This window comes from Ranitomeya variabilis, chromosome 6 (assembly GCF_051348905.1).
Source record: "Ranitomeya variabilis isolate aRanVar5 chromosome 6, aRanVar5.hap1, whole genome shotgun sequence".
In the NCBI taxonomy this organism is placed as follows: domain Eukaryota; kingdom Metazoa; phylum Chordata; class Amphibia; order Anura; family Dendrobatidae; genus Ranitomeya; species Ranitomeya variabilis.
Window position 1 is genome coordinate 131560936 of NC_135237.1, and position 144179 is coordinate 131705114.

Consider the following 144179-nt stretch of genomic DNA (forward strand, 5'->3'; position numbering starts at 1 on the left):
TTTCTCCATAGACTTTCATTAGCGACGCATTGCCACACGTCGCATCCGTCATGCGACGGATGCGTCGTGTTTTGGCGCACCGTCGGCACAAAAAAAGTTACATGTAACGTTTTTTGTGCGTCGTGTCCGCCACTTCCGACCGCGCATGCGCGGCCGGAACTCCGCCCCCTCCTCACCGGACATTGCAATGGGGCAGCAGATGCGTTGAAAAACTGCATCTGCTGCCCCCGTTGTGCTTTTTTTTCACAGCATGCGTCGTGCGTAATACGACTGTAAGGCCACGTTCACACTTTGCGGCCTGCTCTGCGGGTTAATCCCGCAGCGGAATTGATAAATCTGCAGGGCAAAACCGCTGTGGTTATCCCTGCAGATTTATCGCGGTTTGTTCCGCGGTTTCCGCTGCGGGTTTCCGCCTATACTATTGATGCTGCATATGCAGCAATATGCAGCATCAATAGTAATGATAAAAATAATAAAAATTGGTTATACTCACCCTCCGATGTCCGGATCTCCTCGGTGCTGCAGGCGGCTGTGCCGACAAGGACCTTCGTGACGTCACGGTCATGTGACCGCGGCGTCATCACGGTCATGTGACCGCGACGTCACCACAGGTCCTGCTAGCACAGCAACTGAGACCGGACGCCGCGGGCAGCGCTGAGAGGTGAGTATAGCATTATTTTTTATTTTAATTCTTTTTTTTACACCAAAATATGGTTCCCAGGGCCTGGAGGAGAGTCTCCTCTCCTCCACCCCGGGTACCACCCGCACATTATCCGCTTAACTTCCCGCAACGTGGGCACAGCCCCATGCGGAAAGTGAGTGGATCAATGCATTTCTATGGGTGCAGAATCGCTGCGATTCTGCACCAAGAAGTGACATGCTCCTTCTTTTTTTCCGCAGAAAAGCCGTGTGGCTTTTTCCGCGGAAATCCGCAGCGTGGGCACAGCGGGTTTTGTTTTCCATAGGGTAACATTGTACTGTACCCTGCATGGAAAACTGCTGCGGATCTGCAGTGTCAAATCCGCTGCGGATTCGCGGCAAAACCCGCAAAGTGTGAACGTAGCCTAATGAAGCTGTAGTAAAAAAAAAAAAAATTTTCTTTGTGCATTTATGCTGCGGTTTTGGCATGCTGGATTGCCACTTGTGCATGCTGATAAAGTTTAGTGTTGGGAAGAAAAAAGTCCTGTAGAATCAGGTTTTGGCACAAAAAACAGTAAAACCATTTCAATGGGTGAAAAACACTGGCAGAAGTGACATGCTCTATTGTGCAAAAAGCCATACAAAGCACAACATCCTGATAGCAAAAAACAAGGTGTGTGCATGAGATTTCTGAATTCTCAGAGACTTTGCGGGTGCTGTAAACAAGGTCACCAACAGGGCATTACTGGCTTATGGGACCGATGAGCAGAAGGGGCCCACATCGGACCCCCTCTCCTCCGCTCAGCGGGCGCCACTGGCTCAGTAACTGCCCGGCCGTCCTCAGACACACAAGCAGTTAAAATTTGTTGTCAAGCGGGAGAATCTTCCTGCATGGCAACAGTTAAAGGGAACCTGTCACCCCCAAAATCGATGGTGAGGTAAGCTCCCCGTCATCAGGGGCTTATCTACAGCATTCTGTAATGCTGTAGATAAGCCGCCAATGTTACCTGAAAGAGGAGAAAAAGAGGTTAGATTATACTCACCCAGGGGCGGTCCCGCTCCGATGGGCGTCTCAGGTCCGCTCCCGCGCCTCCCATCTTCTTACGATGACGTCCTCTTCTGGTCTTCACGCCGCGGCTCTGGCACAGGCGTACTTTGTCTGCCCTTTTGAGGGCAGAGCAAAGTACTGCACTTCGCAGGCTGTGGGAAAGGTCAGAGAGGCCCGGCGCCTGCGCACTGCAGTACTTTGCTCTGCCCTCAACAGGGCAGACAAAGTACGCCTGCGCCGGAGCCGCGGCGTGAAGACCAGAAGAGGACGTCGTGGAATGAAGATAGGAGGCCCCGGACCGCGACACCCATCGGACCAGACCGCAGCGGAACCGCCCCTGGGTGAGTATAATCTAACCTCTTTTTCTCCTCTTTCAGGTAACATCGGGGGCTTATCTACAGCATTACAGAATGCTGTAGATAAACCCCTGATGACAGTGAGCTTACCTCACCATCGATTTTGGGGGTGACAGGTTCCCTTTAACAGCCGCCAGCCAATCACAGGCCGGCAGCTGATGTCACTGTCATATGCTGGAACAACTCAGATGTATCTAGCCGAGGACATCGCTGGGCCAGGTAAGGAGAACCTTTTTTTTATTTTATTGTAAAGCTGCGGTAAGGGGATGCATTATACCCCTATAGGGGTTCGGTATACTATAGGGGAGCATTATACCCCTATGGGGCTGCATTATGCCCCTATGGGGGAGCATTATACCCATATGGGTGTTCATTATGCTATGGGGATGCATTATACCCCTCTGAGGGAGCATTATACCACTTGGGTGAGCATTATATTATGGGGGTGCATTATACCCCTATGGGGGAGCATTATATTATGGGGAAGCATTATACCCCTATGGGGGAGCATTATACCCCTATGGGGGTTCATTATGCGATGAGGGAGCATTATACCTCTATGGGGGAGCATTATATTATGGGGGTGCATTATACTGCTATATATGACTATGGGATGCATTATACTACTATGGCCGGGATCACACTTGTGAGAAACTTGCACAAGTCTTGCATCTCAATATGCGGCACTGCTGCCCGGTGCGTGCGGCTCCATGTATTTCTATGTAGCTGAGTCCTCTGGTCCCGAGTGCCGGCAGCAGTGTCGGGTATTGAGTTGCGAGACTTGTGTGAGTTTCTCACAAGTGTGATCCTGGCCTATATATGACTATGAGATGCATGATCCTATTATGGATGACTATGGGGGCAATATTGAGAGACATGAGGCAGACTGGGAGGACACATGGGGTCCAGAATGGGAGGACATGTGGGGTCCAGAATGTGGGATTTTATTACTGTATGGGCTAATTAAAGGATATTACTGTTTTCAGTGTGGGAGAGGAGAGGTCCTGTTACTGTGCAGGGCGACAGGGTTGCTTTTTTTTTTCATCTGGTGTAGTATAGAGGTTGGCTAATGTGCTCTAGATAACGGTGTTATTTTCTGCAGAGACTAGTCCTGGCTGGAAGAAGTGATGGTCTGAACTGGATGAAGAAGAAAAGCGAAGATGAAGGTTTCAACTAGAGATGTCATCGGTGAGTCAGTGTGTTACCTGTACACTTACACTATATACTGCACAGTGTATACAGAGCTCCTGTGTATAATGTCACTGGTGATCACTGTATTACCTGTACACTGACACTATATACAGAGCTCCTGTGTATAATGTCACCGGTGATCCCTGTATTAACCGTACCCTGACACTGTATACAGAGCTCCTGTGTATAATGTCACTGGTGATCATTGTATTACACGGACACTGTATACCAAGTACAAATCTCCTGTATATAATGGCATTAGTATTGTGTTTTTTATTAATCAAAGTCCTTTTTATGTCACTTCTCCAATGTCCAGCGCCGTTCTGCTCCTCTTCTCAGTGACGTCATGACTCTTCAGACTCTCTGGCTCACTTTATGCTTTATGTGACGTGGAAGTCTCTTTTACAGTGTAAGCCTACAATGCGACCCTTGTTCTGAGCCTCGTTCTTACACTCCATAGACTTATATTGTAAAAGACACTTCCAGGTCACGCAAAGCGCAGAGTGACCCGGAGAGTTTGCAGAGCGGTGATGTCACCGAGAAGAGGAGCAAAACGGCGCTGGATTCGGACAAGGCGGCAGTAGTTCAGCATATTAATTCAATGACATACACTACACTAACCTTTACTTAGGTTTAAAGAGAAAAAAGTTAATGTGACTCTCGTTAGGTGGACTGTTTTGTCTATTTTACAATAGTGGCGGGTATATATTAACCCCTCTCTGACCTTAGACGTACTATCCCGGTGAGGTGAGCTGGGCCTATCTGACCCTCGACGGTATAGTACGTCATATGGGATCAGCTGCGCTCACGAGGGAAGCGCGGCCAATCACGGGCGGGTGTCAGCTGATTATCACAGCTGACATCCAGCACTTTGTGCCAGGAGAGGTCCCGGACCGCTCCCGGCACATTAACCCCCGAAACACTGCGATCAAAAATGATCACAGCGTTCCGGGGGCATAGGGAAGCATCGCGCAGGGAGGGGGCTCCCTGCGTGCTTCCCTGAGACCCTCGTAACAACGCGATGTGATTGCGTTGTTCAGAGGGTTTCCTACGTCCTCCTCCCTGCAGGTCCCGGATCCAAAATGGCTGCGGGGTTCCTTCTGGGTCCTGCAGGGAGGTGGCTTGCAAGCGCCTGCCCAGAGCAGGCGCCAGCAAGCCTGGAGCACTGCCTGTCAGATCGCTGATCTGACAGTGCTTTGCAAAGTGTCAGATCAGCGATCTGACAATATATAGTGATGTCCCCCCCCCCCCAGGGACAAAGTAAAAAAGTAAACAAAAGTAAATTTACAAGTGTAAAAAAAAATAAATAAATATATATATATATATTTATAGTTCCAATAAATACATTTCTTTATCTAAATTTAAAAAATAAAAATAAAAGTACACATATTTAGTATCGCCATGTCCGTAACAACCCGACCTATAAAACTGTCCCACTAGTTAACCCATTTAGTGAACACGGTAAGAAAAAAAAAAGAGGCAAAAAATAACGCTTTACTATCATACCGCCGAACAAAAAGTGGAATAACACGCAATCAAAAAGACGGATATAAATAACCATGGTACCGCTGAAAACGTCATCTTGTCCCGCAAAAAGAGCCGCCATACAGCATCATCAGAGAAAAAATAAAAAGTTATAGTCCTCAGAATAAAGCTATGCAAAAATTATTTTTTATATAAAATAGTTTTTATCGCATAAAAGCGCCAAAACGTAAAAAAAATATAAATGAGGTATCGCTGTAATCGTTGTAATCGTACTGACCCGAAGAATAAAACTGCTTTATCAATTTTATCAAACATGGAACGGTATAAATGCCCCGCCCCCAAAAGAAATTCAAGATTAGCTGGTTTTTGGTCATTCTGCCTCACAAAAATCAGAATAGAAAGTGATCAAAAAAATGTCACGTGTCCGAAAATGTTATCAATAAAAACGTCAACTCGTCACACAAAAAACAAGACCTCACATGACTCTGTGGACCAAAATATGGAAAAATTATAGCTCTCAAAATGTGGAGACGCAAAAACTATTTTTTGCAATAAAAAGTGTCTTTTAGTGTGTGACAGCTGCCAATCATAAAAATGCGCTAAAAAACCCGCTATAAAAGTAAATCAAACCCCCCTTCATCACCCCCTTAGGCCAGGTTCACATTACGTTTTTGGCGTCAGTTAGACGGACTACGTTATAACGCGGTGTAACGTAGTCCGTTAACGTCGCCATTTAGTTCAATGTCGGACGCATCACTAGCGCATGCCCATTGTGGGCATGCGCTAGTGATGTGCCGTCATTGAATGACGGACCCTGGGACGTGGGCTGCAGCGTTTCCGGGTCCATCACTGCTAGCGCAGATAGAGCATCTGTTAGCTCTATCTGCGCTAGCGCGACGACATATCGTGCACTTGCGTTAACAGCAGCCCGTTAACGCATGTGTTGAACGGGCTGCTGTTAACGCAATGTGAACCTGGCCTTAATAAAATTAAAAAAATGTATTTATTTCCATTTTCCCATTAGGGTTAGGGTTGGGGCTACAGTTAGCGTTAGGGTTGGGGCTACAGTTAGGGATGGGCTACAGTTAGGGATGGGGTTGGGGATAAAGTTAGGGTTGGGGCTAAAGTTAGGGTTAGGGTTTGGATTACATTTACGGTTGAGATTAGGATTGTGTCAGGGTTAGGGGTGTGCTGAAGTTTGGGGTGTGGTTAGGGTTGGGATTAGGGTTAGGGGTGTGTTGGGGTTAGGGGTGTGGTTGGGATTAGGGTTAGGGGCATGTTTGGGTTAGGGGTGTGGTTAGGGTTGGGGTTAGGGATTAGGGTTTCCACTGTTTAGGCACATCAGGGGCTCTCCAAACGCGACATGGCGTCCAATCTCAATTCCAGTCAATTCTGCTTTGAAAAAGTAAAACAGTGCTCCTTCCCTTCCGAGCCCTCCCGTGCTCCAAAACAGGGGTTTACCCCAACATATAGGGTATCCTCGTACTCTGGACAAATTGGACAACAACTTTTGGGGTCCAATTTCTCTGGTTACCCTTGGGAAAATAAAAATTTGGGGGGCTAAATATTTTTTTATTTTCAAGGCTTTGTATTATAAACTGTAGTGAAACACTTGAGGGTTCAAAGTTCTCGCAACACATCTAGATAAGTTCCTTGGGGGGTCTAGTTTCCAATATGGGGTCACTTTTGGGGGGTTTCTACTGTTTAGGTACATCAGGGGCTCTGCAAATGCAACATGACGCCTGCAGACCAATCCATCTAAGTCTGCATTCCAAACGGCGTTCCTTCCCTTCCGAGCTCTGCCATGCGCCCAAATGGTGGTCCCCCCACATATGGGGTATCAACGTACTCAGGACCAATTGGACAACAATTGGGGTCCAATTTCTCCTGTTACCCTTGGGAAAATACAAAACTGGGGGCTAAAAAATTTTTTTTGTGGAAAAAAAAAAAGAATTTTTATTTTCACAGCTCTGCATTATAAACTGTAGTGAAACACTTGGGGGTTAAAAGTTCTCACAACACATCTAGATACGTTCCTTAGGGGGTCTACTTTCCTAAATGGTGTCACTTGGGGGGGGGTTTCAATGTTTAGGCACATCAGGAGCTCTCCAAACGCGACATGGTGTCCTATCTCAATTCCAGTCAATTTTGCATTGAAAAGTCAAACGGCGCTCCTTCCCTTCCGAGCTCTGCCATGCACCCAAACAGTGGTTTACCCCCACATATGGGGTATCAGCGTACTCAGGACAAATTGCATAACAACTTTTCAGGTCCAATTTCTTCTGTTACCCTTGGGAAAATAAAAAATTAGGGGGAAAAGATCATTTTTGTGAAAAAATGATTTTTTATTTTTACGACTCTACATTATAAACTTCTGTGCATACTCAGAACAAATTATACAACAACTTTTGGTGTCCAATTTCTCCTGTTACCCTTCATAAAATAAAACAAATTGGAGCTGAAGTAAATTTTTTGTGAAAAGAAGTTAAATGTTCATTTATTTATTTATTTTTTTAAACATTCCAAAAATTCCTGTGAAATACCTGAAGGGTTAATAAACTTCTTGAATGTGGTTTTGAGCACCTTGCGGGGTGCAGTTTTTAGAATGGTGTCACACTTGGTTATTTTCTATCATATAGACCCCTCAAAGGGACCTCAAATGTGATGTGGTCCCTAAAAAAAAATGGTGTTGGAAAAAAGAGAAATTGCTGGTCAAATTTTAACCCTTATAACTCCCTAACAAAAAAAAATTTGGGTTCCAAAATTGTGCTGATGTAAAGTAGACATTTTGGAAATGTTACTTATTAAGTATTTTGTGTGACATATCTCTCTGATTTAAGGGCATAAAAATTCAAAGTTGGAAAATTGCGAAATTTTCACCAAATTTCCGTTTTTTTCACAAATAAACGCAGGTAATATGAAAGAAATTTTACCACTATCATCAAGTACAATATGTCAAGAGAAAACAAAGTCAGAATCACTGGGATCCGTTGAAGCGTTCCAGAGTTATAACCTCATAAAGGGACAGTGGTCAGAATTGTAAAAATTGGCCCGGTCATTAACGTGCAAACCACCCTTGGGGGTAAAGGGGTTAGAGGGGATCCGGTCACCAGTTTCAACTAAACTATCATCTAAAACTATCACCTTATTCAGCGCCTGTGCTACATTCCATAACTCGTTATAAAGCCCCCTGATCCCCTGTATACCCCTCAAAAACCTTTTTAAGTTCTCCTGCACTGTATGGTAATCGGGTCGGGAAGGTCCGATGGACGTGGTTTTGGGCCTCTTCATCCCTCCCCCAGTTGCTGCTCGCTGTCCTGCTTTAATTGACATATATGATGCTTCTTTTCATCCACATTGCTGGGCAAAATCAAGTTGCGTGCCAACTAGAGTACCAGACACCTCTCTCAGTGGCACACCGATAGAAGTGAATGCACATCTAGTCAGCCTTCGACCACAACTACCCCATCATTAGGGTATGTTTCCACGGTCAGGAAACGCTGCTTGTTTGACGCTGCGCAGAGCTGCAGCGTCAAACAAGCAGCGTCCAGATGTTCCAGCATAGTGGAGGGGATTTTATGAAATCCCGTCTCCACTATGCGTGGAAACCCGCACGCGGCGGCCCTGCGACTCCGGACATGCTGCGCATCTTTTCAGATCGCAGCATGTCCGTACACCTTGCGGGGACGCAGCGTCCCCGCAAGGCATATCACAGGGCCCTATGGGACAGAGCGATCATCCCGGATGTGAAGAGTTAACACATCCGGCATGATCGCGTCCCAGAAAGGGGGCGGGGCTTAGCGCCGAGCGGCTTCGCCGCTGTGGCGATACCGCCGGACATCCTGAACGTGGAGACATAGCCTTACTCTGGCTTTATCTTTTTAAATTCTTGTAACCTATACTCCGTTTATGAAGCAGCCATAGGTAAATACAATAAAGATGGGCCGCTGCTCATGGGCCTCTGCTGTGTACTTGCAGCCTAGGCCAAAATTTGCCAGCCCCTGGTTATAGGGGTTGTCTGGGACTCACATTTTTATTTTTATACTATTCACATGTCAGACCAAATAAACTGTTGAATTAAAGGGAATTAGTCACCTGATTCATGTTGCTCAAACCATATTTTTTCTGAAATGGGAGAGAGTTTCAGAGAAAAACATACCTGACTATAAGAATTAATATAATGCTTTTAACCTAGCTCCATCCATTCTTATGTAAGGGGTGGCAGAAACTGGTATATGTCCCCACCCCTTTAAACATGTCCGGTTAACTGTATATTGTTGTGTTGACTATACCATTGCAAGTGCTGCTGTGTATATATATTACCTTCATGTATATGATGTTCTAGGAAAAGTGCAGTACTGAAGTTTTCCCACTAGATGGAGTACCTTTAGATTAGTGTACATAGTAGGAGTTCCACATAGTTAGGAACTAGTTAATGTAGGAGGGGTCTGCTGTGTGGTAAGCTAGGAGCATTTCTTGAATCTAGTCAGTTGAGCCAGGGTGCCCAAACCGCCTGTATGGGCTAAAGTGCCCGGGACTATAGCAGTGACCACGCAACGTTAATTAAGGGAGAAGCCCAGCCATCCGTAGCACCAGGCCTGTGCAGCAGTAGGCCAGAACAGCAGCAGGGAAGGAAGCTTAAGACAGAAGCAGTGACAGAACAGGGACTCAGGTGGCTCCATAATGTGGCAACTTATCGCATGGGCTGATGCCATCAGATCCAGGGCGAAATGGCTGAGGGAAATCTCAGATGCAGTGAGTTTGGACCAGGAGGATGCTGTGTCACCACAAGAGGCAGTACAGATGGGCAAGTTGCCTTCCATGTGGCAACTGATTTCAGACACTGATACTCTCATGTCCAATGCGAAACAGACTAGGAAAAGTCTAACCATAGCAGAGCTAAACAGGAAGGTCGCTGAGGAACCATGTGAGATGGTCCGACCCGGGTACGTGCTGTGTAAGGCTTCTTTCACACTTCCATCGGTATGGGGCCGTCACAAAGCGTTGGCACAATGTACCGACAGACAGTGGTGATTTTTTTCACAACGTGGGCAGCGGACGCAGTGTTTCAACGCGTCCGCTGCCCATTGTGAAGTCCCAGGGAGGACGGGGTGGAGTTATGGCAGAGCATGCGCAGTTTGAAAATGCAGGACCCGATGTACGAAAAAACGTTCCCTTGAATGTTTTTTCGCTACGATGGTCCGCCAAATACCAACGCATCCAGTGCACGACGTATGGAACGTGTGTCCATACGTCGCGATGCGTCGGTAATACAAGTGCAGCGACCCAGAGTCCTGGTCGTTGCAGTAATGTCATTCTTCCACCAGGGGGAGTGATATTACGTCTGATGGCAATAAAGGAGATCTCCTGTTCAGGCATCACAAACACACCACACACTTCACACTCCAGCCACCAGGGGGAGCAAAGGTTCTATCAGGCCACTCCACACTATTAGGTAAAACTGGTAGTTGGAGGGAAAGTTAGAGAGTTCCTGGCTGGAGACTGAGAGAGAAAGGTCTCCAGACCGAGCTGGCTGGAGCGAGGTCCAGTCAGATCCAGACTACGGTCTGAGGAGGACGAGGGTCCACAGAGCTGCGCCTGCCCCACGTGCGGCAGCATCCAAAGAAAGAGACATTGAAAGGAAGCGTGTTGTAATGAGTGAGAAACGAAGGCATAGCAACAAGTGGATGCCAGAGAGGATAGTAGACGAGAGGAGCTGCATCCTTCTGGTGTGAGTTCCGGTAGCAAGAATACCAAGGGAGTAAAGTGCTCTACGCCATTGCTTCAGAGACTGGCAGGACAGTCAATTCCAAGTTGGCTGCCCGACCTAAATACCTAAGAAAACATGGTGGCAACTTCTGGGGGTCAGGGCATCTCTAGGGTCCCTATAAACAAGCCTCAGGCCATCAGTCATATGGGTTTTGTTCTATCCGACCACGGGGAACAGTGAGAAGAGTAACAGCAGTGAGGACCTTATTAGAGCTTAAGCAAGTGAGGACCTACTGTGTTACTGTGTGCATAGGAAGGCTACTGCATTCCATCTGAATAAGGAGACTCTAGATTTGCCTTCAGACGGGCCGGACTCTACCTACTCTGTGATCCGGTGCCCTGGACTGTGGACACTGAAGCCTTCAGTAAAAGGTAAAGAGACTGCAACCTTGTGTCCTCGTTATTTCCTGCGCCTTACAGCTTCCACCATCACCATCTACACTTCTGGGAAGCCCTGGGGATACACTTCACCTGTGGGAAGGTATACCATCTTCCTGCCATAACATCACCCCAGCGGACCCCTAAGCAGCGTCGGTCACCCTGACCGGATACCACAGGTGGCGTCACAAACTTCCCCTTTAAAGACCTTTCCCAAAACCATAAAAACTCTTCTCTTTATTGGACTTCTTCTCGAAGGGCCACGGACTGGGTCGGGCCACCGTGACAACCCCCGAACCGAAGGACCCGGTGCCGAGTACCCAATTACCCTACACGTGGGGGCGTTCCATCTTTTGGCGTCACGAACAGGATCTACTTAAGCCTGAAAAATCGGGTCATGTGCGCCTAAGAACTGTGCCAGAACTGTGTTTGACCTGTGATTTGCTTAAAGACTGTGTATTGCCAATTCCCGCCAAAATTCCCGCCAAAGACGCTGCCATTATTGTTGTGAATTCCATTCTGGAGCTCCCTCCGTGGTTGCTAATGGTATTTTTGTGAGTTCTGCCCTTGGGCTCCCTCTGGTGGTTTCGAGTGGAACTGCTGCTCCGTTAGGTAGCTGTAGCAGCTGCCATCTCTGATCGCCTTGCCTGGGTGTGTTATTTAAACCTGCTCTGGGCTTTAGTTCATGCCAGCTGTCAATGTCTTAGGTTGGATTTGGTTCTCTCCTTGCATTTCTCATATGGCCTGTCCTTGTCAGCAAAAGATAAGTTCTGCTAGTTCTTGTTCGTCCATTTGCTTTGGATATTATTGCTTTGCAAATATGTCTCTTTTTGTCCAGCTTGTCACTATGTCATATTCAGGCTAGCTGGAAGCTCTGGGAAGCAGATTTGCCCCTCCACACCGTGAGTCGGTGTGGAGTTCATTTTTTGTAAACTCTGCGTGGATTTTTGTAGTTTTTAATACTGACCACACAGTATCCTTTTCTCTCTGTCTATCAAGTTTAGTATTGGCCTCCTTTGCTGAAAACTGATTTCATTTCTGTGTATGTCATTTCCCTCTCCACTCACAGCCAATATTTGTGGGGGGCTATCTTTCCTTTTGGGGTTTTCTCTGAGGCAAGATAGCTTTCTATTTCCTTCTTTAGGGGTAGTTAATTCTTAGGCTGTGAAGAGGTGTCTAGGGAGAGTCAGGAACATCCCACGGCTATTACTAGTGTTGTTGTTAGGATTAGGGATTGCAGTCAGTAGAGATACCACCTCCTCAGAGCTCGTCCCATGTTGCGTTTTAGCCACCAGGTCATATCGGTGTGGCCTCTTAACCACCAGGTCATAACAGTACAGCTGGCCCACAATGTGTTAAATGCAACTCAAAAGAGGGAAAAGAAAGTTCTGAGTCATTTTTTTTTCCTTTGTAGCTTGTTTTGTCTTTTTTTTCCCCTTAATCTCTGGGTGGTTCAGGATTTTGGTGCTGATATGGAGGTTCAGGGTCTGTCCTTGCGCGTGGATCAACTCGCTGCAAGGGTACAGAGTATCCAAGATTATGTTGTCCAGACTCCGGTATTAGAGCCTAGAATTCCTATTCCTGATTTATTTTCTGGGGATAGATCTAAATTTTTGAATTTTTAAAATAATTGCAGATTGTTTTTTGCTCTGAGACCCCGTTCCTCTGGTGACCCCATTCAGCAGGTGAAGATTGTTATTTCTTTGCTGCGTGGCGACCCGCAGGACTGGGCATTCTCCCTTGAGCCAGGAAATCCTGCATTGCTCAATATTGACGCATTTTTTCAAGCGCTCGGATTGCTGTATGACGAGCCTAATTCTGTGGATCAGGCAGAAAAAACTTTGCTGGCTCTGTGTCAGGGTCAGGAAGCAGCAGAAGTATACTGCCAGAAATTTAGAAAGTGGTCTGTGCTCACAAAATGGAATGAGTATGCCCTGGCAGCGATTTTCAGAAAGGGTCTTTCTGAAGCCCTTAAAGATGTTATGGTGGGGTTTCCCACGCCTGCTGGTCTGAATGAGTCAATGTCTTTGGCCATTCAGATTGATCGGCGCCTGCGCGAGCGCAAGGTTGTGCACCATATGGCAGTGTCCTCTGAGCAGAGTCCTGAGCCTATGCAATGTGATAGGATTTTGACTAGAGCAGAAAGGCAGAAATTCAGACGTCAGAATGGCCTGTGTTTTTACTGTGGTGATTCTGCTCATGCTATTTCTGATTGCCCTAAGCGTACTAGGAGGGTCCCTAGGTCTGTTACCATTAGTACTGTACAGCCTAAATTTCTTTTGTCTGTTACCCTGATTTGCTCATTGTCGTCCTTTTCTGTTATGGCATTTGTGGATTCTGGCGCTGCCCTGAACTTAATGGACTTAGAATTTGCCAAGCGCTGTGGTTTTTCCTTGGAGCCTTTGCAGAGCCCTATTCCCTTAAGGGGGATTGATGCTACACCCTTGGCCAAGAATAAACCCCAGTACTGGACACAGTTGACCATGTACATGGCTCCAGCACATCAGGAAAATATTCGCTTTTTGGTGTTGCATAATTTGCATGATGTTGTTGTGCTGGGTTTTCCATGGTTACAGGTACATAATCCAGTGCTGGATTGGAGATCTATGTCTGTAACTGGTTGGGGTTGTCAGGGGATACATAGTGATATTCCTTTGATGTCCATTTCCTCGTCCCCTTCTTCTGATGTTCCTGAGTTTTTGTCGGATTTCCAGGATATATTTGATGAGCCCAAGTCCAGTTCCCTGCCTCCTCATAGGGACTGCGATTGTGCCATTAATTTGATTCCTGGCTGTAAGTTCCTTAAGGGCCAACTTTTCAATCTGTCTGTGCCAGAGCATGCCGCTATGCGGAGTTATGTAAAGGAGTCCTTGGAGAAGGGGCATATTCGCCCGTCTTCGTCACCATTGGGAGCGGGATTTTTTTTTGTTGCCAAGAAGGATGGTTCCTTGAGACCCTGTATAGATTATCGCCTTCTCAATAAGATCACGGTCAAATTCCAGTACCCTTTACCTTTGCTTTCTGATTTGTTTGCTCGGATTAAGGGTGCCAGTTGGTTTACTAAAATCGACCTTCGAGGGGCGTATAATCTCGTGCGTATTAAACAAGGTGATGAATGGAAAACAGCATTTAATATGCCCGAAGGCCATTTTGAATATCTTGTGATGCCATTTGGGCTCTCTAATGCTCCATCGGTATTTCAGTCCTTTATGCATGATATCTTCCTGGAATTATGTGGATAAATTCATGATTGTGTATTTGGATGATATTTTGTTTTTTTCCGATGATTGGGAGTCTCATGTGAAGCAGGTTAGGATGGTATTTCAGGTCCTTCGTGCTAATGCGTTGTTTGTGAAAGGGTCTAAGTGCCTCTTTGGAGTTCAGAAAGTTTCTTTTTTGGGTTTCATTTTTTCTCCCTCGGCTATTGAAATGGACCCTGTTAAAGTCCAAGCCATTCATGATTGGACTCAACCCACATCTGTAAAGAGCCTTCAAAAATTTTTGGGCTTTGCTAATTTTTATCGCCGCTTTATTGCTAATTTTTCTAGTGTGGTGAAGCCTCTGACCGATTTGACGAAGAAAGGCGCTGATGTGATGAATTGGTCCTCTGCGGCTGTTGAGGCATTTCAGGAGCTTAAACGCCGTTTTACTTCTGCCCCTGTGTTGCGTCAGCCAGATGTTTCTCTCCCTTTTCAGGTTGAGGTTGATGCTTCTGAGATTGGGGCAGGGGCCGTTTTTTCTCAGAGAAATTCTGATGGCTCTTTGATGAAACCATGTGCTTTCTTCTCCAGAAAGTTTTCGCCTGCTGAGCGTCATTATGATGTCGGCAATCGGGAGTTGTTGGCTATGAAGTGGGCATTTGAGGAGTGGCGACATTGGCTTGAGGGAGACAAGCATCGCGTGGTGGTCTTGACTGATCATAAAAATTTGATTTACCTCGAGTCTGCTAAGCGGTTGAATCCTAGACAAGCTCGGTGGTCTCTGTTTTTCTCCCGTTTTGATTTTGTGGTCTCGTATATTCCGGGATCTAAGAATGTGAAGGCTGATGCCCTTTCTAGGAGTTTTTTGCCTGATTCTCCAGGAGTTCTTGTGCCGGCTGGGATTCTCAAGGAGGGGGTGATTCTTTCTGCCATCTCCCCTGATTTGCGGCGGGTACTTCAGGAGTTTCAGGCTGATAAACCTGACCGCTGTCCAGTGGGGAAACTGTTTGTTCCTGATAGATGGACTAGCAGGGTAATTTCTGAGGTTCATTGTTCGGTGTTGGCTGGTTACCCTGGAATTTTCGGTACCAGAGATTTGGTGGCTAGGTCCTTTTGGTGGCCTTCCTTGTCGCGGGATGTGCGTTCGTTTGTGCAGTCCTGTGGGACCTGTGCTCGGGCTAAGCCTTGCTGTTCCCGTGCCAGTGGGTTGCTTTTACCTTTGCCTATTCCTGAGAGGCCCTGGACGCATATTTCCATGGATTTTATTTCTGATCTTCCTGTTTCTCAGAAGATGTCTGTCATCTGGGTGGTTTGTGACCGGTTTTCTAAGATGGTCCATTTGGTACCGTTGCCTAAGTTGCCTTCCTCCTCTGATTTGGTTCCATTATTTTTTCAGCATGTGGTCCGTTTCCATGGTATTCCGGAGAATATTGTGTCTGACAGAGGTTCCCAGTTCGTTTCTAGGTTTTGGCGGTCCTTTTGTGCTAGAATGGGCATTGATTTGTCTTTTTCTTCAGCATTCCATCCTCAGACAAATGGCCAAACGGAGCGAACCAATCAGACCTTGGAAACCTATTTGAGATGCTTTGTGTCTGCTGATCAGGATGATTGGGTGACCTTTTTGCTGTTGGCCGAGTTTGCCCTTAATAATCGGGCTAGTTCTGCTACCTTGGTTTCGCCTTTTTTTTGTAACTTTGGTTTTCATCCTCGTTTTTCTTCAGGGCAGCTTGAGCCTTCTGACTGTCCTGGTGTGGATTCTTTGGTGGACAGGTTGCAGCAAATTTGGACTCATGTGGTGTACAATTTGATGTTGTCTCAGGAAAAGGCTCAATGTTTTGCTAACCGTCGTCGGTGTGTTGGTCCCCGGCTTCGTGTGGGGGATTTGGTCTGGTTGTCTTCTCGTCATGTTCCTATGAAGGTTTCTTCCCCTAAGTTCAAGCCTCGCTTTATTGGGCCTTATAAGATTTCTGAAATTATCAATCCGGTGTCTTTTCGTTTGGCCCTTCCAGCTTCTTTTTCCATTCATAATGTGTTCCATAGATCCTTGTTGCGGAGATATATGGTACCTATGGTTCCCTCCTTTGATCCTCCTGCTCCGGTGTTGGTTGAGGGGGAATTGGAATATGTGGTGGAGAAGATTTTGGATTCTCGTTTTTCGAGACGGAAGCTTCAGTATCTGGTCAAGTGGAAGGGTTATGGCCAGGAGGATAATTCTTGGGTTGTTGCCTCCGATGTTCATGCTGCCGATTTGGTTCGTGCTTTATATTTGGCTCGTCCTGATCGGCCTGGGAGCTCTGGTGAGGGTTCGGTGACCCCTCCTCAAGGGGGGGGTACTGTTGTGAATTCCGTTCTGGAGCTCCCTCCGTGGTTGCTAATGGTATTTTTGTGAGTTCTGCCCTTGGGCTCCCTCTGGTGGTTTCGAGTGGAACTGCTGCTCCGTTAGGTAGCTATAGCAGCTGCCATCACTGATCGCCTTGCCTGGGTTTGTTATTTAAACCTGCTCTGGGCTTTAGTTCATGCCAGCTGTCAATGTCTTAGGTTGGATTTGGTTCTCTCCTTGTATTTCTCATATGGCCTGTCCTTGTCAGCAAAAGATAAGTTCTGCTAGTTCTTGTTCGTCCATTTGCTTTGGATATTATTGCTTTGCAAATATGTCTCTTTTTGTCCAGCTTGTCACTATGTCATATTCAGGCTGGCTGGAAGCTCTGGGAAGCAGATTTGCCCCTCCACACCGTGAGTCGGTGTGGAGTTCATTTTTTGTAAACTCTGCGTGGATTTTTGTAGTTTTTAATACTGACCGCACAGTATCCTTTTCTCTCTGTCTATCAAGTTTAGTATTGGCCTCCTTTGCTGAAAACTGATTTCATTTCTGTGTATGTCATTTCCCTCTCCACTCACAGCCAATATTTGTGGGGGGCTATCTTTCCTTTTGGGGTTTTCTCTGAGGCAAGATGGCTTTCTATTTCCTTCTTTAGGGGTAGTTAATTCTTAGGCTGTGAAGAGGTGTCTAGGGAGAGTCAGGAACATCCCACGGCTATTACTAGTGTTGTTGTTAGGATTAGGGATTGCGGTCAGTAGAGATACCACCTCCTCAGAGCTCGTCCCATGTTGCGTTTTAGCCACCAGGTCATATCGGTGTGGCCTCTTAACCACCAGGTCATAACACATTATAGCGCCACGAGCGCAGGAGAAGAAGGGCATGCCAATATGGGAGGAGACTACCAAAGCGGCGCCAAGAGTGATGACCGCCCTCTCCGACTACTGCTACGAGATGACGACGTGCCCAGCAGTCAGGGAGGTCCGCCCCCTCATTTGCAACGGCAGGAACCAGGGCAAGAAGGAGCTCCACCCCCAGAAAATGGAGGAGCAGCGTGCGCGTGTGGCCACAGAGAACCGGTAGTCAAGATGGCAAAGGGAGGTGAGCAGACCCCGGAGCACAGGATGGAGCATGAGGACTCTCCCGACCAGGGCCTGCAAGAACTGCACCCTTCACCGACGATGAATCCGGACCTCCTGCGGAAAGAAGTGGGAGAATGCACCTGTCAGCTCGTGCGCCCGGAGCTGGAAGCTGTGGCCGGGTGGAAGAAGACCTTCATTGGGAGCCCCACCAGACGTCCGTCGGCAGCCTCGTCTGGTCCGGAGCAAGAGAGAAGTTGCAGTGCTCTGAAGCCAGAAAGCAAGGCCCTGCCGGAAAGTGAGATGCTGAAAACAGAGATGACAACGCCGCAGCACAAGGCCCTGCAACCAGCATTCCAGACCTCAGCGGAGATGGAGCAGGCTGGCACCGGAGGGACCGCATCTGAAGCAGGTATGAGGAACAACCCTGCCCCGGTGACCGACCCCATTCCCGCAACTGCTCCTGCCACAGATGCTGACTCTGTTCCAGTGACTGATCTTGCAGCAGCCGCTACCTCTGCTGCAGTAAATGCCCATAACCAAGCCACGCAGACCTCCATTGCTGCACATGACATGACGATCCACGAAAGACAGACCAACAGGGTCTATCTGGCACCGGGTATAACCCTGGATTCCACCCTTCCCAGGCCAAGAAGGGTTATGTGCCAGGTAAAGCCCTGGAAGCCATCCAAATAAGCCTCGAAACACTGAAAAGATTGTAAATAGTTAACAGTTTCTTTGCTACTTAAAAACCCGTCCTGGGTTATTTTCTTAAAGGGATCCCCTGTTTAAAGGGATCCTAAGTTTTTGCACAAGTTTTCAACTTTTTCAAAAGAACATTTGAATCATGGACCGTGAATGGTTCACAAACTGTTCCTGTATATAGTTTGCACCTTTTTAAAGGTGCTCTCTACTGGTTTTACAAGAAAGAGCTTTGCGAAGAGACTGTTCCTGACGACAGCGTGAAAGTTCTTGCTGCTTCACCGTTGATAATTGACTTGCATTGTGATTGTTTGCACTACCTCAGAAAAGACGGGAGATTTCCTCTTAAAGAGAATGTTAGTTGTTGCACTTTGCTAAAGAGTGATAATGTTGAGAATGAAATGTTAGATGATGTTCTTTAAATAAAATTGAAGTTAAAGTAATTGCTAGGTTTTATAGGAGTAAGCTGAAGAAAAATCCAGTGAGCCTGTGAGGGGTAGACAGATAGTCCTGCATATGTAGAAGAAGTGAGAATGAGGAAAATGTTAATTTGCACTTTGAAGTTTTATAGTATACCCTTAGAGGGTACTCGCACTTAAAAAGGAAAATACTGTTTTGTACTTGTACTTAGTAGATAGTATACCTGTACGGGTAATTATAGTTCATAGTTAGTTAGTTAATAATTGTTATTTACTTAAAGGGAACCTGTCACCTGAATTTGGCGGGACCAGTTTTGGGTCTTATGGGCGGGGTTTTTGGGTGTTTGATTCACCCTTTCCTTACCCGCTGGCTGCATGCTGGCCGCAATATTTGATTGAAGTTCATTCTCTGTCCTCCGGAGTACACGCCTGCGCAAGGCAATATTGCCTTGCGCTGGCGTGTACTCCGGAGGACAGAGAATGAACTTCAATCCAATATTGTGGCCAGTATGCAGCCAGCGGGTAAGGAAAGGGTGAATCAAACACCCGAAAACCCCGCCCATATGACCCAAAACTGGTCCCGCCAAATTCAGGTGACAGGTTCCCTTTAATTTAAAGTCGTACGCACAATGTAAATATGTTATTGTTTGTAACGTTCAAGTGTCCTTACCTCCCATAAAGGGAAGCACTGTTAAATTAATTTGTTTTTAACAGGGGGTTGGAGTGCAGCGCCCCAGACTCTTGGTCATTGCAGTAATGTAATTCTTCCACCAGGGGGAGTGATATTACGTCTGATGGCAATAAAGGAGATCTCCTGTTCAGGTATCACAAACACACCACACACTTAACACACTTCACACTCTAGCCACCAGGGGGAGCAGAGGTTCTATTAGGCCACTCCACACTGTTAGGTAAAACTGGTAGTTGGAGAAAGTTAGAGAGATCCTGGCTGGAGACTGAGAGAGAAAGGTCTCCAGACCGAGCTGGCTGGAGCGAGGTCCAGTCAGATCCAGACTACGGTCTGAGGAGGACGAGGGTCCACAGAGCTGCGGCTGCCCCACGTGCGGCAGCATCCAAAGAAAGAGACATTGAAAGGAAGCGTGTTGTAGTGAGTGAGAAACAAAGGCATAGCAACAAGTGGATACCAGAGAGGATAGTAGACGAGAGGAGCTGCATCCTTCTGGTGCGTGTTCCAGTAGCCAGAATACCGAGGGAGTAAAGTGCTCTACGCCATTGCTTCAGAGACTGGCAGGACAGTCAATTCCAAGTTGGCTGCCCGACCTAAATACCTAAGAAAACACGGTGGCAACTTGTGGGGGTCGGGGCGTCTCTAGGCTCCCTATAAACAAGCCTCAGGCCATCAGTCATACGGGTTTTGTTCTATCCGACCATGGGGAACAGTGAGAAGAGTAACAGCAGTGAGGACCTTATTAGAGCTTAAGCAAGTGAGGACCTACTGTGTTACTGTGCGCATAGGAAGGCTACTGCATTCCATCTGAATAAGGAGACTCTAGATTTGCCTTCAGACCGGCCGGACTCTGCCTACCCTGTGATCCGGTGCCCTGGACTGTGGACACTGAAGTCTTCAGTAAAAGGTAAAGAGACTGCAACCTTGTGTCCTCGTTATTTCCTGCGCCTTACAACTTCCACCATCACCATCTACACTTCTGGGAAGCCCTGGGGATACACTTCACCTGTGGGAAGGTATACCATCTTGCTGCCATAACATCACCCCAGCGAACCCCTAAGCAGCGTCGGTCACCCTGACCGAATACCACAGGTGATGTCACGAACTTCCCCTTTAAAGACCTTTCCCAAAACCATAAAAACTCTTCTCTTTATTGGACGTCTCCTCGAAGGGCCACGGACCGGGTCGGGCCACCGTGACATCCCCCGGACCGAAGGACCCGGTGCCGAGTACCCCATTACCCTACACGTGGGGGCATTTCACAAGTCTATGGAGAAAAAACGCATCCTGCGGGCAACTTAGCAGGATGAGTTTTTTCTCCATAACGAGGAATTGCGACGGAGGCCAAACGACGCAAGTGTGAAAGTAGCCTTACAGAGAAGTGCAGGAAAAGAGGAAGAAATGTGTAATGTGAAACCTGTTGAAAATGCTATGAAGAATATGGATGTGCTGTGTAAAGAATACAGTAAAGTTGTTTAATTGAGAGTTGAAATGGACTGTGTCTCTATTTGTACGGAGCCATCTCTAGAGAGCCTACAGCAGAGCAGAGAGGGCCCTGATGCGCAGAGAGTGGAGCCACAGGTATGCAGAGTAATGGACACTATTTTCATGTGATGGGAGGCCAGGGCACAGACGCCCCGGTGGCCGCAGCCATGACTATGGCCCTGGCCCTCTCACACTTGGACCTCTCAACTTTCCTGTTTTTCACAGAATTGCCCTGCAAACCTAGTTGCAACATGTTTCATGAGTAGTGTTGAGCATTCCGATACCGCAAGTATCGGGTATCGGAATTCCGATACCGAGATCCGATACTTTTGTGATATCGGGAATCGGTATCGGGATTAATATCAATGTGTAAAATGAAGAATTAAAATAAAAAATATTGCTATACTCACCTCTCCGACGCAGCCTGCACCTTACCAAGGGAACCGGGAGCCTTCTTTGCTTAAAATGCGTGCGTTTACTGCCTTCCGTGACGTCACGGCTTCTGATTGGTCGCGTGCCGCCCATGTGACGGCGACGCGACCAATCACAAGCCGTGACGTAATTTTCAAATCCTGAATGCCTAGAATTAGGCATTCAGGACCTGAAAATTACGTCACGGCTTGTTGTGATTGGTCGCGTCGCGGTCACATGGGCGGCACGCAACCAATCAGAAGCCGTAACGTCACGGAAGGCAGTAAACACGCGCATTTTAAGCAAAGAAGGCTCCCGGTTCCCTCGGTAAGATGCAGGCTGCGTCGGAGAGGTGAGTATAGCAATATTTTTTATTTTAATTCTTTATTTTACACAGTAATATGGATCCCAGGGCCTGAAGGAGAGTTTCCTCTCCTTCAGACCCTGGGAACCATCAGGGATACCGTCCGATACTTGAGTCCCATTGACTTGTATTGGTATCGGGTATCGGTATCGGATTAGATCCGATACTTTGCCGGTATCGGACGATACTTTCCGATACCGATACTTTCAAGTATCGGACGGTATCGCTCAACACTATTCATGAGTCTTATATTAATCTGCATGAAAGTGGGTGTTTTCTAGGTTGCTTTTTAAGCAACGTGGATTGGAGGCCGGGGATTAAGAGTCCCACAAATGTGGCTGTAAATATTGAGAGATGTTATTTTGAACTTTCATTATTGCATGTGTGTTGTATGATCTGTTGTCTAACCACCAGTCTGATATTGCTCAGGAAGTCCGTCTCATTATCTTAAAGAAAGTCAAATAGCTCCTGACAGCTCTAAGGCTGAATTCACACGATGCGGATTTTGTGCGGATCCGCAGCGGATTTTTCCGCACAGAAACGCTGCAGTTCCGCACAGTGATTTACAGTACAATGTAAATCAATAGCAAAAAAAAAGCTGTGCTAATGTTGCGGAAAAATCCGCATAAAAACTGCTGCGGAACAAAAGAAGTAACATGCTACTTCTTTTGTGCGGAACTGCAGCATTTCTGAGCCCTTCCAAGATAGAAATCCGCAGGGGTAAAAACCGCAGAAAATCCACACAAAATCCACGGCAAATCCGCACCTGCGGTTTCTGCCAGGAGATGCGGATTTTGTGCAGAAAATTCTGCACCCCAATCCGCAACGTGTGCACATAGCCTAAGACATCCTCTTCTGCTGAAGAAATAATTTTTGGCTCATCCGAGGTAACAAGCAAGCAGTGATATAGTGGGCACAGAGTGCTAAATCTCCAATGTATTAATATAAGATGCTGCTTCAGCCTGTCTCTCCTGCTTCCTGATGGTAACGGCTGACAGGGTGAAACCTATCACAAGCAGGATAAAGAAAAACAGTGTGCAGCTGCATCATTTAAAACAGCCTTATGGATGAAAGAGCAAACGTGAAAGTAACAAATTTGTAAAATAAAATGTATATGTAAATGAGTCTTCCAATACTAAATTAATTGGGCCCAGGGTGGTTAGAGAACATAGAATTCTACACTTTTTTCCTGTACTGTCACCACTCCTCCAGACCTCATAGTGTGTTCTCCACGTGTCTCCTGACATCAATATCTGGCAAGGGGCATTGACTGCTGCAGCCAAATCGGCAGCTGCCTGCTGATCCCTCTCCAACTATCTGCATGCTATACAGTAAATTGATAGTTGGAAGGAGCTTTTAATAAAAAAGGTTTGCAAATCTTTTATGCATTTCTTTAAACATTTGTAATGCTTATCATATAATAGGAGTGATCAAATTCAATGCAAAATATAGCTATTTTAAACTGAAAAGGGAATATATCAAAAGTATACATAAGCACACTCCAAGGTAAGGTGTACTTTTTATTTGTTAGGTTGCAATTGGCTATCAGCTCGAATGAGACGTTAGGTATCAGTCCCAAATGCAATGTAATGGCAATGAGCAAGTAACCTAATTATGGTGAGATATATTCAGGCAGCTGATTAAGCAAAATGTCTTGAGAGCAGTATGAGTCTCTCAAGTAGCGATGCTTCTTTAACTTAAACCAATGATCGTAAATGTCAGGCTGACATGATTATGCAAAATGCACATCCTTCTTTTTCAACGTGTCTGGCAAAAATCCGTCTGGATGCAGACAGTCCCCAATCAGAGGATGTAAGCAGGTCCAAATGGAAGCCAAACAAAGAAGGGATCAAATACAACCCCAATGAAAACTCCAAGCGTAGTTGACTTGCAGTTATAACTGTGTTTCTGTAGCGCAGTTCCTTTAATCCCTTCACCCTGAAGCCTGTTTTCACCTTCCTGACCAGGCCAATTTTTTCAATTCTGATCAGTGTCAATTTGAGGTGATAACTCTGGAACGCTGTAACGAATCCTACTCATTCTGATGTTTTCTGGTGACATATTGCGAAAAAAATGGAAATTTGGCCAAAAATGTTGCAATTTTCAAACTTTACATTTTTCTGCCCTTAAATCAGAGATATGTCCCACAAAATAGTTAATAAATAACATTTCCCGCATGTCTAATTTACATCAGCACAATTTTGGAAATATATATATACCGTATTTTCCGGCGTATAAGACGACTTTTTAACCCCTCAAAATCTTCTTAGAAGTCGGGGGTCGTCTTATACGCCGGGTACAGATAAAATGTGCTTATGGTGGGTGGGGGGAGAGTGGTCCCGATGACTAAGACAGGGGGCGTCTCACAGTAAAGTGTGAGTGGAGTATATCCCCCTATTACCTCATTGCGGGCTGCGGCAGCGTGGGGGTCCCTGTGCTGGGAGCGGCAGCTCCTCTTCGTGCCGTGGGTGCTCTGTGCTGTGGGGCGGCGGCGCATCTTCGTGCCGTGGGTGCTGTGGGGCGGCGGCGGCGATGCATCTTCTTGCAGCGTCGGGGCTTCTCCGGCATCTCCTCCAGGCCCGGAGGCACCGCCAGCCCCATTGCTTTGATGCGGTGGCCTCCGGGAAAATGGCCGCTGCTCAGATTCAGATCTCGTCTCCCGAGGTCTCGGGAGACGAGATCTGAATCTGAGCAGCGGCCATTTTCCCGGAGGCCACCGCATCACAGCAATGGGGCTGCCGGACTGCCTCCGGGCCTGGAGGAGATGCCGGAGAAGCCCCGACGCTGCAAGAAGATGCGCCGCCACCCCACAGCACCCACGGCACAGAGCACCCACGGCACAGTGCACCCACGGCACGAAGAGGAGCTGCCGCTCCCAGCACAGAGACCCCCACGCTGCCGCATTGAGGTAATAGGGGGATATACTCCACTCACACTTTACTGTGAGACGCCCCCTGTCTTAGTCATCGGGACCACTCCCCACGCCAAAAGGCACATATTCACCGGCCCTATAAGATGACATACGGCGTATAAGAAGACCCCCGACTTTTAAGAAGATTTTATATTTTAACTGGAAAAGTTGGGGGGTCGTCTTATACGCCCAGTCGTCTTATATGCCGGAAAATACGGTATATATATATATTTTAGGAAGTTAGAAGGGTTAAAAGTTTGACCAGGGATTTCTCATTTTTACAACAAAATTAGCAAAATCATTTTTCTTAGGGACCACATCACATTTGAAGTGAGTTTGAGGGGTCTATATGACAGGAAATACCCAAAAGTGACACCATTATAAAACCTGCACCCCTCAAGTGCTCAAAACCACGTTCAAGAAGTTCATTAACTATTCAGGTGCTGAACAGGAAGTGAAGCAATGTGGAAGGAAAAAAATGAACATTTAACTTTTTCTCACAAAAATTTTCCTGGAAAAATGGACCCAAAAATTTGTTGTGCAATTTCTCCTGAGTAAGCCACTAACCCACATATGGTGGAAAACCACTGTTTTGGTGCACGCCAGGGCTCAGAAGGTAAGGAGCACCGTTTGACTTTTTGAACGTGAATTGAGAGTGGACACCGTGTCGCATTTGGAGAGCCCCTGATGTGCTTAATTAGTTTAAACCCCCCCACAAGGTGACCTTATTTTGCAAACTAGACCCCTCAAGGAACTTATATAGATGTGTGGTGAGCACCTTGAACCCCCAGGTGCTTCACAGAAATTAAAATGGACCCTATAATTTGTCGTGCAATTTCTCCTGAGTATGCCGATACCCCATGTGGGGAGAAACTGTTTGGGCGCACGGCAGGTCTCGGAAGGGAAGGAGTGATAATTTGGAACATAGACTTTGATGGAATGGTGTGCAGGCGTCATGTTGTGTTTGGAGAGCCTCTGATGTGCCTAAACAGTGGAAATCCCCCACAAGTGACACCATTTTGGAAACTACACCCCTCAAAGAATTTATCTAGCAGCATAGTTATAGTAATGATAATAACGCTTTTGGTTTTACTGGTGTATGAATTTATAATGTGGTGTTATGATTATGTGTAAGTTGTGCGGAGTACATCAGATTATAAGTGTGTTGTGTCAACAGGGTAAAACAAATTTTATTAATTTGTGGACATGTGGTATTCTTTGAAGCAATCCTTAATGCAAATTCCAGGTTTCTCAGGGCAGGTGTCACAATGGTAAATTATGTATTTTTGGTATTCCCCTCTTGGAGTATACTCTGCACCTTTTTTGTGTTCTTCCCTTGTTCGCCGGTTGGGGAGCCTCTACTGGAAAATGTTGACCTGGGAGAATACGGGCACTATCCGTTTCAGAAGTACTGGGAATGATGGGAGCGATTAAGACACAATTCTGCCTTATTTAATATTTGCAATCTGCGAGGTCGCACATAGTTCAACGGGATTCTCACCCTTTGAGCTATTATACGGCAGGTATCCGAGGTGGCTGCTGGACATAGCCAAAGAGATGTGGGAACAGTAGCCTACTCCCCATAAAAGTGTAATAGAGTGCATGACAAGTATGCAGGACCAGATCGCAGCGGGCATGCCTATAGTGAAAGAAGATCTAGTGGATGCCTAGGGAGCGCAAAACCGAGAATAGAAAGGTCATGGTCAGGTCCTTTTAAACAAGGGGATCAGGTGTTAAGGTACCGTCACACTAAACGATATCGCTAGCGATCCGTGACGTTGCAGCGTCCTCGCTAGCGATATCGTTGAGTTTGACACGCAGCAGCGATCAGGATCCTGCTGTGATATCGCTGGTCGTTGATTAAAGTTCAGAACTTTATTTGGTCGTCAGATCGGCGTGTATCGTTGTGTTTGACAGCAAAAGCAACGATACCAGCGATGTTTTACAATGGTAACCAGGGTAAATATCGGGTTACTAAGCGCAGGGCCGCGCTTAGTAACCCGATGTTTACCCTGGTTACCAGTGTAAAATGTAAAAAAACAAACAGTACATACTCACCTTCTGATGTCTGTCACACGTCCCTCGCTGTCCGCTTCCTACACTGACTGAGCGCTGGCCGTAAGTGAAAGCACAGCACAGCGGTGACGTCACCGCTCTGTTAGGGCCGGCACTCAGTCAGTGCAGGAAGCGGACGCCGGGGGACGCAAAGGTGAGTATGTAGTGTTTGTTATTTTACATTTTACACTGGTAACCAGGGTAAACATCGGGTTACTAAGCGCGGCCCTGCGCTTAGCAACCCGATGTTTACCCTGGTTACCCAGGGACCTCGGCATCGTTGGTCGCTGGAGAGCGGTCTGTGTGACAGCTCTCCAGCGACCAAACAGCGACGCTGCAGCGATCGGGATCGTTGTACGTATCGCTGCAGCGTCGCTTAGTGTGACGGTACCTTAAGTCATAATGCCCACAGAAGAAAGTAAGCTTATGGCCAAGTGGCAAGGACCATATGAAGCCCTGAAAAAGGTTGAGGTGGTGAATTAAAGCATACCAGCGCGGATAGAGAAAACCCGAACAACTGTATCATGTAAATCTGCTAAAAGCATGGAAAAAACAGGAGTGTTTCATTACGGATACGACTCCGGTCATATCGTTTGGGGACCCTCCGTCACTGGGCCAGGAGAGAGGTGAAGATAAGTGAGGCTCTCTCTAAACAGCAAAAATTAGAGATTCGGAAGATGGTGCCACACTATACGGACATGTTCTCAGAACTGCTGAGCCGTACATCTGTAATCCAACATGACATTATAACCGAGCCTCAGGTAAGGGTACGAATGAAACTGTACCATGTGCCAGAGGCAAGCCATCGCAGCTGAGGTGAAACAAATCCTCCAGCTAGGAGTTATTGAAGAGTCCAGGAGTGGGCTAGCCCAATTGTACTGATCTGAAGCCAAACAGATCGCAAACCTCCCGAAAATTGAAAGACGTGTGCAAATTTGACCTTAATTCAATGCCCCAGGTGGATGAGCTGATTGAGAGAATGGGGCAGGCCCAGTACTTTACGGCATTTGATCTGACCAAGGGTTACTGGCAGATGTCTCTGTCAGAGTTGGTGTAAAAAAAAAAAAAGCCTTTATAACGTCAGAGTGTCTTTATCACTATGTTATCTTGCCTTTTGAGCTACGTGATGCACTGGCCACATTTCAGAGACTGGTGGACATAGTGTTAGAGCCCTATCAGAAATATGCGTCCGTGTATTTGGATATTATCATCTTTAGTACCAATTGGTATACCCACATGTCCCAGGTACAAGCGGTCGTGGATACGCTAAGAGCTTCAGGCTTGACAGCGAACCCCCCAAAAAATGCACATTAGGTCTTGAGGAAGCTCAGCATTTACGTGATTGGAAAAGGGGTTATCAAAACTCAAACAAAATTGAGGCCATTCAAAACTGGCCCCAGCCTCTTGCTACAAAACAGGTAAGAGCGGTCCTTGGCATCATTAGGTACTACCTAATTTTGCTGGGAGATCGGCACTCTTGACTGATCTCTGAAAGAGAAGAAAATCAGTCATGGTTCGGTTGGTCCCCAAGCAGAAGAAGCATTTCAATCCACGGAGTTGTCTTTGTTCGTACAGACTGTCTTCACCAGCCCCAACTTCAAGAAAGGCTTTAGCATACAAACGGATGCCTCTGAAGTAGGCCTAGAAGCGGTTCTGTCACAGGAGGTGAACTGAGAAGAACATCTGGTCATCTACATGAGTAGGAAACTTACCCTGGCAGACAAAAAATATAGCGTAGTGGAGGAGTGCTTGGCCTTTAAGTGGGCCTTGGCGTCCCTATGTTATTTGCTCTTCCGACCGTTTCGCTTGGTAATGGACCATTCACCCTGGGTCTGGATGAGAAATGCCAAGGAGAGGATTGTTAGGCTATGTGCACACGTTGCAGATTCGTGTGCGCATTTTTCAGCACCGATTTTGCAAAATCCACAGGTAAAACGCACTGCATTTTACTGCAAATTTCATGCGGATTTTACCTGTGGTTTTACACCTGCGGATTCCTATTGAGGAGCAGGTGTAAACCGCTGCAGAATCTGCACAAAGAATTGACATGCTGCGGAAAATACAGCACAGCGTTTACGCGCGGTATTTTCCACACCATGGGCACTGCGGATTTGGTTTTCCATAGGTTTACATGGTACTGTAAACCGCATGGAAAACAGCTGCAAAATCCAAAAAATTTATGGAATAATTATCCAAAGAATGAGTGACTTTAAGATTAAACGGATTATTGTTCAAATAAAATAAAAAATATGTGATGGATCTTTGATCCCCATTCCAAATTAGTAATAAATCATCGATATACCTATACTATAAGAAAATTAAAAGATAGATTTCGTGAGCATTTAAATGATATAGTGCAACCCACCTTACGTCATACTTCAAATGCATCATATCACTTTATTAATATACATAACAGACAAACTACACATCTAAAAATATATGCAATCGAACAAATTCATAAGGATATACGAGGAGCCGATAAAGAAAAAAAGTTGCTAGACAGAGAAGCTTTCTGGATTTATTTATTAAACACACGCACACCTATGGGTCTAAACCTTAGAAAAGAAATCATGTTGCATTACTGATTATTATTATTATTTTTTGCTCAGGTTATATTTTTAGTTTTTATTTTTGTTATATTTTTTCTGTTTGTTTCATGTAATCACTATTTTTCTATTTCTTGCAATTGTATTGTTATATATATATTTTCTCATTATATATTTTGTAATATATACTTGTATGAATGTTGTTTTTTTTTTTTTTGTGATCTAATTTTTTTGCCTCATAGATTGAAAGGCTCAGCATCATGTGTGGAATATTTCTAATCATGTCACAAGTTTCTTCATCACCTGCTATACTTACTTCACCTGGCAAAGAATGTTCTTATATACGAACTTCTCATTCGGATCACTTGCTGTGGACAAAGAACACCGAGACTGTTCGAAATGCGTTCAGCTATTTCATGGATGTCCCTCTGTAAATATGTTTTTTGCTGATTTTGACATGCAGTGTTTCCATTTTTAATAATTTTTGGAATAAATAATTTTTTATCTTTAAATACTTTCTGAGCTGGATCTTCTCTTCAATTACATTACTTCAGGAGTGCTGGGGCAGCAGCTCTTTCCGTGCTCGGATCTTGAAAGGACTATGAGGAAATGTTTCCTGAAGGGTGAGCTGAAATATTTTTCTGTTGTTTTTTCTTATATTAGGTGAGTATAACTGTCTTTGTTATTTTTGAATAAAAAAAGTAAAAGTTTTTTTTATTTTAAAAACAAGACTTTATTTCGGCTGTTTATTTACAATAAAACTATAGGATTAGCAATGGATAGGTGTCATATAGACGCCTCTCCGTTACTAATCAGTGGGCTTGATGTCACCCGACTATACAAAGCTGACATCAGCCCCACAAATATAAACCCCAGTTGCCCCCGCCACAGGGAAAGTGGGAAGAGCCGGGCAAAGCACCAGCCATACCCGTCCATGCTTCACCAATTTTGGCAGAGCTAGTGGGGACTAGCATGAAAGTCGAGGTTTCACAAAAATTGTGTAACACTTACAAAACAGTGTACAATACAGGTGTATTAAGCCAGACAACTGGTGAAAAACCTTAATAAATTCAGTCCAAAATGTACTGTTTGTGAGGTATCGGGAGATCCAGTAGAGGGCTAAATCTTTGATGCCATGGAATGACGGACATCGGGCAGCACGGTGGCGCAGTGGTTAGCACTGCAGCCTTGCAGCGCTGGAGTCCTGGGTTCAAACCCCACCAAGGACAACATCTGCAAAGAGTTTGTATGTTCTCTCTGTGTTTGCGTGGGTTTCCTCCGGGTACTCCGGTTTCCTCCCACATTCCAAAGACATACTGATAGGGAATTTAGATTGTGAGCCCCAACAGGGACAGCAACGATAATGTGTGTAAAGCGCTGCGGAATATGTTAGCGCTATATAAAAATAAAGATTATTATTATTAATTATTAATGACAAAGTTTGTGATCAACTGAAGAGGAAGAGTTTAGACAACGGAGAATAGAGACCTGTTGTACGGCTTTGTTAGATTATTAGTGCCCTTGAATAAGGTGGATTCATAGAGTGGTGGCGCTGGATACCAGATTGAAGCCAGTTAAACAGAAAGTTGGATTGGAACTGTAAGACAGTTCCAAGTGTACATGCATTTCAAGGGGTTTAGAAGCAAATGAGAGTATTAAGGTGGAATGATAGCTGGACAAGGACTAAGAGTGGAGAATGGCTTCTTAATGCCGTCCTGACATAGGACCTCCCATGTCAGGCCCATATGTATAAAGAAGTCCCAGTAAACAAGCTATGTTACACAACCATCAACTGCCTGCAAACAGCAACAGCGGTAACTCAGAATCCCACTGTTATGCTATTTGTCAATGGTTCACAGCGGCATTTAAATGGACTGAATGCTCGCGGCACATAGGCACCTGCTATAGTTGAACCCTGACACACAATGAGATTGCAGGTTATCATGCCAGGCAAAAGCCTACTGAAGGCCACCATGGCTGACATCTTGGTCCTCATGTGAAGCCCAGCCTGTAGCTGAACTTCATAGGCGACTGCAATCTTCCTTATATACTACAGTAGTGTAGTATACAAAACAAGTAAATGGTCACAGGTTCAAGTTCTCTATGTGTTTGGCCAACTTCTGATAGGTTATAGGAGGGAGATATGATAATTGAAGAAAGCTAAGGGGAGCAGTGGGGGATGGGGGGAATTTGGAGATTTTATCATAATTGAAAAAGGAATGCATTTCATCTACTTTTTGGATTAATATATATATATATATATATATATATATATACACACATATATATATATATATATATATATATATATATATATATATAAATATATAAATATCTCATCATGCTGGACTAATTACGTTGCATTATGCAGGATCTGACACATTGCATTAAGAGTCCATTGATTTTAATGGGAATTGTGTAATGCTTATTTGCTCTAAAAGGGTATGTGCACACGTTGCGGATTTCATTACGGATTTTTCAGCGCGGATTTTACCTGCGTTTTTTCACCTGCGGATTCCAATTATGGAACAGGTGTAAAACGCTGCGGAATCCACACAAAGAACTGACATTCTGTGGAAAATAAACTGCAGCGTTTCAGCGCGGAATTTTCTGCAGCATGTGTACTGCGGATTTGGTTTTCCATAGGTTTACATGGTACTGTACAACGCATGGAAAACTGCTGTGGACTGCCACAGCGTCAAATCCGCAACGTGTGCACATAGCCTCATGGTCCCGCTTGGGATCTGAACAGTTGCTGCTGAATCCTCGGACACTCTTCATCTAACCAACATCTTGTGATCAACAAGGGTTTTCAAAAGCAGATCACCCCTTTAAGTTTTCACCAGGTTATAAAGTTTTACACATAAAACCAGACCCGGCACAGCATTGGACATTGAACACGGAGATTCATCCATATCATAAAGTCTATAAAATAAAGTAGAATAATCCAATTGAATAAGGTACATCTCCTTTATCAAGCATATAAATGCACTTTAATTGTGATATCACACACCTGTATATGAGCAATCCAGTAACATTAAAAATAAATAACAAAATGTTATGCATACAGATAAAATAAGAGTTATAGGGAATCTGTCACTAGATTTTTGCTACCCGATATAAGAGCAGCATGATGTGGGGGCAGAGACCTTGATTCCAGTGATATATCGCTTTATGGGCGGCTTGCTGTAGTTTTGATAAAATAATTGTATTATTTGCTGCAACCTGTTCTCTGAATGCTGAGCTCTGTATAACCCCACCCACACCACTGAGTGGCAGCTTTCAGGGTACACTGTGCATAGGCAGAAAACTGCCAGTCAGTGGGGACAGGGTTATACAGAGCTCAAATACAGAGAAATACATGGCAGCAGGTTTACTAGTCAACTAGTGATAAAATCACTGTTTTATTAGCTGGAGATTATCAAAACTACAGCAAGCAGCCCAGTAAGAAAAAAATCATTGGAATCAGTCTAAACTTGTACATTATGCTGCTCTCAGATTAGGCGGCAAAAATCTGATAACCGATGCCCTTTAAATAATTACGGTACATATTTACTAAAATGATACATTATATAAAATATATCTCCACATTACAAAAAAAGAAAAATACAAAAGGAAACTACACAGATGTTCCCCATTATGGACATAGCAATCAGTGGGGGTTTGAGAGGACGACCAGGCAGCCATTTCTAGCATAAATGTAATCAAAGTTAACTATGAAAACACTTTGGGGTCTGTTCATTATTGGATTTAACCCTTTTTTGCCTTGATTTTTGTGTTTTTTGCCTGTTTTTCATTTGCACCTTATTTTAATTTGAGCTTGCGTTATATTTACCACTGTGGGTGAGGTTTCAGCAATTGCAACTTTGTAAAAAAAAAACAGACATTTTCTCCAGTTTCCCCTCTGGAGGGATTTTATATCAGTCTGAAGTATATGTAAAAAGAGATTAAAGACAAAAAATAACATTTTTGATTTGGCACAAATTCATGAACGTCATATGGTATTTTGAACAATTTAGTGTCAGAAAATGTTAATGAATACGAGACAGAAAATAAAGTAAATAATAAAGTACATTTTCGGATTCTTCCTAAAGACACGTGTAGTTAGGCTCAGAGTGGATCCGGTTTTCTACTGCAATACATTCATGCAGTTATCTCATAAAGTAAAAACAAATGCCTAGAACAGCACATACAGTATTGAAGAACTAATCAACAACCTTAAAAAAATGGAGGAAAAATTTGCATCCTTAAACTTTTTTTTTTCTGAAGCTGGAAGTCTAAAGTTCTTAAATGGGTAAAATTGCTTAGTTCTTATAAAAACAAGCATTTTTGCAATATACTTCTTAAACGGAACCTGTCACCAGGTTTTCCCAATATGTAGTGGGGCTTGCACCTGTAAGCCCACTTTACAGAATTTTAGTATGTCCCCAATTCCCTATGCAAGGCACAAAAGACCTTTTACTGTCCTGTCCTGTCCGATGGGCATCTCTTGTCTTGATCCGGCATCTCCTCTCTCCTTATGATCACCGTCCTCCTTCCCTGCTTCATGTGTATGACGTGTCCTACGTCATCCACACAGTGTCACCCCCCATCGTGCTCCTGCGCACTTCTCTCTGCCCTGCCGAGGGTAGAGCAAAGTACTGTAGTGTGCATGCACCAGGTAAGGCCAAAGAGCACCGATAACCTATCAGCTCCGCTGATGAAAATCTAGCGCATGCGCGCACCGCTCATTCCGGCAGCGTCACTGCGTCTCTGGAGCTAGGTGTACACTTCCTGGCCTCAGCGGGGTGCACACCGCATGTCCGGATGTTTAGAAGATAGCTTCCGGTCATGCACAATGTGCATCTCTGAAGCCGGGAAGTGTACACCTGGCTTCAGAGATGCAGTGACGCTGCTGGAATGAGCGGTGCGCGCATGCGCTCAATTTACATGAGCGGCAATGATGCTGCTTGTGCAAATTAGGTTATTACGACCACAGGGGTGTGATAACATAGAAAGAGGGTTGACTAGTCTGGGGCAACATTAGCATAGGAAATGGGGACATTATAAGCGCTTTTTTATACCTTGTTTTCACTCAAAAACGTTATAAAGGGCCAGTTAGGCAGGGAACATTCTCATACATAGGAGAATGGTGCTAGATGAAGGGCATGGGGGACCTGGCAGGTTCCCTTTAATGGGTTCAGAAATGCTCCAGAAAATCTGCAACATCAAAAGCTCACCAAAAAGCTCAACGTGGGAATGTAGCTTTAAAAGGAGTTAGACCTGTGACAAATGGCATCACAATGCTGTCCTCACTTTTAAAAAGCTATAGAAAGAAAAGAACAGCATTTCATAGGGCAATGTACTTTAGCGTGCCTCTCTTTATCCGTCTGCTTAACTTTAGGCATTGTGCCAAGGCATAAAACCTAGACGCGAATGTAGAATTATTATGCTGCTGCTTCCTGCCTTCTCCAGTTTCAATTCTTCATTCTTATGTATAGTTGGATGGTGGATTATGGAGGAGTTGGAGGCTGTGGAACTGAAGCACTGATGAAAAGGCTCTATTGGTTGCAATTTAGGCTCCATTTACCTGGGCAATAATCTGCTTGGAACTTGCCTAAATCAAAACCATAATACATTAATGGACACTGACAGATATAAATGTATGTACAAATCATCTGACTGTGCAAATTGTATGGGCACGGGGATCCCATAAAAGATAGAAATCGGATGATGATGGCTGATCGCTACCATATGTCCACGGGGCAAAGACTCTGAACGAACGTCACTAAGAACAGACTTTGGGGCAAACACTGGCTGGTGTAGAAGTGGCTTTACGCATCACAAGACCACACCAGTCTCTTTATCAGGATATTCTTGCTAATGAACGAACCACTGTGGACTTATAACATATAGATGTGAAATTGCTCCCAATAAAGCCATTTCATTAATACTCCAGTACTACTGGGGGCACCATATAAGCCAGTAACAGCTGTAATTGTTTTAGTTGTCAAAAAAATACAAATAAAGAGCTTTTCTTGATTTGAGTCAACTCATTTCGAGTTTTATAGTTCCTCAAAGTAAAGCTTTAAGACCAACACGTGTGACCCTTCAACAAACTAATACATAAGTATAATGTAAAAGGATTGAAGACGTAGAATACGAGCCACTGTGGGACTGGGTCATGGGGGCATATATTTGATGAAATCCTGTTCCATCGCCATTAAACTGGAAAGACCAAACCCTTACTGAACGTTGCTGCTCGTTGGACTATTTTGATGGTAAGTTCTGAACTTTAGAGACGCACCACAGAAAGAAAAATCCTACTGTATTTAAAAACGCTTTATACCTTGTCAATACTTATATACATACAAGAAGCTAACACAACGTTAACACACATGAATAATTTTATCATACTACTTTCCCTTATATTTAAGCATACGATGTGTAAGGAGGATTTTACCCATTGTCTAGAGACTACGGTCTCATGACAATCCTGCTGCCACTATATGATTTCCATGTCCATACGTACGCATATGTGTGAGGGCAGAAGTCCGAATAAGACTTTAATCTCCTACTTTCTAATAGAGAACTATTGCCGTATATATTATACTATTGCAGTGCTTGATATTTGGGTGCATCAGTGCTTCTATGTACACAGAGAAATAAGATCTATCCAAGAACATCTCTTCTTAGTCATCGCTGTCGCTTCCAGATTCACTTAGCTGTAAGTCATGTCCTAAAATAAGATAAGAAAAAAAAGGACAAATTATGAGGAAGACACATATTAGCATAGTACACTTTCTCGTTAACAAATACTAAGGGCACAAAACAGGACAAATTCTGACACTTAAACCACTTGGATAGGCTCTAACACTGTACAGTAGGACACACGGAGAGGCTTTACTAAACCCAAGAACGGGACAATTTCCAGCTCGGCCACTCGGAGAGCGCAGATTGTTCATGTGCAGCTGAACTCCATCAAAATGAACGTAAAGGAGCGCTCACATCAACATTTTGTGGGGTAAGCCTGTGAGTACATGCAGTGAATATACCCAGCGATCACTGTCTTCTCCAGGGCTAGGTGCCGCTCTGGTCCCCGTCTGACTGAAGTTCCCACTCTACAGATCACAATGGGGTCTATGTGAGAGTCGGAAGTGGCTTTTACAATGTAAGTCTAGTGCTCATCAGAACAAGGCTCCATAGACTTACACTGTAAGGCCGGCCTCACACTTGGCGTAAGACAATACGCCACGTATTATACGTCCGTACTACGGCCGTAATACGGAGAAATGTTCCCAAAATATTGATCCGTAGTCAGGGTGTGTCAGCGTATTTTGCGCATGGCATCCTCCGTATGTAATCCGTATGGCATCCGTACTGCGAGATTGTCGCGCAGGCTTGCAAAACCGACATCTAATGGATTTATGTGCTCAAATGTTCGGGAAAACATATATACAGTATATATATATATATATATATATCTCATTGAGACACATATGTATATATATTCTGTATTTAGATTTCATTCAGCGCGATATCTGTGAACAGCCGGTAATTCAATTACCGGCTTTTCATTTCTCCTGCACAAACCCGACATGATATGAGACATGGTTTACATACAGTAAACCATCTCATATACCCCTTTTTTTTTGCATATTCCACACTACTAATGTTAGTAGTGTGTATGTGCAAAATTTCAGCGCTGTAGCTGCTAAAATAAAGGGTTAAATGGCGGAAAAAATTGGCGTGGGCTCCCACGCAATTTTCTCCGCCAGAATGGTAAAGCCAGTGACTGAGGGCAGATATTAATAGCCAGGAGAGGGTCCATGTTTATTGGCCCCCCCTGGCTACAAACATCTGCCCCCAGACACCCCAGAAAAGGCACATCTGGAAGATGCGCCTATTCTGGCACTTGGCCACTCTCTTCCCACTCCCTGTAGCGGTGGGATATGGGGTAATGAAGGGTTAATGCCACCTTGCTATTGTAAGGTGACATTAAGCCAGATTAATAATGGAGAGGCGTCAATTATGACACCTATCCATTATTAATCCAATTGTATGAAAGGGTTAAAAAACACACACACACATGATTTAAAAGTATTTTAATGAAATAAACACAGCGGTTGTTGTAATAATTTATTGCTCTCTCAATCCATTTCCAGGCCCTCACTTGGCAAAATAATAAACGCACAAGATACATACCCTCAGCTGAACCATCACGTCCCACGATGTAATCCATCTGAAGGGGTTAAAATAATTTACAAGCAGGAGCCCTGCAAATGCAGCTCTGCTCCGTGCCTGTAATCCCCAGCGAATGAATGAAATGTAGGTCAATGACCTACATTTCCTTCAGTCGCGGTGATGCGCCCCCTGGTGGATGTCCTCATATGACCTGGAGCGTGGGAAAAAGTTCCCAGGCTGCAGTTCATGAGAACATCCAGCAGGGGTGCATCACCGCGACTCAATGTAAGAACAGATCCAGCTTTCCTTTCAGCACCCGGGGATTACAGGCACGAGCGAGTGGTTTATCGCAGCTCGTGCCTGTAATATTAGTTAACCCCTTCAGATGGATTACATCGTGGGACGTGATCGGACATCAGAAGGTATGTATATTGTGCGTTTATTATTTTGCCAAGCGAGGGCCTGCAAATGGATTGAGAGAGCAATAAATTATTAAAACAACCGCTGTGTTTATTTCATTAAAATACTTTTAAATCATGTGTGTGTGTGTTTTTTAACCCTTTCAAACAATTGGATTAATAATGGATAGGTGTCATAATTGACGCCTCTCCATTATTAATCTGGCTTAATGTCACCTTACAATAGCAAGGTGGCATTAACCCTTCATTACCCCATATCCCACCGCTACAGGGAGTGGGAAGAGAGTGGCCAAGTGCCAGAATAGGCGCATCTTCCAGATGTGCCTTTTCTGGGGTGGCTGGGGGCAGATGTTTGTAGCCACGGGGGGGCCAATAACCATGGACCCTCTCCTGGCTATTAATATCTGCCCTCAGTCACTGGCTTTACCACTCTGGCGGAGAAAATTGCGCGGGAGCCCACGCCAATTTTTTCAGCCATTTAACCCTTTATTTTAGCAGCTACAGCGCTGAAATTTTGCACATACACACTACTAACATTAGTAGTGTGGAATATGCAAAAAAAATGGGGATATGAGATGGTTTACTGTATGTAAACCATGTCTCATATCATGTCGGGTTTGGGAAGGAGAAATGAGAAGCCGGCAATTGAATTACCGACTTTTCACTAACACCGCTGCGTATTTCTCGCAAGTCACACTGCTGGTCCGTGTGGAATCCGTATTTTTCTCGCCCCCATAGACTTTCATTGGCAAATTTTTTGCGCAATACGCTGACAAACGCAGCATGCTGGGATTTTGTACGGCCGTAGAAAGCCGTATAATACTGAACCGTAATATACGGCTGATAGGAGCAGCCCCATTGAGAATAATTGTGCCGTTTATTTTGTGAGTTTTACGGACGTAATTTCTGCGCTCTTACGTCCGTAAAACTCGCCAGTGTGACGCCGGCCTAATAGCGACTTCCGGCTCTCACATAAACCCAAGTGTGAGCTGTTAAATCAGAAAAGTCATCTCAGATAAAGATCCCACGAGGAAAGAATATGTAAATAAGCTAAACCTCATACTATGCAGAGAGAAGGCCATTTATCTTAAACGGGGTAAACCGGCAGTGTTTGAGAAAAATTTGGGCAGGATGGTTGAATGTTCCGGGCTTACCGTCTGTAAGTTTATTCTCGTGATACCATGTTTATATCACCCTGAAAGTGATTTAGTTGTACTCCATGACTGGTGCTTTGGGATATGTGCTTTATCTATGTCTGTATTTTTCTTGTGATATATTTTATCATTGGACCAGGGTTGGGTAGGGGGGGAGCGGTTGGGAATGGGGGAAAGATTGTCGGGTAGTTTGGTGAAAATTCTGTTATGTTCTGAAAACTTTAATAAAAAATATCTGGTTAAAAAAAAAAAAATCGGAAAAGTCATCACATGACCCAGAAGACGACAGGAGCAGCGCTGGACACTGGAGAAGATGATGACTGATGAGTATATTAATACAGCTTCACTACAGAACATACATATTTACACAGGTTTAGCCCATCAACATTTTAACGGAATTGTTTCTTTAAAGGGATTGCCCACTACTAGGATAACCCCTTCTTAAACGAAATGTACGGCACCAATAAAATAATAAAGCCTATACTCATCGTTCCAGCAGTGTTGGTACTTGAGGTCTCGGGGCTCTAATGCGCTGTTAGGACACGTGACACCCAAAGCCCAGTCAGCGCTGCCATCACAGTTTCCGCCTTCGGACAAACTGAACATGAAGAGGAAGTCCCGGGATGAGCTGCAGCCATGGCCCATTCCTCTTCATGTTCAGTTTGTATGAAGGCGGAGACAGTGGCGCCAGTGCTGATTGGGCGTTGGGGGTCACGTGTCCTAACACCGCATGAGAGCCTCGAAGAGAGCGAGTGCCAACACTGCGGGAATGGCGCCGCCATGGGAGGTGATTATAGGCTTTAAAATTTTATGGGGGCCGAATATTTAGTTTAAGAACGGGGTTGTCCTAGTAGTGGATAACCATTTTAACTTTAGGTGAGAGCTAGACATTAACACACAGACGTGAGGGCTAGACGTAGATGCCACACAGTTTCATCAAATAGAGCATCTCATGTAAATTGCACTTTTATTTTCTCTTCTGCAAAAATACTATCACATAAGCATGCCTAACATTTGCTGGCAAACAAGTCACTTTCAACTAGTTCAATAGTAGTGTGTTAGACACATAAATCCTTCCTGACGCACAAAGGGTGCATCATAATGTGAACGACGCACTGTAGGAGAAGCGTTGGTTTAGGCTGACACACACAATAAATGTGGCCCAATGCATCGCTGTGGAAGTGTGTGCTAACCTTGTACAGTGACAACTCAGTGCTGTGCCACTTATACACCTCCTATTCATCTCAATGGAGGAAGACCACAGCGAATCCCCACTGGTGTTTTGTGACACGTCCTAATGACATTTCAAAACAAGACTAAATTACCGTATATACTCGAGTATAAGCCGAGAATTTCAACCCATTTTTTTAGGCTGAAATTGCCCCTCTCGGCTTATACTCAAGTCATTCCCAGGGGTCGGCTGGGGAGGAGAAGCATCAGCTGTCTAGTCATACTCACCTGCAAATCCCTGGTTCTCCGGGCGCCGGCAGCTTCTTCCTGTGTTTAGTGGTCCCATGGTAACGCTCATTACAGTAATGAATATGGACCTGACTCCACTCCCATAGGGGTGGAGCCGCATATTCATTACTGTAATGAGCGGTACCATGTGACCGCTCAACACAGGAAGAAGCTGCCAGCGCCCGGAGAACCAGGGACCTGCAGGGATTGCGCCAGGAGCAGGTGAGTATAACGGAGGCACTGCGCGATATTCACCTGTCCACGTTCCACCGCCGGGCTCCGTCTTTCGCGTCCTCTGCAGTGATGCTCAGGTCAGAGGGCGCGATGACGCAATTAGTGTGCGCGCCGGCCCCTGCCTGAACTTCAGTGCAGAGGACGAGGAAGACACAGCAGCGCCCAGCGGTGGAACGGGGAAAGGTGACTATAGAAAGTGCCAGGGGCCTGAGCGACGAGAGGTGAGTGTTTTTTTTTTTACTTAATCACAGCAACAGCATATGGGGCAAATGTCTATGGAGCATCTTATGGGGCCATAATCAGCATTTGTGGAGCATTATACGGGGCACATGTGTCTATGGAGCATCTTATGGGGCCATAATCAGGATTTGTGGAGCATTATATGGGGCAAATGTCTGTATGGAGCATCTTATGGGGCCATAATCAGCATTTGTGGAGCATTATATGGGGCAATTGTCTGTATGGAGCATCTTATGGGGCCATAATCAGCATTTGTGCAGCATTATATGGGGCAAATGTGTCTATGGAGCATCTTATGGGGCCATAATCAGCATTTGTGCAGCATTGTATGGGGAAAATGTCTGTATGGAGCATCTTATGGGGCCATAATCAGCATTTGTGCAGCATTATATGGGGCATATTTTAATACGGAGCATCTTATGGGGCCCATCATGAACTGTATGGAGCATTATATGGGGCTCCTGATTCAATATGGATATTCAAAAACACAACCTACTGATGTCTCAATTAATTTTACTTTTATTAGTATCTATTTTTATTTTTGACATTAACCGGGAGCTGCTGCATTTTCCACCCTAGGCTTATACCCGAGTAATTAAGTTTCCCAGTTTTTTTGTGGCAAAATTAGGGGTCTCGGCTTATACTCGGGTCGGCTTATACTCGAGTATATACGGTACATTATTTGTCTCCATATAATCATGTGAAAAATGTAAGTCGTTAGACTAAGGCTCCACAGGTCACAATTATGCAACAATCAAAACAAGAAATGAGTGATACAGGGGATGCTGGTAATGACTATCCAGAAGATAAAAGATGGAGTTAAAGGGGTATTCTCAAGTTTGTAAGTTATCCACTATCCAGTGGATAAGCGATAACTTCCCGATCACTAGGAGTTCAACCACTGGGACCCCCAGCAATCTCAAGAACCAGGGTTCTGAAAAGACCCACCATGTGAATGGAGCAGTGGTCGATTTGGCGCACTGCGACTCCATTCATTCTTATGAGAACGTCGAAGATAAGACAAACGCTGCATTCGGCAATCTCCGGTGTCCCATTAACAATGAATTTAGTGTAAGTGCGCATGATCAACGAATGATCCATTTACGAGGGGTTTTTCAGAACCTTGGTTGGACCCCCAGCAATCAAGAAGTTACCCCTGTCCTATAGGAAGGGCATAACAGGGCAGTCCCCAATATTGCAGCAGCTGACCAAAGGGGTCAGGGATGTCAGTATGGACTCCGATTGTCAGGCAGGACAGGAACAAGGCCACTGGTGGTACTGATACTGGTGTTGGTCACATGGAACGGGTACGAAATGATGAACACAAAGAGAACGGGTTCAGGTACAGGATTAGGCTCTGGCAGGGCGGATTCAGCATAACAGGACAGATTCTGGTACAGGGTAGCAGATCGGGTTCAGGAGCAGGGACCTGACAACGAATTAGTGGTTACAAGACTAACTAGGTACTAAAGCTTCCCAGGCACCTCCCTACTGGTGAAGGTACCTTAAATACTTAACACCTCCTAGCTATAGGCTGGGGGCATTTCCTTTTAGGAAGCAGGGAGCGCGCGGCCTAAGTGCATTGCTGGGAGACTTGAACGATGTGCGCGTGCCCTGGGACCAGGAAGCTGTGGCAGAGGCTGGAGCAGGACACGCCGCCGAGAGGCTGTGGTAGTGAGTATGTCGGCTGGGAGAGGAACCATGCAGGGACTCTAACATTACAGTAACCAAGAACAATAATGGGTTAATCTATAGTTCATACACACAAGCCACATGCTGGAGCAATACTGAAGCCGGGACTATATCAAATAGAGATGGCCATATGCGCTAATGATAAGTGCTGTTCCTAACTAGCGTTTTTTCTTCTAGTTTTCAAGACATACTTAAAGGCAATGTCACCCCCTGGGACAGTTTTAAGCAATTGATATGGGCATGCAGTTGATAGAATTGTTCAAGTAGTCCTACCTGTATGTTTCGTAGCTGTAGTCTTGTTGTTGAGAAATCATCTATTAATCCTTTATGATAATGAGTTCTTCCAGGCTCTGGGGTGTGCGGTGCCTGGAAGAAAACTCTGCCTCCGGTGTTCATTATCATACCACCCCCCTCCCATTAGTATCACAGTGACCTGTGTCGCGCAGTTGTGGTGCCGGAATAATGCACCTGCGCCCCGCAATAGCGCAATTATACATACCTTTTCCACCCTTCTATGGGCATTGGCTTCACTGCTCTTCTGTGCAGGCGTCGGCGAGTGACTGATGAAGTAGCAGTGACTCACCTGCGCAGAAGAACAACTAAGCCAATGCCCATAGCAGGGGGAAAAAGGTACATATAATTGTGCTATTGCAGGGCACAGGCGTGGGATTCCGGGACCACCAGTACACGTCACAGCACACTGATGGGAGGGGGGTGGTATAATAATGAACATCAGAGGCAGAGTTTTCTTTCAGGCACCACACACCTAGAGCCTGGAAGAACGCATTAACATAAAGGATTAAAAGATGATTTCTCAACAAGACCACAGCTATGAGGCATACAGGTAGGACTATTCGAACAATTCTATCACCTGTATGCCCATATTAATTGCTTAAAAACGTCCCAAGGGGTGACAGATTCCTTTTAACTTTTTCATCTTATTATGACAATACACTAATAATATTTGCTATTAAAACTACCTTTGTTTCTACTTTTCAGGTGCATGATGAATGGAAACACAATGTTCTCTTCATTGATGCACTTAGACACAATTATTTTTTCTGAACACATTTAGGAACTTTCACATGACTGTGATTTGACTGATGGAACAGCAGGGGGCTCTACTTACTAAGAGTGTTCATCAGCTGGGTACTTCCCTGGGGTCTGTTGGTGCCATTGGAGATGGGCGTTCTGTTCGTGTACTGCTGGGAGGGCGACGTGCGTGTGTCATCTTCTCCACCGCTGCTGGAGTCGTCCTCACTCCCCGAGGAGCTTCCGGATTCAGAGGAGCTGCTGCCACTGGTGCTGCTCATCTGCTCAATAATCTCCACCTCTGCCCTCAGCTCTAACATAAAGAGAGAACAGTCAGTACAGCCTGCGAGATAGAGATTCTCATTAATTCTGTGCCTAAAGAAAGCCTGATTTGTCTGGGTGCACTCAGTTACTGAGCCAGCTCCATACCCCTGCACCTGCAGTACGATGTACGTCCTACATCGGAAGGGGATAAAGAATATGCTCACCCTCCCATTGCTATGAATGGTATAAATATAAAAACAAGGGGCAATAAGCTAGCATTATTACTATTTACTCCATAGCTGAATTTATGGGATAGTGTCTGTAGCATTATATATACTGTGCACCGTGTTTTGCATTCATGTGAATACGCTCCAGTGCCGCCAGTCACATGTGTATGCTATATATCCCTCAAGCATTTTTGAGGGTATGGGATTATATACTGACCCCATCGGAGAAACTCTGTAAGGCTGGAGAGATGCTGACTATATTGTGCCTCAATAGGATTGGTGACAATAAGGGAATAGGTCAGCAGGGTTTTGCTATGTAATCTGAGAGCATCATAAGGTAGGAACAGAGACCCTGAATTTAGGGATGTGTCATTTATTGGGCTATGTTTTGCGCTTTCAATGCAGCCTGTGTTTTAACAGCAGGAGATTATTATTATAGGACAACAAGGCATGTGCAGGGTAGTCCAACCCTGCCCCCAGCACTGATTAGCAGCTCTGTCACTATACAATGTACACAGACAGAAAGCCGAGATGTGGGCGGGTTATACACAGCTCAATAACTGGGCTCTGCAGGATCTACATCAGAGAAAACTGACTTTACCAAAACCGTGCACGCTCCAATACTGCCAGCAAAGATGGCTTTGCCTCTGCAGCAGCGGAGGAGAGTATGGGTACTGAAACTGGCAGGATACAGTGATGCAGCCAGCTTCAGGACAGCCCATGCAAGGTGTACACTTAAGAGCTTGCAAGAGCAGCCACCACTGATGAACTGATAACCTTGTCAACAAGCTGTAAACTATAACATTTAAAGTCTCCTCATTCTTGAGAATGGAGATATTTTTTAGAGAGAATCTGTCAGTAGGATCCACCCTCCTAAGCCATCTATATGGACATGCAGCTCATAGAAAGTTGAATAAAATGATACCTTGATATCTGCAATCTGATGTCTTATTCTAGAAAAATCCATGTTTTTCTTACATGTAAATGAGCTGTCGAAGGCATCCGCATCTTGTGCAGGCAGGGGGAGATACCAGTGTGAGATATGGAACTAACACAAGACAGTAGAACTGAACTTTTTTGTCTTCTTACAAATACATTTCTGCAGCTCTTACAGTTCTGCTGTATTGTAACAATATTACAACTGTGTCTGCCTGTGAGATGGAAGCTGAAGCTGAGAGGAACCTGCAGATGTGTCCGGTATAATCACACACAGCTCTGTAGTGAGATCAGGAGAGCAGAGATTACATGTCTCACACTGGTAACTCCCCTTCATGTAGCATAATCTCTTGAGGCAGATCTCCATGCAGATCAGTGTCAGCCCATAGCCCTGAACAGCTCATTTACATATAAGAAAAGCGTGGACATCTCTGGAATAAGACAGCGGATAACAGATATAAAGCTATCATTTTATTGAGCTTCCTATGACCTTCATGCCCATATAGACGCTATAAAAGGGTTGATCCTAGTGACATTATCTCTTTAATAAGAGGTACATTGCATATTTAATTTTAAAAGTTCCTTTTAGACCTTTGGCTGTGCTTTTTATTTTACCGTAGTGCAGGACAGTGAGGAACCTTGACGTGGGTTGCGAGTTTGCGTATTTTGGCCAAAATATTAACCAATACCTTTTAATATTACTATATATATTTTTTGCATTTTTTACAGGGTGTGGCCAGGCCTATCAATGGTGATCTTGTAAATCAGAGGCTTGTACCTCTGTGATGTACTAGTAGAGTGCCTGGAAGCCTGCCTAATCGAATAGTAGGGGCATGTAATAGGCGGTTAGCTGGGCACTGTGCTACACCTGTGTGTGACTTGCGACATATTGCAAGCTTCATCTTTGTGCAACTCTAATACCAGGCAATCACCCCCTCCATAGATTGGTAGGCTGAGCGGGATTGTTTTATCAGCATTTTGCACTTGTGTTACCTCCTTTTAGTAAGGGGGTCTGCTGCATCCTGTTTGTGCATTTTTCTTTGTGACCCTGACTAATAGTGTTATTTAGACTAAAGTACCTTATACTGTATATTATATTTCGTACTAACATTTAGTTTGACGTTTTCGTTACTATAGATCTCCATTATTCTAAATATATCACTTATGCTCGTTATAAAAAAAGTAATGTGTAAATTTGTAAAATAAAAGCCTTTCTAATTACCTGAGAAGAGAGTACAATTGCACTAGTATGCCGCCTTACCCCTTTTGATGTCATCGAGCTGAGGTTCAGGAGAAGGATGATCCTTCAGGGGTGAAGTTTTAGGTCCTGCAGGTTTTGATGGCGTTTTAAACTGTGAGGGTGGCTGTGAGGATCGGGCAGATTGCTGCTCTATCCGGGCTTGAATCTTGCTGCTGCCTTCAGCCCTAAAAAGAAGAAATAAAAATGATATATTTCTATGATTTTATGTTACATCCCTTATATTCCAGCTGGTTCTGTGTAAATTGAATAAAGAGAATAATTTGACTCTTAAACAAGACAAAATAGGCAGTGTCAGACATTTTTCACTTGGGGCAGATACTTCTTCCTCATTCTGACGCTGACCAAACATACACATGCAGCAACACACTGGGAGAGAAGAACAGGAGCCACAATATCGTTGACAAACAGTCTGCTCTCCTCACTGCAGAGTGATGACCAGTGCTGGAGCACAGCAGACCCGAGTGTGATTAACTGTTGAGTCTCATTACAAACACTTCTAGTAGCGCTTCTCTCAAATTGAAATGAGCTCTATCAGCCGAACCCGATTCACATTAGCATTGCCAAAGAAAGTGTAGTGCTGCCAACTCTGCTGTACTGCCCCTCTCCCACACTGACTGCTGGAGATGAAAGCTGAAGCTGTTAATCACACTCAAGTCTGCTGTGCTGCAGCACATATCGTCACTGTGCAGTGAGCAGAATAGACTGTTTGTCCAAGCTATTGTGGGCCAGCGTCTTTCTTTCTCCAGTCTGAGGCTGTACACACTTTTCTTAAATAAAGGGCAGCCCCAGAAGGGTGATAGGTACTTTTCAAGGGTTTGGTACAAGAAAATGTGACTGAAGGTTCCGGTCTGTAATGGCATTGTCCAGGCATACTGACCTGCCCAATCAGACATTGGGTGTAGAGTGACGCAAATGCCTATGGGGGGGGGGGGTAGGTTACTGAATAAACATCTGTCACCCAGAGAGTATAATGCAGAGGTCCTATTTATTATAATAGGTTCCATTGTTGAACGCAAAATTGTCTGGAATCGAGAACGGACGCCATGTCGAATTTGGATAGCTCCTGATGTGCCTAAACCGTTGCAACCCCCCGACAAGTGACCTTATTTTGCAAACTAGACCCCTCAAGGAACTCATTTAGATGTGTGGTGAGTACCTTGAACCCCCAGGTGCTTGACAGAAGTTTATAACTTAGACCCATGAAAAGAAAAAAAACAACATTTTCCCCCCAAAAATTTATTTTCACAAGGGTAACAGGAATGGAACACAAAATTTCTTGTGCAATTTCTCCTGAGTATGCAGAAACCCCAAATATGGGGGAAACTACTTTGATGGAATGGTCTGTGATTGTCATATCGTGTTTAGAGAGCCCCTGATATGCCTAAAAAACCACACAAGTGACACCATTTTGGAAACTAGACTCCTCAAGGAATTTATCTAGATGTGTGGTGAGCACCTTGAACCCACAGGTGCTTCACAGAATTTTACAATGTTGATCTGTGAAAATGAAAAACGGGGATTTTGGTTGCTTACCGTAAAATCTGTTTCTCGGAGCCTCCATTGGGGGACACAGGAACCATGGGTGTATGGTGCTGCTACTAGGAGGCTGACACTATGCACAAAAAAGTTAGCTCCTCCTCTGCAGTGTATACCCCACCGACTGGCATTATACACTTCAGTTAGTGAGAAAGCAGTAGGAGATAAATAACAAGGTTGAAAACCATAACCACAAACATGAGAACTGTAAACGTGAGAACAGTCATAGAGCATAGAACAAGAGAAACTGAATAACATGGGAGGGTGCGGTGTCCCCCAATGGAGGCTCCGAGAAACAGATTTTACGGTAAGCAACCAAAAATCCTGTTTTCTCTATCGCCTCTCATTGGGGGACACAGGAACCATGGGACATCCAAAAGCAGTCCCTGGGGTGGGAAAAACAGACTTCCATCAGGTCAGAGGACTCACCACTGCCGCCTGCAAAATCCTTCTGCCTAGGCTGGCATCCGCCGAAGCGTAGGTATGGACCTTGTAAAATTTGGCGAACGTGTGGATGGAAGACCAGGTTGCCGCTTTGCAAAGCTGTAGGGCGGAAGCCCTGTGGTGTACCGCCCAAGAGGCGCCGACTGCCCGGGTAGAGTGAGCCTTTATCCCAGGAGGGGGCACTCTGTTCTTGACCCGGTAAGCCTCCAAAATTGCCGATCTGATCCAGCGAGCAATAGTCGCCTTGGAAGCCGGCAAGCCTCTGCGCGTGCCATCAGGAATGACGAAAAGAGAATCCGTCTTCCGGAAACCGGACGTTCTATCCAGGTAGATCCTCACTGCCCTGACGAGGTCCAGCTTGTTCAACGATCGCTCCAGAGGATGAGTCGGAGCTGGACAAAAGGAAGGTAGAACAATGTGCTCGTTGAGGTGGAATGTGGAAACCACCTTAGGAAGAAAGGAAGGCGGAGATCTGAGGACCACCTTGTCCTGGTGGATGACCAAGAAAGGAGGTCGGCAAGAGAGCCGCCAACTCGGAAACACGGCGGATAGAAGTGATGGCCACAAGAAAGGCCACCTTCCAAGACAGAACTGATATGGGAACCTCCCTGAGAGGCTCAAAGGGGGAAACCCTCAGAACGTCCAGTACCAGATTTAAATCCCATGAATCCACAGGGGCCCTGTACGGAGGGACAGCATGGGCCACTCCTTGAAGGAAGGTCTTAACCTGTGGCCGAGAAGATAAAGTCTTCTGAAAAAGGATGGAGAGCGCAGAAACCTGGCCCTTCAGGGAACTAAGAGCAAAGCCCGAATCCAATCCTGCCTGAAGGAAGGCCAAAACGGAAGGCAGGGAAAAGGACATAGGTGAAACGCAGTTGGACTCGCACCAACAAAAATAAGCCTTCCACGTACGGTAGTAAATCCTGGAAGACGAAGGCTTTCTAGCCTGGATCATGGTGTGCATCACCCGGTCCGAGAGGCCGGACGCTCTTAGAACTGCGGTTTCAACAGCCACGCCGTTAAACTGAGCAACCGAGAGTTCGGGTGGCAGATCGGACCCTGAAACAGCAGATCAGGCCTGTCTGGAAGGCGCCAGGGGCCGTCCGCGAGAAGATTGACGATCTCCACAAACCAAGCTTTCCTGGGCCAATCCGGGGCGATCACAATGACCGGCACCCCTTCCGCTTTGATCTTTTTCAACAGCTTGGGAAGTAAGGGCAGGGGTGGGAACAGATAGGGCAGCACGAACTGCGACCAAGGAATGGCCAGAGCGTCAACGCCCACCGCGAGGGGGTCGCAAGACCTGGAGACAAACCGAGGAACCTTCCTGTTCATTCGGGACGCCGTGAGGTCCACGTCTGGAGTCCCCCATCGAAGACAAATCTGATGGAAAACCTCCGGATGCAAGGACCATTACCCTGCCGCGAGACCCTCGCGGCTGAGGAAGTCGGCAGCCCAATTGTCCATGCAGGGGATATGCACCGCAGGCTGGCGTCCGTCGTCACCACCTGCCAGTGAACTGGAAGGAAGGACCTGCCCTGGAAGATGAGAGGCGACGTCAGCCACCAGTTGAGAGACCGTTTGACCCGGGGAGAGAGTCGGATCGGACGATCCAGGGAGAAGACAGACCTGTCCCACTGATACAGAATGGCTTGCTCAAGGGGTCGCAAATGAAATTGGGAGAAGGGAATCGCTTCCAATGTTGCCACCATCCTCCCCAGAACCTTCATGACCGATCTGAGGGAGGGAGGGAGGGCGAGGACCCTGAAGCAAGCGTATGTCCCGACAAATGATGGATCTCTTGTCTTCGGGAAGAAAGACTTTGGTCTGACGAGTGTCGCAGAGCATGCCCAGAAAGATGATGCGCTGAGAAGGAATAAGGCAGGACTTCTTCCGGTTGACCAGCCACCCGAAACGGGCTAGGGTGTCGAGAACGATGGACAGGCTTTCGTGAGCCTGAGAAAAGGACGGAGCCTTGATGAGGATGTCATCGAGGTATGGAAACAGAACCAGGCCTCTGACCCTCAAGATGGCCATCAGCGCCGCCATGATCTTCGTGAAAACTCTTGGGGCGGTTGCAAGACCGAACGGTAGGGCGACGAACTGAAAATGTTCCTGGAGCACCGCAAAGCGCAGGAATCGGTGATTTCCCGGGAATATCAGGACATGGAGGTAGGCGTCCTGAATATCTATGTAACACAGAAATTCCTGAGCCTCCATGGAAGCAATTACCGAACGAAGGGATTCCATCCTGAAGTGCTTCAGACAAACTCTCTTGTTCGGTAATTTGAGATCCAGAATGGGACGAACCTTGCCGTCTTTTTTCGGTACCACAAAAAGGTTTGAATTGAAACCTGTGAACCGTTCTTTTTCTGGGACGGGAACGATTACCCCGGCTTTGAGGAGAGAAGCGATGGCTGCAAAGAAACCCAGAACTAGAGCGGGGTCTCTTGGAGGTCGGGATTCGAAGAAACGATCCCGGGGTCGTGAAACAAACTCTATCTTGTATCCCGAGGATACAACTTCCCTGACCCATGCGTCCTCTACTGAGGAGATCCAGACGTCCCTGAAGAAGAGGAGACGGCCGCCCAGCCTGGGAGGTGTGCTGGGGTCTTGCCGAGAGTCATGCCGAGGTGGAGCTTCCAGTCCTGGACCTGGAGGATCTACCCTGGGAGTAGCGAGGACGCCAGGAAGGAGTGGGCCTAAAGGATACTGTCTTCTTCTCCTGACGCGCCTGTGGCCTCTGTTGCTGCTGGGGAAAGGAGTTTGACGCCGCGAAGCGATGAAAAGGCCGAAAAGACCAAAATTGACGTCTAGGAGGAGGACGATGAGGTTTAGCCTGGGGAAGAAGAGAACTTGTGCCCCCGGTGGCATCCTTAATGATTTGGTCCAGCTTAGAACCAAAGAGACGAGACCCCTGAAAAGGCAGGCTGGTAAGGGACTTTTTGGAAGACAAATCCGCCTGCCAGGCCTTAAGCCAAACGGTCCGGTGGATGGCAACCGCGTTGCTGGACGCCTGAGCCGCACAAGACGCGGCATCCAGGGGGGCTGAGACCAGATATTCACCCGCGTGAGAAATCTGGTTGGCAAGTTCCGCCAGCTGTCCGGGCAAAGACTAGCTGAGGCCGCTTCAAAGGCTGATTTCGTGAAAGATTCTATGACCCTATCGTTAGAATCCTTCAGAGATGCTCCGCCGGACAGTGGAAGGACCGTGTTGGTGGACAGTCTGGAAACTTGAGGATCCACCGAAGGAGAAGCAGTCCAATTAGCGGTGAGCTCCGGAGAAAAAGGATATAAAACGCCAAGTCGCTTTCCTCTCTGAAAGCGTCTGGTCGGGTTCTCTTTTTCTCTGGTCATAATCTCCTCGAATTCCGGGTGAGGAGCGAAAAACTTGGAAGGTGGTTTAGCCCGTCTAAACGAAACCGCCTGATCTGCGGGTTCCGTAGAGGACTCCTTGATGCCACAGGTTTGATTTATCGCTCCAATGAGATTCTGAACCATATCCCTCATGGTAGCGATTTGGTTCGAATCCAGCTCTGAAACATCCTCCGAAGGCGCATCTGAGAACGCCTCGCCTGACTCAGGGGAGGAAGACCGGGGGGAAGTCGACCGCAGAGAAGAACCGTGTGGCGAGATGGAGCGAGAAGAGGACTCAGACCGGCGTTCCTGTCTGGACCTTTTGCGGCTTGTAATGGAGGGATCCGACAGAGGTTCCTGCGACCCGCTGGCTACTGCGGGGGTCTGCAGAGGTAATCGATCCAACACGGACACCAGAGTTTGGGACACCTGAGTTAGATCCGCTACCGATTGTGACAGAGAGGAGGCCCAGCTAGGGGTGGGGGTATCACTCTCAAGCGGAACAGCCGGTGGATCCCGGGGGGTGGGAACAATCGGGTTGCTGCAGGTCTGACAGAGTGGGGAGGACTGACCTGAGGGAAGTTTGCAGTTACAGGACGAACATGCAAAGTATTTGACTAAGGCAGAAGAAGCGGAGGAAGAGGTAGGAGGACGAGAGCGGCCTCCCTTAGAGGTAGACATTTTGAAAGGTCCCTGAAGAAAATGCCAGAGGGTTAGGGGACAGGGGGCAGAGGGGAGTGTCAGTCTGCAGTGCAGAGCTACTCACGGCAGACGAAAAAACGGATTCCAGGTGGAGGAAGCTGTCCGGCTTGCGGGTGGACCTCCGGAGAGAAGTTGAGCTCCTGCTGCAATCTGAACCGCAGATGGTGACCGCTGAAAGGGTGCAGGAATGTGTGCTCTGGAAGGGACGGAGCGCGATGTGTGGCGCCAAGCAGCGGCATAGAGGAAGGGGCGGAGACAGCCGTGCGCCCAGGAGCACCAAGATGGCTCCGGTGGGCGGAGAGTGCAGGACAGAGATTGTCGGGCGGGAGAAAGCCCGCCCGATGAAGGCGGAAGTGGGTGGAGCGCGGCACCGGAAGTAGGCCCGGGCAGAAGCCGGGGCCTAAATTAGAGGCCGGTGACCGCCGGAAGAAAGAGCCGCAGCGCCGCAGCAGTGCGCCGCAGTTAGAAAAGCAGCGCGGCAGCCTGCCAAGGCTGTCACGCTGGAGAGGATAGAGCGGCCGCCGTGAAACTCGCGGCGCCGGAGGGAGAAGAGGCGCAGCAGCCTGTCAGGGCTGTCGCGCTGGAGAAGGTAGTGTGGCCCCATTAATACTGCGGCGCTGGAGCAGTGCGCCGCAGGAAGAAGCAGCACGACAGCCTGTCAGGGCTGTCCCACTGGAGAAGGTGGAGCGGCCGCCGTAGGAAGCGGCGTGGCAGCCTGTAAAGGCCCCGCGCTGGAATAGAAGGCAAAGAGGCCGCAGCTGCCGCATGGGAAGGAAGAAACGTGGCTGCCTGCAAAGGCCGCCGCGCAATACAGCAATCCCGGGTCGTGCTGCTGCAATCTGGGTGCAAGCGACGACCAGGTATGCTGGGAGCCCTAGCAAGACCCCCCCCCCTTGAAAGATCTGGGATGGGATGGGGAAATACTCACCTCAAACATCCCATGCCGATACTAACCTGAAGAGGAATGAGACGTCCAGGGAGCTGATGGACGTCCTCGTCTCCGCAACCGACAGGTTCTGGTGGGCGAGTGGGTGGGGGACGGAGGCAGGACCGGACTTCTGAGCACACTTGTGTGGTAGGATCATGGTCCTGCTGAGGGATCTATGAGGATACGGGGTGGAAGCACACGCCATACTCATAGTCCGTATTGTGGGACTACAGATGTGACTGTTCACCCTGTATCCCTCCGGAAAACCTGAAAGAAAACAACGCACATTGAGGTAGATAAGGGTCTAATGAAAGACCCGTGTCCACCTCCTACTGACACTAAGCTAAACTGAAGTATATAATGCCAGTCGGTGGGGTGTACACTGCAGAGGAGGAGCTAACTTTTTTTGTGCATAGTGTCAGCCTCCTAGTGGCAGCAGCATACAGCCATGGTTCCTGTGTCCCCCAATGAGAGGCGATAGAGAAAAATATTTTTCTCACAAAAATATTGTTTTAGCCCCAAATTCTCTCATTTTCACAAGGATAGCAAAAGAAAATGAAAAACACCCCTAAATTTGCTGTGTAATTTTTCCTGAGTACTCCGATACCCCATATGTGGTTGAAAACTACTTATGAGGCACAGTGCAAAGCTCGGAAGGGAAGAAGCGCCATATTAAAGTGCAAATTTTACTGTTATGGTTTGCTGGTGCACCAAGGGCACCACTGGAGAGCAGAGGGGCCCCTCTCTCTCTGCCTGCCTTCTAAATGCTGCGACTGTTATCGATCACAGCATGTATCGGGTTAAACTGGTGAAGCAAAGTGGGCACCGCTCCTCGCAGTGTGTACCTGTGTCAGCTCTTATATCAGCTGAACACCCGGCAGCGATCGCGCGTGCTCAGCTCCTGTGCACGCAAAATCGCCTGGACATATCCATACGTCCAAGTTCAGTCCTGGACGTATGGGTACGTTCAAGGCTGTGAAGGGGTTAAAAATATTTCCTCGCCTTAATGGTGCACTTACTTTGAAAATACAACGCAGGTTGGCCGCATACGGCCAACTCAAGGTTAAAGTTAATTCTTGATTGACAGCTCCTCAGCGTCCCTCCTGCTGCTGAGATCTCACACTGTTCAGAATAAGCTGCAGCTGTCAGTCAGGCTGAGTAGGGAAACGTAATACATTTGGATTCATGATCTCTCTTACTCCAGAGCAGGGCTCCTAAAATGCTCTTTTTAATATCATGATTACACAGGTATTCTGACTTGGACTTTTCAAAGTACATCAGCCTCACCAGGTCTAATGGGTCTAGTTACTAATGTGTACAAGTTGTATTTTATAATCTTGTGACAGATTTGCTTTCGTAAAACCATAAACCAAGATGAATTTCAATACGAAATGAAAATATATTAGAATTTATTTAGCCAGTGACAAAAATAAGCATAAAAATATATAACAAAGAGGTAATTATTGTAATGGCCATTGTTCACTTCATTTAGGGAATACACGATGCCGGGCCCCGGAGAGCAGGACTAATTAGCTGTACCTTGTTTTCTTCACTTGTATACTGCTGCTCAGCTTCTCCAGAACATATTCCCCGGTGTCATGGTTGATGATCAGCACACAGTCCTTCTGGTATGGTCGCTTGTTTCCTTTGAATACAGTCATGGGAGGCGTTGAGCCCTGAAACACAGAACAGGTACCTTGTAGATGCGATAATGCAAAATATGAACCCATGTTCACACATTGTCCGAAAATAGTAATAAAACAGGTTTTCATAAAATACTTCTCATTTAGGAACATACACCAAGGGCCCTGCCATGGGCGTATCTCAGCAGAATGCAGACTACCACTTACAGCATGCCAAGGAAAAGCAGCCAGTGTCTGCTGATGGGATGGAGGATAGCTTTCTATCTTCCTGCAGGTCCCCACGATTATCCGATCACTCCTGATTTCTGGACTGGATATAATTGTTGTTTTTGCCTCTGGAGAGAAGAAGCCGATGTGAACATGTGTGATGAGGGACCCGCTGTCTGCCAGGCTCTGGGCTGATCCACCTTGGATACATGCAGCACTAATGACCTTCTTATATTAGGCATCCAAGAACACAACGCATTGGAGACAAGCCGGGGGCTAGAAACCCGCAGGGAGCATTACTTACTGGGCACAAAAGACGACATGGCACTGGTGCAGAGGAGAAATAGATGCTGGTATCAGAGAGCTTTGCAATGCCGATTTATAGAATTACTCATTCCAGGACAAAGACTTTTTTTTTTTTTAATTAAAGGGACTGTCCTCTTTCCAAAATTTCAGTTGGCAGCTATAATGAAATGAGACTAAGTATTACTTACCCTTCCCAGGTCCAGCACGGAGTCTCCGCCATTGTCCCAGGTTCTTTTGTCTGTCTGCAGCACTGATGTTGCATCGACAGCTCTGCTGCCAATCACTGAGCCCAGCGGCTCATGCTGTCTACATGAACTGGAGTGTGACGTCACAGCTGAAGACAAATGACAGAGACCTTGGCAGTGGCAGAGAATCATAGAATGTCAGAGTTGGCCGGGACCTCCAGAGTCATCGTCTCCAACCCCCTGCTCAATGCAGGGTTCACTAAGCCATCTCAGGCAGATGTCTCAGCCTCTGTTTGAAGACTTCCATTGACGGAGAACTCACCACTTCTCGTGGCAGCCAGCTAGCACTGGACTTGGGAGGCTGAATAATACTCGGTTTGTGTTTTTTATAGCTGCCACAGCCAATGAATGTAGGTTTTCAGGAAGGGAACAACCCCTTTAAGGTTTGGTTGTTAGGCTCTTCATATTATAAGATAATTGCTTGTAAAGCAATACTCTCTTAAAAATATTAACATGAAAACTGCTGCGGAAACTATTGTGAGGACAGAAGTGCAGTCCTGTATGCTGTGATAATATCGGCCACAGAGTCACAACAACCCCCATAATGACTTTCCACAAGTGATTTCACAGCAATGTGGAATAAATCCTATATGTGGAGGTCCCAGTCTACTGGCCAGGACTAGAGAAAGCTTCAATACTGGTGGTGGATCCTTTGCTGGAATGACTGCAACATGATCAACGAGGACATCCCCTTTAAATCAGGGACTGACAGATAGGTCCTTCAGCCCTGAGGAGATAGAAAGGATCTCAAAGCTGTGCACACAATGATTGCAGTTAGGGCACAGCAGCAAGTCAATGTGACAAAGTGTTATACAGAAGCATACCGATACAATATAAGGAGATAATAAAGATGTCCAATAGTAATCCCCTAAGGAGCTTTAGGATCACCAGAAGGATTACACTGCTGGGAAGGCCTGTAAAGAAAACAAGCTCAAATGTACTGTACTGGGTGCAAATGGTGATCCCATCGCTGAGAAAATGAGCAATGAGGGCAGACTGGACCCAGCTAATGCACTAATCCCCTGCAGTACTCCCACTAGGTGCTACTCCAATATGCCTGACGTCCCATGTACAGGAACAGCTGAATGTAAAGGTACCGTCACATTTAGCGACGCTGCAGCGATCTAGACAACGATGCTGATTGCTGCAGCGTCGCTGTGTGGTCGCTGGAGAGCTGTCACACAGACAGCTCTCCAGCAACCAACGATGCCGAAGTCCCTGGGTAACCAGGGTAAACATCGGGTTACTAAGCGCAGGGCCGTGCTTAGTAACCCGATATTTACCCTGGTTACCAGTGTAAATGTAAAAAAAAAAAAAACACTACATACTTACATTCCGGTGTCTGTCAGGTCCCCCGGCGTTCTGCTTCCCTGCACTGTAAGCGCCGGCCTTAAAGCAGAGCGGTGATGTCACCGCTGTGCCCTGCTTTACGGCCAGCCGGCGCTGACACAGTGCAGGGAAGCAGAACGCCGGGGGACGCGACAGACACCGGAATGTAAGTATGTAGTGTTTTGTTTTTTTTTACATTTACACTGGTAACCAGGGTAAATATCGGGTTACTAAGCGCGGCCCTGCGCTTAGTAACCCGATGTTTACCCTGGTTACCAGTGAAGACATCGCTGGATCGGAGTCACACACGCCGACTCAGCGATGTCTGCGGGAGATCCAGCGACGAAATAAGGTGCTGGCCTTCTAGCTCCGACCAACGATGTCACAGCAGGATCCTGATCGCTGCTGCGTGTCAAACACAACGATATCGCTATCCAGGACGCTGCAACGTCACGGATCGCTAGTGATATCGTTGTTAAGTTGTTCAGTGTGAAGGTACCTTAAGGGTATGTGCACACCTTGCAGATTTGTCTGCAGAATGTTCTGCACAGAATCTGCATCTCTTGGCAGAAAACGCAGGTAAAAATCCAAACGTTTTTTATGCGGATTTTCATGCTTTTTTTTAAATGAGGATTTGTATGCGTTTTGTAGGCTACATAAAGATCTATTACACAGGTCTGTGACTAAAAAGCTGTTTGATTATTTTCATCTAATTTCCATGTATTTTGGTGTGAAAACGAAAAAAATATTGAAAAAAATCCTGGACGTGAGGATTTGCCAAAAAATGCAATCTTCAAATTTAGTATATTTTTCTCAATTTTTGTTATTTTTTTTATCTTCGGGTTTTGAAAGTCAAAATTACTATTAATTAATTCACATCAATGCATTGAAGATATACAATGCCAAAAAATATAACTTTCAAAGAAAAGAACTTTCAGAGTGAGCTAATGAAACCAGCATCAACATGTTGCAAGCTGAATGAGCAGGCTCTGACATGCCCGGGCTTGATTCAATTGTTTTATCTTGGTTCTCGCCTGTTCACACTTTTTCATCTCAGTTCGTGTTAGCTCGTCATATTCAACGTCATATTCAAAGTCTTGTGCATGCTGCTTGGGAAACAAGCTGGGTATACCAATACCCTTGTTTTCTGTGTCTATGGGACAGTCGAGACAGACAAAAATCACTGGACCAAGAAGTATTGGCAGCCGAGGGTGCTCACAGTTGGTGAAAAAAATATCCTCCGAGAAACTTTGGTTCCTCCCCATAAAGTTCTTCTACCACCTCTCCACATAAAATTGGGATTGATGAAGCAATTCGTAAAATCACTTCCAAAAGATGGAGAATGCTTCAAATACTTGGTCACCAAGTTTCCAAGCCTCTCGGAGCCAAAATTGAAGGAAGGTGTGTTCGTCGGACCAGACATTAGAAGGCTTATAGCTGATCAAGAGTTTATCAATACCATGACGCATCCTCAAAAAGAAGGGTGGTTTGCATTTAAAGAGGTCGTAGAGAAATTTTTAGGCAATAACAAAGACCCTGACTACAAAAAAAATCGTCGGACAAATGCTGAAAGCATTTCAAGCTTTAGGTTGCCTGATGAGTTTGAAAGTGCATTTCCTCCATTCCCTCCTTGACAACTTTCCTGAAAATTTGGGATCTGTGAGTGAAGAGCAAGGTGAACGATTCCACCAGGACATTAAAGAGATGGAAAGAAGATACCAGGGAAGATGGAGCATTACAATGATGGCAGACTACTGTTGGACGCTTCAGAGAGACATTCCAGATGCTACTCACAAGCGTAAATGTACCAAGAGAAGCCTCACAGAGAAGAAGAATCGATTTTATTGTGTGTTAGTGAGCTCATTGCAGTTAAAAAATGATTTTCATGAAACAATCATAATAAAAAATTAATTTTATGAGTCTATTTTCATTTATTTTGAGGTATTGTCTTATTTAACATACGGTATTTTCTGGTGTATAAGACGACTGGGCGTATAAGACGACCCCCAACTTTTCCATATAAAATATGGAATTTGTGATATACCCGCCGTATAAGACGGGGGTCATCTTATACGCCCAGTCATCTTATACGGCGTGTGGTTTCCAGGGTCTGGAGGAGAGGAGACTCTCCTTCAGGCCCTGGGATCCATATTCATGTAAAAAATAAAGAATAAAAATAAAAAAAAATATGGATATACTCACCCCTCCGACGGACCCTGGCTCTCAGCGGTGCAAGCGTCTGCCTCCAGTCCTAAGAATGCAGTGAGTGAAGGACCTTCGATGACGTCACGGTCACGCGACCGCTCACGTGAGCGCTCATGTGACCGCGACGTCATCGAAGGTCCTTCACTCACTGCATTCTTAGGAACGGAGGCGGACGCTTGCACCGCTGAGAGCCAGGGTCCGTCGGAGGGGTGAGTATATCCATATTTTTTTTTTTTTATTCTTTATTTTTTACATGAATATGGATCCCAGAGCCTGAAGGAGAGTCTCCTCTCCTTCAGACCCTGGGAACCATCCAGGATCGCTCTGTGCACCCGTACCCGGCGTATAAGACGACCCCCGACTTTTGGGACAATTTTTAGGGGTTAAAAAGTCGTCTTATATGCCGGAAAATACGGTAGTTACTTCAATTGTCAGAAAACGTGATGTCCTATGACAAAACTGAGGTAATTTTTGGATTCAGCGCACTTAAAAACATAAAGATTACGTGGAATAACCAAAACAGCTCTTGAAAATTTTTTTTTTGCAGACCTGTGTTATTTAACAAAAAAAAAGAATTGTGATGTCATTTCTTGTCCAACCTCTTCATTTACATACTCCATTGAAGAAAAATGTTTACACACACAGATATAGATAGATAGATAGATAACAGACAGATATATCTATAGATAGATAGATAATTAGCAAGACTCATGTTTAGCAATAAACATAATAAAATGGTACATAAAGAGTTAAATAAAGACACACACACACACAAAATCTGCGTTAGGCAGGGGTCACACTTGCGAGAAACTCGCACGAGTCTCGCACCTCAATACCCGGCACTGCCGCCTGCACTCGGACCGGAGCGTTCAGCTGCATAGAAATACATGCAGCCGTACCCTCCGATCCCAGTGCAGGTGGCATTGCCGGGTATTGAGGTGCGAGACTCGTGGGAGTTTCTCGCAAGTGTGACCCCAGCCTTAAAAGCAATGTTTAATTTAAAAACAAAATTTGAAAAAAAAAAAATGGCGTGGGCTCAATAAGACACCTATCCATTACTAATCCTATAGTAGTGAATGGGTTACATAAAGACACAGTGTCACAGTGTCCTGCATACTATGGTGATGGGCAGCCCGCCTGTTAATACAGGGGCGTCATTAATGGGCTGCATACCAGACATTGTGCATCACACTTACCTGTGTGACTGGCGTCCTATGCGACTTATATCAATGTGCATTTTTTCTACTAGGCAGCCAACCACTGCAATGTCTGGCTGGTGTGGGGGTGGCTGTTTTTATCAAGTAGTTTGCACCAATGCTGCCCCTAGCCTTTATCAGTGGAGGACTGCTGCATCCTGCTAAATGTGCATTTGTCATCAGACAGGGTTTTGGGAAGGCTGTATCTCATGGTATGTATTTTTTCTGAGTTTTTTCTATGTTTACATAAAGACACAGCCAGAAAAAAGTATTTTAATATTCTTAATTTCACCATACTTACAACCACGCCTAATTCCCTGAAGCCATCGATCACCTGCAAAAAAATAAATAAATCAACAGTATACTCCCTGTTGCGACGCAGTCCAATTAATAAGGAGTGTCCCACGACGATCTCCCCTATATCAATAGTGACATCAGGAGATGTGACTGCTCTATAGGCCTCCCATGATGCACTGACAGGAGATAATGGCTCCTGCAGTGCATCGCTTAAGAGGTAACCTGAGTTCAGGATTGCTTTACGGCAATGCTGCGTGGGAATTTTCTCACACAGCGCTGCCGATAAGAATGAACTTAGGTGACCTCTCTCTCGGCAGCAGTGAAGGGATACATCGCGGAGGATTACCTCCGCCTGTCAGTTCATCGCGGAGGCCCTGCAAAGAACTGACATCGCCCGATGTCACTGTTCTACACGGAAGATCGTCGTGGGACACTCATTATTAACTGGACCACGGCGGAAAGGTAAGTATAGGTTGGCTTATTATGTTATTTTTTTTCCAGGTGATCGAGGGCTTCGGGGACTAGGTGACTGGTGACTATGTGCTGTATGTTGTATGTACTGTATGTGTATATGTGTTTTTTTTTTATTTTTTTTTTACACTTGAACACAGTAGCCGGATGATGAGACTATTGCTGTCCCATCATCCGGCTACCTGTCACTGTAGCAGGCATAGCTGGATGAGACGAGTAGTCCCATCGGATGATGCCTGCCTACAAACACACACAGACACACACAGCCCCACACCCACCCACACACAGAAACACACATCTTCTCCACTCAGTCTCCGCCCACACACATACTCTCCACCCACACTCCACCCACATACTCTTCCCCCTCCCGATCTGCTGCATTTCTCACAGGCACATCCGCAGATCACTGCGGTTTTGCTGCGGATTGGCCTGACACAATGGAAGTCAATGGGTGCAGAAACACTGCAGATCCGCAAAAAGAATTGACATGCTGCGGAAAAAAAAAAGCTGCCATTCCGCGCGTTTTTTCCCGCAGCATGTGCACACCAAATGTCAATTTCACATTGACTAACATTGCTTGTACACTACACTGCAGATTTGTTCCGCCCGTCCAAAAACGCTGCGGATCTGCATCAAAATCCCCAACGTGTGCACATAGCCTAAAAGCTCTATTTCATTGGCGGGTGGCTGAATATACATGGGTTACTCTTCCTACACAAGGACCTGGAGAATTCTAATTTTGGAACTGGTAAGGTCCCAGAGATCAGAAGACCACCTATCTTTCATGTACGTATCTGTTTTTTATAGAAGAACTTCTATAACAGCGCTCGTGTTCTTGCTTCATTCACAGAATAACAGTATTTTCGACTTTTCCCTCTTTTACAATAAACGTATTTAGTCTAAGAGTCCTTCTCATGCACCACTGGTGGCTCCGTAACGACTTGCTAAGACCACCTACAAGGTCCAAAGTCATATAAAATCCAAGATTCTTACGCAACAGAGAAAATGGGGATAAAACATAACCTGGAGGGATGGCGCTACACAGGCAAGGACCTTGACACGCGTTTAACAATCGCTTCACCCCCAGGAGTGAAACGCGCTTCAGTGTTCTTGCCTGTGTAGCGCTATCCCTCCAGGTTATGTTTTATCCCCATTTTCTGCGGTGCCTCGGAATCTTGGATTTTCTATTTCAATAAATGTATGCTCATCTGATGGCCAGTACTACAAAGTACTCTCTTTACCACAAGAACTGAACAGCTCCCATTTGCCAAGTGTAAGCCATCATCCGTCTCTAGCAGCAAAGACAACTGGACAGATTACAGGTGCTTTCTGCTCCTCCACTCCCATCTATCACACTCTGTACGGGGTCGTGAGAGTTTATTTCAGGGAAGGCAAGCTATTGGACAATGACATCTGCAATACATGCTGGAAAGTGAGGTTGAAAAGAGTTCCAGCACCTACAGTGCTTAAAAGTAGTGATGAGCGAACATGCTGGGATAAGGTGTTATCAAAGCATGCTCAGATGCTAACCAAGTGACTTTGGTGTGCTCCAAAAATATGTTTGAGTCCTCACGACTGGATGCCTCATGGCTGTTCGACAACTGCAACACATGCAAGGATTGCCTAACACCTTATCGGAGCACGTTCGCTCAGCACTACTTAAAAGTTATTGGACAATGACCTCTGCAATACATACTGTATTTTTCAGACTATAAGACACACTTTTTTCCTCCAAAAATGTAGAGGAAAATGGGGGTGCGTCTCATAGTCCGAATGTACCAGCTCTGGCTGTGGTGGAGAGCGGCATCGGCGGAACAGTGGGTCAGAGACGCAGGAGATGGCTGCTGCGACTAACTCCTGTGCCTGCTGCTAAAGAGAAATTAATATTCACTGCATTCCACGCCCATGGGTGTGGAGGGCAATGAATATTCATTTCTCTTTAGCATCCTGGTATGCTTGGCCCCATCCTTATTCTAGTACTAGCGGAAGAGCCCGGTGTTGCCTGGGCATAGTAACTAACTGTGGTTAGTTATAACAAATTATAATGATTATCCTCCATCCCATAGTCCCATGCCCATATACCCATCATACACATCCTCCATCCCATAGTCCCATGCCCATATACCCATTATGACACCATCTTCGCCATGGCAACCTATTATGACATCATCACCATGGCAACCATTATGAGATCACCGTAACCATTGCAACCTATTATGACATCATTGTCGCCATGGCAACCATTATGACATCATCTTCGCGATGGCAACCTTTATATCATCATTGCCATGGCAACCATTATAAAATCATCATCGATACACAGACATATACACTCGTTTTTATATCTATAGATGATTGGCCCCAACCCCTATCCTGAGAGAGCAGTGAGTATTCATTGCTCTTCAGTAGTGGCCACAGTGTCAGCCGCCGGCTTCTTGCAGCCACCGGCTTCCTGCAGCTGCCGGCAGTCACGTGGGCCGCTACTCAAGAGAAATGAATATTCACCTCTCTCCATGCCCAGAGAGGTGAATATACATTTCTCTTAAGTAGCAGCACACGTGACAGCCTGCCGGTAAAAACGCGAAAAAAACACATGCGGTTTTCTTGCAGAAAATGTCCGGTTTTCTTCAGGAATTTTCTGCAAGAAATTCTTACGTGTGCACATACCCTAATGTTTTTTTTTTAAATCTTTTCTATTGTTGCTATGCATACCAGGATGGGGGTGAGGGCCAATCACACCAGAATAAGGATGGGGCAGTGCTTACCAGGATAGGGATGGGGTCATGCATACTAGGATGACATGGGGACCCTGCATACCAGGATAGGGAGGGGGCCATGTATACTAAGATAGGGATGAGGGCGATCATTCCTGCCAGGACAAGGATGAAGGGGACCATTCCTACCAGAATAGGGATGAGGGGGCCAAGACTACCAGGCTAGAGATAAGGGGGCCATGCATACCAGGCTAGGGATGAAGGAGCCATGCATACCAGAATAGGGATGAGGGGGGCCATGCTTACCAGTGTAGGGATGAGGGAGCCATGTATCCCAGGATAGGGATGAGAGCGATCATTCCTGCCAGGATAAGGATGAAGGGGACCATTCCTACCAGTATAGGGATGAGGAGGGGGCCATGCTTACCAGGGTAGGGATGAGGGGGGCCCCGCATACCAGGATAGGGATGAGGGGGCCATGTGTATCAGGAAGAGGGGGCCATATTTATCAGGATAGGGGATATTAAAGGGACTCTGTCACCTCAGTTTGGCATGATATTAAAATGAATTGTTACCGGTCAGATGGGCGGCGTATCCTCGTAATTTCTCCACCCCGTCCGTCCCTTTTTTCCACAATAGTTTAGTGCATAAGAGTATGCGTGTGCCTTAGTTGGCGCCTGCAGTCTTCGGTGGCGCACGCGCAGTATGCTTTGCCCTACTGCGCGCAAAGCCGAAAACATTACTGAGCATGCACCCGTGTACTATGTCCCGAAACACAGCAAAATACTTCCGGAACATAGTGTGCGGGCGCATGCGCAGTAATGCTTTTCGGCTTTGCCCGCAGTAGGGCAAAGCATACTGCGCGTGCGCCACCGAAGACTGCAGGCGCACACGCCAACTATGGAATAACTCCCTTAGGATTTGAGTAATTACAGTGGGGGGTGTCCTTACATTAGCTGAAATCTGGTCTGACTGCACATATGATACGACATATACCCATGAGCACCGGGCGGCACAAAACAAACGTCCGCACTGAAGCATTTCACTTACTGGGATGTGCGGCAGAGTAATTGTAACTTCATCTTTCTTTCCAACCTGAAGTTCTCCTTCACAAGATGTGTCTATGGACGCTGGCTTAAAATCATCTACAACAAAAAGAAGATTGTTCATGACAGTTGTAATTTCTCCCACAGCGCAGGCCTCATTCACATTATCCTTTCTTCACTTCGTCTTTTATCACAGATAGAACACATACACATTATAGTCTATGGAGCTGATCACATCTCCAAGTTTGTTTGTTTTTTTACAATGCCTACCAAAAGATTCATGCAGACATGTCAGTTTTTGATTCGAGTCACAGATTAAAATCATCCATATAAGTCTATGGGTTGTGAAAATCACGAAGAGAACACAGATGCCATCGCTGTGCAATCTGTGTGCTGTCTGTTTTTAACATTTTAATGGGTAGGAGATGCTTTGCGCAATAGTGTATACTGTACATTATATATACACTGCTCAAAAAAATAAAGGGAACACTAAAATCCCACATCCTAGATATCACTGAATGAAATATTCCAGTTGTAAATCTTTATTCATTACATAGTGGAATGTGTTGAGAACAATAAAACATAAAAATTATCAACATAATTCACAACTAATATCCCACGGAGGTCTGGAGTTGGAATGATGCTCAAAATCAAAGTGGAAAATCGAATTACAGGTTGGTTCAACTTCAGGGGAAATGCCTCAAGACAAGGAAATGATGCTCAGTAGTGTGTGCGGCCTCCACGTGCCTGTATGACCTCCATACAATGCCTGGGCATGCTCCTGATGAGGCGGCGGATGGTCTCCTGAGGGATCTCCTCCCAGACCTGGACTAAAGCATCCGCCGACTCCTGGACAGTCTGTGGTGCAACGTGACATTGGTCGATGGTGCGAGACATGATGTCCCAGATTTGTTCAATCGGATTCATGTCTGGGGAAAAGGCAGGCCAGTCCATAGCTTCAATGCCTTCATCTTGCAGGAACTGCTGACACACTCCAGCCACATGAGGTCTGGCATTGTCCTGCATTAGGAGGAACCCAGGGCCAACCGCACCAGCATATGGTCTCACAAGGGGTCTGAGGATTTCATCTCGGTACCTAATGGCAGTCAGGCTACCTCTGGCGAGCACATGGAGGGCTGTGCGGCCCTACAAAGAAATGTCACCCCACACCATTACTGACCCACTGCCAAACCGGTCATGCTGAAGGATTATTCAGGCAGCAGATCGCTATCCACGGCATCTCCAGACTCTGTCACGTCTGTCACATGTGCTCAGTGTGAACCTGCTTTCAGCTGTGAAGAGCACAGGGTGCCAGTGGTGAATTTGCCAATCCTGGTATTCTATGGCAAATGTCAATCGTCCTGCACGGTGTTGGGCTGTGAGCACAACATCCATCTGTGGACGTTGGACACTCAGACCATCCTCATGGAGTCGGTTTCTAACCGTTTGAGCAGACACATTCACATTTTTGGCCGGCTGGAGGTCATTTTGCAGGGCTCTGGCAGTGCTCCTACTCTTTCTCCTTGCACAAAGTCTGAGGTAGCGATCCTGCTACTGGGTTGTTGCCCTCCTACGGCCCCCTCCACGTCTCCTGGTGTACTGGCCTGTCTCCTGGTAGCGCCTCCAGCCTTTGGACACTACGCTGACAGACACATCAAACCTTCTTGCCACAGCTCGCATTGATGTGCCATCCTGGATGAGCTGCACTACCTGAGCCCCTTGTGTGGATTGTAGAGTCCGTCTCATGCTACCACGAGTGTGAAAGCACAACCAACATTCAAAAGTGACCAAAACATCAGCCAGAAAGCATTGGTACTGAGATGTGGTCTGTGGTCCCCACCCGCAGAACTACTCCTTTATTGAGTGTGTCTTGATAATTGCCATTAATTTCCATCTGCTGTCTATTCTATATGCCCAACAGCATGTGAAATTGATTGTCAAACAGTGTTGCTTCCTAAGTGGACAGATTGATTTCACAGATGTTTGATTTCCTTGGAGTTATATTCTGTTGTTTAAGTGTTCCCTTAAATTTTTTGAGCATTGTGTGTGTGTGTGTGTGTGTGTGTGTGTGTGTGTGTGTGTGTGTGTGTGTGTGTGTGTGTGTGTGTGTGTGTGTGTGTGTGTGTATGTATGTATATGTATATGTATATATATATATATATATATATATATATATATACACACACACACTAGATGGTGGCCCGATTCTGACGCATCGGGTATTCTAGAATATGTATGTATATAGCAGCCACATAGTATATAGCACAGGCCACGTAGTATATAGGAGCCATGTAGTATATAGCAGACAAATAGTACGTGGCCCATGCTATATAGTATGTGGCTGCTATATGCATACATACATATTGTAGAATACCCGATGCGTTAATACAGGCCACGCAATATATAACACAGCCCAAACAGTATATAACACAGCCCACGTACTATATAACACAGCCCACGCAGTATATAGCAGCCATGTAGTATATAACACAGGCCACGCAATATATAGCACAGCCCACGCAGTACAAAACACAGTATGTAACACTGGCCACATAGTATATAGCAGCCATGTAGTATATAGCACTGCCCACGTAGTATATAGCAGCCATGTAGTATATAACGCAACCCACGCAGTATCTACACTGCTCACGTAGTATATAGCAGCCATGTAGTATATAGTACTGCCCGCGTAGTATATATAGCAACCATGTAGTACTGTATATAGTACTGCCCACGTAGTGTATAGCAGCCATGTAGTATATAGTACTGCCCACGTAGTATATAGCAGCTATGTAGTATATAGTACTGCCCATGTAGTATATATAGCAGCCATCTAGTATATAACGCAACCCACGCAGTATCTACACTGCTCACGTAGTATATAGCAGCCATGTAGTATATAGTACTGCCCGCGTAGTATATATAGCAACCATGTAGTACTGTATATAGTACTGCCCACGTAGTGTATAGCAGCCATGTAGTATATAGTACTGCCCACGTAGTATATAGCAGCTATGTAGTATATAGTACTGCCCATGTAGTATATATAGCAGCCATCTAGTATATAACGCAACCCACGCAGTATCTACACTGCTCACGTAGTATATAGCAGCCATGTAGTATATAGTACTGCCCACGTAGTATATATAGCAGCCATGTAGTACTGTATAGTACTGCCCACGTAGTATATAGCAGCCATGTAGTATATAGTACTGCCCACGTAGTATATAGCAGCTATGTAGTATATAGTACTGCCCACGTAGTATATAGCAGCCATGTAGTATATAGTACTGCCCACGTAGTATATAGCAGCCATGTAGTATATAGTCCTGCCACGTAGTATATAGCAGCCATGTAGTATATAGTACTGCGCACGTAGTATATAGCAGCCATGTAGTATATAGTACTGCGCACGTAGTATATAGCAGCCATGTAGTATATAGTACTGCCCACGTAGTATATAGCAGTCATGTAATATATAGCACTGCCCACGTAGTATATAGCAGCTATGTAGTATATAGTACTAGTCTTCTGGGTAATTTCGCAATGCAACACTGCATATGTTGCAACACTGCATATGTAACACTGGCCACGTAGTATATAGCACTGCCCACGTAGTATATAGCAGCCATGTAGTATATAACGCAACCCACGCAGTATCTACACTGCCCACGTAGTATATAGCAGCCATGTAGTATATAGTATTGCCCACGTAGTATATAGCAGCCATGTAGTATATAGTACTGCCCACGTAGTATATAGCAGCTATGTAGTATATAGTACTGCCCACGTAGTATATAGCAGCCATGTAGTATATAGTACTGCCCACGTAGTATATAGCAGCCATGTAGTATAGTACTGCCCACGTAGTATATAGAAGCCATGTAGTATATAGTACTGCCCACGTAGTATATAGCAGCCATGTAGTATATAGTACTGACCACGTAGTATATAGCAGCCATGTAGTACTGTCCACGTAGTATATAGTACTGCCCACATAGTATATAGCAGCTATGTAGTATATAGTACTGCCCACGTAGTATATAGCAGCCATGTAGTATATAGTACTGCCCACGTAGTATATAGCAGCCATGTAGTATATAGTACTGACCACGTAGTATATAGCAGCCATGTAGTACTGTCCACGTAGTATATAGCAGCCATGTAGTATATAGTACTGCCCACATAGTATATAGCAGCTATGTAGTATATAGTACTGCCCACATAGTATATAGCAGCTATGTAGTATATAGTACTGCCCACGTAGTATATAGAAGCCATGTAGTATATAGTACTGCCCACGTAGTATATAGCAGCCATGTAGTATATAGTACTGACCACGTAGTATATAGCAGCCATGTAGTACTGTCCACGTAGTATATAGCAGCCATGTAGTATATAGTACTGCCCACATAGTATATAGCAGCTATGTAGTATATAGTACTGCCCACGTAGTATATAGCAGCCATGTAGTACATAGTACTGACCACGTAGTATATAGCAGCCATGTAGTACTGTCCACGTAGTATATAGCAGCCATGTAGTATATAGTACTGCCCACGTAGTATATGGCAGCCATGTAGTATATAACGCAGCCCACGCAGTATTTAGCAGTGTGGGCACCATATCCCTGTTAAAAAAAAAAAGAATTAAAATAAAAAATAGTTACATACTCACCCCCTGGGATGTAACAGCGCTCTGGCGATGTGCACTGCTGCCGCCATCTTCCAATCCCAGGATGCATTGCGAAATTACCCAGGAGACTTAGCGGTTTCGCGAGACCGCTAAGTCTTCTGGGTAATTTCGCAATGCATCTCTGGGACCGGAAGCTGGCGGAAGGCGCGAGCGCATCATCGGCCAACGGAGGGTGAGTATAGCAGGTTTTTTTTTTTTATTATTATTATTTTTAACATTAGATTTTTTTTACTATTGATGCTGCATAGGCAGCATCAATAGTAAAACGTTGGGGACACACAGAGTTAATAGCAGCGGTAACGGAGTGCGTAACCCGCGGCATAACACGGTCCGTCACCGCTGGCATTAACCCTGTGTGAGCGGTGACCGGAGGGGAGTATGGAGCGGGCGCTGGGCATTGACTGCAGGGGAGTAGGGAGGGACTAATCGGACTGTGCCCATCGCTGATTGGTCGTGGCAGCCATGACAGGCAGCTGGCGAGACCAATCAGCGACGCGGGATTTCTGTGACGGAAGTTGCCGACAGAAAGGCGGAAGTACCCCTTAGGCAATTATGGCAATTATGTATATAGATAGATATATATAGATAGATATATAGATATATATATGTATGTATATGTATACACACACACACACACACACACACACACACACACACACACACTCTCTGCTAAAAAAAATAAAAGGAAAACAAACGACACAATGTCACATTGTAACTCCAGGTCAATCACACTTCTGTGAAATCAACCTGTCCAGTTATGAAGCAACACAGATTGTGAATGAATTTCTCCTGCTGTTGTGCAAATGGACAGACAAGAGGTACAAATGATAGGCAATTAGCAAGAGAACCCCTATAAAGGACTGGTTCTGCAGGGGGTGTCCACAGACCATTTCTCTGTTCTCAACCGTTTTGGCTGTTGTTTTGGTCACGTTTGCATTTTGTCATTGCTCTCACCCCTAGAGGTACCGTACAATAGCATGAGGCGGTGTCTACAACCCACAGAAGTTGCTCAGGTAGTGCGAGCTGTGGCACGAAGGGTAGCTGTGTCTGTCAGCACAGTGTCTAGGTATAGAGCAGATACCAGGAAACAGGCTAGTAGACCAGGAGATGTGGAGGGGGCCGTAGGAGGGTAACAACCCAGCAGCAGCACCAGTACCTCCTCCTTTGTGCAAGGAGGAACAGGAGGAGCAGAGCCAGAGCCCTGCAAAATGACCTAGAGCAAGCCTCTAACATTCATGTGTCTGCTCAAACTGTCAGAAACAGACTCCATGAGGGTGGTAGAAAGGCCCAATGTTCACAAGTGGGTATTGTGCTGACAGCCGAACAACGTGGAGGTCGATTGGCATTTGCCAGAGAACACCAAGATTGGCAGATTTGACAATGGCGCCCTGTGCTCTTCACGGATGAGGCAGGTTCACACTGAGCACATGTGACAGACGTGACAGTCTGGAGACACCATGGAGAACGTTCTGCTGCCTGAAGTGGGCTGGGCTTGGGCAGATTGAGAGCATCGCTTGCTGATAGATGCTATTGCGCAGCCACCATTTTGTTAGAGCAAAAAAAAAAAGGCAAGCGAAAGATGTTACTACGCAATCACCGCCGCCATTTTGCTGTAGTTCATTTTTTTGGGGGGAAAGACCACAATATGAACTGCGCAACGCAGTATTTAAAATAGGGGGCAGGTCAGTGAGGGATCAGTGACCTGTCATAAGCCATACAGATGAATATGTAAGCAGAGCACCACATGAAGACCCCCACAGACCGCCCCGGAGCATGAGAATCTCAATAACTGAAAATTACAAATACAAATTAAACAAAAGCACAAGACGGATTTCATCAACCAAGGTATCATTTCAATCAATATAACGGCACCAAACTGACACTGTCTGTAGTTTACTGAGCACAATCCTGACAGGTTCGCTTTAAAGGGAATGTGTCACCAGATTTTTGCCACCTAATAAGAGAGCAGAGACAATGATTCCAGTTATGTGTCACTTACTGGGCTGCCTGCAGTAGTTATGATAAAATCACTGTTTGATCAGCAGGAGATTAAAACTAGAGGACTAGTAAACCTGCTGCCATGTAGTCAGGGCTGGCTCCAGGTTTTTGTGGGCCCCAGGCTAAAGAGTCTCAGTGGGCCCCTTTAAAACATACCATGATTCATTATGCACGGATACGGCAGAGAAATTTAGGTATAACACAACACCAAAGATATCACTTACGTCTTACATTACATGAGTGATATCTATTGTACAATCTACAATAGGTCAGAAACCGAACAGTACAGTCCTCCATACAGTATTATGGGCACCAGATAGTGCTCTATACAGTATAATGAGCCCCATATTTTGCTCCATACAGAATAATGAACCCCATATAATGATCCACACCGAATAACGGATCCCATATAATGCTCCATACAGAATAATGGACCCCATATAATGCTCCACACCGAATAACGGATCCCATATAATGCTCCATACAGAATAATGGACCCCATATAATGCTCCACACCGAATAACGGATCCCATATAATGCTCCATACAGAATAATGGACCCCATATAATGCTCCACACCGAATAACGGATCCCATATAATGCTCCATACAGAATAATGGACCCCATATAGTGCTCCATACAGAATAATGAACCCCATATAATGCTCCACACCGAATAATGGATCTCATATAATGCTTCATACAGAATAATGGACCCCATATAATGCCCCATACAGAATAATGAGCCCCATATATTGCTCCATACAGAATAATGAGCCCCATATATTGCTCCATACAGAATAATGAGCCCCATATATTGCTCCACACAGAATAATGGACCCCATATAATGCTCCATACAGAATAATGAGCCCCATATAATGCTCCATACAAAATAACAGATCCCATATAATGCTCCATACAAAATAACGGATCCCATATAATGCTACATACAGTATAACGGATCCCATATAATGCTCCATAGAGAATAATGAGCCACATATATTGCTCCACACAGAATAATGGACCCCATATAATGCTCCATACAGTATAATGAGCCCCATATTTTGCTCCATACAGTATTATGGGCACCACATAATGCTCAATACAGAATAATGAACCCCATATAATGCTCCACACCGAATAACGGATCCCATATAATGCTCCATACAAAATAACGGATCCCATATAATGCTACATACAGAATAACGGATCCCATATAATGCTCCATACAGAATAATGAGCCACATATATTGCTCCACACAGAATAATGGACCCCATATAATTCTCCATACAGAATAATAATAATAATCTTTACTTTTTATATAGCGTTAACATATTCCGCAGCGCTTTACAGTTTGCACACATTATCATCACTGTCCCCGATGGGGCTCACAATCTAAATTCCAGAATAATGATCCCCATATATTGCTCCATACAGTATAATGAGCCCCATATAATGCTCCATACAGTATATGATGGGCCCCATATATTGCTCCAAACAGAATGGTCCCCATATAAAGCTCCATATGTAATTGGCTCCATAAGATGCTCCAAACATAAAAAAAAAAAATGAAATACTCATCTGTCCTCCCTGGCGGCTGCTCCGCTCTGGACTCCCCAGCGTCACCGTCTTCCGGCTCTCGCCCTGTGACTGTTCAGGCAGAGGGCGCATAGATGTGACGTCATCGCACCGTCTGACCTGAAACGTCACAGTCAGAAGACGCGGAAGACGCTGCAGCGGAGGAACGGGGAGAGGTAAGTATCGCAAGTACCGTGGCCTGGAGCAGGCGTGGGTTGTCCCCGACGGCAAGTGGTCCCCCCGCCTGCTCAGGGCCCCAGCACTTGCCCGTGGGCTGACGCCAGCCCTGCATGTGCTCTGTATAGCCCCGACACTGATCGGCAGCTTTCTGCCTATGCACAGCGTAGCTGCCAATCAGTGGCGTGGGTGGAGTCATACAGAGCTCTGTGGTTAGAGAACTGCAGCAAAGTAAGTGACACATGGCTGGAATCAGGGTCTATCTCTACATTATGCTGCGCACATATGGGGAAGCAAGAACCTGGGGACAGATTCCCTTGAAGGGAAAACATTTTCTGACAGATTGTCAATCAGGGATGTGCATAACTCACAATAGTGCAGCGCTGGGACCAGAGACCCTCCCTTCAGTGTGAACAGTGTCAGTAGTGAGCGCTCGGGTTACAGCTGGCGACGGTACAATATAGTAATGGAGCACAATTCCCAGCAGACACTGCAATCTCTTTACCACCACACGGGGCGCAGGGAAATATAATAATAATAATAATAATAATAATAATAATGATGATTAATAATAGTACTGCCATCCGTGCCAAACAATACAACAGATCGATGAGAATGACGTCAGCAACATGACAACAGTCAACAACCGTGGATGACGTCATCTGAAAAGTCAGCGCGTGATTGGCAGAAACTACGTGACGTCACTGCCCGGTACTCACAGCGCACAGTGTGGAAGGAGGAGCGCGGCCTCTTCTCGAAGCTCTCCCCTAATCTCAGCCCGTGTTCCTCCCGGTCCAGAGGCGGTGGGGGCGGCGTCCCGTTCATCTCCTCAGCGCTAGTGATTTGCACAGGTTATGGCGGTCATCACATAAACAAATCGGTAAGTGCGCCTTCCTCTACCGCTCTGGCTGCGCAGGCGCAGTAATGACATGAGACCAGGGTTCCCTATCTGGGCGTACAACGTAGATAGTGACGCGCTGCAGGACATCATAGAGAGCGTGCTGCAGTACAGAGCGTCAGTGTGTGCAGCAGTCATAGTATTCCGGAGAAGCCTGACGTTGTTCTCTGTGGTTCCACAGCGTGTCTGGTCCTAGCCCCTAAGATGTCACTTTCATGGTTACTACTATACACGTAGAGTCCAAGACGGTTTTGGCTCTATTACCATTTACAGTATGTTACCTGTCGGGGCATGTTCACACATGAAATAAGCGCATGACGAGTACTTCTTGATTCCCTGCCCCCAGTGCGCATGGCTGCATCTGAGCATGGAAAGTGACATTTCTCATCAACTGACAGCAGAGATTTTTAAAAATGGCAAATCTATATACACGCAAAAGTTTGGGCCACTGTTCAGGGGCAAAATAGTGAATCAGACCCAGAGGGGGCTATTCCTGGTAACAGGTTTTATGCTGAGATAGAATTGCTTGTTCTTCACATTTGTCAACTCTCCCAGAACATCCAGGATAAAGGGGGGAGCTCCCAGATAAGGGGTGGGCAAATCTGGGCCCACCGAAGCCTGTAAGGGTAGGTGCACACAGTTATCGACAGCGCTGTGGCCACAGTACATGTCCGCTGGGTCCAAAGTGCTGCTGGCTATTAAATGCAGGAGAATCCGCATCTGTTCACTGAACCGTGCGGATTCACCGCGTCCAATACATTGTATGGGTGACATATATCTTGCGGAGGCTTGCATCTCCGCAAAAAAAAAAAAAAAATAGATAATAAATAGATAAATATCGATGCTGCGTTCTGGAAAGACGCGCTGCATGTCCATCTCCGCAGGAAAGCTGCGGCGTCTTTGCACGCATAGTGGACATGGGAGTTCTTGATTTCCTGTCACTATGCTGAAACATCTGGACTCTGCGGGTTGGACACTGCGAAAGTACAGCGCGCCCAACCCACAGCGTTTACTGACCGTGTGCACCTACCCTCAAGCAGAGCTGCCTCAGCATGTACATGGCACCAAACACTTTATGATTAGGCGGGTGCACATCCTGGAAATGGGCAAGGAAGAGATAAAGACCAGTATGATCAAAAGTCCAAAGCTGAGAGCAACATCACTGTCACAATTGGCTGTAATTCAGGGCATATGTGGACTGATATTTATGTTACTCTTTTATATAGCGCCATCATATTCTGCAGCACATTACAGACATCATCATTAATCTCAAAATCTAGATTCCCTATCAGTATGTTTTTGGACTGTGGGAAACCCGAGAGACCAGAAGAAACCCTCAACATACAAGCTCCTTACAGATGTTGTCCTTGGTGGGATTTGAACTCAGGACCCCAGTGCTGCAAAGAAAGAGTGCTAACCACTGAGCCACCGTGCTGCTGTAATATCTCCATCCTACCTGATCTATATAGTAGAAGCACAGCTACCAATAGTACCATTTTTGTTGATACACTTCTGAAGCATGTTCCATACATGGTAGATGTTAACGGTGTTAAAAAGTTGACACCTGGCTCAGTGGCAGGTTTGTCAATTCGACTTTTTATTTTTTTCTCGACAACTCATGAAAAAAAAAATCACAGACAGACAATATTTTTTATGAATAAAAGAAAAAAAAGTTTCTGGCTCACCGCACAGGGTCCAGTATGCACAGAACACCATGAACCAACCGCTCGTGAAATATAAATATGTTTTACTGGCACATTGGAAAACCATAATCATTAATTAAAACCATAATTAAATCATAATTCTGATATAAGACATGAGTTTCATTCATGTTAATTTCAGGCTAAATAATCTGTTTAAGCCTCTTCAGCTTAAAAAAAAAATAGGGACACCTTCATTTTTTTTTTATAGACGACAAAAAAGTTATTTTTATGTATTGTCCTGGAATTTCTGAATGGTTGGTAACCCTGCTCAGTGGTTAGCACTGTTCCATTGCAGAAATGGAGTCTTCGGTTTAAATCCCACCAAGGACAACATCTGCAAGGAGTTTGTATGTTTTCCCAGAGTTTGGGTGGGTTTCCTCGTGGTAGACCCACTGGGGACAGTGATGACAATGTTTGTAGCACTATAAGCAAAGATAAATTAAAAAAGCCCTCCACAATTGTAGTCAAACCCTGATTTAACTCCTTAAATGCCGCAGAATGTTAGTGATCTTATTAAAGGGAACCTGTCACCCCCCCCAGGCGTTTTTAACTAAAAGAGCCACCTTGTGCAGCAGTAATGCTGCATTCTGACAAGGTGGCTCTTTTAGTTCTGGGTGTTGTAACTGCCGAAATAATCAGTTTTATAATTTGTCCTAAATATCTTTTCGTCAGTCAAGGAGGCAGGCGTTTCCCCCCTGCTTCAGACGCCGCACAGCCGTCACTCAAGTCTTCTTGGCGCCGCCTCCTCAGCGCTGTTTTGAAATCAGCCGGCGCCTGCGCTCTTTTCTTCTGCTTTGAGCAGGCGCAGTGAGCGCTGCCCGTCCATCCTCATATGCAGTCTAGCTGACTGCACCTGTGCGGCCGCCCTGCCTGTGAATCCCAGCCCCGCAATTATTCACATTGCGGGGCTGGGATTCACAGGCAGGGCGGCTGCACAGGCGCAGGCAGCTAGACTGCATATGAGGACAGACGGGCAGCGCTCACTGCGCCTGCACCAGGCAGGAGAAAAGAGCGCAGGCACCGGCAGATTTCAAAACAGCGCTGAGGAGGTGGCGCCCGGCGCCAAGAAGACTTGAGTGACGGCTGTGCGGCGTCTGCAGCAGGGGGGAAACGCCTGCCTCCAGGACTGAAAAAAGGTATTTAGGACAAATTATAAAACTGATTATTTCAGCAGTTACAGCATCCAGAACTAAAAGAGCCACCTTGTCAGAATGCAGCATTACTGCTGCACAAGGTGGCTCTTTTTGTTAAAAACGCCTGCGGGGGGGGGGGGGGGGGGGGGGGGTAACAGGTTCCCTTTAGGGCTACTTTCACACTAGCGTTGTTGGCTGTACGTCGCAATGTGTCGTTTAGGAGAAAAAACGCATCCTGTAAAGTTGTCTGCAGGATGCGTTTTTTCCCCATAGACTAACATTAGCGACGCATAGCGACGGCCCCGTGCCGACGCTAGTGTGAAAGCAGCCTAAGCTGACAGGACAATACACTGAAATACGGACTATTGTAGTATATTGTCTGAGCAATCAGGGAGCTTAACAACATTAACATATTTCAAAATATTTTAAATAAAATGCTAAATCGTAGAAGATTCTGAGCCCCAGACAATTATAAATTTATAACATATGAACATTTCATCTACTCTTCTCATCAGACTGGAAAAACATGGCGTCCAGTACTCTTTGTGTGGACGAGTCAGCGGGGGACACGGACTCTACTTGTGGAAGATGGTCTTCATCAGGAGTACCTTTTCAGAAAAAGGCCGATAACTTAGAACTTCCAACCACTTATGGTGCCCCGAACGTCCAGACTGATGTTACATTGGTGTCCGAATTCAAGCAACTAAAGCTGGAAAAAGAAGCACAGAAGAACTGGGACCTTTTTTACAAGAGAAATAGCACCAATTTCTTCAAGGACAGACACTGGACAACCAGGGAGTTTGAGGAACTTAAAGCATGCAGGGAGGTGAGCCGTAGTCTCTCAGGATAATGTACTTTGGACTATTTAATTATTACATTGACTCAATTAGTTGTTCCATAAGAAAACTGGGTCATTTTCCAAATGGTGTTTGTGTTATGAAATTAAAAATGGATTTTAATTAGTGATGAATGAACGTGCTCGGATAAGGTGTAATTTGAGCATGCTCGGGTGCTAACTGAGTGACAAATGCCTAACAAACAGGCAACCTCGGCATGTGTTGCTGCTGTTGAACAGCCGCGAGACGTGCAGGTGCGGGGACTCGAACACATTTTTCGAGCTTGCTGCAGACAATTGGTTAGCACGCTGGGATAATACCTCATCCGAGCATGTTCTCATCACTAATTGTAATAATTTGTGAATGGCTTGAAGGAACATCTCACAAACAAGAGACAGGATAGGGTAGAAATGTGTGATCGGTAGGGAAACAGGCAGCTGGGAAAGTGACCGTAGGAGGAAGATCACATATTGCTGCTGTGATCGCTTCCTCTTAACAGGTTAAAACTTATCCTCTTTGAGATGTAATATGTGAATATATGAATTTTGTTTTCAAGTTGTCCCCCCCCAAAAAAAAAAAACAATGGGAAAGGATATGTCTTAAAATTCATTCTATTAGAACATAATAAAATAGCCCCGTCACACAATTCAAAAGGCAGCCGATCCTAGTGATATATCAGGACTGGCTTCTGTCTGAAGAAACACAGACCTGTGTCTCAACAGATACAGAGCTGTACCGTAAGCACAGATACCTCCTCGAGTGCAAAAGGGTAGTGATAGTAAAATAAAGCTTCTCCTCGGCTGACTGACTGTGCATGGGACAGTGAGTCTAGAGTTAAAAAAAAATCCTTTCTGCTCAGTTAACAAAAAAATGTATTTGTTTTCCTGTCACAGCCCTTCTCCGACAGCTCAACAGTATCCGTGCTTACGATACAGCTCCTCTGTCAGTTGAGATGTAGTTCTCATGAGCTGTGAGTTTTTTGAGACTGCAGCCCATCCTAACGCATGACTAGGACGAGCTGCCATATGAAATATGTGACGGGGCCATTTTATTACATTCTTGGAGAACCCCTTTAATTGTCTTTTTTTATGTACATCTAATCACCCCTGTTCTGTATCAGTCAATTTGTTTGTGGTGTTTCCTGGCATCTGGATAGTAGATATTTTTGGTCTTAAAGTGGATATGGCAGCAAATTTCACTATACAAACTGCATACATTATTAATATTTGCCAAATTGGAGTGCACTCACTGGTACATTAAAAGATAGATCTCTTATACATGATGAGACTGGCATATTTACTTTTAAAATCCATGTCAGAATGGCTGATCCTGATAAGACAGGCATTTTAGGAGTACGAGTACAAAATTAAATATCTCATTAGTCCAAGTGTACTCAGTCTTCACCCACTCAGCCCAAGTACATGTCTGCTTCAGAAAATACTTACCGTACATTCCTTATATTTTCTTCTCAACTCAGTGGTTGCTGTTAGGCTGCTTTCACACATCAGTTTTTTGCCGTCAGTCACAATCCGGCGACTTTTGAAGAAAACGGATCCGGCGAATGTTGCCGCCGGATCTGTTTTTTTTCTCATAGACTTGTATTAGCGACGGATTGCGACAGATGGCCTCATGTTTCATCTGTCGTTCGCCGGATCCGTCAATTTTTTTGTCCAGTGGCGGGAGACAACAGACATAGTAACTTTTTTGTGTCTGTCGAAGAAACAGACAGCGACGGCTCCGCTGTCTGTTTTTTCGACAGACACAAAAAACGTTACTATGTCCGTTGTTTGCTAGAATGGAAGTCTATGGCGCCGGATCCGTCATGACGGAATCTGGCGACGGATTCCATTTTTTTTTTTTAACTGAGCATGCTCTTATTTTTTTTTTTTAGGATCCAACTAGCTGGATCCGCTAGTTGGATCCGGCGAAAAAACGGATCCGTCGCATCAGTTTTGTCACAATCTACGACGGATCCGTTTTTTCAACTTTCGACGGATTGTGACTGATGGCAAAAAAATGATGTGTGAAAGCAGCCTTACTCTGTCATTTCTCCTGAATATTTCTGAAAAAGTTGACAACTGGGTGGCACCCGTTGGGTGTTGTGTCCCTGCTTACTCTGACACATTCAGCGCTCATTTGATAAGATGTCTATTTTTTCATCCATTTTTAGGAGGAAGAACAGATGAACAGGATCAGCAGTACATATTTCCTACCACAGACATGTCAGTAGGACCCATCTAGCTGGCGGTCGTGTGTATGGGAGCAGTAGCATACTCACTGGTTGTCATCTGCTTTTCTCAGCAGCGATGTCACGTGTCCTCATTTGTGGCCTGCTGAATCACTGAGCGGTTTTTGCATTTAGCGGAGGTCACGCTCCCATTGTAAGTCTACGAGACTCACAACCTGGCTCTCTAGCCTCATTCTAATTGCCTGGACTTAAGGTACATTGAGAAAATGTAAAAAGTGACCTCCGCTCCACGCAGCAGACACGGTGATTCAACAGGTCACAAATGCGGTCACGTTACACCAGAGTGCTGAAGATGGCAGCCATTGAGTATGCTACTGCACTCATTACATACACACACATATGATGGCTAACAAAGGGGGTGTAAAAGCAAAAAAAAATGAGAGATGACTAATTATGCCCTATATTTTTTTTTTCAGTTTGAGAATCAACGACTGATGATGTTAGAAGCTGGTTGTGGTGTTGGCAACTGTTTATTTCCATTATTAGAGGAAGACCCTAACCTCTTTGTATACGCCTGTGACTTTTCTCCTAGAGCCATACAGTTTGTAAAGGTTTGTATGTTACATTTCCTAAGTTAAGTCACATAGGTTGCTAAATTTAAAGAGGTGTTTCCATGGACTAAAAAATTAAAAAAGGTCTGGCTTCCATGTAATGAGTCCTCAAACCCACCCTGTTACCTCTTATTTTTGTTTTTTCAACTCCCCTTCAACCCACTGCGGCTATTCTTAAGGTTTGTATTTACATCCTGAACTTCCAGCCTAGTTTCTCTCTTTGCCTTTAGATTACACTTTCCTAGAGACTTAACCAGAAAAAAAAATGAACTGGATTATAAGTTGGTATGCATGCAATATATAGGAGCATGTTCACACTGGCCATTAACCCCTTTTTACCATCGGACGGAATAGTACTTCCGATGGCAGTACCTCCGCTTTGATGTGGGCTCCAGTGGTGAGCCCGCATCACAGCTGGGACATGTAAGCTGTTTTGAACAGCTGACATGTGCCCGCAATAGGTGCGGTGGAATCGCGATCCGCCCACGCCTATTAACTAGTTAAATGCCGCTGTCAAACTCTGACAGCGGCATTAAACAAGCGCTTCCGGCCATCGGGCCGGAAATGCGCGCATTGCTGACCCCCATCACGTGATCGGGGGTCACCGATGCGTCGGCATAACAACCAGAGGTCTCCTGAACACTTCTATGGTTGTTGATGCCAGATTACTGTGAGCTCCACCCTGTGGTCGGCGCTCATAGCAATGCTGTAATTCAGCTACATAGGAGCGATCTGAGCATTGCTCCTATGTAGCAGAGCCGAACAGGCTATGACAGCTTCTAGCCTCCCATGGAGGCTATTGAAGCATGGCAAAAGAAAAAAAAAAAAAAAAATGTTCTAAAAAATATGAAGAAAAAATAAATAAATAAAAGTTCAAATCACCCCCCTTTTGCCTCATTCAAAATAAAACAATAAAAAAAGTTCAAACCTACACATATTTGGTATCACCGCATTCAGAATCGCCCGATCTATCAATAAAAAAAGGATTCACCTGATCGCTAAACAATGTAGCAAGAAAAAAATTCAAAACGCCAGAATTACGTTTTTTTTGGTCGCCGCGGCATTGCATTAAAATGCAATAACGGGCGTGCACCAAAATGGCATCATTAACAATGTCAGCTTGGCACGCAAAAAATAAGCCCTCACCTGACCCGAGATCACGAAAAATGGAGATGCTATGGGTATCGGAAAATTGCGCAGTTTTTTTTGTTTTTTTTTAGCAAAGTTTGGAAAAAAAATTTACCACTTAGAAAAAAAATATTCTAGACATATTTGGTGTATGTGAACTCATAATGACCTGGAGAATCATAATGGCAGGTCAGTTTTAGCATTTAGTGAACCTAGCAAAAAAGCCAAGCAAAAAACAAGTGTGAGATTGCACTTTTTTTTGCAATTTCCCTGCACTTGGAATTTTTTTCCCATTTTCTAGTACACGACATGGTAAAACCAGTGATGTCATTCAAAAGTACAGCTCGACCTGCAAAAAATAAGCCCTGACATGGCCATAATGACGGAAAAATGAAAAAGTTATAGCTCTTTGAAGGAGGGGAGCGAAAAACGAAAAAGCAAAACCGAAAAAACGCTTCAGTCATTAAGGGGTTAAACATACAAAACCTAAGATAGAAAGATAATGAACTTATACCCTGCTGTAAGTAAAAGCAATAGTGCATATAAATAATATAGGGTTCTTAGTCAAACCGTTTTTGGCAAGGTGTATCCAAATCGGGATGGTGATAATCTCTAGCTTTTATTCATTCCGTGTCAGAAAAATATGTATAAAAAGTGATAAAAAAACTTTATATACCCAAAAATGGTACCAAAAATATCTCCAACTTGCTGCACAAAAAATAAGCTCTCATATAGCTTTGTTCACCAATCAATAAAAAACGTACAACTCTCAGAATATGGCAACAAAATAACTTTTTTTTTTTCTCACCGACTCGAAGAATAAAGCCGTGTTATCATTTATACTGCTCGGTGAACCACAGAAAAATAAAAATAAGGGCTATTCTTGTACTGACGTCTGTTTATTGATTCCACCTCTTAAAAAATCAGGACAAGGCTCTGATCACAAATGCAAAAATTATATTTTTACCACTAAAATGTTATTTCCATGCATCAATGGTAGAAACTTCTGTGATGCACCTGTGGGTTGAAAATACTCACTACACCCCTAGATGAAATCCTTAAGCAATGAAGTCTCCAATATGGTGTCACGTGGGAAGAGGGGTATTACCACGCTCTGAAGAAAGTGGGTGACAAACTGTGTGGTCTGCATGGGCAGCACGGTGGCTCAGTGGTTAGCACTGCAGCGCTGGAGTCCTGGGTTCAAATCCCACCAAGGACAACATCTGCAAAGAGTTTGTATGTTCTCCCCGTGTTTGTGTGGGTTTCCTCCGGGTTCTCTGGTTTCCTCCCACATTCCAAAGACATACTAATAAGGAATTTAGATTGTGAGCCCCATCGGGGACAGCGATATGTGTGCAAACTGTAAAGTGCTGCGGAATATGTTAGCGCTATATAAAAATAAAGATTATTATTATTATTTTCTCATGTTACCACTTGAAAAAGTGAAAAAATTTAGGGCTAAAGCAATTTTCAATCTGAGGATCTAATGTTATCAAATTCTGTGTAGTACCCGTGAGCTCAATATGTTTATTATACCTCTGGATAAAATCCTTGAGGAGAGTTGTTTCCAAAATGGGGACATTTGTGAGGGTTTTCTGCTGTTTGGCCGCCTTATGGGCCGTGCAAATGCAACATGGCGCTTACAATATATTTCAGCCAAATTTGTGCTCCAAAATTCAAATGGCGCTCCTTAGTTTCTGAGCCCTGTAGTTTGCTGAGAAGAAACTAGGTAACAAATTATTGGGTCCATTTTCTCGTGCTATTCCTTGTAAAAGTGAAAAAAATGGGGCTAATGCAACATTTAAAAGTAAAAATATATATATATATTTTTTTGTTCATTCAACTTTGCCTTAATTCCTGTGTAGCATCTGAAGGGTTACAATATTTTGTAACGCCAGTTTTGACGTATTTGAGGGGTGCGATTTTGAAACTAGTGTCACTTTTGGGAAATTTCTAATATATAGGCCCCTTAAACTTTTGTAAATGTCTTGAAAAAAATGATAAATTACTGCTCAAATTTAACCCTTCTAACATCCTAACAAAATAAAATAACGTTTGAAAAATGATGCAGATGTAAAGTAGACAAGTGGGAAATGTTATTTATTAATTATTTTGTACAGCACGTCAAACTGGTTTAAGGATATAAAAGGTTGAAAGTTTTAAAACTGCGAATTTTTCAAAATTTTCGTCAAATTCCCAATATTAACACACAAAAAAATGATATAAATTTACCACTAATAAAAAGTACACTGTGTCATGAAAAGCAGTCTTAGAATCACTGGGATCCATTGAAGTTATTACCACATGAAATGACACTGGTCAGGATTTCAAAATTTGACCTGATCATTAGGGTTAAAATTGGCTCTGTCACTAAGGGGTTAAATTATTTTATTTGTGAGGTTAGGTGAACAAAAAAAAACCTAAACAAACCTGTAGTTTTTTTTTCATAATTTTTTGTTTGATGTATTCACATTTAGAGTTGAGCGAATATGTTCGGGTTCCCGCTTATTCGGCAAGCTATAGCGCTTGCCGAATATACTGCAGAGGGAACCTGGCTTCCTGGATCGCTCCGGCTGATCAGCTGTTTGGCTCCGCAGCTGTGTGACAGTCACGCCACATGCATGGAGAGCCTGTTTGTTGGTCTCTCCATGCATGTGCTGTGACCGTGACACAGCCGTGACACATGCAGCTGTGGTGCCGATCAGCTGGAGCGATCCAGGAAGCCGAGTTCCCTCTGCAGCTTATTCGGCAAGCGCTATAGCTTGCCAAATAAGTGGGAACCCAAACAAATTTGCTCAACTCAATTCACATTGCAGCCCAAGTAATTATTTAATTTTATAAAACAGGTCATTACTAGGGATGAGCGAATGTGCTCAGTGATACACGGACATCACTCGAGTATCTGGGTTCCCAGATGTGCTCATCCCTCGAAGAGCATTGACTGGTGCTTGGATTTGAAGCTCGAACCCCCATCCCGCATGTCTTGTCGACTGTTACACAGCCGATAAGCATGCAGGGATTGCCTGCCAGTCACTAATGCTGTAGCCATCTTGGTGGTGGCATTACTGTGATTGGCTGGCCACATTACCTCATCAGATGTTATGAAAGGACAGGCGCCGCCATGCTCGGCACCCCCACGCCATTGCACTGTTAAGGGACCATTACGATTGGAGGGAGAGAGCAGTTATCCAGGCCTGTGTGTTCACAGTTTAACTAAGAGTCCTCTAGTGTTGATACTGGTGCTGATGCTGAACCATCATGCTAACAGAACTTCTAAGGGTTAATTTTGTGCTTTGCTCTTTGTATCAGATACATTCTGCATTTAGCTTAGGGATAGTTGCAGGAGCAGGGAGAGTAGCAGAATACAGCATCTAGGCAGGGCTTTTCGGTCCTTTGCTAAATACATAGCTGCTGCACGTGACCTCCATGTAGGAGGGGGCACAATGTGCATCCATGGCAGTGCCGGATAGCTGTTTGTAGTAGGTTCGGTCAAAAAGAAAATAGTTTTAAGTAAGAATTACAAATGTTCCAAGAGAAATATGCCGCCACTTTTTTCAAAGAAAATTTTTTGTTGCTTGTAGACCCAACTCGTGCGGTATACTAGTATAGAGAGATTCCATGTCGAGCGATACCAGTATATTTCGAGTGGTAATCTCCAAGATCTCCAACAAATGTATCGTATTTTGAGTATGGGAATCCAAATTGGTAACCATTGGCTGCAGATAGTAGTCCAGGTATTCACATATCCGGTCGCTAAGGCCACCAATTCTGGCCACGATGGGTCTACCAGGGGGTTATTAGACTTTATTAGAGATTTGTGAACTTTTGGTAAGAGATAAAAAGTGGGAGTGACAGGTTTGGAAGTGATCAAAAAATACACATGTATGCAAATTACATATTTGAGGTCATGCACATGCCGCTCTCGGCATCGGTGAATACTCACGGCATGCAGAGTGAGTGCTGTGAGGATTGCCAAGTCTGCAGTCACATAGAGTAACTGCAGACTTTTACCCTGAGGCCGGACAACCCCTTTAATGCTTTCACATAGCAAAATATAAAAATAAATGCAAAAGGAAACAATAACTTTAATTCAATACATTTTTTTTTCCTTGACAGCAAAATTCATGCTACAATCCAGATACCTGCAAAGCATTCCAGTGTGATCTGACCAAAGACAGTCTGACAGACGAGATCTCTGCAGACAGTGTGGATGTGGCAACTTTAATCTTTGTCCTCTCTGCTATCCATCCAGACAAAATGCACCTTGCCGTGGAAAATATTTACAAGGTATTTGCCTGAGTAGTTAATAACTTTTGCTATCTGATGCTAAATGTTATATTCTATAAAAATTGCTGTTCTCCGGCCCATCTCGCCAGCTTTAAAAAAAAAAAAAAAAAAAAAAATTATTCTATTTTGTCCAACCAGCTGCTCAGTGGAGATCTAATCCTAGTAAAGCAATTAGTGTATTAACATGTGGATAAAACTGATAGAATCAGAGCTCAGAAGAAAAACTCCTGTTACGCCGCACTACACATGTCCTTGGGCTGTGTTTGATATTTTAAGTCACTGGCCATGCACAGGAGTGACCATGTTTCTGGAAAGAAACACAATTTTTTTTTTAAATTTCTCATTCTCCAGCACAACTGGAGAAAAGTAGCAAGATCAGCGCAAAATTGATGAAAAAAAAAAATAAAATTAAAAATCAATACATTTTTGCTTGCACAGAACTGTGATTTTTATTTTTGAGTGGGGGTGTGCAGGAGGGGGTCTGTCGTACATACATTAATAAATTCCCTTTTCCCCTGCATGTACTGTATATTCTAATATATGCTTATGCAGGTGTTAAAACCAGGCGGCTGCGTTTTATTCCGAGACTATGGGCTGAATGACCATGCCATGTTGCGCTTTAAAAACGGAAACAGACTTGGAGAAAACTTTTACGTCAGACAAGATGGAACACGGTCTTATTTTTTTACTACAGGTGAGTTTTGATATTTTTTTTGCTTTAGAACATAAATATTCTGTGCTCCAGTTTTTACACTGTACTGCTATGATAAATGAGCGCTAAATAGCAGAATATGTGTCAGGAGGAATACCATCCGTTCATGTATTCCTATATAAAACAGCTTGGTATCATTACCATATTGATTAGCTGAATGGTTGAATTCTTTATTTATTTATTTTGCTCATTTATATAGCGCCATTAATTCCACTGCGCTTTACAGACATTATTGGCACCTGCTCTTACCCTCGTTAGATATTCCTTGTGTCAGCAATTATCCTTGATGAATATTCAGGCGCTGGTATCGTGAAGGTCACACCATTACTGCCTGGAAGTAGTGTAATAAGAAAGCCTCATCATCCACCAAGTTTTTGCTGTAACCTTTGCCCGTAAAATGTTATCTTTGCACCAAGTATTCTGTGGAATCATTAACAATATTTTATTTATGTAGGAATACCTACATGTATACATATAAATACATGCAGAACACATTCATTCTTGTAAGGAAATGCAAATTGTGATGGTAACTGAATACTTTGCATTTAGTGGGTTATTCGGGACTTAACAAAATACTAAGAAATTGTTTGTTTTTTTTAAATTATTACATTAATTTGTAATATATGTTACTATTGGAAAGTGGCATCTTCATACAGAAACCAGTAGTTCTTTTTCTGCATACAGGGTCTTTGTGCCCGAGTTAATAAAAAACAGTGAAAATGTAAATAATGGTGTGGCTGAGGAGGGAGATGCAGCTGCAGGGAAGTCATTTGATGGTTCAGAAGATACAGCACAGCTCTGATATCACAAAATCTAGCGAGCAAAAATGTCATTATAGTAGTTATTAAAGTGTTTGTCTCACAAATGCAGTCCCTTATTTAAATAAGCACTCCTCCCATCAAAGTTTTTATCCTCTTAAGATATTAAAATCATCATATTATATGACATTATGTACTTACAATTGCTCATTTTGCCTTTTTACCCAGCTAATTCATCTGTTTTTCCTGTTCTATGTAGAAACAGGAAGTCTCTTTCCCCTGCATTTATCATTCCCCAAGTCAATTCCTGACACAGCTGCTCCCTCTCCCCTTGCCAGGCACTTTTGCAGTGAATTATGACTAATAAAGGGAAAATTGACCTCCTGTATCTACATAAAGATTAGAAGGTTCAGTTAGTCCGTTTTTAATCATGTGTTGTTGTAGACTTAATGAAAAAGAGAATAATTAGCAGGGTAAAAAGGCAAATTGAGCAATTGTAAGTACACAGTGCTATATAATATGATGATTGCAATATGTTAAGAAGATAAAAATTTTGATGGGAGGAGGACGGCTTCTTTGGATAGACGTTGGTCATCGATGAATTGATCTTTGTAGATCTGGCTTCTTTAATCCTCTAGAAGCTATCACTGGAGGGTGCTATGGGGGTTGAAATATTTGATTAAAAAATATAACTAGTTCTGTTTGCAATGGTATAACCCCTTATATACCACTGAGAATCAAAGCGGTTATACCTGGTCCATTCATAAATTTATCCTGGGATACCTATATACCCTCTTGGCTGTCTGTTGAAGACCCGGCATGTTAGTGTCCATGTTAAGTAAGAGTAAAAAAAAAAATATCTGAAAGAATTATACAGTCAGTCTAACATGGATTTTTAAAGGTAGTACACCAGTCTGATTAGGTCTATGAGATTTCTTTGTAATTAAGAATTTGGAAATGTGAAATCTGTTGATAGTTTAAGGGCTCAATAGAAGATTGCTAAAAACTCAACTGTGGCAAAAAACAACAACAAACAAATAAAACAGCAAATTCACCTGCAATCACTGGATTCCTAGTGTAAAGCCCATAGGTGGACTTAACCCCTCTCTGCCATCTGATGTACTATTCCGTCAATGTGACCTGGGCTTTACTTCCCATGGACGGAATAGAACGTCATAGCGATCGACCGCACACATGGGTGGTGTGCGGCTGGGTCTCAGCTGATTCTCACAGCTGACACCCGGCACAGACCGCTCCCAACACTTTAACCCCCGGAATACTGCGATCGAACACGATTGCAGCATTCCGGGAGCAGGCAGAGGGCTGACAGACCTCTGCCTATGGATCGGAGACCCCGCGGCATGACGTGGGGTCCCAATCGCTGCTATGGTAACCCGAAGTCGTCATGACGACATCTGGGTTACCAGAGCTGAGAAACTTCCTGTCATGCGTAGTGCATGTCAGGAAGTCTCTCGGGTCAGTGTGCACAGAGTGCAGCGCTGACAGCTTCTATAGCATGCAGATGCTGCTTCATCTGCATTGTATAGAACCGATCAGCCTACACAAACTGAGTGTCCCATAATGGGACAAAGTGTTAAAGATAAAATGAAGTAAAAAAAAAACATTTTTTAAATACTTGTAAAAATATTTAAAAAATAAAAAATTATAATAAAAAAATCAATATTTATTGTATCACTAAATAAATATTTGAATTTAGAAAAAAAATTAAAAAATAAAAGTACACACATTTGGTATCCCTGTGTCCGTAATGACCCGACCTATAAAACTGTCCAGCTAGTTAACCCCTTTAGTGAACCCCATATAAACAATTAAAAAAATGCAAAAAACAATGCTTTATCATCATACCGCCAAGCAAAAAGTGGAAAAGCACACGATCAAAAAGACGGATATGAATAAACATGGCACCGCTGAAAACGTCATGTTGTCCTGCAAAAAACAAGCCGCCATACAGCTCCATCACTGGAAAAATAAAAAAGTTATAGCTCTCAGAATAAAGCGATGCAAAAATAATTATTTTTATATAAAATAGTTTTTATTGTATAAAAGCGCCAAAACATAAAAAAAATGATATAAATGAGGTATCGCTGTAATCGTACTGACCCGAAGAATAAAACTGCTTTATCAATTTTACCACCTGCGCAACGGTATAAACCCACCCACCCCCTCAAAAGAAATTCATAAATTGTTGTTTTTTGTTCATTCGGTCTCCCAAAAATCGGAAGAAAAAGCGAACAAAAAAGTCATGTGCTCGAAAATGGTACCAATAACAACGTCATCTCCCGCAAAAAACAAGACCTCACATGACTCTGTGGGCCAAAATATGGAAAATTTATAGCTCGCTAAATGTGATGATGCAAAAACTATTTTTTGCAATAAAAAGCATAAAAACCCGCTATAAGGTCTCTTTCACACATCCTGATATTTGCAGTACTGGAGATGACAGTGTCCGTGTGTATAATACTTGCGGCCCACGTGTGGCATGCGTGTACCACATCAGTACCACAAAGACGGGTGCCAGGGAAGAAGCGTTACAATGATCGCTGTTCCTTGGTGCCGGGTGGTGAACACGGCTCTCATCATTCTCCCCTGTTCTGCCAGCTATCAGCACAAGCAGGGAGCAGGGGAGAATGATGAGAACCGTGTTCAGCACCTAGCATCGGGGAACAGCGCTTACTGTAAAGCTTCTCCCCCGGCGCCGATGCATGTCACATGGATGACATCCATGTGTGTTATGCATATGCAAATGTCCTGGATGTTTTGTGGCCCGTGCTGACATTAAAAAACGGACATGTCAGCATGTTTTGCCCACGGACACACGGTCTGTGGAAACACACTGACATGTGCACAGACCCATTCCCTTGAATAGGCAAATAGTGCTCCATTCCTTCCGAGTCTCTCCGCATGGCTGCCCAATGGTATAAAATTCTGTGACACACCCATGGTGTCAACATGATCACTGCACCCCTAGATAAATTCATTGAGAAGTGTAGTTCGTAAAGTGGGGTCACCACTTATGGGGGGTTCTGCTGTTTTGGCACCTCATGGGCTCTCCCAGTGGGCCATGGCACCTGCAAACCATACCAGTAAAATCTGGCGCTCCTTCCCTTCTGAGCTCTGCCATGTGCCCAAACAGTGGTTTACCCCCACATATGGGGTATCAGCGTACTCAGGACAAATTGCACAATAACTCTTGGGGTCCAATTTCTTCTGTTACCCTTGGGAAAATAAAAAAATTGGGGAAGAAAAGATCATTTTTGTGGAAAAAATATGATTTTTTATTTTTATGGCTTTACATTATAAACTTCTGTGAAGCAGTTGGGGGTTCAAAGTGCTCACCACTCATCTAGATAAGTTCCTTAGGGGGTCTAGTTTCCAAAATGGTGTCACTTGTGGGGGGTTTCCACTGTTTAGGCACATCAGGGGCTCCCTAAACGCGACATGGCGTCTGATCTCAATTCCAGCCAATTTTGCGTTGAAAAAGTCAAATGGCGCTCCTTCCCTTCCAAGCTCTGCCGTGCTGCCAAACAGTAGTTTACCTGCATACATTGGTAATCAGCATACTCAGGACAACAACGTTTGGGGTCCAATTTCTCCTTTTACCCTTGGTAAATTAAAAAAAATTTGGATCTGAAGTACATTTTTTGTGAAAAAAAAAGTTAAATGTTCACTTTTTTTTAAACATTCCAAACATTCCTGTGAAGCACCTGAAGGGTTAATAAATTTCTTGAATGTGGTTTTGAGCACCTACAGGTGTGCAGTTTTTAGAATGGTGTCACTTTTGGGTATTTTCTATCATATAGACCCCTCAAAGTGACTTCAAATGTGATGCGGTCCCTAAACAAAAAATGGTGGTGTAAAAATGAGAAATTGCTGGTCAACTTTTAACCCTTATAACTTCCTAACAAAAAAAATTGTGCTGATGTAAAGTAGACATGTGGGAAATGTTACTTATTAAGTATATTGTGTGACATATCTCTGTGATTTAAGGGCATGCAAATTCAAAGTTGGAAAATTGCAAAATGTTCCAAATTTTTCACCAAACTTCTGTTTTTTCACAAATAAACGCAAGTCATATCAAAGAAATTTTACCACTATCATGAAGTACAATATGTCACGAGAAAACAATGTTAGAATCACCGAGATCCATGGAAGCGTTCCAGAGTTATAACCTCATAAAGGGACAGTGGTCAGAATTGTAAAAGTTGGCCCGGTCATTAACATGCAAACCACCCTTGGGGATAAAGGGGTTAATTCAACGTTTTAAGTCTTTTTTTTTTTATCCCCTTTCTCTATTTGTTAATTAAAAACATTTACAAAAATAGAAACATTTATTGGTATTTCTGTGTTCATAGAAGTCTAAACTATTTAAATATGTTATTTATTACACGTGGTAAATGTCATAAAAAAGAAAATTTGAGTTGTGTGTAATATAAATTGACACTGTTAAAAATTACTTATCCCCCACAAAAAAAAACAAACATGCACACATTTCTATAAAATCTAAAAACAATGTTTTCATTTCACCAAACAAATTTTTTTGTTTACAGGTTTCAGTACATTATATAGTAAATTTGAATAAAGGTATTACAAATACAACTCTTCCTGCAAAAAAAAAGCAAGTCCTCTTGTAGGTATATTTATGGAAAAAAAAGCATCACTCTTGGAAGATGGGGATGGAAAAAAAAAGCAAAATCTGACCTGGTGCTTAGAGGTTTAATGTAGATCTGTTTAGAACAATCCATACAATATGTTTATTAACTTCAAGATCTATATACCGTATAGCTGTCTATGTAAAAAGTAATCACAGATTTTTCAATTTTTTCTGATTATGTAAAAACTTACTTGTCCCAAAAACAAAGGCATCATGCATGTAACATAGCCTCAGAAAAAGAGGAGTATTGCCTGTATATATTTTATTTTTTAGAAAATGAGAAGTTGTCTGTTACATAATTGTCTTTTCTTGTTCTTTTTATTTCAGAATACTTGCAACTTCTCTTCACAAAAGCCGGATACAAGGAAGTGTGCAATGAGTACGTGCTGCGAGAGACTGTCAATAAGAAGGAAGACCTCTGTGTGCCTCGGGTTTTCGTTCAGAGCAAATTTCATAAACCTGAGTGATTGCTGCTTGTCTTGGAATTTTATGTAGATTTTTTTAAAATAAATTTTATATTGTCTTATGTTTTGGTTGTGTATATATCACAGCTTTTGGGCTGTAAATTTGGTTTATAAGTCAGGAAATGCTTCTAATATAGGGGTGAGCAATTCATTTTTTCCCTTCCCCATGACAGCAGCGTACATGAGAAATGGTATCCGCCCCCAGGAACAGGAAACCTGCAGCAGAGATAAAAGAAGGGGGCGGCACCTCTCTCCTCAGTTTTGGTTTCCTGTTCCTGCAGGTGGGTGCCTGTGGCAGGCTGCATACCTCCAGGGGGATCCCCCTCTGATGATATCCGGTCTGGAGACCGAGGTCCGCAGTGTGGGGGGCAGCTAGGCGAGGTGGCGTGTGCTCGTCATCCTGGGGGCTACTATGTGCCGTGCCTCATCCCCCAGCTGGACTCCCCGGCGGCTGCTCCTGTCAGGAGGCTGGGCCAGGAATGGGCGTATCCATCACGATGCTGGCGCCAAGTGAATGGGTCGCGCAGGAAGTGACGTCACACGCCGGGGGAGACGATGTGCGGGACACTTCCAGGAGGGAGTTGCTCCAGAGGTGCGCACACCGCTCCTACCAGATAAAGAAGGGTAATGGATGCTGCAGCAGCTTCTCATGAAAACATGGCGGACCTTGCAACGGAACCGCACATAGCGGACGAAGAAGTGAACCCACAGGCTACCGGGGTACCCAGGGTCTTTGGTGGGTGGGTGCCTTTGTAAGGCAAAATATGTGGGTAATGACGGCCTCTGTGTCATGTTTTCTTTGGGGGAAAAAGGCCACATCAAAGCACAAAAACAGGGCATGTGCACTATGTAAGGAAACCCTCCCTAGAACATATGACAAACGAATCTGTCATTCGTGTATTGATAAAACAGTGGCCGAGGAGTCTCCGCCCCTGCTCCCGAGCATAAAATCTGCTATTCGAGAGGAAGTAAAGACAACAGTAAAGGAACAGTTAAAGCAGCATACTGCATTTGGTTCCAGAAAGCCCACCCCTCCCCCTCCTTCTACAAATATTCAAAGTCCTGATGTAGATTCGGAGGAAGAGTCGGGAGAATTAGACCCTCTGATGACTCAGACCTGTACTCCTCGGATGAGGAATATGGCCGCCCTTATTTTTTATCCGAGGATAGCGGGAAATTATTCAAGCTTGTTAGGTCAACTATGGGGGTGGAGACGCCTAGGGAACAACGAACAATTCAGGATTCCATGTTTAGTAACCTGGAGGGTGGAAAAGGCAGAGTTTTTCCCTTTTATGATAATCTCCTGAATATGATTAAAAGGGAGGGGAAAAAAAAAAAGAAAAAAAGATGTCTGTCCCGCAGACACTAAAGCGCAAATACCTAATTGATGAGGAGGTCTGTGAAAAATGGGAAAAGGCTCCTTGACTGGATGCTGCTATCGCTAGTACCTTTAGAGGTATAGCCCTACCATTTGAGGACATGGGTGCCTTAAAAGATCCCCTCGACAAAAAAGTGGATGCCTTTCTAAAATCAGCTTGGGAGGCATCAGCACGGTCATTCAAACCTGGGGTAGCTGCCACTTGTACAGCTCGTGCTATGGTCAAGTGGTTAGAGGAATTAAGTGAGCAGATAAAAGACAAGTGCCCAAGAGAGAGGCTACTGGAGGCAATACCTTCCTTGCAAGATACGGCAGGGTTCCTAGCGGATGCCGCAGATGACTCCGTCCGATGTGCCGCCCGTGCAGGCGCCCTATCCAATTCAGGTCACAGAGCACTGTGGTTAAAAAACTGGGCCGCAGACTTTCAATCGAAAGTTAAACTCTGTGCAGTCCCTTGTGAGGGTCAGTACCTCTTCGGGAAAGCATTGGATGAAATCCTGGAGAATGCCTCAGACAAGAAAAAATATGATTTCCACCACCCTCCTTCTCTAGACGTCGTTGGGATAACTCTCGCTCGTCCTTTCGAGGGTCAGGTAATAGACGGGGCCGAGGCTGCTCAGACGGCAGTTCCATACAAGGCAGACCCTGGAGAGAGAGGAACGATAAAGGGTTTCTCTTCAGTAAGCCTCCCCCTAAATCAGATCCCAAACACCATTGACGCCAAAATTCCTGTGGGGGAAGACTTCGATTTTCTGTCCACCAATGGGCAGCATTACCATCCTCACAGTGGATAACCGACCTGTTATCGGAAGGCCTGCGGTTAAACTTCTTCAGCCCCCCGCCGCAACGGATGATAGTGACTCATGTGGCCATCAAAAATCAAGCCACACTAGAAAGAGAGGTTCATTTCTTCATGCAGAAGGAAGTACTGATGCCACACCAGTGCCACACCAAGAAATAGGGAAAGGATTCTACAGCACCTTGTTCCTCACGCCAAAGCCGGACGGCTCGCTGAGGACAATATTCAATTTAAAAGCACTGAATCGCTATATTCGGGTGGAGAGTTTCAAAATGGAAACTCTAAAGTCAGCACTAAGGCTACTCAATCCAGGCTGCTATATGGCAGTAATAGATCTCACAGATGCTTACTACCATGTACCAATTTGTGCGGAACATCAGCAGTATCTAAGGTTGGTGGTGGAGATTGCACAAGTCCCCACTCATCAGCAATACCAATGTCTTCCCTTCGGGGTGTCAGTAGCCCCGCGTATGATCACAAAGATAATTTCTTAAGTAGCATCCTTCGTGAGAAAAGAAAATATACTACTGGTACCCTATTTGGATGACTTTCTCGTGGTGGCAGACAACAAGGAAAACTGTGAGGACAGTCACGAGAGTGCTGGAGGTACTAACCAGGCTGGGCTGGATAATAAATTTAAAAAAATCAAGGTTAGTTCCAGCTCAGGCACAGGAATTCCTCGGAATTCAATTGAATTCAGTCAGACAAGAGTGTGTCCTCCCAGAAAGGAAAATTCGGACCATTCAACAAAAGATACAACAGGTGCAACTTGGTCAGCCCATCTCGGTAAGAGGGGCAATGTCACTCTTCGGTATCTTAACAGCGACAATCCCAGCGGTCCAGTGGGCCCAAGTTCATATGAGAGAATTGCAATGGCAGATCCTATCCGAGCAGGCGAAGCATCCGTACGACTTGAATCGGAAGATTCTTCTATCACCACCAGTGCAGGACTTGTTAAAGTGGTGGCTGAGCACCAAAAACTTAAACAACGCTGTACATTGGTTGGTGCGGAACCCAGTGGTGCTGAGCACGGATACAAGTCCATTAGGTTGGGGAGCACACCTAGCAGGCCGGATCCTACAGGGCCAATGGGAACCCTCAATGAGGGCAGCATCCTCCAACCTAAAAGAGTTGACAGCTGTGAGGCGGGCAGTTCTTCATGCAAAAGAAGAGGTCTAAGGAAAACATGAGACAGTATTATCCGACAATAGCACGACTGTAGCTTACATAAATCGGCAAGGGGGTATAAGGTCAACATCCCTGATGGCAGAAGCCAAAGAGCTGTTCATATGGGCAGAAAGCAACCTTTTGTCACGGTCAGGTACACACTTGAAAGGGACGGACAATCTTGTGGCAGATTTCTTAAGCCGTCACGTATTACATCAGGGAGAATGGTCCCTGAATCGGGAAATATTTGGAAGAATTTGTGCCATCTGGGGCACGCCAGAAGTGGATCTGTTTGCCACAAAAGAAAATCGGAAGGTAAACAGGTTCTACTCCCTAAATCCAAGAGAACACCCAGGGGGTGTGGATCCACTTCTGTACCGCTGGAAGTTTCATCTGGCGTATGCGTTTCCCCCGGTTCCATTGATCCCGATAGTCCTGAAGAAAATTTGGGAGGACAAGACACGAGTAATCCTTGTCGCGCCCTTTTGGCCAAAAGGGGCATGGTTCACATGACTCAGACACATGTCTATCTCGGACCCATGGATCCTTCCGAATATCCCCAATCTCTTGCACCAGGGTCCAGTAGAACATCCTCAGGTGCACAGACTCCATCTCACCGCTGGGAACTTGAGAGGGGACTCCTACTAGCAAAAGGATTCTCGGGCCCTTTAGTGACCCCGTTGCTCGCTAGCAGAAAAAAGGTCACGTCGGACAAATACCAAAAAGTTTGGGAAAGATTCCTGGAATTTTCAGGGCGACAGTTGTCCGAGACAAGCCAATAAACTCCCGTAAAATAAATTCTAGAACTTCTCCAAAAGGGGCTAGAAAGAGGATTATCTACCAGCAGCCAAAAAGTGCAAGTCTCTGCCCTGGGTGCGTTGTTTGACCAAAAACTTGCTGATCACCCTTGGGTCTATAGGTTCATTTGAGCCTCCTTTACAGCCTGACCCTCGAAATCACTACCTTAGGTAGCTCCCTGGGATCTAACTTTAGTTTTAAATGCCCTAACTTCGCCTCCTTTTGAGCCTCTTACTTCCATTTCAATAAAGGCCTTGACACTGAAGACAGTTCTCCTGGTTGCCCTGACTTCAGCTCAACGTACCTGCGAGCTGCAAGCTATCTCAGTAAATCCCCCATATCGTACTACTTTTCTGGATGACAGAGTAATTATAAAGACTGACTCAGCCTTCCTTCCAAAGGTCAATTCAAAATTTCACAGGGACCAGGAAATAATTTTGCCCTCGTTTTGTGCCAACCCAAAATGCCAGGGAGAGCAAACCTTCCATTCTCTAGATGTCAGATGTTGCCTGCTCCAATATATAGAAGCCTCAAAATCTTGGCGACAGTCTTCAGCCCTTTTTGTCTCCTTCCAGGGGACAAGTGGGGAAAAAAGGCCTCAAAATCGACTATTGCACGGTGGCTTCATATGGCTATTTCACTTTCATATTCTTCTTCTGGACAAGTTCCTCCACTGGGTGTAACAGCTCACTCTACAAGGGCCATTGCCACATCCTGGGAGAAAGGCCAAATGCATCTGTGGAACAGATTTGCAGAGAAGCGGTATGGTTTTCACCCTCCACTTTCTGCCGTCATTATAGGCTAGATCTAGGACTGTCAAATCTTGCTTTTGGGAGAAAGGTGTTATCTGATGTTGTCCCACCCTAGGAGTCTCTGCTATTCCTTCCTCTCATGTACGGTGCTGTCATGGGGAAGGGAAATATGATAATTACTCACCGGTAATTTGATTTTCCAGAGCCATGACAACACCGCATTAATTCCCGCCCTATCTTGGTGATGGTTGTGTGATTCACAAAAAAAAAGGGGTGGATAAGTGTGACTTTCTCAAAATGAATGTAATATACATACATGAACTAATAAGGCGGTTACCTTGCATACTCTGAAACAAACTGAGGAGAGAGGTGCCGCCCCTTCTTTTATCTCTGCTGCAGGTTTCCTGTTCCTGGAGGCGGATGCCATCTCTCATGTACGGTGCTGTCATGGCTCTGGAAAATCAAATTACCGATGAGTAATTATCATTTTTCCAAGGGGGCCATGAGAGAATGTGCTCCTCAGACCATTTGGGGGCATCACAGTCATGGACCAGACATTAATCACAGGACAATAAAACTTTCACATTCCTTATCTATGAACTGTTCCAATATTTAAGGCCCACAACTACAGTTCTGCTTCACGTCACTTGTCTATTGCATTATTTCTGTGCTCCGTTGTGCATAAATATGGGACTCTCAAATTTTAATATTGAGCAGAATTAAGTATTCTGACATCCTCCGCTATACAGTATGATCCCACACACAGCCCCCTATCATATATCAAAAGAGGCCCCACATAGCCTTCTATACACAGGACGAACCCCAACATGGCCACCTATATGCAGTGGGAGCCTCCACATAGCCTCCCATGTGTCCCACATAATCTCTGATATACAGCATGTGCACCACATAGCCTCCAATATACATCATGTGCCCCATGTAGTCTCTGATATACAGCATGTGCACCACATAGCCTCTGATATACTGCATGTGCCCCATGTAGCCTCTTGTATACAACATGGGCTCCTCATAGCCTCTTATATGCGGCATGAGCCCCTTATATACAGTATGAGCCCCACACAACCCCATATATACATACAAATATCCATACACATGAAAAAAAATAACACCGCTCTGCTTCTGCTCTCTCCGCTGTGCACAGCTGATGCAATGAAATGACATCTCCACGTCAGCTGTCTCACATGCTGATTGATGAAAGATGGAGCCAGAGGCACCATCCTCCACCAATGTATTCGCTGCTGTCTACATCCAAGGGATGCGGATAGTGGTGGCAGCAAGCGGTGGTAGATGGAGGCGGGGAAGGGCATGGTGTGGCTCATGGGCCACTATCTCAGTGCCAGGAGGAGTACTTTAACACCCTAAATCCTGTGATCGATATTGATCACAGTATTTAGAAGGCAGAGGGAAGGAGCCCCCACTGCTCTACAATCGTCACCCTTGTGACGTCATTGCAGGGACGCAATCATTGCCATGGTGACACGATGTTGTCATAACGACATCCGGGTCACCAGGCACTCACAAGATAGATCATGCGCAGTGCATGATCTAACTAACTTGTGCCTGTCTTATAAAAGCGATCAGACTGCAAACAGTGAAAGTCCCAAAAAGTAAGTACATAAAAAAAGTTGTAAAAATATATTTTTTTTAAATCACAAAATAAAAAAAATTTATATATGAAGCATCCCCAGATCAACACCTGGTCATCTAATGGTTAGACGGAGACCTGGAGAGGCGTATAAGCTTGCACCCACTGTGAAATTTGGTGGAGGATCGGTGATCTGGGGATGCTTCAGCAAGGCTGGAATTGAGCAGATTGTTCTTTACGAAGGACGTATGAATCAAGCCACATACAAGGTTATCCTGGAAAACAGTTGATTCCTTCTGCTCAGGCAATGTTCCCCAACTCTGAGGACCGTTTTTTCCAGCAGGACAATGTGCCATGCCACACAGCTAGGTCAATCAAGGTGTGGATGAAGGACCACCACATCAAATCCCTGTCATGGTCAGTCCAATCTCTAGACCCGAACCCCAATGAAAACCTCTGGAATGTAATCAAGAGGAAGATGGATAGTCACAAGCCATCAAACAAAGAAGAACTGCTTACTAGTGTTGAGCATTCCGATACCGCAAGTATCGGGTATCGGACGATATTTGCTGTATCGGAATTCCGATACCGAGTTCCGATATTTTTGTGATATCGGAAATCGGAATCGGAAGTTCCCAGTGTGTGGTTCCCAGGGTCTGGAGGAGAGGAGACTCTCCTTCAGGCCCTGGGATCCATATTCATGTAAAAAATAAAGAATAAAAATAAAAAATATGGATATACTCACCCCTCCGGCGGACCCTGGACCTTAGCGATGTAACCGGCAGCCTCCGTTCCTAAGAATGCAGTGAGTGTAGGACCTGCGATGACGTCGCGACTTGTGATTGGTCGCGTGAGCGGTCACATGAGCGGTCACGCGACCAATCACAAGCCGCGACGTCATCGAAGGTCCTTCACTCTGCATTCTTAGGAACGGAGGCTGCCGGTTACATCGCTAAGGTCCAGGGTCCGCCGGACGGGTGAGTATATCCATATTTTTTATTTTTATTCTTTATTTTTTACATGAATATGGATCCCAGGGCCTGAAGGAGAGTTTCCTCTCCTTCAGACCCTGGGAACCATCCAGGATACCTTCCGATATTTGTGTCCCATTGACTTGTATTGGTATCGGGTATCGGTATCGGCGAGATCCGATATTTTGCCGGTATCGGCCGATCCAATCCGATACCGATACTTTCGAATCTCGGAAGGTATCGCTCAACACTATTGCTTACATTTTTGTACCAGGAGTGGCATAAGGACACCCAAAAGCAGTGTGAAAGACTGGTGGAAAACATGCCAAGACACATGAAAGCTGTGATTAAAAATCATGGTTATTCCACAAAATATTGATTTCTGAACTCTTCCTGAGTTAAAAACATTAGTATTGTTGTTTCAAAATGATTATGAACTTTTTTTTTTTTTGCATTATTTGAGGTCTGCAAGCAATGCATTTTTTTGTCATTTTGACCATTTCTCATTTTCAGAAAATAAATACAAAATATATTGGTTGGAACTTCGAGACATGTTGTCAGTAGTTTATAGAATAAAAGAACAATCTATGGTACTTTTTACTAAAAAATATACCTATAAAGATAAAAATCAGACAAGCCGAAAATTTTGCAGGGTCTCTTATATATATATATATATATATATATATATATATATATATATATATATATATATATATATATATATATACAGTACAGACCAAAAGTTTGGGCACACCTTCTCATTTAAAGATTTTTCTGTATTTTCATGACTCTGAAAATTGTACATTCACACTGAAGGCATCAAAACTATGAATTAACACGTGGAATTATATACTTAACAAAAGAGTGTGAAACAACTGAAATTATGTCTTATAATCTAGGTTCTTCAAAGTAGCCACCTTTTGCTTTGATAACTGCTTTGCACACTCTGGGCATTCTCTTGATGAGCTTCAAGAGGTAGTCACCCGAAACGGTTTTCACTTCACAGGTGTGCCCTGTCAGGTTTAATAAGTGTGATTTCTTGCCTTATAAATGGGGTTGGGACCATCAGTTGTGTTGAGCAGAAGTCTGGTGGATACACAGCTGATAGTCCTATTGAATAGACTGTTAGCTGCTTTTTTCTTGCCGTAATACAAATTCTAAGTAAAGAAAAACGAGTGGCCATCATTACTTTAAGAAATGAAGGTCAGTCAGTCCGAAAAATTGGGAAAACTTTGAAAGTTGCAAAAACCATCAAGCGCTACAAAGAAACTGGCTCACATGAGGACCGCCCCAGGAAAGGAAGACCAAGAGTCACCTCTGCTTCTGAGGATAAGTTTATCCGAGTCACCAGCCTCAGAAATCGCAGGTTAGCAGCAGCTCAGATTAGAGACCAGGTCAATGCCACACAGAGTTCTAGCAGCAGACACATCTCTACAACAACTGTTAAGAGGAGACTTTGTGCAGCAGGCCTTCATGGTAAAACAGCTGCTAGGAAACCACTGCTAAGGACAGACAACAAGCAGAAGAGACTTGTTTGGGCTAAAGAACACAAGGAATGGACATTAGACCAGTGGAAATCTGTGCTTTGGTCTGATGAGTCCAAATTTGAGATCTTTGGTTCCAACCACTATGTCTTTGTGCGACGTAGAAAAGGTGAACGGATGGACTCTACATGCCTGGTTCCCACCGTGAAGCATGGAGGAGGTGTGATGGTGTGGGGTTGCTTTGCTGGTGACACTGTTGGGGATTTATTCAAAATTGAAGGTATACTGAACCAGCATGGCTACCACAGCATCTTGCAGCGGCATGCTATTCCATCCGGTTTGCGTTTAGTTGGACCATCATTTATTTTTCAACAGGACAATGACCCCAAACACACCTCCAGGCTGTGTAAAGGCTATTTGACCAAGAAGGAGAGTGATGGGGTGCAGTCACCAGACCTGAACCCAATCGAGATGATTTGGGGTGAGCTGGACCGCAGAGTGAACACAAAAGGGCCAATAAGTGCTAAGCATCTCTGGGAACTCCTTCAAGATTGTTGGAAGACCATTCCCGGTGACTACCTCTTGAAGCTCATCAAGAGAATGCCAAGAGTGTGCAAAGCAGTCATAAAAGCAAAAGGTGGCTACTTTGAAGAACCTAGTGTGACGATCCATACAAAAACAAAAGTGGACCCTCTGGACTGTGACGACGATCCCCTCACGGACGAGCTAGCCAGATAGACTGCCCCCTATACAGGGAGAGTTAGGAGCAGGCCCGTGAGGGACTATCGCCACGGAAGCTGGAGGACCAAGACAGAAAAAGGACGAGAAAATGGACTGGCGGGAGCGGTAGGGACTCAGGATAGGTGTATACTGCAACACTGCAGCAACAGTGGGACTGATGGGAGCACTGCAGAGACAAAAGGACTACCCAGGTACTCAGAGACACAGGGAATGACTGGAACACGCCAGAGACACAAGAACTGGCGAGGTACCATAGAGACACAGGGACTGACGGGGACACGGCTGAGACACAGGAACTGGTGCGGTACCGTAGAGACTCAGGGACAGACGGGAACACCGCAGGGCTTCAGGAACTGGTGGGATACTGTGGAGAAAGAGGAGAACCAAAGTCAGAGAGCATAGAATGCACAGGGACCACGGGCGGCCAAGAGCATATGAAAGCACAAATGATCATAGGCACAGGGGAAAGAAAGAGACAGGAAGATATAGCAGCGCTGTGCCTTACTTCCGGGTGAGGATCCTCCAAGGTGATAGAGAGGACCGGATAGGAAGTACAGGAAGCGAGGTTAGAAGTGCACATGCGCCGAACTGAACCTGGCGTGCGCGCACACCCGACGAGCAGCAGAAGCCGGGAGCGAGCACTGGGAGGAGGACGCTGCAGCTGAGGAGCCACGCCAGGACGCCGAGGACAGGTGAGTATAACAGGGAGCGGGCAGCGGCATGACACCTAGAATATAAGACATATTTTCAGTTGTTTCCCACTTTTTTGTTAAGTATATAATTCCACATGTGTTAATTCATAGTTATATATATACAGTACAGACCAAACGTTTGGACACACCTTCTCATTTAAAGATTTTTCATGACTATGAAAATTGTAAGTTGACACTGAAGGCATAAAAACTATGAATTAACACATGTGGAATTATATAATTAACAAAAAAGTGTGAAACAACTGAAATTATGTCTTATATTCTAGGTTCTTCAAAGTATCCACCTTTTGCTTTGATGACTGCTTTGCACACTCTTGGCATTCTCTTGATGAGCTTCAAGAGGTAGTCACCGGAAATGGTTTTCACTTCACAGGTGTGCCCTGTCAGGTTTAATAAGTGGGATTTCTTGCCTTATAAATGGGGTTGGGACGTTCAGTTGTGTTGAGCAGAAGTCTGGTTGATACACAGCTGATAGTCCTACTGAATAGACTGGAAGAATTTGTATTATGGCAAGAAAAAAGCAGCTAAGTAAAGAAAAATGAGTGGCCATCATTACTTTAAAGGGAACCTGTCACCCCGTTTTTTCAATATGAGCTAAAAATAGCTTTAAATAGGGCCTGAGCTGTGCTTTATAATTGTGTCTTTATTGTCCCCTGATTCCCCACCTTTGCTGCCAAAATACCTTAGTAAAGTCGCCATTTTTGACTGTCAATCACGGCGGTCTGATCAAATGGGCGTTGTGAATTCGCTGTTTCTCCCCCACCTCTTGCTTTTCCCTAAGTAATTTCTTCCCGGCGTTTGCGTGGTGTTTCGCGCCTGCGCAGTTAAGTCTAATGTCGCGCCTGCGCATTATGCTTTGCCCAACTGTGGGCATAGCATACAGCTCGTCTCTGCGCATGCGCGGCTCTTCTCTGTAACCTGTGTGCCCCGGAAGTCTGGCTATGCAAATGGTGTTGTCCTGGATGCCGGTAAAATTTCCCCATCCAGAACTTCTTGCGTAAGTTTTGTAAGAAAATCGCTTATCTACAAATACTACTATTTTACAATTTTCATAGTCATGAAAATACAGAAAAATGTTTAAATGAGAATTTGTGTCCAAACTTTTGGTCTGTACTGTATATATTCTGCCGTATGTGTCCCTATTACTGCCCCTGATACTCCAATACTGAGCCTCTGCTGCCGTATGTGTCCCTATTACTGCTCCTGATTCCCCAATACTGAGCCGTTGCTGCCGTATGTGTCCCTATTACTGCCCCTGATACCCCAATACCGAGCCGCTGCTGCCGTATGTGTCCCTATTACTGCCCCTGATACCCCAATACTGAGCCGCTGCTGCCGTATGTGTCCCTATTACTGCCCCTGATACCCCAATACTGAGCCGCTGCTGCCGTATGTGTCCCTATTACTGCACCTGATACCCCAATACTGAGCCGCTGCTGCCATATGTGTCCCTATTACTGCACCTGATACCCCAATACTGAGCCACTGCTGCCGAATGTGTCCCTATTACTGCTCCTGATTCCCCAATACTGAGCCGTTGCTGCCGTATGTGTCCCTATTACTGTACCTGATACCCCAATACTGAGCCGCTGCTGCCGTATGTGTCCCTATTACTGCACCTGATACCCCAATACTGAGCCGCTGCTGCAGTATGTGTCCCTATTACTGCACCTGATACCCCAATACTGAGCCGCTGCTGCCGTATGTGTCTCTATTACTGCACCTGATACCCCAATACTGAGCCTCTGCTGCTGTTTGTGACCCTATTACTACCCCTGATACCCCAATACTGAACCGCTGCTGCCGTATATGTCCCTATTACTGCACCTGATACCCCAATACTGAGCTGCTGCTGCCGTATGTGTCCCTATTGCTGCACCTGCTACCCCAATACTGAGCCGCTGCTGCCGTATGTGTCCCTATTACTGCCCCTGATACCTCAATACTGAGCCTCTGCTGCCGTTTGTGATTCTATTACTACCCCTGATACCCCAATACTGAACCGCTGCTGCCGTATGTGTCCCTATTGCTGCACCTGCTACCCCAATACTGAGCCGCTGCTGCCGTATATGTCCCTATTACTGCACCTGATACCCCAATACTGAGCCTCTGCTGCTGTATGTGTCCCTATTAGTGCACCTGATACTCCAATACTGAGCCTCTGCTGCCGTATGTGTCCCTATTACTGCACCTGATACCCCAATACTGAGCCACTGCTGCCGAATGTGTCCCTATTACTGCTCCTGATTCCCCAATACTGAGCCGTTGCTGCCATATGTGTCCCTATTACTGTACCTGATACCCCAATACTGAGCCGCTGCTGCCGTATGTGTCCCTATTACTGCACCTGATACCCCAATACTGAGCCGCTGCTGCCATGTGTCTCTATTACTGCACCTGATACCCCAATACTGAGCCTCTGCTGCCGTTTGTGACCCTATTACTACCCCTGATACCCCAATACTGAACCGCTGCTGCTGTATATGTCCCTATTACTGCACCTGATACCCCAATACTGAGCTGCTGCTGCCGTATGTGTCCCTATTGCTGCACCTGATACCCCAATACTGAGCCGCTGCTGCCGTATATGTCCCTATTACTGCACCTGATACCCCAATACTGAGCCGCTGCTGCCATATGTGTCCCTATTACTGCACCTGATACCCCAATACTGAGCTGCTGCTGCCGTATGTGTCCCTATTACTGCCCCTGATACCCCAATACTGAGCCTCTGCTGCCGTTTGTGACCCTATTACTACCCCTGATACCCCAATACTGAACCGCTGCTGCCGTATATGTCCCTATTACTGCACCTGATACCCCAATACTGAGCCTCTGCTGCTGTATGTGTCCCTATTACTGCACCTGATACCCCAATACTGAGCTGCTGCTGCCGTATGTGTCCCTATTACTGCACCTGATACCCCAATACTGAGCCGCTGCTGCCGTATGTGTCCCTATTACTGCACCTGATACCCCAATACTGAGCCGCTGCTGCCGTATGTGTCCCTATTACTGCCCCTGATACCCCAATGCTGAGCCGCTGCTCCCATATGTGTCCCTATTACTGCACCTGATACCCCAATACTGAGCCTCTGCTGCTGTATGTGTCCCTATTACTGCCCCTGATACCCCAATACTGAGGAGCTGCTGCCATATGTGTCCCTATTACTGCACCTGATACCCCAATACCGAGCGACTGCTGCTGTATGTGTCTCTATTACTACATCTGATACCCCAATACTGAGCCGCTGCTGCCGTATGTGACCCTATTACTGCACCTGCTGTGTGGTTCTCTGTGCCCTCTAAATTCTAAAGCACCCCTCTATAATATAGTAATGCTGAGTGCAAGTGCCCTAGAAAACAGTGCCCATATTTTGCCCCCTAGAAAGTAATATTGCCCTGTGTGCCCCTTTGATAGTCACAGTAACCTGAGTTCCCCTATAACAATAAGTGCCCACTTTACATTTAATAATGTCCTGAGTCTCCCCCTTGTACAGCTCCCCTATACACAGTGCGATGCTCTCTTATACACAGTATAATGCCCCCTCACTGTATAGTACCACCCAAACAGTATACTGACCCCTTAGTAGCCTCCAAACTGTTTGATGGCTCCAACAATGTATAATGACCTCCACACTGTAATCTCCATACTGTATGATGGCCCCCTAGATAGCCTCTATATACAGTAGCATATTGCACCAAATAGTCCACAATATAGTATAATGCACTCCCCATAGGCAGACTCTGTAAAAGGCAGTACCCCCATAGGCAGACCCTGTAATAAGGTAGCCCCCATAGTCAGACCCTGTAATAAGGCAGTACCCCCATAGGCAGACTCTGTAGTGTAAGGCAGTACCCCCATAGGCAGACCCTGTAATAAGCAGCACCCCTAAAGTCAGACACTGTAATAAGGCAGCCCCCATAGTCAGACCCTGTAATAAGGCAGCACCCCTATAGGCAGACCCTGTAATAAAGCAGCCCCCATAGTCAGACCCTGTAATAAGGCAGCACCCCTATAGGCAGACCCTGTAATAAGGCAGCCCCCATAGTCAGACCCTGTAATAAGGCAGCACCCCTATAGGCAGACCCTGTAATAAGGCAGCCCCCATAGTCAGACCCTGTAATAAGGCAGCACCCCTATAGGCAGACCCTGTAATAAGGCAGCACCCCCAGTCAGACCCTGTAATAAGGCAACACCCCCAGTCAGACCCTGTAATTAGGCAGCACCCCCCATGGTCAGACCCTGAAATAAAGCAGCACCCCTATAGGCAGACCCTGTAATAAGGTGGCAGACCATGTAATAAGGCAGCACCCCCCTAGTCAGACTCTGTAATAAGGCAGCCCCCATAGTCAGACCCTGTAATAAGGCAGCACCCCTATAGGCAGACCCTGTAATAAGGCAGCACCCCCATAGTCAGACCCTGTAATAAGGCAGCCCCCATAGGCAAACCCTGTAATAAGGCAGCACCCCAATAGGCAGACCCTGTAATAAGGCAGCCCCCATTGTCAGACCCTGTAATAAGGCAGCACCCCCATAGTCAGACCCTGTAATAAGGCAGCACCCCATAGGCAGACCCTGTACTCACCTCTCTTCTTCCTGGTTCCTGCGCTGCTCCCACTGATCTCCTGACAGCGGGCGCCAGGCAGTAACGTCATCGCGCCTGCTGTCAGTGTCGGCGACATCAGACGCCGACACTGACAGGGGGATGATGGGAGTAGGAGCGCAGCGCTCCTTCTCCCATAATTGCGATCTGCTGTATCGGCTAAATGCCGGTACAGCTGATCTTCCAATGACGGCGGGGGGCCCACTGCTGGCACCGGGCCCCCCGCCTGCTCAGTGGCCCCATAACGGCCGGGTGGCAGAGCAGGGAGATCGATTCTCCCTGCTCTGCAGCAGAATGTAACTGTATCGGCGCGCATCTGCTGCCCATTGTGATGAGCGGGGCGGAGTTCCGGCCGCGCATGTGAGGTCGGAAATGGCGGACACGTCGCACAAAAAAACGTTACATTGAACTTTTTTTGTGCATCGTGTCCGCCAAAACACGACGGATCCGTCGCACGACGGATGCGACATGTGCCCATCCATCGCTATCCGTCGCTAATACAAGTCTATGGGCAAAAAACGCATCCTGCAAGCACATTTGCAGGATCTGTTTTTTGCCCATAACGCCGGATTGCGACGGAGCCCAGAAGACAGAAGTGTGAAAGTAGCCTAAGTATACAATATAAACATGTTAAAAAACATAATTCTTAAAAAATGGGAAAACCAGCAGGTGGCAGCACAATTCAATTTACATAGCGGGAGGAAAATGTATATGGTCATAGTTTGCATCCCCACAATAAAGAGCAATAATTTAGTCTGTTCTGTAGCACAAATATACAGTGGGTACGGAAAGTATTCAGACCCCTTTACATTTTTCACTCTTTGTTTCATTGCAGAAATTTGACAAATTCAAAAAAGTTTATTTTTTTTCTCATTAATGTAACACTCTGCACCCTATCTTGACTGAAAAAAACCCAGAAATGTAGTAATTTTTGCAAATTTAATAAACAAGAAAAACTGAACTATCACATGTTCATAAGTATTGAGACCCTTTGCTCAGACACTCATATTTGACATGGTTCTGCTCCTTCATTGAAGTCCAGCTGTGTTTAATTAAACTGATAGGACTTGATTTGGAAAGGCACACACCTGTCTATATAAGACCTCACAGCTCACAGTGCATGTCAGACTAAATGAGAATCATGAGGTCAAAGGAACTGGCCAAGGAGCTCAGACACAGAATTGTGGCAAGGCACAGATCTGGCCGAGGTTACAAAATAACTTCTGCAGTACTCAAGGCTCCTAAGAGCACAGTGGCCTCCATAATCCTTAAATGGAAGAAGTTTGGGACCACCAGAAGTCTTCCTTGACTTGGCTGTCCAGCCAAACTGAGCAATCGTGGGAGAAGAGCCTTGGTGAGAGAGATAAGAACCCCAAGATCACTATGGCTGAGCTCCAGAGATGCAGTAGGGAGAGGGTAGATACAGGCCCGGATTTAGGGGTGGGCCCAAGGGGCCCGGGGCCTGGGCCACCCACCAAGCAGGGGCCTCCCACCAATATAGGGATAAATATCTCAAAACATGTAAAATACACGTCTCTTTGCTGTGAACCATTTCTAAAGATAAGGAACATTTAACAAAAGAGAAACTATTGAAAGTGTAGGGACCTGGCTACGGTCCTACATCTCAGTGGCTGGCGCAGAGCGGCAGAGTCATGGCACCTGACCTGCGTCAGCATCCACTGACCTGGCTAACCTAGCCAGACTTTCTTAGTACCCTCCCTGCACCTAATTGTTAGCTTATGGCATGCGGCAGCCTTCTCCAATCCCAACAGAAGCTTCTAGGCGCATCCTATTCAGCTATATGATCGCTCCCTCGGATTAGATCAGATGAGAGTTTGTTCAGCTACCTTCGAAGAAGGAGGCGGAGCCACTATGTCGGCACAAGAAGAGGATTCTCCACCGCGGAGAGCGGCAGGACTTCACTCTGGATCTTCAGTCACTGAAGATCCAGAGGTGAAGTGGGTCAGTCTTCACAGTGTCGCGGTGGGTGAGTATGATCTCTGTCTGTCCGTGTGTGTGTCTGTGTCTGTCTGTGTATCTTTCTTGCAGCTCCTGTCCTACACACAGGGGTGGATTAAGGGTAGCCAGGGCCCCGGGCTGTTCAGACACTGTGGGGCCCCCCCGGTCATGTGACGGGGGTCATGTGACGTGGGTCATGTGATACCTGAACCAGATTATTCCAGAAAAATGGTCGGACCCTACTCTACTGTAACCTATTAAATATTTGTTAAAATATGCAATACAATTTAGGTATATTTTGACCAATATCACATACAAGGAACAAATACCACCGCACCATGACCAGACCACAAATTACAACCACAGTGATCGAATAATATCACATACATATATTACCCCCAGTGTGTCCAGCATATTACCCCCAGAGTGTCCAGCATATCGCCCCCAGACAGTGTGTCCAGCATATTACCCCCAGTGTGTCCAGCATATTACCCCCAGTGTGTCCAGCATATTACCCCCAGTGTGTCCAGCATATTACCCCCAGAGTGTCCAGCATATTGCCCCCAGACAGTGTGTCCAGCATATTGCCCCCAGACAGTGTGTCCAGCATATTACCCCCAGTGTGTCCAGCATAATACCCCCAGTGTGTCCAGCATATTACCCCCAGTGTCTCCAGCATTGCCCCAGTGTCTCCAGCATTGCCCCAGTGTCTCCAGCATTGCCCCAGTGTCTCCAGCAATCATCTGCCCCAGTGTCCTCCAGCATTGCCCCCAGTGTCCTCCAGCAATCTGCCCCCAGTGTCCTCCAGCAATCTGCCCCAGTGTCTCCAGCAATCTGCCCCAGTGTCTCCAGCATTGCCCCCAGTGTCTCTAGCATTGCCCCCAGTGTCTCCAGCAATCTGCCCCAGTGTCTCCAGCATTGCCCCAGTGTCTCCAGCATTGCCCCAGTGTCTCCAGCATTGCCCCAGTGTCTCCAGCAATCATCTGCCCCAGTGTCCTCCAGCATTGCCCCCAGTGTCTCCAGCAATCTGCCCCAGTGTCTCCAGCAATCTGCCCCAGTGTCTCCAGCAATCTGCCCCAGTGTCTCCAGCATTGCCCCCAGTGTCCAGCAATCTGCCCCAGTGTCTCCAGCATTGCCCCAGTGTCTCCAGCATTGCCCCCAGTGTCTCCAGCATTGCCCGTGTGTCCAGCAATCTGCCCCAGTGTCTCCAGCATTGCCCCAGTGTCTCCAGCAATCTGCCCCAGTGTGTCCAGCAATCTGCCCCAGTGTGTCCAGCATATTGCCCCGGGCCCCCCCGGATTGCCGTTCGCAAAAAAAAACAAAAAAAAAAGAGTTCTCCTCACCTGACCTGGGCGCTCCAGCGGCGAGCTCCCTCCAGCAGCTCGCACTCGCCGGCGACTGACAATGACGTCAGACGCTGGCGACGTGTGAGCTGCGCCTGCTGCCGACTTCAGCTGCCAGCCTCCAATTGCGCGCCCTGTCATGATTCTCAATGGCGAGAGAACATAGCCCAGCATATATGAGAACTAGCTCTTGGAAGATGGAAACTATACTGACCATGAACTAAACCTGCCGCACAACTAGAAGTGGCCGGGTAGCATGCCTACGTTTTTTTATCCCTAGATGCCCAGCGCCAGCCGGAGAACTACCTAATCCTAGCAGAGGAAAAGACAGTCCTGGCTCACCTCTAGAGAAATTTTCCCAAAAGGCAGACAGAGGCCCCCACATATATTGGCGGTGATTTTAGATGAAATGACAAACGTAGTATGAAAATAGGTTTAGCAAAAATCGAGGTCCGCTTACTAGATAGAAAGAAGACAGAAAGGGCACTTTCATGGTCAGCAGAAAACCCTATCAAAACACCATCCAGAAATTACTTTAAGACTCTAGCATTAACTCATAACACCAGAGTGGCAATTTCCGCTCACAAGAGCTTTCCAGACACAGTAACGAAACAGCAGCTGTGAACAGGAACAAAATGCAAAAACACACAAGGACAAAAGTCCAACTTAGCTGGGAGTTGTCTAGTAGCAGGAACATGCACAGAAAGGCTTCTGATTACATTGTTGACCGGCATGAAACTGACAGAGGAGCAAGGTTATATAGCGACTCCCACATCCTGATAGGAGCAGGTGAACAGAGGGGATGATGCACACAAGTACAATTCCACAAGTGGCCACCGGGGGAGCCCAGAATCCAATTTCACAACAGTACCCCCCCCTCAAGGAGGGGGCACCGAACCCTCACCAGAACCACCAGGGCGATCAGGATGAGCCCTATGAAAGGCACGGACAAGATCGGAGGCATGAACATCAGAGGCAGTGACCCAAGAATTATCCTCCTGACCGTATCCCTTCCATTTGACCAGATACTGGAGTTTCCGTCTGGAAACACGAGAGTCCAAGATCTTTTCCACAACGTACTCCAACTCACCCTCAACCAACACCGGAGCAGGAGGCTCAACGGAAGGCACAGCCGGTACCTCATACCTGCGCAACAATGACCGATGAAAAACATTATGAATCGAAAAGGATGCAGGGAGGTCCAAACGGAAGGACACAGGGTTAAGAATCTCCAATATCTTGTACGGGCCGATGAACCGAGGCTTAAACTTAGGAGAAGAAACCCTCATAGGGACAAAACGAGAAGACAACCACACCAAGTCGCCAACACAAAGCCGAGGACCAACACGACGACGGCGGTTGGCAAAAAGCTGAGTCTTCTCCTGGGACAACTTCAAATTGTCCACCACCTGCCCCCAAATCTGATGCAACCTCTCCACCACAGCATCCACTCCAGGACAATCCGAAGATTCCACTTGACCGGAGGAAAATCGAGGATGAAACCCCGAATTACAGAAAAACGGGGACACCAAGGTGGCAGAGCTGGCCCGATTATTGAGGGCGAACTCCGCCAAAGGCAAAAAAGCAACCCAATCATCCTGATCCGCAGACACAAAACACCTCAAATATGTCTCCAAGGTCTGATTAGTCCGCTCGGTCTGGCCATTAGTCTGAGGATGGAAAGCAGACGAAAAAGACAAATCTATGCCCATCCTAGCACAGAATGCCCGCCAAAATCTAGACACGAATTGGGTCCCTCTGTCAGAAACGATATTCTCCGGAATACCATGCAAACGAACAACATTTTGAAAAAACAGAGGAACCAGCTCGGAAGAAGAAGGCAACTTAGGCAAGGGAACCAGATGGACCATCTTAGAGAAACGGTCACACACCACCCAGATGACAGACATCTTATGAGAAACAGGCAGATCCGAAATAAAATCCATCGAGATGTGCGTCCAAGGCCTCTTCGGGATAGGCAAGGGTAACAACAATCCACTAGCCCGAGAACAACAAGGCTTGGCCCGAGCACAAACATCACAAGACTGCACAAAGCCTCGCACATCTCGTGACAGGGAAGGCCACCAGAAGGACCTTGCCACCAAATCCCTGGTACCAAAGATTCCAGGATGACCTGCCAACGCAGAAGAATGAACCTCAGAGATGACTCTACTGGTCCAATCATCAGGAACAAACAGTCTACCAGGTGGGCAACGATCAGGTCTATCCGCCTGAAACTCCTGCAAGGCCCGCCGCAGGTCTGGAGAAACGGCAGACAATATCACTCCATCTTTAAGGATACCTGTGGGCTCAGAATTACCAGGGGAGTCAGGCTCAAAACTCCTAGAAAGGGCATCCGCCTTAACATTCTTAGAACCCGGTAGGTAAGACACCACAAAATTAAACCGAGAGAAAAACAACGACCAGCGCACCTGTCTAGGATTCAGGCGCCTGGCAGACTCAAGGTAAATTAAATTTTTGTGGTCAGTCAATACCACCACCTGATGTCTGGCCCCCTCAAGCCAGTGACGCCACTCCTCAAAAGCCCACTTCATGGCCAAAAGCTCCCGATTCCCAATATCATAATTCCGCTCGGCGGGCGAAAATTTACGGGAAAAAAAAGCACAAGGTCTCATCACGGAGCAGTCGGAACTTCTCTGCGACAACACCGCCCCAGCTCCGATTTCAGAAGCGTCGACCTCAACCTGAAAAGGAAGAGCAACATCAGGCTGACGCAACACTGGGGCGGAAGAAAAGCGGCGCTTGAGCTCCCGAAAGGCCTCCACAGCATCAGGGGACCAATCAGCAACATCAGCACCCTTCTTAGTCAAATCAGTCAATGGTTTTACAACATCAGAAAAACCAGCAATAAATCGACGATAAAAGTTAGCAAAGCCCAAAAATTTCTGAAGACTCTTAAGAGAAGAGGGTTGCGTCCAATCACCAATAGCCTGAACCTTGACAGGATCCATCTCGATGGAAGAGGGGGAAAAAATGTATCCCAAGAAGGAAATCTTTTGAACCCCAAAAACACACTTAGAACCCTTCACACACAAGGAATTAGACCGCAAAACCTGAAAAACCCTCCTGACCTGCTGGACATGAGAGTCCCAGTCATCCGAAAAAATCAGAATATCATCCAGATACACAATCATAAATTTGTCCAAATAATCGCGGAAAATGTCATGCATAAAGGACTGGAAGACTGAAGGGGCATTTGAAAGACCAAAAGGCATCACCAAATACTCAAAATGGCCCTCGGGCGTATTAAATGCGGTTTTCCACTCATCCCCCTGCTTGATTCGCACCAAATTATACGCCCCACGGAGATCAATCTTAGAGAACCACTTGGCCCCCTTTATACGAGCAAACAAATCAGTAAGCAGTGGTAACGGATATTGATATTTAACCGTGATTTTATTCAAAAGTCGATAATCAATACACGGCCTCAAAGAGCCGTCTTTCTTAGACACAAAGAAAAAACCGGCTCCTAAGGGAGATGACGAAGGACGAATATGTCCCTTTTCCAAGGACTCCTTTATATATTCTCGCATAGCCGCGTGTTCAGGCACAGACAGATTAAATAAACGACCCTTAGGGTATTTACTACCCGGGATCAAGTCTATGGCACAATCGCACTCCCGGTGCGGAGGTAGTGAACCAACCTTGGGTTCTTCAAAAACGTCACGAAAGTCAGACAAGAATTCAGGAATCTCAGAGGGAATAGATGATGAAATGGAAACCAAAGGTACGTCCCCATGAGTTCCTTTACATCCCCAGCTTAACACAGACATAGCTCTCCAGTCGAGGACTGGGTTATGAGATTGCAGCCATGGCAATCCCAGCACCAAAACATCATGTAGATTATACAGCACCAGAAAGCGAATAACCTCCTGGTGATCCGGATTAACACGCATAGTCACTTGTGTCCAGTATTGTGGTTTATTACTAGCCAATGGGGTGGAGTCAATCCCTTTCAGAGGTATCGGAGCCTCCAATGGCTCCAAATCATACTCACAGCGTTTGGCAAAGGACCAATCCATAAGACTCAAAGCAGCGCCAGAGTCGACATAGGCGTCCGCGGTAATAGATGACAAAGAACAAATCAGGGTCACAGATAGAATAAACTTAGACTGTAAAGTGCTAATTGAAACAGACTTGTCAGGCTTCTTAGTACGCTTAAAGCATGCTGATATAACATGAGTTGAATCACCACAATAGAAGCACAACCCATTTTTTCGTCTAAAATTCTGCCGCTCGCTTCTGGACAGAATTCTATCACATTGCATATTTTCTGGCGTTTTCTCAGTAGACACCGCCAAATGGTGCACAGGTTTGCGCTCCCGCAGACGCCTATCGATCTGAATAGCCATCGTCATGGACTCATTCAGACTCGCAGGCACAGGGAACCCCACCATAACATCCTTAATGGCATCAGAGAGACCTTCTCTGAAAATCGCCGCCAGGGCGCACTCATTCCACTGAGTAAGCACAGACCATTTGCGGAATTTTTGGCAGTATATTTCAGCTTCATCTTGCCCCTGAGACAAGGACATCAAGGCCTTTTCCGCCTGAAGCTCTAAATGAGGTTCCTCATAAAGCAACCCCAAGGCCAGAAAAAACGCATCCACATTGAGCAACGCAGGATCCCCTGGTGCCAATGCAAAAGCCCAGTCTTGAGGGTCGCCCCGGAGCAAGGAAATTACAATCCTGACCTGCTGTGCAGGGTCTCCGGCAGAGCGAGACTTCAGGGACAAAAACAACTTGCAATTATTTTTAAAATTTTGAAAGTGAGATCTATTCCCCGAGAAGAATTCAGGCAAAGGAATTCTAGGCTCAGACATAGGTGCATGAACAACGAAATCTTGCAAATTTTGTACCTTTGTGGCGAGATTATTCAAACCTGTAGCTACACTCTGAAGATCCATTTGAAACAGGTGAACACAGAGCCATTCAAGGATAAGAAGGAGAGAAAGAGAGGAAGGCTGCAGTATAGGCAGACTAGCAAGTGATTCAATTAAGAGCACACTCAGAACTAGAGAAAAAAAAAAAAAAAAAATTGTAGCAGACTTCTTTTTTCTCTCCTTTCTCAGCCAGTAATTTAACCCTTTTTTTTGGGCCGGTCAAACTGTCATGATTCTCAATGGCGAGAGAACATAGCCCAGCATATATGAGAACTAGCTCTTGGAAGATGGAAACTATACTGACCATGAACTAAACCTGCCGCACAACTAGAAGTGGCCGGGTAGCATGCCTACGTTTTTTTATCCCTAGATGCCCAGCGCCAGCCGGAGAACTACCTAATCCTAGCAGAGGAAAAGACAGTCCTGGCTCACCTCTAGAGAAATTTTCCCAAAAGGCAGACAGAGGCCCCCACATATATTGGCGGTGATTTTAGATGAAATGACAAACGTAGTATGAAAATAGGTTTAGCAAAAATCGAGGTCCGCTTACTAGATAGAAAGAAGACAGAAAGGGCACTTTCATGGTCAGCAGAAAACCCTATCAAAACACCATCCAGAAATTACTTTAAGACTCTAGCATTAACTCATAACACCAGAGTGGCAATTTCCGCTCACAAGAGCTTTCCAGACACAGTAACGAAACAGCAGCTGTGAACAGGAACAAAATGCAAAAACACACAAGGACAAAAGTCCAACTTAGCTGGGAGTTGTCTAGTAGCAGGAACATGCACAGAAAGGCTTCTGATTACATTGTTGACCGGCATGAAACTGACAGAGGAGCAAGGTTATATAGCGACTCCCACATCCTGATAGGAGCAGGTGAACAGAGGGGATGATGCACACAAGTACAATTCCACAAGTGGCCACCGGGGGAGCCCAGAATCCAATTTCACAACAGCGCCCCCACACGTCAATAGGAAACCGCCGCAGCGCCGGTATGGGCCCGGTGAGCAGATGAGACGGGGCCCGATGCGGGCCCCCTCTCTGCCCACCGGGCCCATAAATTATACACCAGTCAGGGCACGGGCAGTAATGCCCTGATGGCGGCGGGCAATCTGTGCGATAGCCCAGGGCCCCCCCACACCACTGGGCCCTGGGCTACCGCCCAGATTGACCCTCTTATAATCTGCCCCTGCCTACACAGTACCATACTGTATATACAAGTCCACACTATATCCTGCATTACAGTGTGTCTGTGTATACTTTATGTATATAGTGTGGACCTGTTTACAGTATAGTGCTGTGTATACACTTTATACAGTCCCTCAGCCTCTATTCTATATATAGCCAGCACAGCAACAGCCTCTGATATATACAACAGCAGCCCCTCATATATATACAGCCCAACAGCAGCTTCTAATATATACAGCCCAGCAGCAGCCCCTCATATATATATATATATATATATATATATATCTAATATATAAAGCTGAATGTGTGTGTGTGTGTATGTATGTATGTATGTATGTATGTCCGGGATTGGCATCTGAACCGTAGCAGCTACAGCCACAAAATTTTGCACAGTCACACGTCTGGACCCCGAGAGCGTCATAGGCTATGTTGTGAGGTGAAATTTTAACCCCGCGCTTTCCAATTCACCAAACAATTTTGCCCCTATCTACATAATGGGGAAAAAGTGAAAGGAAAAGTGTTGGAGGCGTCGCAGCTACAGGCACAAAATTTTGCACAGTCACACGTCTGGACCCTGAGAGCGTCAAAGCTATATTGTGAGGTGAAATTTTAACCCCGCGCTTTCCAAGTCACCAAACAATTTTGCCCCTATCTACATAATGGGGAAAAAATGAAAGGAAAAGTGTTGGAGGCAAATTAACAGCTGCCAGATGTGAACAAGGGGGACTTAAAGAATGACAGCGATGGCACCAAAGAGTATATACTGTACAGTTGCTAAGGTGGGGCCCCAACATGGGATAATCACACCACCACGGGGATATGAACACACACACAAAATGCGCCACACACTACCACGTGCTCGAACACATATACCACCCTCAGTGCACATTTCACCACACATACACCAACCTCGCCACATAAAAGTAGAAACACAAAAGTCGCCGCTCAAAACTCGCCACGCGCAAAACTCTCCACATGCAAAACTCGCCACACGTGCAAAACTCACCTCATGGAAAACTCGCCACACGCAAAACTTGCACACGCGGAAAAATTGCCACATGCACAAAAGTTGCAACACATGCAAAAGTTGCCTCACACAAAACTTGCACATACTCAAAAGGCACCACACATAAAACTCGCCACGCGCAAAACTCGCCATGCGCAAAACTTGCTGCACACAACTTGCTACACTAACCTGTCACATGCAACTCGACACACAAAAAGTTGCTACACGCATGTCGCCACACAAAACTCATCTCACAAAAGTCGCTACATGCATGTCGCCACACGCAACTCAACACACACAACTTGACACACGAAACTCGCCCTAAAACACACACAAGTCTGGTATTATCCTTCAAAAATAAAAATCTGATTAATAAGCTGACAAACTACAAGAGCAACAAATGTACCATATAGGAATCCGGCAGCTGTCAGTCACATGACCAGTCTATTATGTGTATGTGTGAGATAATATATACTGCCAGGGGGTGGGCTTACTGTTGGCTGGGGATTTATCAGGCTGCCAATTTAGCTTACAAATACTGAGGTAAAAATACTGACCAAATAACGTGTGAATGAGGTCTAATACAGGAGGAGATGACATACAGATATATACTATATACAGGAAGAGATGACACACAGGTATATACTATTTACAGGGGAGATGACACACAGGTATATACTATATGCAGGAGGAGATGACACACAGATATATACTATATACAGGAGAGATGACACACAGGTATATACTATATAGAGGAGGAGATGACATACAGGTACATACTACATACAGCAGGAGATGACATACAGGTATATACTATATACAGAAGGAGATGACACACAGGTATATACTATATACAGGAGCAGATTACCTACAGGTATATAGTATATACAGGAGGAGATGACATACAGGTATATGCTATGTATAGGAGGAGATGACATACAGGTATATACTATATACAGGAGGAGATGACACACAGATATATACTATATATAGGTGAGATGACACACAGGTATATACTATATACAGGAGGAGATTACATACAGGTATATACTATATATAGGAGGAGATGACATACAGGTATATACTATATACAGGGGAGATGACACACAGCAGGTATATACTATATACAGGGGAGATGACATACAGGTATATACTATATACAGGAGATGACATACAGGTGTATACTATATATAAGGGAGATGACAAACATGTATATACTGAGGTGAAAATGAGAGGTGTGAGGTGAAAATGAAAAGGTGTGAGTGCAAAATGAGAGGAGTGAGGGAAAATAGTGGAGTGATCGGAAAATGACAGATGTGAGGTCGAAATGACAAGTGTTAGGGGGGAATGAGAGGAGTGAGGGGGAAAATAAGAGGAGTGAGGGGGAAAATGAGAGGTGTGAGGGAGAAAATGAGAGATGTGAGGGGGAAAATGAAAGATGTGATGGGGAAAATGAGAGGCGTGATGGGAAAATAAGAGAAGTGAGGTGCTATAACTAACCACAGATATTTACTATGCCCAGGCAACGCCGGGCTCTTCAGCTAGCTTAGATTTACAATCTCCATGCTTTTCTCATGGTCAACTTTATGTGGCCTGTTCAAGAGTTGGAACAGCCAAAAATCTGTTTGTCTTTGCACCTGAAGGAAAAACTAAGAATGTCGTTTATCAAAAGGCTCTCGAATAAGTAGTAGAAGATTACTTCACATTACTTGGCCAATTTAGTTAAATCTGTGTGGAATATCTCTGGTGTTGAAATATATGTTGTAAAATGCTTCTATTAGCTTAGTTTTTGCCTTTTAATAATTACATTTCTATCTATTTGTTTTGTGGTTTTTTTGTGCAGAATAAATTTTTGTTAACACATTCTATTTTGCTAACAGCAGTTATTACCCCGGGCGAAGCCGGGTAGTACAGCTAGTATATATTTATATATATATATATATATATATATATATACAGCCCGGCAGCAGCCCCTCATTATCATATATATACAGTATATACAGCCCAGCAGAAGCCCCTCATACATATACTGCCCAGCAGACGCCCCTCATATATATTTATACAGCCCAGCAGAAGCCCCTCTGTGATGGTGTGATATGCTATGTGGGTATCATTTTTGTGTATATTTCTATTTTACTGATTATCATGGTGTTACTGCATCTTGTAGGATGAGTTATTATTTGCCATCTGATATTCTCCCCACAGTTCTGTATTATCTCTCCACAGGGTCAGTGAATAGTGTTGTTTGCTAATATGCTAATGCCATATTGAACTAGCTTGTTGAAACAATGACCCCCTGTAATGCCTTAACCCACCAGGCACCTTTGTCAGGTGGGGGAGGCCTGAAAACCACCCCAACCTGTTTGACTACTCCTGGACATAAGGGGAGGAGAGGAGCTGGGGGGAGATTCAGGTCCTGTGTGGACCCATGAGGTGAAGACAGCACTTCAGAGAGAGAGAAAGAAGGGAATATGGACTGTTATTAGTGATGGGCAGTCCGGCTATTTTTGGTGATCCGGCTCTCATGGCTCCACTCACCAAAAAGAGCTGGCTCATTCGGCTCACAAAATGGCTCTTTTTGGATCCTAAATGGATCCCTATTGAATAGCTGTTCAGGCATCCGAAACTCCGCCCACCTACCGCAGAAACTCCGCCCATTTATTAGAGCCAATTAAATTGAAGAGTGGGCGGGGTTTTGCTCAGGTGGGCGGAGTTACGCCTCCCGAAGTCCGGGATTTTACGCCCAGTGAGAGCCATTCAGGAATTTTAGTGGCTCTCACTGGTGTGCCGGCTCCCATCATTCACAGCAGGGAGCCGGCTCTTTGTGTCGGCTCGTTCGCGAACGACACATCACTAACTGTTATCCTCTGTGCTGGATTGTTGGACTTTTATTCTGTAACTGAGAACTGTATTCGCGTTCTGGAATATTTAATCCTTTGTGTGGTGGATCGTATATATGGACCTTTCGTGTTTTGCCTAAATAAAGGTCTTGGAATTGTTCACTATTCTCTTGCTCTGTTGATTGTGTGATACCGGAGACGGAACCCATGACACCCTCATATATATATATATATATATATATACAGCTCAGCAGAAGCCTCTCATATATATACAGCCCAGCCGAAGCCCCTCATATACTGTATATGCAGCCCAGCAGAAGCCTCTCATACATATACAGCCCAGCAGAAGCCCCTCATATATATATACAGCCCAGCAGAAGCCCCTCATATATATATATATATATATATATATATATACAGCCCAGCAGAAGCCTGTCATACATATTCAGCCCACCAGAAGCCTCTCATACATATTCAGCCCAGCAGAAGCCCCTCCTATATATACAGCCCAGCAGAAGCCCCTCAAATATATACAGTCCAGCAGAAGCCTCTCATACATATACAGCCCAGCAGAAGCCTCTCAAATATTTACAGCACAGCAGAAGCCTCTCATACATGTGCAGCCCAGCAGAAGCCTCTCATACATATACAGCCCAGCAGAAGCCTCTCAAATATTTACAGCACAGCAGAAGCCTCTCATACATGTGCAGCCCAGCAGAAGCCTCTCATACATATGCAGCCCAGCAGAAGCCTCTCATACATATACAGCCCAGCAGAAGCTTCTCATACATATACAGCAGAACAACAACAGCCTCTGATATATACAGGTAAACAGCCTCTGATATATACAGCCTGGCAGCAGCCCCTCATATATACATACAGCCCAGCAGAAGCCCCTCATACATATACTGCCCAGCAGACGCCCCTCATATATATATATACAGCCCAGCAGAAGCCTCTCATATACACTCACCGGCCACTTTATTAGGTACACCTGTCCAACTTCTTGTTAACACTTAATTTCTAATCAGCCAATCACATGGCGGCAACTCAGTGCATTTAGGCATGTAGACATGGTCAAGACAATCTCCTGCAGTTCAAACCGAGCATCAGTATGGGGAAGAAAGGTGATTTGAGTGCCTTTGAACGTGGCATGGTTGTTGGTGCCAGAAGGGCTGGTCTGAGTATTTCAGAAACTGCTGATCTACTGGGATTTTCACGCACAACCATCTCTAGGGTTTACAGATAATGGTCCGAAAAAGAAAAAAAATCCAGTGAGCGGCAGTTCTGTGGGCGGAAATGCCTTGTTGATGCCAGAGGTCAGAGGAGAATGGGCAGACTGGTTCGAGCTGATAGAAAGGCAACAGTGACTCAAATCGCCACCCGTTACAACCAAGGTAGGCCTAAGAGCATCTCTGAACGCACAGTGCGTCGAACTTTGAGGCAGATGGGCTACAGCAGCAGAAGACCACACCGGGTACCACTCCTTTCAGCTAAGAACAGGAAACTGAGGCTACAATTTGTACAAGCTCATCGAAATTGGACAGTAGAAGATTGGAAAAACGTTGCTTGGTCTGATGAGTCTCGATTTCTGCTGCGACATTCGGATGGTAGGGTCAGAATTTGGCGTAAACAACATGAAAGCATGGATCCATCCTGCCTTGTATGGAGCATCTTTGGGATGTGCAGCCGACAAATCTGCGGCAACTGTGTGATGCCATCATGTCAATATGGACCAAAATCTCTGAGGAATGCTTCCAGCACCTTGTTGAATCTATGCCACGAAGAATTGAGGCAGTTCTGAAGGCAAAAGGGGGTCCAACCCGTTACTAGCATGGTGTACCTAATAAAGTGGCCGGTGAGTGTATATATACAGCCCGGCAGCAGCCCCTCATATATATATACAGCCCAGCAGAAGCCTCTCATACATATACTGCCCAGCAGACGCCCCTCATATATATTTATATAGCCCAGCAGAAGCCCCTCATATATATACAGCCCAGCAGAAGCCCCTCATATATATACAGCCCAGCAAAAGCCTTTCATACATATTCAGCCCAGCAGAAGCCTCTCATACCTATACAGCCCAGCAGAAGCCCCTCATATATATACAGCCCAGCAGAAGCCCCTCATATATATACAGCCCAGCAGAAGCCTCTCATACATATACAGCCCAGCAGAAGCCTCTCATACATATACAGCACAGCAGAAGCCTCTCATATATATACAGCACAGCAGAAGCCCCTCATATATATACAGCCCAGCAGAAGCCCCTCATATATATACAGCCCAGCAGAAGCCTCTCATACATATACAGCCCAGCAGAAGCCTCTCATACATATACAGCCCAGCAGAAGCCTCTCATACATATACAGCCCAGCAGAAGCCTCTCATACATATACAGCCCAGCAGAAGCCCCTCATATATATACAGCCCAGCAGAAGACCCTCATACATATACAGCCCAGCAGAAGCCCCTCATATATATACAGCCCAGCAGAAGCCTTTCATACATATTCAGCCCAGCAGAAGCCTCTGACATATAGAGCCCAGCAGTAGTCTTTGATATAGACAGCCCAAATTTCTACAATATACATACATACGTATGTACATATTTTAATCTTTAACGCCCTTTCAAGACTTCAAGGGTTGACAAGGTCAGATATACTGCGTGAATTGGACTTTAGTGACATCATTAGTGATTTTGCAGCACACAAATCAAGGAAAGTGCCCGGATTGTAAAAAATGAATGATTTTACTTCAATTATTCTGCGTAAATGATTTTTCTAAATAAACTTGCGTTCCTTTCATTTTGTGTTTTTGCATTACATATTGCAGCACCTTGAAAAATGGGCTTCCCTCCAAAATGGGCCCCGGGCCACCCACCTCTTAAATCCGGCCCTGGGTAGATAGTTCCACAAAGTCAACTATCACTGCAGCCCTCCACCAGTCACTCCTGAGTTCAAGATATGAAAGCCCTCATAGAGTTTGCTAAAAACACATGAAGCACTCCCAAATTATGAAAAATAAGATTCTTTGGTCTGATGAGACAAAGATAGACCTTTTTGGTGATAATTCTAAGGGGTACGTGTGGAGAAAACCAGGCACTGCTAATCCCCTGCCCAATACAATCCTAACAGTGAAACATGTTGGTGGCAGCATCATGCTATGGGGGTGTTTTTCAGTTGCAGGGACAGGACGACTGGTTGTCATTGAAGGAAACATGAATGTGGCCAAGTACAGAGATATCCTGGATCAAAACCTCTTCCAGAGTGCTCTGGACCTCAGACTTGGCCGAAGGTTCACCTTCCAACAAGACAATGACCCTAAGCACACAGCTATAATAACAAAGGAGTGGCTTCAGAACAACTCTGTGACCATTCTTGACTGGCCCAGCCAGAGTCCTGACCTAAACCCAATTGACCATCTCTGGAGAGACCTGAAAATGGCTGTCCACCAACATTCACCATTCAACCTGACGGAACTGGAGAGGATCTGCAAGGAAGAATGGCAGAGGATCCCCAAACCCAGGTGTGAAAAACTTGAAGATGCGAACTCTGCTTCAGGAAAATGGCCGCCGCGATCTCCATCTGTGCACGCGCGGCATCCCGCGGCCATTTTCCTGAAGCCGCGGCCAGCAGAGCGCCGCTTCTGCGCACGCGCGGCCAAAGGAAGATGGCCGCCCCCACCGAGCACCAATGAAATAGTGCACATCGCGCTCTTTTAACTCCCCTGTGCAGTGGATTCGGGACCTTGGGCATGCGCACACCACTACGCCACCAACGGAAAACTAAGCAAGATCTGGGGGAAGACACCACGCCCTTTTGACCAGACCAGCCTGATTGACAGGCGAAAACGGCTACTTTGGTAACGTATTTTGGCAGCATAGGTGGGGAATCGGGGTCCACAAAATACACTGTTGTAATGCACAGCTCAGGCCCTATTTAACAGTATTTTTATCTCATACTGAAAAAACGGGGTGACAGGTGCCCTTTAAAGGGGTCCGCTGGGATGATGTTATGGCAGCTGGGTTGGTATGGCTTCCCACAGGTGAAGCTGGGTCCCCAGGGCTCCCGGTGTAGTAGGGACAGATGGTAGATGGTATAAAAAGAAACGGAGGACACAGGGTTGCAGTCTCTTTACTGATGAATTCAGGCAGCCACAGTCCAGGGTACCGGATCACAGGCACAGGTACGGTCCGGCGGACTTGGAAGCAAATCTGGACTCTCCTTTACCAGGCATGGTTGGAAGCCTTCCTACTAGTGCTGTGATGTAGTCCCTTACTGCCTTAGGCCTCACATAAGGTCCTCCTCACGTTTCTTCTCTGTCCCTGTAACGCCGGTGGGTTTATACCTTGTTTCTTCGGCGTTACTCTGCATGTCTCTGCTTTAACCCTTGCTCCTCTCCCTCTAACTTGCAGGGATACTGTAATCTGTTACCTGTATGAATGCTGCTCAGTTCCCTGTGCCGCTGCGTAGTTGTTGATTTGCTGTAATGGTTTCTGTTTGTGCTTAGGGTGTGCGTGGCCACGCCTACCCTGCTTTTATTAGGGTTTGTGTGTGCACCTGTGTTGCTTCTTCAGCCTATTGCTGAGGGGCAGCTCCTATATAAACTCCTTCTTTCCTGTTGGGCGTTGCCTGAGCATTGCATTGTGTTTCTGAGTCTTGCCTTGTGTGTTAGGTATTCAGCTCCCTTTCTGTCTGCAGTCTGTTCTGGGAGAGCTGATACCTGTCTTCCGCCTGTTCTGGGGGCAGAGTACCCAGATTCGCCTATCCTGGAGGCTGCATATCCAGTAACTGATCTGTCTGAACTGTGTCCTCTGTGTTATGTTCCTGAAGTCCTTTTGTGTCTGACACACCGTACCCAGTGTCTGAACTTCCTGGGCTCATCTTTTAAAGATGAAGTCTGGTGTTCTTGCTGAGCTCTTGCTATGCTGTGCTCAGCCAGCTATGCGGGGCTAACACCATCCGGCCCAGGTTCAGTCCGGCGGTGCTTGCACCATCACGCTTGAGTTCCTTCCTAGGTCCCATGCCCGGAGCCTGACGGCCGTAGCTAGGAACCTGATGACCACTGCTGCCTGGTCCTGTGCCATCTGTGTCCCAGCCGATGACCTGGGCTGCCTCGCCAGTGTCCCAACCAATGACCTGGGCTGCCATGCCAGTGTCCCAGATGTCTATCCGGTATTCCTGATGTCCTGATGCCCTGCCTGTGTCCTGATGTCCAGCCTGTATCCGATGTCTTGATGTCTTGCCTGTGTCCCAATGTTCTACCGGTTCTCTGGGTTCCGCCCAGTCACGACATCCTTCCGGCATCGGTGTCTGATGTTCTCCTGCTGAGCCTGTGCTACGCCTGAGGCCTGAGAGAGAGGCTGTCCTAGTATGCCTGTGCCAGATGATCCTGGACTGCATCAACACGTGATGATGACATCTGCTATCATCTGACGTCTGTCCGAAGTCGGTGACTAATGTTCTCCCGCTGAGCCTGTGCTACACCTGAGGCCTGAGAGAGAGGCCGTCCTAGTATGCCCGTGCCAGATAACCCGGGACTGCATCAACCCGTGATGTCCTCCTGCCTTTGTCTGCTATCCTGAGACGTGTACCCTTCCTTGACGTGTGCAATCGGGATCCTGACATCATTATGTTTTGTTATGTACTGTGCTTTCATTTGAGTAAACTTTGTTTCTTCATACCTGAAGTTTTGTGGTGTAATCTAGTTCTGCCCTTCCCTAGTCTGGGTAGGTCCAGGTTACTCTATGTGGTCCAGTGGGTCCACATTGCGTTCCTACTTGGGACGCTCGCCCGCGTCGTCATGGTCAGGCGACGTGGAGGCGTCGGCTTGGCCGCTTCTGTGGTCGCAGCCGTAACAGTCCCCCTTGTTGGTAGGACACTACCCGTATGACAGGTAGCTTTAGCCTTTTTACAGGATCTCTATCACGACTCGGGCTCTATTTGCTACTGTGTCCTTAGGTGTCAATGGTAGACAGGTAACTTGCAATCTGCTGTCCGGCCGTGGGGCATAGAGTTACCCCAGTTGCGTAGCTACGGGGGGGGGGCAGAGGGGGCCCACCCAGAGCTAGGCTACTGTAACTGTATCGGCCAATACAGTTACACTCTGTGGCAGAGCAGGTAGAATCGATCTCCCTTCTCTGCTACCCGGCCACTATGGATCCCCTCAGCAGGAGGGGGGCGGTGCCAGCATCTAGCCGATGCAGCTGACCGCATTGATGAGGGAAGGAGCGCTACGCTCCTCCCATCATCCCCCTGTCAGCGTCTTATGTCACCGACGACGACACTGACAGGGGCGCGATAACGTCACTGCCCGGCGCCCGTGGTCCAGAGGTGAGTGGGAGCAGGGAGCAGCGCAGGAACCAGGAAGAAGAGAAGTAAATATTTATTTATTGTTTTTCTTTATGGGGGCTGCCTTATATTATAGAGTCTGTCTGTGTGGGGGGGTGTGCTGCCTTATACTACAGGGTCTGCCTGTGGGTTGGGTGTGCTGCCTTACACTATAGAGTCTGCCTGTGTGTGTGGGGTGCTGCCTTATACTACAGAGTCTGCCTCTGGGGGGGTGTTGCCTTATACTACAGAGTCTGCCTTTGTGGGGGTGCTGCCTTATATTACAGGGTTTGCCTGTGTGTGGGGGGTGCTGCCTTATACTACAGAGTCTGCCTGTGGGGGGTGCTGCATTATACTACAGAGTCTGCCTGTAGGGGGGTGCTGCCTTATACTACAGAGTCTGCCTGTGGGGGGGTGTTGCCTTATACTACAGAGTCTGCCTGGGGGGGGTGCTGCCTTATACTACAGGGTCTGACTGTGGGGGGTTCTGCCTTATATTACAGGGTCTGTCTGTGTGGGGGGTGTGCTGCCTTATACTACAGAGTCTGCCTGTGTGTGTGGGGCATTCTGCCTTATACTACAGAGTCTGCCTGTGGGGGTGCTGCCTTATACTACAGAGTCTGCCTATGGGGGGGTGTGCTGCCTTACACTACAGAGTCTGCCTGTTGGGGGTCTGCCTTAAACTACAGAGTCTGCCTGTGGGGGAATGCTGCTTTATACTACAGAGTCTGCTGTCATGATCTCAATGGCAAGAGAACATAGCATAAGCATATATAGGAACTAGCTCTTGGAAGATGGGAACTGAGCTGACCATGAACTAAACCTAACGCACAACTAGCAGTGGCCGGGTAGCATGCCTACGTTGATTCTAGATGCCCAGCCCAGCCGGAGGACTAAATAAAGCTAGCAGAGGAAAATATTAGTCCTAGCTCACCTCTAGAGAAATACCCCGAAAGGAGACAGAGGCCCCCCACATGTATTGGCGGTGAGTTGAGATGAAATCACAAACGTAGTATGAAAATAGGTTTAGCAAATTTGAGGTCCACTTACTACATAGCAGAAGACAGAAAGGACACTTTCATGGTCAGCTGAAAACCCTATCAAAAAACACCATCCAGAAATTACTTTAAAACTCTGGCATTAACTCATAACATCAGAGTGGCAATTCCCGTTCACAAGAGCTTTCCAGACACAGTAACGAAACTACAGCTGTGAACTGGAACAAAATGCAAAAACAAACATGGACAAGAGTCCAACTTATCTAGTAGTTGTCTAGGAGCAGGAACAAGCACAGAGAGGCTTCTGATAACATTGTTGACCGGCAAGCAACTAACAGAGCAGCAAGGTTATATAGCGACTCCCACATCTTGATGGGAACAGGTGAACAGAGAAGATGAAGACACCAGTTCAATTCCACCAGTAGCCACCGGGGGAGCCCAGAATCCAAATTCACAACAGTACCCCCCCCTCAAGGAGGGGGCACCGAACCCTCACCAGAACCACCAGGGCGATCAGGATGGGCCCTATGAAAGGCACGAACCAGATCGGAGGCATGAACATCAGATGCATTCACCCAAGAATTATCCTCCTGGCCGTATCCCTTCCACTTGACCAGATACTGGAGTCTCCGTCTGGAAACACGAGAGTCCAAGATTTTCTCCACAACGTACTCCAACTCACCCTCAACCAACACCGGAGCAGGAGGCTCAACGGAAGGCACAACCGGTACCTCATACCTGCGCAATAATGACCGATGAAAAACGTTATGAATAGAAAAGGATGCAGGGAGGTCCAAACGGAAGGAAACAGGGTTAAGAATCTCCAATATCTTATACGGGCCGATAAACCGAGGCTTAAACTTAGGAGAAGAGACCCTCATAGGGACAAAACGAGAAGACAACCACACCAAATCCCCAACAGAAAGCCGAGGACCAACACGACGGTGGCGGTTGGCAAAAAGCTGAGTCTTCTCCTGGGACAACCTCAAATTGTCCACCACCTGCCCCCAGATCTGATGCAATCTCTCCACCAGAGCATCCACTCCAGGACAATCCGAAGATTCCACCTGACCAGAGGAAAATCGAGGATGAAACCCCGAATTACAGAAAAACGGGGACACCAAAGTGGCAGAGCTGGCCCGATTATTGAGAGCGAACTCCGCCAATGGCAAAAAAGCAACCCAATCATCCTGGTCAGCAGACACAAAACACCTCAGATATGTCTCCAGGGTCTGATTAATCCGCTCGGTCTGGCCATTCGTCTGAGGATGGAAAGCGGACGAAAAAGATAAATCTATGCCCATCCTAGCACAGAATGCCCGCCAAAATCTAGACACGAATTGGGTCCCTCTGTCAGAAACGATATTCTCAGGAATACCATGCAAACGAACAACATTTTGAAAAAACAGAGGAACCAACTCGGAAGAAGAAGGTAACTTGGGCAGAGGAACCAAATGGACCATCTTAGAAAAACGGTCACACACCACCCAGATGACAGACATCTTCTGAGAAACAGGCAGATCTGAAATAAAATCCATCGAGATGTGCGTCCAAGGCCTCTTAGGAATAGGCAAGGGCAACAATAATCCACTAGCCCGAGAACAACAAGGCTTGGCCCGAGCACAAACGTCACAAGACTGCACAAAGCCTCGCACATCTCGTGACAGGGAAGGCCACCAGAAGGACCTTGCCACCAAATCCCTGGTACCAAAAATGCCAGGATGACCTGCCAACGCAGAAGAATGAACCTCAGAGATGACTCTACTGGTCCAATCATCAGGAACAAACAGTTTATCAGGTGGGCAACGATCAGGTCTCTCCGCCTGAAACTCCTGCAAGGCCCGCCGCAGGTCTGGAGAAACGGCTGACAATACCACTCCATCCTTAAGGATACCTGTGGGCTCAGAGTTACCAGGCGAGTCAGGCTCAAAACTCCTAGAAAGGGCATCCGCCTTAACATTCTTAGAACCCGGTAGGTATGACACCACAAAATTAAACCGAGAGAAAAATAATGACCAGCGCGCCTGTCTAGGATTCAGGCGCCTGGCGGTCTCAAGATAAATCAAATTTTTGTGGTCAGTCAATACCACCACCTGATGTCTGGCCCCCTCGAGCCAATGGCGCCACTCCTCAAAAGCCCACTTCATGGCCAAAAGCTCCCGATTCCCAACATCATAATTCCGCTCAGCGGGCGAAAATTTACGGGAAAAGAAGGCACAAGGCCTCATCACGGAGCAGTCAGAACTTTTCTGCGACAACACTGCCCCAGCTCCGATCTCAGAAGCGTCGACCTCAACCTGAAAAGGTAGAGCAACATCAGGCTGACGCAACACAGGGGCAGAGGAAAAACGGCGCTTAAGCTCCCGAAAGGCCTCCACAGCATCAGGGGACCAATCAGCAACATCAGCACCCTTCTTAGTCAAATCGGTCAATGGCTTAGCAATATCCGAAAAACCAGCAATAAATCGACGATAAAAGTTAGCAAAGCCCAAAAATTTCTGAAGACTCTTAAGAGAAGAGGGCTGCGTCCAATCACAAATAGCTTGAACCTTGACAGGATCCATTTCAATGGAAGAGGGGGAAAAAATATATCCCAAAAAGGAAATCCTCTGTACCCCAAAAACACACTTAGAACCCTTCACACACAAAGAATTAGACCGCAAAACCTGAAAAACCCTCCTGACTTGCTGGACATGAGAGTCCCAGTCATCCGAAAAAATCAGAATATCATCCAGATACACAATCATAAATTTATCCAAATAATCGCGAAAAATATCATGCATAAAGGACTGGAAAACTGACGGAGCATTAGAAAGACCAAAAGGCATCACTAAATACTCAAAGTGGCCCTCGGGCGTATTAAATGCGGTTTTCCACTCATCCCCCTGCCTGATTCGCACCAAATTATACGCCCCACGAAGGTCAATCTTAGAGAACCACTTGGCCCCCTTTATGCGAGCAAACAAATCAGTCAGCAACGGCAATGGGTATTGATATTTAACAGTGATTTTATTCAAAAGCCGATAATCAATACATGGTCTCAAAGAGCCGTCTTTTTTTGACACAAAGAAAAAACCGGCTCCTAAGGGAGATGACGATGGACGAATATATCCCTTTTCCAAGGACTCCTTTATATATTCTCGCATAGCAGCATGTTCAGGCACAGACAGATTAAATAAACGACCCTTTGGGTATTTACTACCCGGGATTAAATCTATGGCACAATCGCACTCTCGGTGCGGAGGTAACGAACCAAGCTTGGATTCTTCAAAGACGTCACGATAGTCAGACAGGAACTCAGGAATTTCAGAGGGAATGGATGATGAAATGGAAACCACAGGTACATCCCCATGAGCCCCCTTACATCCCCAGCTCAACACAGACATAGCTCTCCAGTCGAGGACTGGGTTGTGAGATTGCAGCCAAGGCAATCCTAGCACCAAATCATCATGTAGATTATACAGCACCAGAAAGCGAATAATCTCCTGGTGATCCGGATTAATACGCATAGTTACTTGTGTCCAGTATTGTGGTTTATTATTAGCCAATGGGGTGGAGTCAATCCCCTTCAGAGGAATAGAAGTCTCCAAAGGCTCTAAATCATACCCACAGCGTTTGGCAAAGGACCAATCCATAAGACTCAAAGCGGCGCCAGAGTCGACATAGGCGTCCGTGGTAATAGATGACAAAGAGCAAATCAGGGTCACAGATAGAATAAATTTAGACGGTAAGGTGCAAATGGAAACAGATTTACCAAGCTTTTTAGTGCGTTTAGAGCATGCTGATATAACATGAGTAGAATCACCACAATAGAAACACAACCCATTTTTCCGTCTAAAATTCTGCCGCTCGCTTCGGGACAGAATTCTATCACACTGCATACTCTCTGGCGACTTCTCAGTGGACACCGCCAGATGGTGCACTGGTTTGCGCTCCCGCAAACGCCTATCGATCTGAATAGCCATTGTCATGGACTCATTCAGACCCGCAGGCACAGGGAACCCCACCATAACATCCTTAATGGCATCAGAGAGACCCTCTCTGAAAGTCGCCGCCAGGGCGCACTCATTCCACTGAGTAAGCACAGACCATTTACGGAATCTTTGGCAGTAAATTTCCGCTTCATCTTGCCCCTGAGATAGGGACATCAAAGTTTTTTCTGCCTGAAGCTCCAAATGAGGTTCGTCATAAAGCAACCCCAAGGCCAGAAAAAACGCATCCACATTGAGCAACGCAGGATCCCCTGGTGTCAATGAAAAAGCCCAGTCTTGAGGGTCGCCCCGGAGCAAGGAAATCACAATCCTGACCTGCTGTGCAGGGTCTCCGGCAGAGCGAGATTTCAGAGACAAAAATAATTTGCAATTATTTCGAAAATTCTGAAACCCGGATCTATTCCCCGAGAAAAATTCCGGCAAAGGAATTCTCGGCTCAGATACAGGTGCATGACAAACAAAATCTTGCAAATTTTGTACCTTCGTGGCGAGATTATTCAAACCTGCAGTTACACTCTGAAGATCCATTACAAACAGGTGGACACAGAGCCATTCAAGGGTTAAGAGGAGGTAAGAAGCAGCTAGACAGCAATTAAAGGCTAGGCAGCCAAACTCTGAGGGGAAAAAAAAAAATTTCCCTTCAACACTTCTTTTTCTCCTGCTTCAGCCCAAACAATTAACACTTTGCTGGCCGGTCAAACTGTCATGATCTCAATGGCAAGAGAACATAGCATAAGCATATATAGGAACTAGCTCTTGGAAGATGGGAACTGAGCTGACCATGAACTAAACCTAACGCACAACTAGCAGTGGCCGGGTAGCATGCCTACGTTGATTCTAGATGCCCAGCCCAGCCGGAGGACTAAATAAAGCTAGCAGAGGAAAATATTAGTCCTAGCTCACCTCTAGAGAAATACCCCGAAAGGAGACAGAGGCCCCCCACATGTATTGGCGGTGAGTTGAGATGAAATCACAAACGTAGTATGAAAATAGGTTTAGCAAATTTGAGGTCCACTTACTACATAGCAGAAGACAGAAAGGACACTTTCATGGTCAGCTGAAAACCCTATCAAAAAACACCATCCAGAAATTACTTTAAAACTCTGGCATTAACTCATAACACCAGAGTGGCAATTCCCGTTCACAAGAGCTTTCCAGACACAGTAACGAAACTACAGCTGTGAACTGGAACAAAATGCAAAAACAAACATGGACAAGAGTCCAACTTATCTAGTAGTTGTCTAGGAGCAGGAACAAGCACAGAGAGGCTTCTGATAACATTGTTGACCGGCAAGCAACTAACAGAGCAGCAAGGTTATATAGCGACTCCCACATCTTGATGGGAACAGGTGAACAGAGAAGATGAAGACACCAGTTCAATTCCACCAGTAGCCACCGGGGGAGCCCAGAATCCAAATTCACAACAGTCTGCCTATGGGGGCTGCCTTATAATACAGGGTCTGCCTATCGGGTGCTGTCTTATACTACAGAGTCTGCCTATGGGGTGCTGTCTTATATAACAGAGTCTGCCTATGGGGTGCTGTCTTTTACTACAGGGTATGCCTATGGGGTGCTGTTTTATACTACAGGGTCTGCCTATGGGGGGCTAACTTATACTACAGGGTCTGCCTATCGGGTGCTGTCTTGTACTACAGAGTCTGCCTATGGGTGCTGTCTTATACTAGAGTCTGCTATGGGGTGCTGTCTTATACTACAGGGTCTGCCTATGGGATGCTACCTTATACTAGAGGGTCTGCCTATGGGGTGCTGCTTTATACTACAGGGTCTGCCTATGGGGCGCTGTCTTATACTACAGAGTCTGCCTATGGGGTGCTGCCTTATACTACAGAGTCTGCCTGTGGGGGGTGCTGCCTTGTACTACAGTCTGCCTCTGGGGGGGTGCTGCCTTATACTACAGAGTCTGCCTGTGGGGGGTGCTGCCTTATACTACAGAGTCTGCCTGTGGGGGGTGCTGCCTTATACTACAGAGTCTGCCTGTGGGGGGTGCTGCCTTATACTACAGGGTCTGCCTGTGGGGGGTGCTGCCTTATATTACAGGGTCTGTCTGTGTGTGGGGTTGCTGCCTTATAATACAGAGTCTGTCTGTTTGGGGGTGCTGCTTTATACTACAGAGTCTGCCTGTGGAGGGGTGCTGACGTATACTACAGAGTCTGCCTGTGTGTGGGGGGTTCTGCCTTATACTACAGAGTCTGCCTGTGGGGGGGTGCTGCCTTATACTACAGAGTCTGCCTCTGGGGGGTGCTGCCTTATACTACAGAGTCTGCCTATGGGGTGCTGCCTTATGCTACAGAGTCTGTGGGGGGTGCTGCCTTATACTACAGAGTCTGCCTCTGGGGGGTGCTGCCTTATACTACAGAGTCTGCCTGTGGGGGGTGCTGCCTTATACTACAGAGTCTGCCTGTGGGGGGTGCTGCCTTATACTACAGGGTCTGCCTGTGGGGGGTGCTGCCTTATATTACAGGGTCTGTCTGTGTGGGGGGGTGCTGCCTTATACTACAGAGTCTGTCTGTGTGTGTGGGGGTGCTGCCTTATACTACAGAGTCTGCCTGTGGGGGGGTCTGCCTTAAACTACAGAGTCTGCCTGTGGGGGGATGCTGTCAAAAGACATACTGATAGGGAATTTAGATTGTGAGCCCCATCAGGGACAGCGATGATAATGTGTGCAAAAATTGTAAAGCGCTGCGGAATATGTTAGCGCTATATAAAAATAAAGATTATTATTATTATACTACAGAGTCTGCCTATGGGGTCTGCCTTACACTACAGGGTCTGCCTATCAGGTGCTGTCTTATACTACAGAGTCTGCCTATGGGGTGCTGTCTTATACTACAGAGTCTGCCTATGGGGTGCTGTCTTTTACTACAGGGTCTGCCTATGGGGTGCTGTTTTATACTACAGGGTCTGCCTATGGAGGACTAACTTATACTACAGAGTCTGCCTATGGAGTGCTGCCTTATACTACAGAGTCTGCCTATGGGCTGCTGTCTTATACTACAGTCTGCCTATGGGGTGCTGTCTTATACTACAGGGTCTGCCTATGGGATGCTGCCTTATACTAGAGGGTCTGCCTATGGGGTGCTGCCTTACACTACAGGGTCTGCCTATGGGGCGCTGTCTTATACTACAGAGTCTGTCTATGGGGTGCTCTTATACTACAGGGTATGCCTATGGGGTGCTGTCTTATACTACAGGGTCTGCCTATGGGGGGCTAACTTATACTACAGAGTCTGCCTATGGAGTGCTGCCTTATACTGCAGAGTCTGCCTATGGGCTGCTGTCTTATACTACAGAGTCTGCCTATGGGGTGCCGCTTCATACTACAGGGTCTGCCTATGGGGTGCTGTCTTATACTACAGGGTCTCCCTATGGGGGGCTGCCTTATACTAGAGGGTCTGCCTATGGGGTGCTGTCTTATACTACAGGTTCTGCCTATGGGGTGTTGCCTTATACTACAGTCTGCCTATGGAGGCTGTCTTATACTACAGGGTCTGCCTATGGGGTGTGGCCTTATACTACAGAGTCTGCCTATGGAGGCTGCCTTATACTACAGGGTCTGCCTATCAGGTGCTGCCTTATACTAGAGTCTACCTGTGGGGGGTGCTGCCTTATACTACACAGTCTGCCTGTGGGGGGTCTGCCTTAAACTACAGAGTCTGCATGTGAGGGGATGCTGCTTTATACTACACAGTCTGCCTATGGGGGCTGTCTTATACTACAGGGTCTGCCTATAGGGTCCTGTCTTATACTACAGAGTCTGCCTATGGGGTGCTGTCTTATACTACAGAGTCTGCCTATGGGGTGCTCTTATACTACAGGGTATGCCTGTGGGTTGCTGTCTTATACTACAGGGTCTGCCTATGGGATGCTGCCTTATACTAGAGGGTCTGCCTATGGGTTGCTGTCTTATACTACAGGGTCTGCCTATGGGGGGATAACTTATACTACAGAGTCTGCCTATGGAGTGCTGCCTTATACTGCAGAAACTGCCTATGGGCTGCTAACTTATACTACAGAGTCTGCCTATGGGGTGCCGCTTCATACTACAGGGTTTGCCTATGGGGTGCTGTCTTATACTACAGGGTCTCCCTATGGGGGGCTGCCTGATACTAGAGGGTCTGCCTATATGGTCCTGTCTTATACTACAGGGTCTGCCTATGGGGTGTTGCCTTATACTACAGAGTCTGCCTATGGAGGCTGCCTTATACTACAGGGTCTGCCTATCAGGTGCTGCCTTATACTAGAGTCTACCTGTGGGGGGTGCTGCCTTATACTACACAGTCTGCCTGTGGGGGGTCTGCCTTAAACTACAGAGTCTGCGTGTGAGGGGATGCTGCTTTATACTACACAGTCTGCCTATGGGGGCTGTCTTATACTACAGGGTCTGCCTATAGGGTCCTGTCTTATACTACAGAGTCTGCCTATGGGGTGCTGTCTTATACTACAGATTCTGCCTATGGGGTGCTCTTATACTACAGGGTATGCCTATGGGGTGCTGTCTTATACTACAGGGTCTGCCTATGGGGGGCTAACTTATACTACAGAGTCTGCCTATGGAGTGCTGCCTTATACTGCAGAGTCTGCCTTTGGGCTGCTGTCTTATACTACAGAGTCTGCCTATGGGTTGCTGTTTTATACTACAGGGTCTGCCTATGGGATGCTGCCTTATACTAGAGGGTCTGCCTATGGGGTGCTGCCTTATACTACAGGGTCTGCTTATGGGAGTTGCCTTATGCTATAGAGTCTGCCTATGGGGGTGCATTATACAATATAGAGTAGGCCTATGGGGAGTGCATTATACAATATAGAGTAGGCCTATGAGGAGTGCATTATACTATATTGAGGACTATCTGGTGCATTATACTATATGGAGGCTATCTAGGGGACCATCACAGTGTGGAGATTATAGTGAGGGGGTCATCTTACAGTGTTGGAGCCATCAAACAGTTTGGGGGCTACTAAGGGACCAGTATATTGTGTGGGTGGTACTATACAGTGAGGGAGCATTATACTGTGTATATAAGAACATCATACTGTGTATAGGGGAGCTGTAAGGGGGAAGACTTGGGACATTATTCAATGTTAAGTGGGCACTTATTGTTATAGGGGAACTCAGGTTACTGTGACTGTCAAAGGGGCACACATAGGACAATATTAGTTTTTAGGGAACAAAATGTGGGCACTGTTTTCTAGGGCACTTGCGCCCGGCATTACTGTATTCTAGAGAGTTGCTTTAGAATTTAGAGGGCACAGAGAACCACACAGCAGGTGCAGTAATAGGGACACATACAGCAGCAGCGGCTCAGCATTGGGATATCAGCAGGATGAGGAGTTTGTGCAGGTTGGGAATAGATGGTGATGGCTGAAAATATGAGGCATGAAATGTGTCTTTGTTGCATTCTCTGTAGCAGAGTCATGGCTGGAAGAAGTTGTTGTGTGAGTCTGGGCCAGAAGGAAAAGAAGTGAAAAGTGACGACTCCATTTTTTTTTTTTTTTCACATATTAATTTTTTTTCCTCTCACCTATACAGCGCTGCTTTATGGTTATATCACTCGATTTTCGTTTATCTCTAGACCTTAATGAAAACCCATAATCTTTCGGGTCCACTAGCATCCGTTCACGATCAAATATTGGTACGTTACTTGCCTTTCTCTCTCACGGTTTATGTCCTCCTGCCATATACTCTGTCCTGATTATTTGTGACTATCAGTTATCTATATCTATCATTAACTTCCATTTTGTTGACCTTGATATGCATTGAAAATACTTTCTTTTCGTTATTTTTGCTCTATATGTGGTGAGAATATCCACCATTATGTTCATTTTGATGTGTTGTTCACTTATTAATTATGGATTATTTATTTTCAACACTGTAGTGACTGATGAAGGTCCGGCTCTAGGACCGAAACGTTACTTCTGTTATTTACCGTGGACACCATTAAATCACTTTATCTGATTAAGTTAAGTCTGAGTGCTGCGTTTTTTGCTAATATTCATGGTATTGGAACCTACTCTGGCACTTCTCCAATGGCTGTGCACACGTTTATTCTTATATATCCATCAGAAAGAATGTTAGCAGTAAGTGACCACCTATAACTGTGCTGTGATCTCTTATATGTTCTGTAGGACTGGTATCTGCCACTGACCATATGGCGGTAATATCAATATTGGTCTTTATATAGAGATTATTTTCAGTAACATTGCTGTCATCTGCTGAGGTTCTCCTCCACTATTAGGGTGCGTCACCCAGTTGTAATCAAGGTTACCTGGTTAGGGGCCCACTCAGAAGCTTTGACCCCCCTGAACCAAAACCCTAGCTACGCCTCTGAGTTACCCCCACAACCTCAGGCTGCACTCAGCGTGGAGGAAGCCCAGTTGCAGCTTCTCTCTCCAGCTCTTCACTCTCCTTCTCTCCACTTCCCCACTCAGTCTCTTTACAGACTGCTCTGCTTTCCTCTTTGCTCTTCCCATGAGCTGCAGCACCACACATAGCTGCACGGCCCCCTCTTTTTCTCTCAGACTCTCTGTCTGTCTCATCTCACTCCACTCTCCTCTCACAGACTGGCTAACTCCTCCTCCAGACCAGAATATATATCTATAATCTAGGGAAGCTCCCCTGAAACTGGGTTCAGAGCTCCCACTTCTGGCCTGGAGTCAGAACAGTGTTGTATGTGCTGTATACCTGATAAAATGGGTCCTTCCTCACTTCCAAGCGTGACATCACTCTCCCCGTCAGAAAAGCAATGCCACTGTAACAACCAGGAACCTGGGGTGTTGCATATATTTTTTTAAGTAAAATGTACATTGTTGTTCTATAAACTTCTGACAACATGTCTCTGAAATTTAAAGCTAAAAATGTTATATTTATTTGCAGCAAATGAGAAATCAACAAAATAATAGAAAAGAAACAGTGCTTTCAGACCTCAAATAATGCAAAGAAAAAAAGTTCTTATTCATGTAGAAACAGTAATACTCATATTTTAACCCAGGAAGAGTTCAGAAATCAATATTTGGTGGAATAACCATGATTTTTAATAACAGCTTTCGTGCATCTTGGCATGCGTTCCACCAGTCTTTCACACTGCTTTTGGGTGACCTTATGCCACTCCTGGCACAAACATTTAAGCAGTTCTTCTTTGTTTGATGGCTTGTGACTATCCATCTTCCTCTTCATAACATTCCAGAGGTTTTCAATGGGATTCAGGTCTGGAGATTGGGCTGGCCATGACAAGGTCTTGCTGTGGTGCTCCTTCATCCACACATTGATTGACCTAGATGTGTGGCATGGTGCATTGTCCTGCTGGAAAAAAAACAGTCCTCATAGTTGGGGAACATTGCCTGAGCAGAAGGAAGCAAGTGTTTTTCAAGGATAATCTTGTATGCGGCTTGATTCATACGTCCTTCGCAAAGATTAATCTGCCCAATTCCAGCCTTGTTGAAGCATCCCCAGAACATCACCATTCCTCCACCAAATTTCACAGTGGGTACAAGACACTGTGGCTTGTACGCCTCTCTAGGTCTCCATCTAACCATTAGTCCACTAGGTGTTGGGCAAAGCTGAAAATTAGTTTCAACAGAGAAGATTACCTTACTCCAGTCCTCTATGGTCCAATCCTTATGGTCTTTGGCAAACTTCAGCCTGGCTCTCCTTTGCTTCTCATTGATGAAAGGCTTTTTTCTAGCTTTACATGACTTGAGTCCTGCCTCTAGGAGCCTGTTACGAACTGTTCTTGCAGTGCACTTCACCCCAGCTGCCATTTGCCATTCCTTTTGTTGGTCACTTGATGTCATCCTGCGGATGCTGAGTAACATTCAAATAAGATGATTATCAGCCAAGTCAGTAGAGAGTCGCTTTCGCCCTCTGCCGGTCTGTAGCTTTGTTGTCTCCAATATCTGCTGCTTGACCTTGTTGTAAAGGACTGCCATCTTCAAAATTTTAAGGATGGAGGCAACATGACTCTCACTGTATCTCTCTGCTAACAAAAAAGCCAGAATTGAGCCCCTTTTTTCCTCACTCAAGAATTTTCTTTTCAACTCCTTTGACATGGTTAAAAAATATTTTTCATTCAAATTAATTTTGGGCTATTCCTAGCACTTGTTTGGCCATCCAGCTTGTCCTATTGCAAGAGGATTGTGAACACCACAGCAGTGTTTGTTACACTTTCCTTCGTTAAATAAGATTTGGTTCAGGCGATCACCTAATCAAAAGCACATTAAGTAGAATGAGGTGTAATCTGGTTGGAATTCAACTGACACTGGAATGGAATGGCTGTCAGACATGTAGAGATAGTGATTTTTAGAAAATTTTGCAGTGGTCTCTTAATTTTCGCCAGAGCTGTATATCCCACGAGAGCCTTTTTATTACTTTCTACCTATGATTAATCATTGTTACTACTGCAACTAAAATATCTTTATTTGTCCTACTATGACAGCTGAGGTTTATTGAAACCATGTACAGTGGGTATGGAAAGTATTCAGACCCCTTCAAATTTTTCGCTTTTTGTTTCATTGCAGCCATTTGGTAAATTAAAAAAGGTCATTTTTTTTCTCAATAATGTACACTCTGCACCCCATTTTGTCTGAAAAAAAAAAACAGAAATGTAGAAATTTTTGCAAATGTATTAAAAAAGAAAAACTGAAATATCACATGGTCATAAGTATTCAGACCCTTTGCTCAGTATTGAGTAGAAGCACCCTTTTGAGCTAGTACAGCCATGAGTCTTCTTGGGAATGATGCATCAAGTTTTTCACACCTGAGAACTATTCCACATTTTTTACACCCACAAACTTATAAGCGTTTTATTGTAATATACTAACACTAAGTAGTAAGCATTTGTAAATTGTATATGAAATAATACATGGTTTTCAGAATATTTCAAAAATCTAAAGCTGAAAATTGTGGTGTGCAGTATTATTCAGCTTCCCTGAGTCAATACATTGTAGGACAACCTTTCACTGCAATTACTGCTGCAAGTCTTTTGGGTATGTCGCTACCAGTTTTGCACATCTAGAGGATGAAGTTTTTGTCTTTCCTTCTTTGCACACTTGCTCTAGCTCAGTGAGAATGGATGGAGATGTCTGTGAACATCAATTTCAAGTCTTGCTACAGATTCTAAATGAGATCTAGGTCTGGAGTTTGAAAGGGCCATTCACATACCTGAATATGCTGTGATCTAAACCATTCCATTGTAGCTTTGGCAGTATGATTAGGGCTGTTGTCCTACTAGAAAGTAAACTTACTCCCCAGTCTCGAGTCTTTTGTAGCCACTAACAGGTTTTCCCTCAAGGCTTTCCCTGTATTTAGCTCCATTCATCTTCCCATCAACTCTGACTAGCTTCCGTATCCCTGCTGAAGAAAAGCATTCCCACAGCATGATGCTGCCACTAACATGTTTGATGATGGGTATGGTGTTTTCAGGGTGATGTGCATTGTACGTTTTCTGTAGGTGTTTTGAATTCAGCCCCAAAAGTTCTACTTTAGTCTCATCTGACCAGAGCAACTTCTTCACACATGCTATGTAGGGCACACAGCTTGCAAATAAATAGTTAAATCCTAAAATGATAAGCAAATGAAAGCCATGGTTAATACTCCATATAAATATTGTCAAACAGGATTTAGCGTTGTGTCTTCCCATAGACATAATCTATCATTATGCACTTGTAGCTGTTTTGTAATAGATGTGACAAGTGATGACTTGTTCTGACAAGCATTAACTTCAATGTGAACCTTATGTGAACTAGAATTTATTAAATATAAATGATTATCATTATGAGTCAACAATAAGGAAAAGCCAGACAGGTTAGATTCATGGTTTCCTAATTACAATCCTTCTTTATTACATGAAAATATAGGTCACGATGAAAAAAAAAAGTCAGAGGTCAAATTAGCTATAAAATGATTGATGTCCGCCGTCTTTTTCTACCCAACTATTGATGTGATTCAAAGGACACTTAATTAACAGTCAAGATGCAGAAGCTGCATGTGTTGAGCTTGCAGGTCATATAAATGAGGATTTCCAATGATCAGACACATACTGGGTTTAGATTACAGTTCTGGCTATAGTCAACATTTGAGTGATTTATTCCATATCGAAAACAAGCGTACAAATGGCTTAGTTTTAATTTATTTCTTATAAGAGCTTTTTATTAATATCAGTCAATGGTATTCGGCAGTCCGAGTGTATTCGTAGGTGCCTGAGTACGGCTCTAGTCCTTTAGTAAATATTGATGAAAAACTCGGCACTCAAGTAGATGAGCAAATAATGGTCATTTATTTATTCCATCCAAAAAGTGATGTTTTGGTCCTTGATCTGGACCTTCATCAGAATAAGGAGGATTGCAAGAGGATACACACAGCGATAGACATCGCACCTACTATAGAGTAACGTTCCGCCTTACTTACCACTTCTTTTACAATCCGCCTTATTCTGATGAAGGTGCAGATCACAGTCAATTTTTGGTCTGTATAAACAAATGACCCTTTTTTGCTCAGCTACTTGAGTGCGAGTTTTTTTATCTATACTTATTAATGACTTTTTATTAATAGCTGTAAAATACTAAATAACATAAATGAAAGTGCATGTAAATGTGTGGACAAGATCTGCAAGGAGTTTGTATGTTCTCTCCGTATCTGTGCGGGTTTCCTCCCACACTCCAAAGACATCCTGTGAGACCCAATGGGGACAGCGATGATGATGTCTGTAAAGAGCTGCGGAATTAATGGTGCTATATAAGTGAGTAAATTAAATAAGTGTCCTACATACCAGGTAGTACATGGATGCGTCAGGTCTACCAGAGCAATAGCCCCTCTTTGTTAGTAGTTCTCAGCTCTAATACGAGGGGAGCTCCTACTTCAATGGCATCTACATGCCCTATGTCTAGGTCCACTAGTTGTAACTCTGGTGACTTTCTTGCTGCAATTTTATGAATATTGCAACATTAGAGCCCAAGCATATCATTCATATGGAAAGGGATTGGTTTCATTACACAACGCATTTAGGGTATGTGCACACAAAGTCTTTTTCAGGGGGATTCCGCCTGAAAAAGCGCCCAAAAAATGCTAAAAGTATGAACATATATGTAGCAGCATAAAAATGGCTTACATATATTCCGTCTTTTATCACTTTTTTTTTACCCGTTTCAGGCTTTGAATGCCAGGAAACTATTAAAAGAAGTATCAGCTTCATTATTTGTGTGACGTCTCCTTGGTTGGTGTACTCTATTTAACCCCTTCACGACATGCACAGTACTAGAACGGTGCATATCGTGTTCCTCCCTTTGATGTGGGCTCCGGCCCTGAGCCCACGTTTCACAGCACATGTCAGCTGTTTTGAACAGATGACATGTGCCTCTAACAGCCGCGGGTGTAATCACGATCCCCCCGGGGTCATTAAAAAGTCAAAATGCCAGAATTACGTTTTTTTTTGGTCCCGCAACATTGCATTAAAATGGATTAAATGGCGATTAAAAGATCGTATCTACACCAAAATGGTATCACTAATAACTTCAGCTTGGCACACAAAAAATAAGCCATCACCCAGCCCCCGATCATAAAAAATGGAGACACTACAGGTCTCGGAATATGACGCATTTTTTTTCTTTTTTGTAACAAACTTTGATTTTATTTTTCACCATTTAAATAAAAAACAATCTATACATGTTTGGTATCTGCAAACTTGTAATGACCTGGAGAATCATAATGGCAGGTCAGTTTTAGCATTTGGTGAACATGGTGAAGAAAAAAACAAAAACGAAAAACTTTTGTGGAATTGCACTTTTGTTTGTAATTTCACCGCACTTGAAATATTTTTCCTGTTTTCGAGTACATGACATGGTAAAACCAATTGTGTCTTTCAAAACTACAACTCGTCCCGCAAAAACAAGCCCTCACATGGCCATATTGGCAGAAAAATAAAAAGTTATGTTTCTGGGAAGAAGGGGAGTGAAAAACAGAAACGCAAAAATGAAAAAGGGCTGCAGCATGAAGGGGTA

At 45.4% G+C, this 144179-nt stretch overlaps 2 protein-coding genes across 3 annotated transcripts; one reads left to right on the forward strand and one right to left on the reverse strand.

The window, feature by feature from the left end:
- Nucleotides 1-35061: 35061 nt before the first annotated feature.
- Nucleotides 35062-74138, reverse strand: EAF1 (ELL associated factor 1). The gene is made up of 6 exons (XM_077269008.1): nucleotides 73917-74138; nucleotides 64754-64848; nucleotides 54630-54766; nucleotides 46124-46287; nucleotides 43533-43748; nucleotides 35062-35761 (listed from the first exon to the last, which is right to left on the reverse strand). The coding sequence occupies exons 1-6, from the start codon at nucleotides 74020-74022 to the stop codon at nucleotides 35715-35717; spliced, it is 765 nt and encodes a 254-aa protein (XP_077125123.1). The 5' UTR covers nucleotides 74023-74138; the 3' UTR covers nucleotides 35062-35714.
- Nucleotides 73941-92649, forward strand: METTL6 (methyltransferase 6, tRNA N3-cytidine). 2 transcript variants are annotated; one of them, XM_077269006.1, is made up of 6 exons: nucleotides 73941-74077; nucleotides 77447-77757; nucleotides 80432-80566; nucleotides 85811-85981; nucleotides 86534-86675; nucleotides 92451-92649. In XM_077269006.1, exons 2-6 carry the CDS (start codon nucleotides 77458-77460, stop codon nucleotides 92588-92590), a joined length of 888 nt encoding a protein of 295 aa, XP_077125121.1. In that variant the 5' UTR covers nucleotides 73941-74077; nucleotides 77447-77457; the 3' UTR covers nucleotides 92591-92649. The 2 variants fall into 2 exon arrangements, with proteins under 2 accessions (XP_077125121.1, XP_077125122.1); XM_077269007.1 differs by lacking the exon at nucleotides 73941-74077 and adding an exon at nucleotides 76824-76934.
- Nucleotides 92650-144179: the final 51530 nt, after the last annotated feature.

Coding starts and splice junctions, on each gene's coding strand:
- METTL6 (XM_077269006.1), top strand. CDS start 77,458: ATGGCGTCCAGTACTCTTTGTGTGGACGAGTCAGCGGGGGACACGGAC. Junction 77,758..80,431: donor AACTTAAAGCATGCAGGGAG/GTGAGCCGTAGT, acceptor TTTTTTTTTCAG/TTTGAGAATCAACGACTGAT. Junction 80,567..85,810: donor GAGCCATACAGTTTGTAAAG/GTTTGTATGTTA, acceptor TTTCCTTGACAG/CAAAATTCATGCTACAATCC.
- EAF1 (XM_077269008.1), bottom strand. CDS start 74,022: ATGAACGGGACGCCGCCCCCACCGCCTCTGGACCGGGAGGAACACGGG. Junction 54,767..64,753: donor TTACTCTGCCGCACATCCCA/GTAAGTGAAATG, acceptor TCTGTGTTTCAG/GGCTCAACGCCTCCCATGAC. Junction 43,749..46,123: donor GCTCGATGACATCAAAAGGG/GTAAGGCGGCAT, acceptor TCTTTATGTTAG/AGCTGAGGGCAGAGGTGGAG.